Raw genomic sequence first — 144,179 nt, forward strand, 5'->3', positions numbered from 1 at the left:
ATGTAAAAGTACAAATGCAACAGTGCAAAACTACTTCAGTTTATGTAATTTAAAATCCAGGTCAAAAGTATTATCAGCAGTATTTAAAATATCAGAAATGACTTGTTCTGCAGTAAAAGGCCCTCTGGCTAAACTAAGGCTTCATCCGCTGCAGAAGTACAAAAGTACTACCAGCCTTATGTAGTTTAAGTATCAGTAGTAAAAATCAGTAATAAAAATACACAGTGTTTTGAGCTCCATGTATTAGTAAAAATATAATCAGCTTCATGGATTTTAAGTATCTATAGTGAAAGTATATGAGTAGTATTGGCAGTAATATTATTTAATACAATTTTAGAGTATTTTTTATGCAGTGGCTATGAAATTCACAACATGATAGTTATACGTGTGTTTAGCTACTGTAGTTTTGAGATTTATACAGATTAGAAATGTAGAGCGTTGTGCAGCCATGATGAGTTGGTTAAAGTTTGTATCCATGAATAATAAGTTTTAATGTCGTGTTCTCATGCAGGAACATGTCAGGAGACATTCTAGTTTTTATTGTTCTCTTTTTTAAACCTTTTAAAGAATAAAACTGGTTTGTTTGGTGGAGTATAAAAGGTTTTCACATCCATGACTGCAGCTCTCAGCCACAGAAGTATCTTCATGATTTCCACAGAAGAAGATGAAAAACAAGAGCTGAAGGTACAAAAGAAGTGAGAGGCAGAGATGGAAGTTTCAAGTGAGACAAAAAGCAGTTTATGTGAAAGAGATTCAAAGAGAACGGCGGGAGGAAGATGGAGCAGTGAGAGTTGTTTTTGTTCATTGAACTGAAGGCTAAATAAGACAGTCCAAACAAAAAAGTGAAGAAGAACAGAAAGGAGGTAGACAGATGGGTGGATGAAACACAAACAACAACAACAAAGAGCGAGCTGAAGCAAAGAGCGAAGAGAGCAAGAGAAGACGGCAGCAGAAGGTGTTGATAAACAGTTTGAAGCAGGTTAATGAGCCGATATAAAACAGAATGACAGAGTGAGGACGATAATTAACACCGTTACAGGCTGACCTGAGAACTGCTGGTAGAGTTGCGACACGTCCATTACAGCACAGCAACAGACATGGAATCAGATTAGTGGAAAATTCAGTAAGAGTCATCCTGATGAGTGTAATGTCTCGTTGAACTATGGAGGAACTTTTGGGTTTGTTTCTCAAAACTACAACCAGACATGTTGATTTCTTCAGATCGACTCACTTCTGTAGCCAGCCTCAAGGGGCTGTTTGAGAAAATGCAGCTCAGCCACAGCGGTTACCACTTGGTGTTGGCGTATATGCTGTTCAATATGTGCCAATACAAAAAGTTTCAGGACATAAATGATAGTCAATAGTCAAAATGCTAACTGTGAATGTTTTTTTTTTTCTTTCTGATAGCCATCAGACAATTTTCAACACTTCATTTTTTCTGTTTGCATGAAGTTTAACTGAATATTAGGCCTCAAGCCAAACCCAGACTTTAGAAAAAGATATCCAGAGTTAAGAATAACGCTGTCTATTCACCCTCTAAGAGTAAAACTAAAGGAGTAATTATCCTAATTCGCAATAACTTGAAATTACATATTGTTAATAAAGGCAATGACCTAGATGGCACAATTGCCTACCAACGGGGAGTTCCCTGTGATTAAAAAAATTGCTTGGTTGGCATGCGATGTACTCAACTCATATAAACCTGTATTACCTGAATCACCTTCAAGAATAATTGTATGATTATAATGTTATTACCATAAACCATTTTGACGGATAATTATGGGTGAGATCTGTGATGCGAGGAGTCAGCATGTGTAGGTTGCCCAGTTGCCACAAGTGAAGGTGTTTAATCATCTCGGGATCCTGTTGATGAGTGACGGTAAACTCACTGATACAGTGTCAGCAATAATGCAGACTTTGTACTGGACAGTTGTGGCTGATGGGGAGCTGAGCCTGAAGGCAAAGCTTAGCCCTAGAGATATGGTGAGGAGCTCAGACATCTGGAGGGAGCTCGGAGTAAAGCTGCTGCTCCTCCAAAAGGATCAGGCTACTGTTGTTCGGGCATCTGATCAGGATGCCTCCTGACTGCCTTCATTTGGAGATTTTCCAAGCATTTCCCACTGGGAGGAGACCTAGAATTTACTGGACAGATTACATAACCCATCTGGCCTGGGAACACCTCAGGATCCCCCAAGCGGAGCTAGAAAATGTTGCTGGGGAGAAGGATGACTGGAATACCCTGCTTAATGTAAGGATGGATGGATGGGATGGATGGATGGTGATACAAAATATCTGAATGGAAATAGATCAAGCTCATTTCTAGCATCATAAAAAAAATCCAATTATGAACAATGATGGGATCCAGTGTTCATTCATGAACAATTTGAACAGTTCTGGTTTGGGTTCTGAGATTGCTTTAACATTGGCTTCACTTCACAGACGAGAAACAGATCTGTCCACTTATTATAAACTGTCAATGGTAATGGCTTGCCTGACTTATTTCTTCTTTGTGTTTGTCTGTCATCCCTCTGCTTTGGTCCATATTGAAATGTTTCAACAGTTATTGGACGGATCACCATAACATTTTGTACAGACATTACATGTTTCCTGGAAGATGAATCCTAATGACTCTTGTGGTCCTTTGACTTTTCCTGTAGTGCTGCCAGCAGGTTGACATTTGTGACTGAGAGTTAAATGTTTCCTACATATGTTGGATGGATTAAAATGGAATTTGGTGCATATATTTAAGTTTGTTGATCCTTTTTCATCTACTATCATCAAAAGTTCAATATTTTAAATAAACACTGATTTCCTTTACAAAGAGCATTTAAACCTCACAGCTTAGTTGGAGATTTGGCTGATATTTACTAAGCCTATCCCAACAACATAGTACAATTACAGTATGGACAATCAGGATGACAGAAGTATGCATAGATTGCGAACCTATACATGTATGAAGGTATTGCAGTGATGTAGAAGTGTCCTTCAGGTGGGTGGAGGTGGTTAAAAGTGCAACAGAGTGCCTGAACTTCTAGATTTCTAGGTAGCCTTTTATATCCTGATTGTCTATGAATTATCACATTTCTTTAGAGTTTTTACTTGGAGGAGCTGCTGGGGGTAGAATTAAAATTAAAATTAAATTCTAATTCTTTTTAATTAAAATTAAACAAAAAAAGAATTAAAATATATCATTGTAATATGACAGAATCTATTTGTTTTCTAGTGATGTTTGTCTCTGCTGCCAAAGACAAACAAAACTCAGCACTGATCAAACACTGTTTCTCTTTGATTCAGTTCATTCTGCTCCACGTACAGTACAGATGATGAAGCTCTCTGGTTAAAAGGAATAACAGTGTATAAAATAAAGATGTGGAAAGTTCGGTTGAGAGAACTTAGCAGCGCAGTATTAGTCGACTTAGTCGCAAATTATTCATCACATTATTGGATAATTTATTGATGTGCTGGCCAGGAAGTCCAGAGGTAGAGGAGAGAGGGAGGGAGACAAGTCGGGTGTGTTTAAAAATGAGGAGGGATATTCCTGTTTTTAATTATTCATAAAAAAGGCCAAAATGGACATGGACTATATGGAATTTTTCCTTATGGTCATATTTACCTTGATTATGAGAAGCTGTTCACACGACAACTGTTTTGTAATGACTAAGAAATCATGTTTTTAAGCAGATGAGATTATTAGATGATAGGTTGTGTAGTAAATAACGAATCTCTAAATTATCTAAAAGGGGTCATATCCTGAATTTGGTACCTGTGTTGATGACTAGCTTGAACAGTTGAAATGTGTTTAAATGTGGACCAAGCTGGCAGACTTATTGCCTTCACTTGATAAAAACAGTGTGAATAGAAGCCAATAGCCAATGTGTCTCAAACTGCAATGTAGATGATTCACACTTTTCATTAGTAAAATCATATTTAATGACCTGTCACACAGCCATGGGCAGAATATGTAAAAATAGGCCCCTGGGCACGAACATGTAAAGGTTTCTCACCCATCCTACATAGGAGAAAGATACAGCCCATTTATTTGTAGCCACTTTGAGTCATGTTGTGGTTGTTTTGTGCCTTTGTGGTTGTTTTCGTGGTGGTTTGGGTCATGCTTTCTGGTCATTTATGTCTCTTTGCTGTTGGTTTGTATAGCCTTGCAGTCATTTTGTGTCTCTGTCTTTGATTTGCATTGTGGTCTAGTTGTCTCTTTGTGGGTGTTTTCTTGGCTATTTGTGTCATTTTGCAATGCTTTCTGGTCGTTTTGTATCTCTCTGTGGTTGTTTTGTGTCTCCTTGTGTGTCATTTATGTCTTTTTGCAGATGTTTGTGACTCTTTGTAGTCACTCTGTGGTCCTTTTGCAATGCTTGGTAGTCCCTTATGTTACTTGTGGTCCTTTTGTGTCTCTGTAGTTGTTCGCGTCTCTTTGCAGTGGTCTGATTTATTCGACTTGCAACAAGAAACTTTTAAAGGCACTTCAAACTAAGGCTCCAGGTTGGATGGATCAGTAAACCACCCTAACAGGGGGCCAAGGGATTAAAGGAACCCCTGGACCTGTGTTTGTAAGGTCCTTTCAGTAATCCAATCATGCTTACGGGAATGTTTTCTGGGTAAAACCACACAGATCTGTGTTTGTCTTTGACCTGGAAACCTTCCCTGTCGTTCTATGGTGATACATTGGGGACAAGGTGAGCTGTGTGTTGCTGCAGAAATGTTCCTTTAACATGTGGAGGACCTTGCGTGGGCTGCAGCACGCAGGGACACACGGCTGATTAAGCTTTCTGAACTGCACTCTGAGGGCTCCTCCATCCATTAGGCCTTAAGGAGTTAAATCAGGCGTACACCCCCACTGCTCTGCTCACCTCGTATTAAAACAACACTGGACGCTAACAGACCTCATGAATATGCAAAGCTGCAGAAAACTTCATTTCGGTGTACTTTTAGTCTACAGAGAAGAGAACAACACTGAAGTAATGAGTCATAAGTTAGTCAGCGCATACCTGTCCAGTCCAGTCCAAGCAACTGAAGCGCTATTAAATTTTTTAATGGTTGGGTACTCACAGCATTTGGTTAAAGTTTGTGGTTTTGATTAAATATTTAAAAAGACACAGTGTGATTATTAACATTTAATTTAAAGGTGCAGCTCATTTGAAAATCACTGCCTCGCCATTTAAACTTGCAACTCCTCCACCATTTCAATAGCAGATGTTTATTTATTGTTAATTATTAGTCAATTAGATGTTTGACTGCTGTAAGGGTTTTCTAGGACATGAAGGATATCATCTGCAGCATTGTAAGTGGTGACTGTCCAGTAACTTCTCTTGAACCAGTAGGCTCAACTTGCTGCTGGTGTGTTCACCTTTATTGCCCGTAAACTTTGGAAGCTATTGACGCTTGTGTTAGTCTTTTAGCATCCTGTATGAAGTTAGCCTTTATGGACACCAGCCTGGAGATGTAGAGATCCAGGGTCCTCATAAAAATCTTCCTGATCCTTTAGTGGGATCGATTTTTTCCACCAACTGTACACCTCCTTTACCAGAGCATGAAGTCATACGTGCCTCTTTGGTGCCACTGGGTTGCACAGCAGCGATGTGTTTACACTCTGCTGCTTGTAGTGCTGTGGACAGTTCACAACTCCCAAAGCTGGCCCAAAGAGCCTCCTGAATTAGATGTTATGTTTTTATTGGTGCAATAAAGCGATTACAGTACACAGTAGGACATGTCAGAAACAAAGGCGAATACAGAGACAAATGACAGACACAAAGTGGACATGATGAATAACTGAGTGGATACAACATGAGGTCAAACTGGTGGGTATGTATTAAATAGACGACCAGAGACTGAAGGTTCTAGATATATATTCCTCCCAAAAATTTCAAATGTGAACAATACATTCAATGTCTGTTTTCATCTGTGTTAAACTAACCAGTATTGAGTCAGCAAAACGTAAAAGTCGGTGTATTGTACTTGTTCGGTTAGAGGTCTGTGTCTCTCTCTTCAGACTGTTAACACCTTAACATCTGAAACATGATAAGGAGAAAGTTGTTTGTGTAAACCTGAAAGGGTTGAGACTGAGCAGTTTAATCTTATATATATTATCTATATATTCTATATATTTATATATATATATATATATATATCTATATATATATCTAATATATATTATTATATATATATATATATATATATATCATATCTATTTTTTCACCTCTGACATACTATATATGAAGCTAATGTGTGAGGGTTAATAAAAACAAATTATATTTGTGAGTATACTTCTCATGTAGCTCACTGAATGAAAGAACAGCTGGTCCTGCGCACAGAAATCCATGCAACACCTGAACATAATGCAAATGAGAAGCACACATCCATGCAACACCTGAACATAATGCAAATGAGAAGCACACCAAAGAAGAAGAAACAGCTTGTGCCGACAAGAAGATAAAAATGCAGAATTTGTTTAGTGCTGACGTTTTTCTTGGAGTGTGAACACGTTTTCCTCAGCGCTCAAACTGTTTGCATGGAGGCGAATTCGGCTAAACTTTTTGGCCCGTATTAAACTGAACTGACTGAACTTTCCGTGTAAGAGATGAGCAGCAGGTGATCCAAACGTGCACGCAAACCTGGAGATGTGAGGAAAAGTTTAAATCATGGAGGTTTATTAAAAAGATCACCTGCTGTTCTCAAAGTCTTTCTCTCTTCCTCATCTCCTCGCTGTCTTCCCATCATCCTTCAGCCTCCTCAGCCTTCTCGCTTTTGAGTCTGAACTTCCTGCGTTTGTATGGATTTACTTCATGTGCATGAACCGCTTTAAACAACACATACAGTTATGCACAGCCCGTTCTCACTCCAAGTTGGCACATATTGCAGCTCGGTCAGCAGACTATCAAACTATGATGCCTCCAGCTGATCTTGTCTCATGTGACCAAATCTCAATGTTGATCCTTTGACGAATAGTGTCTTTGTCATTCATACGTCTGTTGTATGTTGTCTGTTACTATGTAACTTTGTGCTCAGGGTACGATCACAAAGTAAGTAACACGTTATGGTGGTAAAACTGGTGAAACAGGATTATATTTCTTAGAGAAAAAATGTTTTCTGGTTTTTCCTTTGAGGTCCTGATGGACAGTAAAGTAAACTGCTGCGAACTGTAGCTGCTGATAGCCCAGTTTGTTAGCAGGGATGCCCGCACCGTGAGCTCAGAACACTGGGGGAGTGTTAGTGTTTGCACCAAGGGAAGAGGTTTTCAGGGCCAGGACAGGAGGATGCTGACAGGGAGTGGATCTGGTGTTATGCCAGAAGCTCATCTGCCTCTATGGACATAATGGCACAGGTGAAGAGACCAAAGAGGACACAGATGGAGGTACCTACTGTAAGAAGTAAAAATAGGTGAGTGAATGAGCAAGAAGTCGCCTGGCTTTAAGTTAGCTAACATAACTTATTTACATTACTTATGTCATGTATGTAACTACTGTACTATTTGTCTCTCTGGGCTACTGTAGAAACTGTAAAAATCAAAACATAGTTATGGATATTATATCCCATCACGGCCACATAAACAGTCCACTAAATCGGACACCTGTAACTTGTCCATAAGCATTCAGAAGAGAATTTATCCAAGCTACATGATCCAGCAGCGAATAAGTGAATAGAATAAAAATTTACAACCTACCTTTCTTTGATGGTCGATAACTTCACCAACTGTCAAATGTTCAAACAAAACGTTTCATATTTTACTTCTGAAATATATTACGGTGCCAAGGTCACATTTTTCAGTCACATTGTGTTGTGTGTGATGCAATCCGTACTTAATATAAACTATTTATTCTGTCTTTTTACTGATTTATTGTTAAATAAACAGCTCTGTATTTGGTCATGTGTGTTCACATCATGTCACTCTGCATTTTCCAAACATAACCACGATTTATGCAAGAAGCTTTACTGAGATTGGCTCAGCTGTTTCAGAGCGATTGACCGCACTACAAAGACTGACCAGTTTTACTGAAGTTTATTTCAGATAATAAAAAGAAACAAAACAAAAGCTTTGTGTCAGCTCATTTCTGTACCTGACTTCAGATGAACATTAATTCAGACTCGTGCAGAGACCGAGCGGTAACAGTATGGGGGATATTGGGAAATAAAAGACACCTGAAAGCTACTTCATCATCGCAATAAAAGCATAAAAGTCTTTCTGCTCTTTTTTTGTGTTACATAAACTCTTTCAGGTCTCTCCATGATCCAGGAGCTGTCGTGCTGTGATGATTCGTTCAGTCTGCAGGTTGAAGCAGCTCTGCAGTGCAGAACACAATGGATTATTACAGTCTCTAGATCGTGCCTTTTAGCAGAAGGATAGGGTGAGGTGAGGGGGTTGCAATCAGCAACTACATCATTGGATGCCATTAAATCCTACACGCAGGATCTTTAAGAGATGTTCTAACTGGAAATCGACTTACTATAGTCTGTAAAGCTGTTGGTCTCATCCTTGTTTGACAGCATTTTCATATATGTTGTGAACATCCAACACAGGATGGTGTAGGGAGGTGTAGTAAAATAATTTTAGTAACTGTAGTAAATTCAGCCCATGATTATTCCCAAACTGAAATAAGACAAGATTTATAACTGGAGTTGAACTTGACAGCTCAGATAGTCCCATCAAAATTGGAGAGGTGGGTAGATGAAGGTGTTGGGGAGGCACACGGTGTCGGACTTTAAATCAGATCACTGGATTAAATTGGACTCATTCATAAAACTCCTGATGGCTCATGTGGTGATTCCCTGCAGAGACTCTATACTCCAATATCTAGTTCAACAATGGCAAAATAAGATATTTTAGAGTTAAAACTCAGATAAAAACTTGGGGGGCATATCCAAATTTTACATCCAATGATGTCTATCTATTGTATAACACCACCTGAGCAGAGTGATTCCTCTTTGATACAATCTATAAGTGATTCTGAGTTTATTCAGTGATTTTGTTGAAACTGGATCAGATTTTATACAGAATATATTTACTGGTTTTCCCTCTGATGTCCTCCGACTGCTCAATTAGTCTAAAGACCTGCTAAAGTAGGTAACTACTAATTAACTGCTGCTAACTGAATCTACTGTTAGCAGGAAACAGAACCGAGTCCAGCAGCTGGACAAGACTGGGTTTGACTACAGCCTCTGTAGTAATGTTACGCTACCGGGCTGATTTACAGACTTCCACGATGGAAACATTGCTAACTGAACTGACTCGGCCCCAGGATGGAGGAGGAGGTTGTGTTTGAGCCTGACACTAGATCTTAGTGCTTCAGCAATCAACAGCAGTATTTGCAAGTTGCTCCATATCTAACTATTTTTTAGAGGAAACACGTAAATATTAGGATACAAACAGCACTCTGCTTCCTGAGGACTTTAAGACAGACATAAATGTGTGTCCAGGGGAGCAGCATTATCTTCAGATCTCAGCAATGACTATAAAGTTAAGAGAAACTGCGAATGAAGGACTGAAACTACCGTATAAAGATATGATCCAGTCTTCAAGAAAATGATAATTTAAGTCAGATTACAAATGAGGCCTCTGCAGTCATCATGTTCTGTCTTTACCTGAATTTGTTTTCTGTTTGTAAGTTCTGTACATCTTAAGATTTCAGCATTGTTAGTTTTGCCTTTTTGCCAGCAGAGAATCTTTTGTCTGACAGTTTCCCCTCATTATAGCATTGCTTCTTCATTTGCATGACTTTAATCCTCCCCCATTTTGGGCTATAATTCAATCTGTCAAGCAGCAGCTTTTTATACAAAGTGCAGTCAGAGTCACAGTTGTGAATCCCTTCGAGCTTTTCTTCTTCAGCAATCCAATTTGATGTCCTAATGATCACCCCCATTTCCATACTGAATACAGGAGGGGAGCGCCGCACCCCTGCCATGAGCTCAATTTTCAGGTGCTGCCATGCTGTGATGAATTTACATGTTGTGAGTCAAATGTGTCTCCGAAACAGGCTCTCATCGGGTTTCTAAACTAATTTTCTACTTCAAAGATGTGTGTTGTTGAACCACAAGTGCAGAATTACTTGCTTTTGTTGCTCTCTTTGATTGCATTTGGTACCAAATCACGCTCTTATGTTCTGAAAACTGCAGGAAGGATGGAAATGGTGGAAAAGCTTTTGGCACTCACTTGTAAATTAGTTTGTTTCCAACTGTTTGGGTTTTTTTTTTTGTTGTTGTTAGATTTTTGTTGGTTAAAGATCTCACATATTAGCCAAATCTATTCGAGAATAATAGGTCAACATTTTGGAAAATATGTATATTGACTTTCTTGCTGTGATTTAGATGAAAGGATCAACAGAGTGCCGCAACCTCCTTTTCACGTAACAGCTTCAGAATTCACAGGTGAGGTTTTTATTACTGATGTGTTTTATTTTGTAGGACAACATGTGAAAATCTTTCACAAACCCATTCACTTGGGCAAGAAGCTAGCTCATTTCTGGGTTTTAGGATGCTTTCTTTAAGCTAAATATAAGCTACAACCAGACGACCTTCTCTACCCTGACTACTTCCTTTGACTGTGTGGTGCCCTGGTGTTTGCTTTTACTCTTTAATAAATCAACTGTCTTTTTTTGTTACAAGCACCTTTTGAACTGAGAAGATTTGCTGTGAATGTCTGTAAAGGAGCATGAAAACTGGACATTCTAAGGGTCATTTCTTTATCATTTATCATTTAGCCTAATTGCCTTTATTGGATAGTTTATCATACAGAGACAGACAGAAGATCAGGGGAGAGAAAGAGGCATTAATCAAAGCAGGGACACGGCGATCACATGGCATATGTCCTAACCACCGGGACACCTAGAGTCAAGTTTAACTTGTCTTCTAGCTGCGTCACACAGTCATACATTTAATGTAGTGCACACTCACTGTGATTTCTGTTACAGATTAAAACCAGCTGCCTGTTGTTTATCAGATCCTGTAGCTCCACGACTGATCTATTTTGGTTTAAAGTCTGCACATTCTTTTGTTTAGTAGTTGAATGAGTTGGTGTGTTTCCTGATCTCCTTTCAGCAGCAGCTGAGCCGAGCTGAAAGGACAGACTGTCTTCAGCAGGAGTACCACCAAAACTATCGGCCTGTGCAGTGGACAAAAAGAGTTTTCACAGCAGGAGGAGTAATAGGTCCATGCTGAAGGTATAAAGGAGGGAAACTGGGCTTTAAGATCTTGTTCCTATTAGGTTATTGTATGATCTATAGTAAGGTTACAGCAGCTGCTAATGTGATTAAAAGATGCACAGCAAACAAAGAGTGAAGTCCAGGGGGAATCATGTGGGCCGGGTCTTTGGGGCTTATGTGGTCTGTTTGGTATGATGAAGGTGTCAGAGTGGATCATCCTTTGCGTTAATGATGCTCATCAACAACAACAACAAGATCTGTTCTGATCTCTCGCTATATGAGCTGAAGAGCCACCGCTGTCAACACGGATACATAGTGTGTGTGATGAACACACACACACACTCCTGGTACAGTACAGTATAACAGAGCGGAAGTGTGTCAGTGTGTGTGTAAATCGCTTACAGTGCACTGTTGTTCATGTTCGTTAGTCCTGAGATCTCTGATGAACAGCTACACATGGTCCCGCCTCTTTGTGCTCCAGCAACAGTTAAACTAAATTTATTATGTAACTTTTGTGCCATAAAATAACAGATTTTAAGCCATGCTGACTTGGAATAAGATGAGTGGTGTCTCTGTCATTTATACGTCTGTTCTCACACTATGTAACTTGAGTGGGCAATGTAACTGGTTTCAACGGCCTCTATGGACATAATAACAGAGGCGAAATAACTGGAGAGGACGTTAATGGGGGAAGATAAGAAGAGAAAGGAAGACAGTAACCAAGATTTGAGATTTGGTGAGACATGATGCTGCTCCACCAGCACTCCTCAATCATGAATCACTACTAGCGTATCACTGTGCTTTGTTTTGGGAGCAGGAGCTGTCAGATAAGAGAAAATCTGGCACTGACTTTCAGTTGTTGCGAGAGCTTTGTGAAATAAAACACTGAAGGACAGATGCTGTCTGGGCTTCTTGCTGTTGGACTAATGAGTAATATTAGCTGGCTGATATGTCTAGTTTTTTATTATAATGTAATGTAATCACAACAAATACACGTGTACAGCTGTCCATATTTACGATAGTGGTATTACACTCTGAAAGTCGTAAAAGTACCAATTTCTATTCCAATTGTTGCTTTAAGGAACGACATTGTTGAAATGAAAAGAGCTGTACTGTTTTGTGCAGGAATGTGCACAGTATTCACCAGGTCAGCATCTAATACAGATTCTTTTTGTATATCATAATCATTATGTAGTGAATAATTACATTATTTGAAGTATTATCATTGATCATGCGCAATTATGTGGGTGACAGGTGATAGTCTAAATATCTCAATAATCTGTGAAGATATGAAGTAATGAATGGGGGAGCAAAAGACAATTTACTTACCTATTATTGCAAATATAGTAAATAAAATATTCTATTAATGATGACAAGTTAATAAATTAATATTTAAAAATAAAACTGATAGTTCTTTAGGTCCCCTATCAGTCCCAACTTCCTCCCTATATGGCGCCCCTGTTGCGTAGTCTAAACTCTGCATTAACAAATACAAACAAAGCTACAAGGTGCAGGTGCTTCCCGATGAGCACTTCGCGAAGGTTGGGATTGAACCTGAGACCTTCGCTGCTGGTTTCCCCTGGCTCTCCTCCGCCTCCAGCTCAGCGAGTTTTCCTGCAAACCTGAGGATTAAAACACTCCTCCCTGCAGCTGCCTTCCTCCCTGCCAGCTCTGTACAACCAGCATGAACACAAGTGTGTGTGTGTGTGTGTGTGTGTCGCTGGCTAAGTTGCTGCACTTCCCTCTGTATTTATTTGTGGCCCAGTAAATCTGCAAATCATCACAGCTGTACTATACTTCACACACACACACACACACACACACACACACACACACACACACACTCATGGAGCCCTGGAGGATCCTAAAAAAACATCAAATGGCTTCAAAGAGTAGCCAAGTTGCCATGACAACTGTCATAAAAAAGCAATTAGAAAGTGATTGAAAAGCTGATTGGCCACTAATGGTTTGACAAGAGTGTGTGTGCAAGTGTTTGTGTGTGTATGTGTGTTCCTCATCAAACACTTTGTCAGAAATTACTATTTAAGTGCTGAAAGTATTCAGATCCTTTACTGAAGTAAATGTACCACACTGTGACAGTACTCCAGTACAAGTAGAAGTCCTGCATTCAGAACCCTACTCAAGTAAAAGTATGTAAGTATTATTTATGAAAAGTAAAAGTTCTCAGTGTCCCTGTCAATGTTTTGAGATTATATCTGATTTTTTTTGTTTGTTTGTTTGTTTTATTTCTGCTGCATTAATGTGCACATTGCATTTCACTTCTGTAGAGCTAATTTTAACTACATTACATAATGCTTAGTGTTAACTAGAGTAATCTACAGTAGACAACCTATGGGGGCTCAACTTCCACTATAGGTTGCCAAATCTTCACATGGAGCACTGGCAGTATAAAGAATGGATAGTGTATACATGACTTCACCCATAGGTTTCCAAAAAGATATTTTAAAGGTCAAAATCTGGCGCTGGGAATTGTTCAGTTTACAACCCCACCTACATTGATCATGGCTGCCCATGTGGAAACACAAAACACATCTAAGGTCTAGGTACATGTAAGTACGGGTTTGGTGGAAATGTGGCTTAAGTCAACTTCTCAACAACACAGCTGGAGATGATTTTCACTGGACAGAAAGGGGATGAACAAGTGTAATCTGACTAGTAACTAAAGGTACAATATTTGCCTCTAAGATGTGATGATTTGCTGTTTATTAAACTTATTTTATTTTCTTTGTGCACGAGAGATAAGGATGTAAAAGTTGTTCAGACATGTGACTGATTTATAAAGAACAGCATGTCTGAAAGGGGCTAACGATCTTTAAGTGAGAAAGATAAATGTGCATGTGACATGTATGCTGACCTAGATAACTCTCTAATAAAACTAAATACCATCAAAGAAACATATTTTTCTCCCAGAATACCCTGAAGAAGTCATTTTTACCCTCCCCTCTACTGGAAGCTGCTTTAGATCCTCTCGGAACAACAGAAGCAGTTTCCCGAGGTTCACAAGAAGATCATGAGGAACTATGATGTGATTGATGAAGACTGTTCGAACTGAAGCTGAGGGCTCTCTCTTACCAATGTGCCTTCGAGCCAGGCAGCTTTGCTTGGTGGAAATTATTGCAGGAATCATCAACCCTCCATCATCTTTTTGGGCCAATTAACAGGCTGCTGTCTAAGCTCCGGAGGAAACTCGAGGCATTTTGTAGCTGCGAGCCTCTGATGCCGACTGACAGCTACTGCTGCACTTCAGCTCACTTTCATCTGAACAGCACATATTACTGCTGCTGTTAACAGTCACACTCTGATTTATATCCCGGACACATTTTGTTTTTTCAAACGTGACATTCAACAACAAATAAATGGCAATTTTTCTGCTCTTGAGGGATGATCGATAATGTTTCTGCTGTTATATTTTAGTCTAAACTCTCTGAATCTTGTAGCTTTAGGCAGTAAAAGCTCACAGTGAACTCCATAGGAAAAAAGTTATGTGTGTCGGGTGTTGGTTGTCGATTCTGTTCAGGAATGGGCATTAAGCGAGATAATGAGACATTTAATTTGTTGTAGTGTGCCACAGTGGACGGCAATCAACGCCACATCTGGGAAACTATTCGATTTTTTTTTGCCCTCCAATAGGAGCAAAGAACGCTAAACAAAAGAGCAATCATTTCATTGGTTCTGCGAGGGGGAACTTTGAAACAGGGGAAAGGTCACAAGTGTTGTAGTGAACATGGTCAATATTATATCTGCCAAACATAAGCATTAAAATCTTCCCTTACATCCTGTTGTCTCAGAAACACGTCAAACAAAAAGAAAATAAGTCAAAGCCTCTTAACGTTTAAAAAATAAGAGATGAGCGGGGTAAAAGGATTAAAAATATAGTGCAGAGTGCTTTAAACATCCCTGATTGTTGTGGCTGTTCTGAAAACGTCATGCTTTTATTTTATATTAATGTTTTATGTAACTTCTGCTGAGAGTCAAAGTCACTGGGAAGGCAGAGGATTTCTCTAAAGTCCAAACTTCACTCTTTCTCTCATTTTATCTACTTCCGTCCCTCCATCTCTCTCTTATTCTGACAGGTCTCACAGTTGGAGTTTCATCCCACCAAAACAAATTATCCAAAAAGATGAATGGAAACACTCAACAGCTCTACTCCTCTTAACAGTTTCAGCTCCTCTCCCTCTCTTACTCCCCTCTTCCATCTCTCCTCCACTCGTCTGGGGCTTTAACCACTGTTGACAGCCGAGACGGTGAAAGGAAGACTTTTTCTACAAGTGAAGAAGACGAAGGAAGAACTGGGAGGGAAGTGGGAGGAAGAGAGTTCATCTTTGTGTCCGATTGTTGAGTCAGAAATGTGTGCCTTGACTCGACTGAGAGATATAACAGACTACATATTGACAAGGAGGTGCTACAGACTAACTTCTGGGAACACGAATATAAACAAACATGGCGTCTGAAGCAGTGTGTACGATGCTGGCTGTCTTGTTCTTCCTCTTAGCAACAACATCTTCATTTCCCTTTCACTTCACCATGTTTACAGCTGGAGAACACTCTCTGCTGATTTCCAGAAGGATTGTAGCACAAATTTCACATTTTTCCTTTTTTTATCAGCAAATCAACATCTTAAGAGTTATTTTGTGTAGCAGAGGACGAAAACCAGCTGCATTAAAGCTGCAATAAGTTAATTTTATTTGACATTATCATTTATTATTCATTCATTGGGCAAACATGTATGGAAGCGTACTGTTGCCATGGCAGAAAAAGAAAAAGAAATCAGTATCATGTTAAAAATCTGAAGAGATTATAAGAAAGGTGATACATTTCATCATAATGTTTGCTTTTGAAAGCTGTGTTTTGTTTCAGTTTGTCTCATTTATGTTGTTGTCAACTTGACAACAAAGAATATTCCTTGACAACCTGAGACCAGAATGAGGTGGGAAAGAGTGAGGTAAATGTTAGTGCTAGAGAAACAAAATGATGGGGAGCATTTTGAAAAGAATGCTGAAGTTGGAGGATAAAAAATGATAAACGTAAGGTTGAAGACAAAAGAGGAAGGAGGAGGAATGAAAGGACACAGAGATATCCTTGTTTAACCTCCTTCTTTCCTCTTTTAACTCAAGTTCTCTCTCAGTGAAATCATATGAACTCATTTTTCCGTAATGTGTCCTGACGTGTTATTTCAGACCTTTCGGCGCTCCACGAAGTGCCTTTTGTCTTAAGTGCTTTTGTTAAAACTGCTTTGGTAAACAATTCAGGCTCATGGTGAGCAGAAAGGAGCTGGCACTGCTGAGCTGGATTTGAACCGGCGACCCCAACAAGCACCTCAGTGGCCCACCGACAGCTTTAATGCACAGAGAGCATAAATAAAATAGGCTAGGCTGCTCTGTTTGCTCCCTGCTTTACTGAGGTGTGTCAAAGAATCACGGCTGTTGTGTTAAACCGTAAGAAGAACGCTCGAGGAGGAAGTTAATTTGACCTTTGCATTGACGGCTGTGTTAATTAGACCACGCTGAGATGCTGCCATGATTTGTGGCAATTAGAGTGTTTGATTTTATTCAAAAGGAGGTCTGATTACACCGAGAGGAAAGAAAAACAATCCGCCTCCTACATATTGATGGAGTGTTTGATAATCAGTCTCACTTCCTGTTTTACTGCAATATTCCACCTGCCCGACTTTCTACCCGTTTGTTCCTGTGTGTTTCTTTGTTTGGATGAAGCAGAGAGCTGCACACTCGTTGACATCCTGATCTTCACCTGGAGTTATTTCTAACCTTAACCCAAAAAAAGAGTCTGAACACTCAAACCCTTTAACAAAAGTGTCCTCATTCTTCTAAAATCATCCACATTTAGAAAACATTTTACTTTTACTGCAGCATATTCACACCAGAAAGAGAAAATTGATCACTTTAAGGCATAAGATGAAACACTGTTATAAGAAGATGGTTTTTAGGTCATCATGAAATATAAACTTCATGTTATAACAAGAAACTATCCTTATAACATCCATCCATTGTGTCCAAAGTATCCAGGATCAGGTTGAGGTGGCTAAGCAGGGAATTCCAGGGCATTTTCCAGGGCACATGGGATATTTAATCCCTTCAGCAAGTTCAGCAACCTTCAAAGGAGGCATCCAGATCAACTGGTGAAGGAGCAGCAGTCAAAGCTCCCTCCGGATGTCTGAGCTCTTCACCCTATCTCTAAGGCCATCGAGGAAACTGATTTTGACCTTATTGTTTCTGTCACTACCCAAAGCTCATGACCATAGGTGAGTGTTGGAACATAGATCTACTGGACAATTGAGAGCTTTCCTTCAGGCTCCCTCTGAACCACAGTGGTCCATCCAGTACAACATCAACAATATTGCTGAACAGTCCACACCATTTTCCTGTCAATCGCGGACAGATGTGGAGATACCTAAACTCCTCTGCTTGAAGCAGTGACTCACCCCCAAGCTGAAGGGAACAATTCACCATTTTCTGGCAGGAAACCATGTCCATAGACTCGAAGGTGTTCACTTGTCATAATATACTATTTATCTTGTTATGAAGTGAAATATGTGTAGCCAATTGTAGCTAATGAACAGAAGAAAACTTCTGACACCTATATCATGAGACGAGTGGATCCAAAGTTCTGAAATAAACTCACGCACACTGTCTAACTTGCAATAATATAGATAGATAGAATACTTTATTTATCGCCAAAGGGAATTTCTTTCATTGCAACAGCATTCAAAAATATTCATGAGAAAAATATATGGACTCATGCAATAACTTGTGCAAATTACGTCCATCAGCTCCAGAATGAGTCTCCTCTCTCTGCACAGAGGAGTTGATTATGTTGATTATGATGGATTAGGATGAACCATGGAGCACATATTGATAAATCATACGTGTGATCACTTGAGAGTTGAGACAAACTTGTACAGCTTTTATCTGTGAGGATGTGTTAGCAGCTGTTGTTGTAAGTCAGTCTTCTGCGGCACCTTGTTCACTCTTAAGTGAATCTCTGCAGTCTTGTCATTAAGACTAATTCATTCACATTTATTGCACTTTGGTGTCTGATCTGTTTCTGGGTCAGATTAAATCAGTTTGCTGCCGCTGCAGAGAGAAACACTGCATGCACAGCAAGACACGCCGTCTCTGCTGTTTCAATGTCTTGTTAAAACGTCTCCGTCACAAAGTTTTAAGGCGTGTTTATAGATTTCAGTGCTAGCCATAAGTTAATTTTTATCACTAAATAAATATTCAACTCTTTAAAGCAAAGAATAAAAGACCTCGAACTCGAGGTGTGCAGTTCAGTTCACAGCTCAGCCTGCAGGAAGGAACAATCAATAACAACAATGGCTTTACAGTAGCAGTTATATACAGTTATAAAGGGTACATGGTGGCAGATATAATGGATGTGAACCTTTGTGCTAAACTGCAAAATACAACAAGCTATATTTTATGTTGAAGGTAAATTAATGTTTAATGGTTCTGGCACAAAAGTTTGTTGCAAAAAGTGTTGCGCAGCTGTACACAGAGATGGAGAGTAACTAAGTAAGTACAGCTCTGAGGTACTTTACTTGAGTATTTCTATTTTACACAATACTTCTTCTCCACTACATTTATTTGACAGATATAGTTACTAGTTAGTTTTCAGGTTAAGAAAGTTTTAAGAAAGTTTATAAAAAACACACACACTATATATTAAATCAATGTGTAGCTGTGTCTTCTTGTCACAGATTTCTATGAGTTGTTATCAAGTGGCAATCTCTATGGCTGTGAAGTGAAGCCAGTGAAGTGGAAGTAAAGTGCCAAAACCTGCTTGTTTACAGCCTGGTAGAAAAAATAGAATAGCTAATTTCCCTGTTCAAGACAACTGTGGGGTGATTTGTTATATAACTGTTCAGAAAAGGACTTAAAGTTATGCAGAATTAACACTGTGGCCGCTTTGATTGAGATGTAGGCTGTACAGATGGCTTGTTTGACCACCCAGGCGTCATCAGCCCACCTTAGGTCAACAGATGAGCTTTGACGTGGACAAGGCAGGACTGCCAGCATGGCAGCAGCCAGTGCCACAGATTTTAAGCTTCAGAATGGCTCTTCAATAACATTTGGGTGACTTCATGCATAAGCTGTCCCCCAATAAAACTCAAAGCTTCACACGGCGTCACATAATCTGTGGTGTCAGGACACAGAATGCAGGAAGCCTTTTAAGTATGTATGATTGTTAAAATTGTAAAGAAAATACATATTGCAGACAGAGAAATCTTCCTACAGTTATTGTGTTCACTGTTTGGGTTAATTATCAGTGGTTCTGTTCTGTTTTAGTTATGCCACTTAGTCAGTTCACTCAGTCAAACAAAAGGGTCCCTGAAGGAAAACATTACAGCAACCAAAGTAATCAAAATCAGTGTCACATGAGACCATTTGGAAGTAAAGTAAAGCTCTGCAGCGAGAACAGAAACATGCACTGAGCTTGAGCAGCTCTCCAGCTGTATTCCCACATGATGATGTGAACGTCCATGTGCGGGTCACATCGGCTGAAAGGCTGTTATGTAAATATAAGTGACAGGTGAGACTTGGGGAGGACGGAGGGGTGACAGAGAACAACAGAGCTACGACATCAGCTGTGAACGTGCACTTCCCTTCCACATCTATGATTTACACTCACAGGAGGAGAATACGAGCGCTGGGCGTTGTAAACCAGCTTTTACCCACATTACATACACTCTGCATGGGTACAATAGTGCTGTGTGGACATAATGCAGTCATTATTTATTCATCCCCCCATAATTCTTCACGGAAAACTATAGATTTAAAGCATCATTCTTTCATGAGCCTAGTGGCTGTTTTAGATGATTTCATGTATAGAAGTATTGTATGTCAGACCTGAAGGGAACAACAGTGGCTTTAAACAGCAGCTGGTGGTTTGAGATTCATGTCGAACAGCTGAGACTGAACGGCAGCACAAAATGTGATGAAACAAACATGACATTTTAATTGGAGGATGAAAAAAATTGAGGAGTTCATATCGTGCTGTGGGAATAAGCTCTAAAACATGGAAATAAATTAACACTTTAGCATGTCCTGGTCTCAAAGTCAGGGAGGTTATCTTAATGGAGTTTTGGTTAGATGGTTTACAATCTTGAGAGTTTTACATGTGATTCTATGACACAAAATATGTCAGTAAATACCCAAAAGCTTTTACGTGACTTAAAAAAGGTCCTTGCTAACAAGTAGCTAAATGAGTCAACAGATGTTATCAGAGACATTAGACCAGGTCATGCCGAAAACTTGTGCCTAACCGTTGCGGGAAAGAGGGAGCTGAACTAGAAGGCTAAGCTCTCAATTTCATCTGTTCCAATCCTCACCTATGGTCATGAGTTTTGGGTAGTGACAGAAAGAATGAGATTGCGAATACAAACAACCAAAAGCCTTAGAGATAGTGTTAGGAGCTTGTGACCGTGGTGTAGTTTGTTTATAGCATAATGTTGCATTCATTCTTCAAAAATCATAAAAGTGGTGTTTATTAACGGTGGAACAAAACGTGTGAGTACAACACGTTCTCACTCCTAACTTATAAAATACAGCAATGTATGTCTCTACACTTCAAAATATGGTACTGTAGGTACTCCTCTAGTGATTTCTGGTTCCAGATTCTGGAGCATCAAATTTTGAAGTGTAGAAAATTCTAAGTTGAATACATAATGTTTCGTTAAGCTGTAAATTCCCCCAAAAAAACACCCCACAAATGCTGCTGTAGAATAAGAGTCTTTACGATAACATCATGATGAATATATATATATATATAATATAGATAGAGAGAGATATATAGATATATATCTATATATAGATAATATATATATAAATCCAGTTTTTCTGACCGCCAAATATTCAGAAGTCACTCTTCAATCCCTAACAAAGCTCACCTTGTTCTTCCAGGGAGGACAGGTTTTATCACAGTCAAATCTCTTACAGATCTTATCGGTGAACAAACATCAACTAATCACCGCCGCCCATCAGCAGGCAGCCGTGGACTCAGATTAGACTGTTTGATGTAGCTCATGTTCCGCCACAGATAAACCAGACGTCTCAATGTATATGCTGCTTGTGCTGCTTCAGCTAATTTCACGAAATGCTAATTAGGGACTAAATAAGCCCAGGAGGCAAAGAGAGTGGATGCCTCAGCTCATTGATGACTTCTTACTGTATCACCTACTACTGCTACTTTTGCTAGAATTACTATATTCCCTAACTTATTATTGATATCGCTATTAGCGCAGCTACTGTTAATATCCATGTTGCTTCTGCTCCTGCTAACATTATTTAATTTACCACTACTGCTAATACCACTGTTCCTACTTCTACTGCTGCTTCTCAAACGAACAAAGCTGTTTGAATAACAGACTTACCCGAGTGTTCATAACATACGCCACAGATTTGCTGACACGCTTTCACACTTGATTTTTTTTCAAGAAGGTTACATTTTGGGCCAACTGGACTTGGTTGTAGATCGGTTAAAGACGTTTCAACTCTCATCCAAGAAGCTTCTTCAATTCTGACTTACTAATCTTGACCCATGTAAGGCTTCACCCATATCACGGTCTTCATAGGTCCCAATGCAAAACAGACCCATGGGAAACCTACCAGAACCCAACATACATACATTGATTTAAGATTTAATCCAAAGGGGACCTGGGCCCCGTCAGACCCGATCTGAACAGATCTGTGGATAAGTAGACCAAAATGTGGTTGACGCTAACAGAGAGAACACCTGCAGCAGAATGATTTCCTGTGAATATGATGTACCATGTAATAAGGGCTTACAAAGAGCATGCTTAAAACAATTCGTATCCACTCGGACTAGCTTTCTGTCTTGCCACCATCAATTCTGGTCAACACAAAACGGACAAGAAGTTTTCAGGAAGACTGAAGAAATATGTGAAGAGAGTTTATTTTCTCTGTGTCAGTTTACAACGACCTGTACGACTGTGTCAATCACCTTTTTTCTATTGGCATTTACCTGCATGACTGTATTGTGTGTTTTCCTCGCTACTGATGCTGCCAACATTACTGTAATGGCTGTTGCTACTACCGGTTTTACTTTGCTTTTATCTGCTGATGCTATTGAGTGCAATCAACTTTCTTCTACCAAAGGAAAAAGAAAATGCGTGGCTGGACCATGATTGTGATTTAGGTTTACTAACGCTTTAATAGCTCAGTGAAAGCTTGCTTGGTTTAGGTAACATTTACAACAAAACACATCAAATACCCAGCTGCTGGATGGAAACAGATAAATGAGAGCTGTTAGTAATGAGAACAAGGCGTCTTCAGCAGGAGAAGTTGATCGTTTGTCTTGTTTCCAGTGGATCCACCTACGCTGCCGTTAGCCTGTTTGTTGAGTGCAGATAAATTAATTAGGCAGGGATGTGGATGAAAGAGGGTAATCGTTTTCCTCTCTCTCTCTCTCTCTCTCTCTCCCTCTCTCTCTCTCTATCTCTTTGTTTTGTCTCAGTAAATTGGCTGGCTGGAAAGTGAATAGAAGGGGATTATCAGCGTCACCATTATTCCTTGTGTGGGCAAACTGTGTAGGAGGGCAGCCATTTTGTGATTAGAAACTGTGAAGGCTGACAAGTTATTTCCTTTAGTCCTGATAAAGGAATTATTCTGAACACTTATAGTGTACTGTAGCTAATTTAATCAGAATAGGAAAATCAAAACAAAACCTAAAATACACTAGCAGCATTGGGACAACTGTGCAACCATTTGATGGATTGCCATGACATTTTATATAGATTTTCATGATCCCCAGAGGATATATGCTACTGACTTGGTGAACCTCTTTTTTGGTGATCCTCGCTTTTCTCTAGCACCACCATGAGTCTGGTATTTTGTCATTTTGACAGTTTCCATGGATCTATGATTTTGTGGCCCCAGTTGTACCACCATTGTGGATAGTTGTACACGTGTATTTGTTCTGTTTACATTACAAGACATAGTAGCAAGCTAATATTACATACTAGTCCAACAGTAAGAAGCCTAGCTGTCTGTCTTTCATCCTTTTATTTCATGAAGCTCTTGACAACGACTAAAAGTCAGTCCCATATTTACTCTAGTCTGACGGATTCTTGCTCAGTCACTTTCTCTGTCAACGTTGCTTTCCGTCTTTCACCTCTGTCATTGCCTGTTTGTCCAGCTCTGGTTCTGAAACGACACCAGCTCTGCACCATCTCTTCATACCCTCAAGAGAGGGCCTGTAAACCTCCTCTTCCCTGTGGTCCAAAACACCTGTGATACAAAACAAACAACACTCACCTGATGCTCTGAATTCACAGTCCAGGAAGCCTGGTTAACAAAGTGAGCTAACATTAACTAACAGCAGCTACAGTTCACAGCAGTTTACTTTACTGTCCATCAAGAAACTCTGTAAATCACAGAGTTGAGGCCAAGAAGCTGGAGGACATCAGAGTGAACCAGAAAACATTTTCTCCATTAAATATGACCCAGTTGCACCAAAATCAGTTTCGTCCAGTGGGTCCCACCCTAGGGTTTGGGTTTGAATCATCTCACCAGATAAATCTGAGTGAGATGATTCATGGCCGATGAACGAAGAAAGTTCTGATAAACAAATCTGTTTTTTCTCTAATCTGACACTTTAGGCGTCACACAGCTATTTAAATGACACAAATGACAACGAGCCACAAACATCTGAAACATGACGAGGAGGTCATGCTACTTGTCTATCATCACAAGTATCATATATTTCTAATCTAAACTTTCCAAACTAACTGACCAGTCTGCCTACTGAGTATCAATGTCTGTCTGATCCTTTTAAACAGATTTTAAGATCTAGACTGAAAACCAGTGGAGGAATGGACCTTTACTATCAGTGTCCTGGCGCTCGGGAATGACCTGGAGATCAGACAAACCACATAACTTTTTGAAAATATACATTTTTATTGCTTTTATTTTATTGTCCTTCCATTTGGTTCTGTTTTCATTGTTGTGAAGCTCCTTGTAACTGTTTTGAAAGCTGCTATACAGATGAAAGATATAATTTTATATCTGCTTAATAAATATGATGGAGTAGAGGTATGAATAAGCATAACATGGAAATACTCAACTAAAGAAACACTGCAAAATGTATAATCGAATAAAGTGCATTCTACCACTTCTCATTGTGAACATACTGTATAATTGTAGGTTGTATATTTTTTATAGCATAAAGCTCATTTCAATTGCCCAGAGAGAGAGAGAGAGAGAGAGGCAAACACAGAAGGGAGAGAGAGGGGAGAGAGAGATAGGGGTAGTGGGTACAGAAACAGTGAACAAACACTCTGACACTCAGAGTCGACGCGGCAGCAGACCTCTGCGCTCCAAACATGGATGTTTGATAAGAGGGAAACATTTATATAAAGAGAACAGAGAGAAAGCAGTGGACTGAAGCCGGTGGATGTGTGAGTCTGTAGCCGGGCTGCGGTGGATCTGTGCCGGCCCCGGTGTGAATGGGATTACGCCGGTTGTTGCGCGTCTCCTGTCGGTGCTGCTGCTGGAGGAAACATGCGGCTGCAGAGCTTCCCGGTCCCCTCGGTCATCCTCTTCCTCCTGCCGCTGCTGCTGCTCGGGTTCTGCAGCGGCACAAGTTTCCCAAGTAACATCAACATAGGTGAGTGAGAGGCGGGTGTTGCGTACGCCCAGGGGCGCACCGGGACCAGCTGGAAGACTCGGCTGGATCTCATTTTTTAGATTTTTTTAACGTCTTACATCCAAGATTATAACTCACAGTCTCTGTAAGACACACATTTCCCTATATTTCTAATATACTTATACAGTATCTTGTATATACATATAATGACGCACTGTGTACGGATCTGAACTATAACAACTGTTAACATATTACTCATATATTTATATTATTTTTCATATAATATTTGGACCTAAAATTAGCTTTGGAAGCCTAATTCTCAACAACACAGTGCTGACAACAGTGATTTCCTGTGTTGTCCTGTAATATTCCCATGACTGGTCCCTGTAATAATCATCTGATATTGCTAGAATATTACTCTTGTCCTGACTTATATCTGTTTAGGTAGTCCCACTCTCACAACGCTGCTGTAATAATGCCTGTGGCCGGGATTCCCTCTGTGACTTACAGTGTGTGTTAGTATTCATATATTCATGTTGTGACTTACAGTATTTTCTGTAAGTATCTTCTTGCACTTTGATATTCCTGCAACATACAGTAAGTGAATTAATGTACAATACCCCCTTAATTATGTAGTGTGATTGAAACTGAAGGAATTTTGTCTTTTACCTCGTCTATAGAAATATAGGAATAAGCATGATGGACAGAGTCTGTCTATAGAAATAAAAGAATAAGCACCATAGATAGAGTCTATGGAAATATAGGAATAACAACCATGGACAGAGTCTGTCTATATAAATGAAGGAATAAGCACCATGGACAGAGTCTATAGAAATATAGGAATAAGCATGATGGACAGAGTTGATAGAAAATAGAAATAAGCACCATGAACAGAGTCTATAAAATATAGGAATAAGCACCATGGACAGAGTCTGTCTATAGAAATAAAAGAATAAGCACCATAGATAGAGTCTTTGGAAATATAGGAATAACAACCATGGACAGAGTCTGTCTATAGAAATAAAGGAATAAGCACCATGGACAGTGTATTTAAAAATAAAGGAATAAGCACCATGGACAGAGTCTATAGAAAATAGGAATAAACACCATGGATGGGAATCAGCATATGAGAACACATATGGTTAAAATCTTAACCTGTGAAGTACGTAGTAACTAAAGCAGGCACATAAATGTAGTGGAGTAAAAAGTATAAAGTAGCATAAAATGGAAATACTCAAGTATTGTACTGTACTTGTGTAAATGTACTGATCTTTTCCGTCACTGGTGAAGACTGTATTGTTTATAAGAGGACACTTCTGTTATGTAAATTAAATTGTCTGACATGTTTTTAATTAATGTAATTAACATACAGTATATGATGATTCTCCATGTCATCATCTTGGTCGTTGCTCTCTAAATGTGTCTTGTAAGATCTTGTCTGGGCACCATCTGGTACACAACACTTCTACTTCCTAATCTCTGCATCTTTTTTTCAAAAACGTCTTTCACTGTCACATTCATATGATGGATAAATCCTCTGTCAGCTCTTTTCTTCCCATTTGAACCTTGACTGGTTTGGTCACATTCAGTGTGGTTCAGGCAAAGGTGGGTTATAATGTGATTCATGGGACCACTGGTCCAGACTCCAACTGTAGTTTCCTCTCAGGTTTGGTGCCAATGTGGCATCAAGTCTAACTAACCTGCATTGGAATAAAATCAGTATGAAAAATGAGTTGCATTGTTTTTTTTTTCTGTATGCATTTATTGAGTCAGAGCCCTTCTGCCAGAGCAGATGGACTGCTTCCAGCCTTTATAACCCCAGTGAATAAATCATAATAATATTCCTATAAGTATCTCAATATTCTAGTGTTAGCAGTCTTCAAAATGTTGTGTAAAATAAAGGAGATACATTGCTACGTTTGAAAAATATCAATATAATCCAATCAAAATCAATATGAAATAAAAAAAAATAATCATCAAATGACTATTATGAAAGCTAATGGACATTTTATTGATTAATGTGGGCTTTTCCTGTAATATTCTTAGTCACTTGAATGCAACAGCATTACATTTACCTTTACTCAAGTATAATATTAAGGTACTTGTACTTGGCTTTTACTCTTTCACTGGTAAATATTGTACTTTTCAGTTCCACTGCATTTATCTGACACTTTACTTTAAGGATTAAATTCTTCTTGTTCTCCTACCCAACAGCATAAGCAATGCAATATTTAAATTAACTCTCTAGACCGGTGTACTGAGGCATCCATTTGATCTTGCAATCTATGTATGCTAACCTTGAACATCTATTTAAATCCCGCTGTTGACCTTTACTGCAGAAGAGCCCCCCAAAATAAACAAACGCTACAATTACAGTGCCAACTCGACATTAAAGGTCCTGTGTGTAAGATTTAGGAAGCTCTGTTTACCATTCACTTGGCAGACATGGAATATAATATACACAAGTATTTTTTTATTCATGTATAATCTTAAAGAAATAAGACTACTACTGCTACTGGCTTCTGCAGGTCCTCTTCCATGGAGTCTGCCATATTGAACAGTAGTCCAGAGCCACCGCCACCATAGTTTATGTTGGAAGAAGAGGATGAGGCAACAGGGTTGCAATCCTTAACTACAGTGCTAGATGTCATTAAATCTCACACACTGATCCTTTAATGCATCAGCATTAGTAATCCAGTAATGTAATATAAAATAGTTTAACACTCATGTGCCGTTTTCTGCATTATGACTACTTTTACTACACTGTTACAGTATGCACTTCCTGGCGTACTGTGCTAATTTGGCAGTGTAGTGTTGTTCTTTGCTGAATTGTAAATGTGTGGAGCTTTAGCACCAATATTTGACCACCAAAATATAAATATTAAAAATATGTACAGCTTACATTTGTATATTGAGGCCACTGCAAATGCTTTGGCTCCAGTAGCTTCATTGGCCTCATTAAGGGTATTCACGGTACTCATTTTGCATCATTGGCAGCCATTAATAATAACTATAGATCACAGCCAGTTTTCTTGCTGATGTTCTTGTTTGTTTATATAACTTGTTTAGATAACTCCAGGGTCCTCTATATGAGTTATTGTTTTTTTTAATAGGGCTATTAAACTGCAATTGTTTTATAACCAGTTAGAAAAACTCCTTGAAGTATGTTTAAGTGCAGGATTTTAATCATCCACCACTCAGTATCACTTGTTTTCTTTCACTGTCAAACATACAGAGAGCAGCAGTCCATCAGAGCCTGTCATTGTATTAAGTTGAAATGTGGTAAATTGTAAATAGCAAAGCAACCTGAAGTTATAATACAATACTTTCATTTATGGTCCTATTTTACCAACAATTCCTGAAGTGTTATTTGTATGAAATGATGCACAAAACGTGTAACCTTATAACATATACGGTATACATACAAAATATATATATATATATATATTTCACATTTCTTCAGATAGTGAAGATAAATGATTGACTTCAAGTCTACTCGATTAATTGTCAGTTCATAGATTTTCTGAATTTATTCATGTTTTTATTTATTTGTTGGATCAGTGTCATCAATTTTCTTGTTTTGTTTGATCAACAATAAAACATTTGGAGAACTTGATTTTCCTGTGACTGTAGCGACAAGGAAACATAACAGATTCTCAATATTGGGAAGCCTGAACCAGAAAATGTGCTTGAAAAAATTATTTTTAATATTATTAAACTATTATTCAACATGATGATTAGTTTTCCGGTGATTGACTTACTGATTGATTGACTAATGTGAGAACAAAGAGTCATGACAATGAAAATAAAAGTAAAAATTCACCAGAACAATACATACAGTCAGTCCATTAATACAGAAAAGGAATTTGTTCCTACTTCACCACAGAGAAGACACGATGGGTAAATCAGTCTGGGTTTATGTGTTCAGATAATTTCCCTCTGACCCTAAAGACCATTATGTTAAGGGCGTGTAAATGAGCGCTGAGAAAAGAGGCGTTTAACAATGATTACTTAACAGCTGGTGGCAACTCCAACAAACATAGCAACATGCCAACAAAAGCAAGGAGGGAAGAGAGCGACTGCGAGCAAGCAGACATGGATGTAAACGATGAGCGGTTCAAGTTGTTTAAAGGAACAGTTTGACATTTTGGGTCAATGTGCTGATTTGCTTTCTTACTGAACTTACTTACTAAGATGAGAAGATTGATGTACAGTCAATTTAAAGCCACCCTTAGCAGTTGGTTAGTTTAGCTTAACACAGTCGTGTGTCTGCAGTACAGACTCAATGTGCACACTGTAGTTCAACATACTTTTATGTTAATAAACAGTAGTTTGTGCCTTTTTGGATGCACTTCTGGAGAGCCTCTTTCCCAATTGGATTACATAATGGGATATTTATGCTCGGCTCACATCATAGGCTGTATAAAAGTGGATGTAGTTTCTGTAAAGTCACCCTCAACATCTTGGCAGTCCTGCCTCTGCCAGCTCTTGGCTAATCTAAAAATTGGCAAATATATTCAAATATTTTTGGTCTTCATGCTAAGGTAAGCTAACCTATACAAATTAGGCATTTTCTAATGCTAACTTTTGGTGCAATCTACAGACACAAATTGACAGTGAAGTAAAATAAACACTTGATTGACTATTTTTGGCTGTTGTGTCTCACCATAAAAAAAGATTTGGTTGGTGTGAACAGTTGTTTTGTTCTCTCTGGTTCTTTCCCTTCGTCCTATTCGCTTTGAAACAGAAAATGATTCCCACTGTGTGTTTTTGTATTTGTCAAACAGGAGGCCTTTTCCCCACCGGTTCCCATGAGTATGAGGTTTTTCGCTTTGCTCTGGCTCAACACCAGGACGTCCCCAAACTGGTGCCACAGGTGGACATGGTGGACACGGGGAGCAGCTTCGCCATGACCTATGCCTGTAAGTCTAGAAACAAAGAAGTCTGTGTTTCTGACTTGAACTTTTTAAACTTTTCTTTTAAATGTCAATGACATAAAAAATTGATTTTTTTATCACGGATCCACACGCCCACATGTGCCAAGGTTGTGTTCCAAGCAACGGCTCTGGGATGTCAGAATTTGGTGGAGTAATTGAGCCAAAATATTCTGTGACCTTTCTGGATTTAGCTCACATTTTTATATCAGTTCTGAATCAAATTACTAATGAGAAAGTGTTGGTCATAGTGCTGATGTCAAACTGTCTAGCTCTACTTGGCCTGTGATTTGACAAATGTCTCAGAGTTTCCTGTTTTATGGCAAATTCATAGTCTGGTTTCAGTCTGTGTTTGAAGCAGCAGCTGTTTACTGTTTGGTTTGTTCTTTTGCCGATATTAGTGCTAAAATGGTTCTTTTAAAACATTATCAGTGCTTAAACACTGCATTTTAATATTACATTAAAGAATGGCATTTTGAATTGCTAAGGAAAATTTTAAACACTTTTTATTTCGCTAATTTACTGGCTTTATGGATGCTGGCGCTCTCTCACTCTAATTCACTGTCTATGTCCCTCTCTCTCAAACCATCGGGCACAAACCCAGGATAAATTGCGAGTCAGACTTAGATTTAGAAGCTGGGTTCATGAAATAAACAAAACCAGAACACAACAGGTAGAGTATCAGAGTTTAGTCCATGAATCCGCCTGGATAGTTGCAGTTTTAGAGACATTTCAGGCTGACTGTGGAGGTTTGACTGGCCTAATCGTCTGATTGGCAGCTGCAGTGTGACAACGGGCTGCATTTTTCCAAAAGTTGGAACTGGTTCAACTTCTCCACTGCAGTCTAAATACACTATACCCACTCAAATGAATGGAAAAACCTAGGTTTTCACCATAGGGCTGGATCCTGTCTGAATGTACCCTTAGGGTAGTAATAACAGCTAAATAAATTTTAATGGTTGCTATTCTACAAACTGCCTCAAACTTCAACAATTCTTTTACCTATTTATATCATATTTGTTAACCTGAGGAGGCTGCTGTCGTCATTGTCATGGACTCGATATCATAGATATAAATGACACGTCATTATAAAAGTTAGGATCTGGTGTTTTATATCGATGAACCCTGTCGCTGGGGTCAGAGATGTCCACATTGCCAGTTGATGTGCTCAACACAAACAGTCAAAAATGGGCATATAAAAGTATACAAGTGCCACAAGCTTCTCCCTTTACATGCAATTGTATTTAAACATTTGTTTCTGTTGTGAATGTAGAATTTAGATTTGGTGATTTTTATTAGGCGTGTTGTTGGTGTAACAACCCATCTGACCATCCTGCAGGCCACTGAAGGCTTTACTCATCCTCATGGGTCAGTGCATCATTCTTCCATCATCCAGACTTCATTCAGCAGACTTGGGATTTATGAAACAGAGCACAGAGCTAAAAAGGAGGCCGCCTTTGAAAGAGCAGACAGCAGCAGTAAGTGCACGTAGACCAGAGGGAGCTCAGCACTAAATGGACTCTGGCTCCAGGGGGCATTCAGTAGACTACAGCAGGTTTGGAGAACAATATGTTGACCTTGTTTTGTTTGGCCCAAAACGTTGAATTTACTAGCCGGTCTTCTTACACCTGAATTTAAATCTGCACATATGATAACTCTCAGTTCCACTGAAGACATGAGTTTTAATGTGAGTGTGCTTTAGTGTTGATACTGATGAAAACTTCATCGACATTTTATAAATGCTGAGATCCTCCCTACCCCTGGACATCAAAAACAAAGTCTCTAAAATTCATTAATTATTCAGATTTTAGTAGTTAGTTCATTTGAATTATGGATGCCCCAATCCTGGTTGCTGCTAATATTGATTGCAGATTGTCTTTGAGTCAAGTGCTTGAAAAGTCCTTGAAATTTAAATGAGCAACAAAACACTGTCTTATATTTTGTTCATTCAGTCATTATAATTAAATCGCTTTTTCTTTCTTTAAATTTGAACTCGTCATCATCATCTCTCCCTCTCCTTTCCTCCTCACCTCGATGAGCCCGCTACCGAAAAAACAAAGTATTCCAGGAAAGTGTAAATTTAATCCATCATGGCTGGAAATGGATCTTTATAGTTATTGGCTTTTGACTTCTCTGTTTGATACTGCTGACTCGTCATGCTTTGCATCTGCACGCTCACCATATTTGAGAGGTCAAAATCTGCCAGCAGATAAATACAATGTGCGTCATTGATCTGTTTTCACAATGACCCGAAAAGCATCAATCTTGATCCCCTGATCACACATTTTTATTGAATATCGTCGATACTGATCGATCTAGACATCCCTAAGTAAATTCTCTGTGAGATTTATATAGATTGAGCACTTCTGTTGAGTAAATTCTTCCAGTAATGAGCCACTCAACAAAACTAAACCAATCTCGTAACCCTTTACTGTAACTGTGGCTCCTCCTGTGAAGCATTTGTAAATGCTGAATTAACACTTAAACAACTGTAGCTATATCATGTTTATTGATGCGCACAACTGTTACTAAATGTGTTGAAAGTTCATTTCTCACCTCAAAAATTGGAAGTTTGACCAAATCCAACCTCCACTTACTTATATTTGTTCCGGAGCTTTCAGCAACATCAGTTTTGTCACTCATCATTGAGAGTAAAGTATTTATTAATAAACAAGGACATCATTAATACATAAAGGATCCTGTCAAAATGTATCTAAATTCATTAATTCATTCATTTTGCAACTGAATCAAAGGCTGTATTTTGCAATACAATGATGTACACTCGTGTCGCAAGTTGATGACATCAGTAGGTTAGGTTATGTCAGGTTCAAATAATGGCGACGTGCGGTGGTGCAGATGGAGATTAAGAGAAATTGTCAGTACTGCAGACGCTGCATAGGGGTTCTTTTTCAGTGAATCAGCATTAAAAGGCTTAAGAGGTTGCAAGGTGACTTCACACTGTCGAACTCACATTGACACAGGAGTAGGGATGGGAAATGATATGATTTTATTGATACCAATACCAATTCTACTTATTGACCTTCATAAATCCCCTCATTGATATCTGAGCAATTATCGGTCTGGAAAAAAGACCAAGAACCGCTTTTCAGGGAAAGGTTCAGCTCATTTCTACTGTTTCCATCCTCGGAACGATCATTTTACAGACATTACAACCAACAATATAGTCATGAACTCTTTGTGAAGTAAGGCACACTTTAGGCTGTTTCTTCCTCTCCGCTTCGACTCGTTCTTGTTTCCAGCAGTGTAGATACATGAGCTCGATAGTCATTGGTTTTTAATGAGCAACTGTCGGAAAAACATGCCGGCATCAGTAAAATTCAGCTTGAATCTGTTCACACATCCTGATAGTCTTGGAGACATATAGTTCTGAGGGTTTGGACAATTTTAAACCACTTCTCAACTGGACCCTGCTCTCGATGGGGATGTTACTTTTTCAAGGGGGCAAAGGTGCCCACTGAAACTACGTGTGCTGAATCGTAGACAGTCAGGCGAGGGTGAGGTTCAGGCGAGCACTTGACATGGCAAGCTTGGAGTTAGGTCAGCAGATTGTCGCCATTGTGGGTAAGACAGCTTCTTTGTACGAAGACAAACAGCCTTATCCTTGTTATTTTGTCATCTACGATGTAAAACCCAACCCAAACACTGCTTCTTAGAGCTTTGGTGTTGTGACTGTCTGCTCAGGATTGTTGCATTTTCGTAGTGAATAATAAAACTTTTCTAGCTTAGTTGACTGATGGGTCCATAGGGCTGCATTCAAGCTTCAACCTCCTGGCAGGGGAGTGAAGCCAATGTGGAACTGCTAAAAACTGTAATTCCTTGAGCGGGCACTTGATACTGGCTGCAGAAGTGAATCAATCTCCAAAAGGGAAAGGTAGCTGGGGGGCGTTGCTCATGCCAAATGCAGTGACTGTGTAATGCAGGAAGTGATCTTGACTTACAGATTTCGTCATACATTGTAGCTATAGATCAATGAAGTTTTATTTTTAAGGCCGATATTTGCATTTTTTACTGATATCAGCATCAGCCGATGCATGGGTGCATTCGCCGATTTATTTATTTATTCCGGCCTGATTTACAGACAGGCATCCCTCCCTCACTGGCAGCGCTCAGCTGTAAGTTTTGGAAACCTGTCTCTCTCTCTGTGAATCTGCAAATGGTAACAAAATGATCAAATGTAGTGAAGTAAAAAGTACAATATTTCCCTGAGATGTAGAAAATGCAGAAAATTATGTACTGACCAGTACTACAAAAGAGCCCAGTTTTAGTGAACCAGAATAAACTTTAAACAAAAGGTTTGTCCTGATTCTGCTCCATGCTGCAGGTTATTTTTCTAAACCAGACGTGAACAGCGTCTGAATGATGGAGCTGCTGCACCTGAACTGATCCCACCTGCCCTCTGGATACTACTGACAAACCTCTGTCTGTCTGTCTGTCTTTTCCAATCTGTCTGTCTCTTGTTTGCCCTTTTCATTCTGTCTTCTCCTGCGAAGCGACTTGTCTTCCTTTCTTTCTCTCTGTCTAACACTACATTTCTTTTTCTTCCTGTCTTACTCATTTATACTCCTGTCTCTTGTGCTGTGCTCCCGTTCATCCACTCCGCTTCTCTTCCTCTTAAACTGGAAAATACTTTATGATTGAGATTATACGCTGCTGTTTCAGGCAGTTGTTGAATAATTGGTGCCAGACATCAGTCATGTTCACAATTCAGCACATTTTTTACAGAATTTATAGAAATTTGTATGAGTTCTTGTTTCCATTGACTCCTGTAACCCGAATATGAGTTAATAGGTCAAAGTAGAGAAAATAGTCAGATCTGTTTTGACAATATAAAGGGTTGATGCCATATTCGTGACAAAGATGTGGATCAATGTCTGACCTAAGGTGGGCCAAATTACGCCTGGCTGCTCTAACAGGCCACCTACCTGTCAATCAAATCAGCCACACTGTTAATTATTCATAACTTTAAGCTTTAATATAATTTGAACAGGTGAGTTGTATAAAAATTCACCCTCAGCACAGTTGTCACGAACGGGGAAATTAGCTACAGAGACCAAAACTGTTTGAGTCTGACTCACTTCTGGAGGCAGCCTCAAGTGGACGTTTGAGGAACTGCAGTTTTTAGCACTAGCACACAGCCACAGATGCTTTGTTTTTATAACTGTGTGAAAAGTAAAAATCTGATATTTTGACCACTATCATACGTGCTGAATCAGATTCAGATCAGATTTTTTTGCACTGTGACCTTACATGGTGAGACTTTTCTGGGAAAACTTGCAGGGGTGAATCATAACGGGTCTGGGTTTGCTGAGACTCCACAACTACTTGAACTCCTTTGTTTGGGGCACCTTACTCCCAACCCTGAGGGAACATTCCAGCGTTATACGGCAGAGAACCACAGATGGTTATAGTGTAGTTCAGGATGGTATCTGAGGAATCTGATATTGGCCACATTTAAAAAATACAAATATGATATTTTTATTTTTTAGATGTATCTGCTTAATTGAGGCTAGAGTGTGTACGGCTTCATTGTGAGAGTTTCCATCGTGTTTTCAACTTCAGCTGAGCCTAAAAAGTCACAGTGCCAGTTCTTTATTATTTACAGATTGAAAACGGGCATAAAAACAGACGATTGTAACGCAATCGCATACAGACAATTTCAATATAAAACCTGCCTCCTTCACTTTCTGTGTATCAAACTCTCTTCTTTCCCTCTCTGCCCCCCGCCTCTTCTTTTTTATTTCTTACAATGATACTCTCCCATCTCCCTGTCTGTTGTCTTCTCTCTGGTCTGTTGTTGTGTGAAGTGTAAAACAGACTGATCTCTGCCTCCTGTGAGACACAGTCGCTCTACAGTCGCAGTGGAGCAGCATGGCTGCATCTGAGCTGGAAAAACAAATATTTCTCTGAGAGCTGCTGCATCTGACGCTTCAGCTTTATACAGGCAGCTCAGACTGAGCGCACAGCCACTTTTATCAGGAATTAGTCTCAATGACGACGAGGTGTTAGGACTGACAGCTGCTCTAACAAAACAGCCACAATCACAGCATGTAGTGAAAAACACTGCGAACTCCTTTATATGAAAGGAATAGTGCCTTTTGAGGAAATACGCTTATTTGAGAAGATTGATATGACTCTCATGTCGGGTGGTAAATACTGTAAAAACGAAGCCACAGCTAGTAGCAAGTTAGCTTAGTTTCACACAAAAACTGGGAATAGAGCAAAACATCTAGAGTGCCTCTGTCCAAAGGAACCAAAACCACCTATTGAGATTTGGTATGTTTGTGATTTAGCACCCCTAATTTCAGAGTACACTGTGGTAAATATGGACAACTATACGTGTGTTTGTTACTTATAGTCAAAAACTAGTGAGTCAACAACACAAGACATGGCACCCAGCTAATATTACTTCCAACAGCAAGAAGTCCAGCTGGGCGTCTGTCTTTCAGCCTTTATTTTCACCAAGTTTCGCCAGTTTCTCCAGTTCTGGCACAACACCATCTCTACCCCCTGTCAGTACTCCCCACTGGTTCGCCCCCATCCAGGTCCTAAAAACCTCTTCCCAGCATCTCAGTGTTCTCTTTTCGAGCCATGTGAACACAAACACTTCCCTGGTGCTCTGAGCTCACAGTCCACACAACCTGGCTAACAAAGTGAGCTAACATTAGCTAACGGCAGCTACAGTTGGCAGCAGAATAACTCTGTAAATCACAAAGAGTTCAAATATGATCCAGTTTCACCAAAATCAGAGAAATAGTTGGTGGTGTGTGCTGTAAAGCTTTTCGTAGGTGATCGTATGCAGAGTGCAACGTTAGATAGTGTAAGAACATATGATCAAATGATAGAGACATCATTCATCTGATTACTACATTGTAGCTTCAAAATGATAATGAAACACATTTCACAATATGTCAAACTGTTACTTTAAAGTCTTTAAAGATCTTTGCTGTTTTATACTTAAGTTACAGTAGAAGCTAGCATGTGGTGGCATGTTTACATGTTTTGCTTAATTAGCTTTATATATTTATGTAAGTCAGATTCTCCTGAAGCGCCAACATCTGGAGCAGTGATCTCATCAGACATTTTGTAGCCCACAGGAAACTTCTGCTGCTCGCAGCTGTCTTTTCTTAATCTCCTGTGAAATAAATCATATTCTTTCCCATTTCTCCTAAATCCTCCTCGGGGGGAAATGAGGAGCAAATAGAAACAGAGATTAGTTTAAGAGAAATGATCTAAAGGTAAAAAAAAAAAAGGAGAAGGGGGATCTTTTTTTGTCACTTCTTGGGAGGTGCTGGATTTATATCAGCGCCTCAGCTCAGTGTCAGTCAACTTAGACATTAGAAGAACCAATTTGAGCATGACTGATAAAAACTACTGTATACAGTAATAATTACAAAATGTAAATATATTGATGCTGACTGCTGTGTAATAAATAGGATCCAAACTGGAACATGAAATCTGAAATTTTAAATAACTTTAAATGAAAACTTAAAATGCTGCTTCTGGGTAGCAGATTGTAGACTCTGATGTAAATACAGAGTAGTAGTACACAGTTTACTGTAAAGACAGTAGGGTGAATCTGTGCAGGGGGATGGTGGGAAAGCAGCTGAGCCCCACGAGGGATTTCTGAACACACGGATCATTTAAAGTAAATGAACTGTGAGCTTCATGGAAAAAACCTGCAGCTGCATCTCTACACCGTCTTCAATACTGTGACAACAACAACAACAGCCACAGCTGTGACTGAAGAGACTGAGAAAACATGTTCAGGGGACATTTAAACCTCAGTCAATACAATGGTTTTGAATGTATATTTATAGTTTGATGATGTTTCCATATGTATTTAGTTTGTTTTCTGGTGAGGTGTTACCATTGATAGTAAGAATGGACAGCACATGCCTGACCGCTTTGAAGCTGAAAATCTGCTGCTCTGGCTGCTGTTGGTAGCCTTTTCATTTTCACCTCCTGGCTAATCTAAAAATCGGCGTGGCCTTAATATAATTTGTTTGGTTTTTTTGTACCAGGCTGCAAACATGTTTATTTCTGCTGTAAAGTTTGACATTTTAACATGGGTGCTAATGGAGATTGACTTGTTTTGTAGCCAGCTTTAAGTGGACGTTTGAGGAACTGCAATTTTTGGCACTTCTGCATTGGCTTCAATTCACAGACACAGAGGTTGCTGCATGGTTAATGCATGAGACCAACCCCAGTGGAGTTTGAAGTTACGTGGAGGACGGATCAAAACAGCCTTGCAGCCGTGATGTGAGAGACGTGCCCGGTGGGGTTTTGTGGTAGCAGAAACGTCTGATTTCCATCATGTTTTCCATCGTTTGATCTCTGACTGTAGCTCTTTCAATCATCTCGTTGTGTCTTCTTCTTTTGCAATGGTTTCAGGAGAATATGCTCTACCATATTCACAGGCATAGATGGAAACAAGCACTAATCTAGACTTCCTGTTGCTGAGTTACTGGAATTAATTCAAAATCTGGATGGAAACTTTTTTTTTTCATGACAGTCCGTCCAGTAGTTAGATATTCCCATCTGGACCAACAGACTGACTTTGCTGATTGTTTGCTTTGCTCTTTTGTTTCTGGTAAATTTCTGTATTTACTGTTGTTCACAACTGTCAGAGTGACGCCTCACATCATTTCCTGTTAGTACAAAATGTGAAAGTACATTTAATTCAAGACAAAAGACAGACTTTCTGCTGTTTTTCTGGCTATTCGTGTCACACAGTCATCTTCATTATATACTGTCGAATGACACACATACAATGCAGAGCCGGCTGCCTGTCTCAGCTGTCATCATCAGACAGACAGACAGACAGATAGGCAGCCAGACAGTGACTAACCTGTGATGTGTCTGATGATCTGTCAGACTGAACCCTCGGAAAATTTCTGCGTCCCTGTCTGGACAGTTTGTTTCTTCATTTTTTAATTTTCTTACAGCTCCACTTTGTTTACTTCTTCACATTTATTCACAAGATTATTTTCATTTGCATATTTCACGCTTTTAATATTGCCTTTCTGTGTTGTTCATTTAGCAGATCCTGCACACATTGTGTTTATTTCTTCTCTCCTTTATTTATGCTTAATAAGCGCTAGCGTTGTTTTATCATCTAACACTTTCAGTTTATATTTGTCTGTCTGTCTGTGAGACCACAGTGTTTTAGAGCTGAGACTTTGAGACGTTTCAAGTTCAGTTTAGGCAGACACTTCTTGAGGCCTGTCCACTCCAGATAAACACACAGACTGTGGTTGTTTTCCTGATGAGCACCTTCTTGTGGTTAAATGTTAACCAGGAGGTCAGGATTGCAACTTTGACACCTGTAACAGTTGACAACTTAACTATAAAGACAATATTTCTTTAGCCTTATTTTATGACGATGGGTTGCTTAATTAAACCAAATAGTTTTGGTGCCTAAACCGAACAAAACTGTGACTAAAAACTGAAAATTAAAAAAACAACAACCTGAAAATAGAAAAATAAGTGGACCATAGTGTCCTTGACTTGTCCTTCATTTTATTTGTGCTTTGTTGCTCGTTTTATCTGACTTGGAGTATAAAAGGCTTTGTCAGATTTACCAGTTTTTTGCAAGCGTCAGCCTCCATGGCTGTGAAGTGAAGCCAGTGAGAAGTGCCAAGAACTGCTCTTCCTCAAATGTCCACTTGAGGCTGGCTGAACATGTCAATCTCCATAAGCCCCCATGTTCAAATGTCCAACTTCACAGCAGAAATAAACATGTTTACAGCCTCATACAAAAAACTGTTTTTGTCTCTATAGATAATTTCACTGTTCAAATTTTATTAAGGCTTAAAGTTATGCATAATTAACAACGTGCCTGCTCTAATTGACAAGTGGGTACTGTTACAGGCATCATTTAGCCCGCCTCAGCTCCACCAATGACCCACATCTTTGCCGATTTTTAGATTAGCCGGGAGGCGCCAGAGACAGGACGGCCAAGATGGTGGTTGCCGGTGCCACCACAGCAGCTCTTCAGAAGCTTCTGGGTTTATACTGTCTCTGTTTTTTGCAAGCATTTCTTCACCCTTTAAAACAAGTAATCCCGGTTCTCTCCTCGTATGACTGCTTGAAATTCAGCAAGACAAGAATATTTTGAAGCATCTCCCAGTATATCTGCCATTGCAGAGAGTTCACAAATCATGGGTTACTGTCTAGACACAAACCTAGAGGAGAGGGGAGAAAGAAAGAAAGAGAAGTCTGGATGCTAATGAATGCTCTGCTGTAATAATAAACACATCCTGTTATGAAGAAACCCAAATGGAGTCGGGCTCTTTGGCAACACGACATGATGTAGCATTCATGCCAACAAATCAGACAGAATTGAATGGAGTTAGACTGAATAGAAGTGAAATGAGTTGAGAAAGAGACAGAGAGATAGAGCGAGCATCCCAGTCTAATAGAGCATGTAACAGGGTTTTGAATGGATCTCTAACCTGAGTGTGACCTCTGTGTTAGCGCAGACTCAGGCTCTGCTGATGGCTTCATGAACTCACACCTTGCTGCACATTAAAAACCAGGGTGGGACCATTTCATGAGAAAATATAGCTTTTTTTTTTCAGCCAGACAGAACTAATAGGTTTGGGTTGAAAATCCATCCGTCAGCAGAGATAAAATGGAGGAAAAGTCCTCAGAGCAAAGAAAATGAAAGTTTGGGTTCAGGTAATTTTTCGGGCTGTTAAATCACTCTGTTACAGTGTTCACCTGCAGGATTGTTGAATTAAACAGGGTTGTCTAGACATGGAGTCGAGTCAAGGGAGAGGTCCTTACAGCTTCGCAGAACAGAACACACTTTGGCTTCAATGAAAAATGTGACAGGTGTGTACTACTGAGGTGTAGTAGTTGTATTTTGCCTCATTTATCCTGGTGCTTAATGGATAACACATACTATTACACTGAATACTTATTTGTTTGCCTCTGGACTGCTCCTTTTTGGTGGTGATCAATAATTCAGTTTTCCAAAAATCACTAAAGCTCTCGCCTTTTCCCAAACAGTGCCATTTTTTGCTAATTAGTGCCAATTAACAGCTCTTTAAGATCAAGTATTTAAGATTTAGGGGAATTTATTAGCTACGTATGGAATATACTAGTCATATGTATGTTTTCATTTGTGTATAATCACCTGAAGATAAGAATCATTATGTTTTTGTTACCTTAGAATGACACTTTTATATCTACAGAGGGAGCGGGTCCACTTCTACAGAGTCTGCCATGTTTCTACAGCAGCCCAGAATGGACAAAACAAACACAAGCTCTAGATAGGGCCTAGAGCATGTTAGCATGCTGCACTTAGCTCAAAGCCTCGTAGTGCTTCAAAATTAACTATGAGGTCACTGGAACGTTATTTAAAATGTTTTGTTTTCGTATTAGTTTGCTATGTGACAACAAAGATGGTAAGAGGAGGTAAAGTGGATGACTGCAATCATGGTTCCAAACAGGAAATATTAGGAGGGGAAGTGTGGATCAGGAGTACTCCTTTAACACCAAATTAGCTCTGGTTCTTGAACCGGTTCCATTCAGGATTCTGCCAGCGATAAATATTCTTATTAGCAATAAACCTGCCACGGCCTACGCTGCTGTATTTTATCGTCTGTCATAATGGTTGTACCTAGAGAGTGATATTTTATGAGGTGGTACACGGTGTAAGATATTTGAGAAACGTTGCTCTAAACTACTGACTTCTGATGTAAAATACAGATAGCATCCTTTTTTACTCCACAAATGGACAAAAAAACAAATAAAAAAAACAGACAGAATTTGTGTAAAACTGTCTTTGAACATGTATCAATAAATAGCCAAAGTTATTTTGAAAATAGCATGAAATTTCATGTGTATTTGATTTATATAGCACTTAAAAACATGCAGGTTTTTGGAAAATGAGAATAAAAGTGCATCTTAAAAGCATCAACAGACTGTCTAAAGTCCTGCGGCAAGCTGAACAGAAAACTCTCCAGCCTTGGTTTGTCCTTGAACGAGGCCAACGTGCCATGGTGGGAGGATCTGAGAGGTCCAGTGCTGCTGTGAGGGGTGAGGAGTTCTTATATATATGTCGGGGGAGACCATGGAGAGATTTATAGACAATTAAAAGGATTTTGAAATTGATCCTGAAGTGAAAAGGGAGTGTAAGAACAACTGAGCAGCAGCAGTTTGAGTTAGTTGTAAACAGGATGCCTGGAGAGAGAAGTAAGGTTCAGAGGGTGTTAGGACATGCCTGATCTTGGAGCTGGTTCTCAGTTGGATAAAGCTAAATTTACCTGCCTGTTAAATTTAGATCGAAACCACCCAGGTTTTTAGCATGTAGTCTCATGTAGGTTGAAAAGTGATTGAGTTCTGGGCAGTAAACAGTGGCAAGATGTGGAGGATCCTTCTGAACCATCCAGTGTTCGATATCTTGGAGGATCTTCCTCGTCTGTTCATTTAAGCCTTCAAGTTTGCAGTTTAAATATGAACTCCATCCATTGCACGAGACCCAGCTAACTAGCATTTTAACTCACCGCCCTCCCAGGGTTCAGATGAAGATGGAAGGAGGCGGAGGAAGAGGAAGAGAAGGAGGAGGAGGAGGAGGACGGGGTATTAAATGGTGTTTCTCTTCTGTTTTGCTGCCAGGACTTCCCTTATCAGGAGCCTACAGATTGAGACGACAGAAGGATTGGACAAGACTTCCCCACTTGTTCCCACCGCAGTTTGTGTTATTTATTGTTTACTGGTGTAGGAAATAAAAAAATAAAGAATGCATTGTGATAGAGACGTTTAAGCCCCAGTGAAAAGAGAAAAGAGAGAGCCAGCGAGAGAGAGAGAGAGAGAGAGAGAGAGAGAGGGAGGAACTGATTTGGTTTGCTGGTGACATTTTGCCCTTCAGGACTCACTTGTAGTTACACGCTCAGCTGAACGCTTCAAATGTGAAGTGCTGTGTTGCATTTATCGCTCTGAAAGACATTTATCTCCGACAACACAATTTGGCAAATAATGACGAGCCAATGATGAGATACGAGGATTATCTTTCATTAATAATCTTAAACCTCAGTTTCATGTCGTGAAATGATGGGGGGATTTTATTCACAGAGAAAACTGAAGGAAATAAACTGCAGGCAAGTCCACTGAGAAACTGTTTTTTATGTTGGAAACACATGAAACACATGCTTACTGTGGGACTCCAGCTGTGAAGCATGCTTTGAATGTTGAAACCTCTGAGACTGTTTAGCTGCTTTCTGTTGGGAAACTCCTCAGTGAGGTCAGAGGTCAGCCCGGGAGCTGGTAAGTAGGGTTGGGTCGGTTTCTGGTTTTGCCGTTTTGGTTGGTCTACGAGCTTAAACCTGCTGGATTTTGTGCAAACTGATTTAACTGGCATTTTTTATTATGAGTTCAAATTAAAAAGAGACAGGAAGCAGCTCTCGGCGATGTCACCTGTCTGCAGCTCATGTAGCACTAGCAGAGTAGCATCACAGCCAGTTCAGAGTAAGAGGTGTCTTCACGCTGAGTTGCTCAATAGTTGTTGAAATACGTTGCTGGAAAGTTTTTCAATATGACTCTGTGAAGAATACATGGCGTATCTGTGACGTCACTCACAGGTTTCTGAAAAACAGTTTTGAAGCTCAAAATCTGTGGTCCTGGCTGCCGCCATGTTGGCTGTCCTGTCTCTTCCGCCACCCAGCTAATTAAAAAAATTGCTATAGAGACCAAACCTGTTTGTACCAGGCTGTAAACATGTTTATTTCTGCTGTCAAGTTGGACATTTTAACATGGGGGTTTATGGAGATTGACTTGTTGATGTTTGAGGAACTGCAGTTTTTGGCACTTCTCATTGGCTTCACTTCACATATAGGATATAGGAATGCTGGCAACGTGTTTCTAACGCTGCATCTCAGTGTGATCGCCCGCTTGTCTCTCACTTTATTGAACTCCATAATTTAATGATTTCTCTGGTTTCACAGTTTTGGGCATCGAAAGCTTCAAAGAGGGAGAAATCAAATCCATCATACTTCAGTTTCAGCACCTGACAACTCTGAAAAGACTGTCGGTGACGAGTTTGTCCTTTCAGCTTTTCTCAGCTGCCACTTCAGTTCAGAAAGTCAGTAAACCACCCGTTGATTTTCTTCTTCTACTGCCTGAATAGCAGCAGTTACTTTGGCTCCGTGTGGTTTGGATGGAGAGAGGTGTGTGCAGCTCTGATTTGTTGCCTCTGGGATGAATCGTGGGTAAATCTCTGTGGACGACTGAAATGTAAATGTAGACACGGAGACGAGGCTCTGAGCAGACAGATGGGATTTGAACCTGCGACTGTGTGTGTGTGTGTGTGTGTCAGAGCTGCATTCTCAGCAGGTTATTATTGCATTGATGCCTTCGAGGCAGCAGCAGCTTAAATGACTTCAGACTTAATGTGTGTGAATCAGTGGGTGTGTGTATGCTCTGTGTTAGGTTTTGTGTGTGTGTGTATGAATGGTTTATCACCCTGAGGAGGGCAGCCATTTAATCTATTATTTAGCATTGCTGCTAAACACATTAATTAGAGCCTGAGGTTGAGACGGTGGCATGCTGGTTTCAGTAAGAACCACAGATTTGGTCTTTGTATCCGAACTGATCTACCCTGATTGATTTTCTGTTTGTAGATGATTTGGTAGACGCACATTGAGCTACTGTTACACTAGCTAAGTTACAATATCTGGTCAAAAGTAAATGGACAGCCTCCAGTTTGTGTATTGTTTTTTTTTTGTATTTTTCTGTTTTATTAACTGGTTAGGTGTGCCAGCCAGGTCTTTCTTCTGACATGAAACCCTGTGATTTTAAAAGATACATCTGTAAAACCAAGGTCAATTATGGCTCTTTCTCTTTCTTTTTGTTTTTATCTATGGAGGTTTTATATTTCTCGAGCTAAGAAAAGGCATTTAAAGATCTGTGACGTGATCTCAAGTCTATGGAGAAACATTGGGCTGCATAACCAGGAAGCTAGAAAACTTTTTGACATTTGCTCCGGATGTTAGATAATACATCAGACGAAGGGGGCAAGCAGAATTTGGAGGTGCGGTTACACTTTAAAATAAAGGATATTCCCCTGAGATGTAGCATCTCATTCAGCATTACGTAACAAATATACACAGTTCGTTCACACCCTCCCAGCTGATGAACAGGAAATATTGGATAAAATGATCCAATAATAATAAATCAAGAGCATTAGCATAACGAGCAACTGAAGCAGTTTGTGCTATAAAAATGAATCAAGTACACACAAATTAAAAGCATAAACACGTTGTTTTCAAATGAGAAAATAAATATTTCCTCAAGCAGCAGGGAGAAGTGCAGCCTTTAATAATAATCAAGAAATACCCAATCAGGAGAAGATCACTGCTCGGTCGGTCTTTAGTGGTTCATCGTGAGTCTATCGTCAAACCGCGAGGATTTAATGGAGAAAAAATGGGCTTTTGGGTTTTATTTTTTTGTTAGTTTTCGGTTTGTAAGAGCAGCCAACTGTTAGATTTTGTTAAAAGATGTTTAAGTTTGTAGAGTTACATGCGTTTGAAAACGCCAGCAGGGTAACAATGACCTGTTGGCGGTTCTTGTGTTAAGGAGGCAGAGACTCTGTCTGCAGTTTGTGACCTTTGACTTTGTCATTTTTGGCTGCTTGTAATGTCACAGACTTCAAGATGAATCCAACGCTGCACTCACATGTAAGTCTCTTCAGACAAAAACAAACAGCAAAGATAAATGTCACTACGGAGTGTTTGTTGGTGGGATTACAGCTCATCCTGTTTCTGACCTGACTGCATGTCATTCTGGGGGAAGCGACAGCTAAAAGTGTCGGTGACGGGAACGCAGAACGACAGAGTGAAACAGTGACCTGATCTCTGAATGTGTGTCTCCGGGCCGCCCTGTCTCGTCTTTTCAGCCGAGGAACAGTTGAGACGTGGGTTGTCGTGAATAGAGCCAGCACAGGATGATGATGGTGAAAGCCTCTGGTTCATAGACATCCTTGCAATTACCCGCGAATGCCCATTTCTAGTCTTGATTATTGCTTATTACAGATCTGCAGTATGGATAGATGGACGGATGTGTCAGGCGGACAAACAGCTCAGTGGGTAAACTCGGTCTCAGCTGGGGTCCCTGTGGCGTTCGGTGTCGTCTCTGGGCTGTGTTTAAATAAAGCTCCGTCTAAAAGCCTCAGGTGGCGAGGAGTGAGATGTCTGACTCGAGGACCCTCAGTGAGTATGAGGAGAGGTCAGCTCAGACTCTGCCATGTTTGGATGAGTGTCCTTGTTTGTTGTATCTGATTAAACTATCAGCAATATTTATCCATCTTTAATCTAATTTTTTTTACGAAACTGTGGCTGTTCAAATTTTCTTTTTCTTAAAGTAGCAGTCTGAAGGATTTAGTGGCATATAGTGGTTTAGTTGCTGATTGCAATCATATACTGTATAAAACATGGATATAGTCTCCATGACATCACTCCCAGGCTTCTGAAGAGCTATTGTAAAGCTCGTCGGTGGAACTTTGGTGGGTCATTGGTTCAATTTCATTGGCCAGCAGTTGTAGTGAGTCCATTGCTGATGAAGAGAACTGCGTACATCATCGGATGAGGGGCTCAATTCTTTCTTATGGAAGCTGCTCAGTGGTGCATGAAGCCAAAAGAAGTTTGGTTTCTTGGTATGAAGACTTCCACCTGCCTCCAACTTGAATGTGACTTGAAAACTTGAAAATTATCTACTTGTGCGCTTTTCTAGATTTTCCAAATGTTATTGGATAAATAGATAGTAGAACAAGTCACATGTATGTAAGCTAGTGGGAAAAAGTATTTTTGGGCCATCACGTGACAGATGCCAATCCTGTCACACTGTTTGGCTTCTATGTCTTCATGCCTGAGGCTTTTCCTGGGAGCTTCATTGAGGCATCTGAATGAATATTTTAGTTTGCTTCCAGGCTCCTAAAGAGCATTATTTTGTTGAGAATAATGACTCTCACTTTGGTTTTGCAGAGCTCTCACTGTATATACTGCATCTTGTATGTTTGGTCATTACCAGAGGAAGTAGACAACGGTTCAAATTCACATATTTCTTCTATTGACGTTACAGTCCCTGTGAAGGCAATTCTGAGATTTCTTTCAAAATTCATTAAATATGTTGACAAATAGTTGCTGAAAACGTGAAAAGACTTTGAACGATATATTACTGAAACAGTTTTTCCCCAGTTTTCAGTCCAGTATTTTGTGCTCGGTCCTAAAGGGGCAGCTCGATGACACACTGAGGCCACCCCAAGCATAACCCTGCACGCCGAGCAGAGAGATAGAGATTCATTCAGAGTGTTTCAAAGAGTGGGTGTCAGAGAGATAGAGATTCATTCAGAGTGTTTCAAAGAGTGGGTGTGCCTCAGCACATTCAGCCCATGACAGGCCCCCACAGTCCTGGAGCTGAAAATACTGCTCATTGTTACCCGATTTCGCCACCTAATTTTTATAAACTTGTCAACTTGTCAATATGTCAACAGACTTCAAAAACATGTTAGTTAAAGTTACATGAGAAGATATGCTAAATAGGAAGATAACTAAATAAGATCAAGTAACAAGAATAAGATATATGAGTACGCACACAGCTCATTGATTACAGAACAGCAGTTTTAGCATCGCTTCATTGCTTCGTATCAACATCTGGACCCCCGTCACGAGGATACTGTTGACCTAAACACAAATAACTATAAAGATTCCCCAGGCTCACAACATCTGTCGATTCTCTGCCGCCTGACCCTCTTTGATGAAGGAGCGCTGTGTCGTCCCAGTGGGACAGCCACGCTAATGCTAAGAGACAGATACCTCGTTAGCATGATAGCATTTGCCCCAAAGGCAGGCGTCTATTGTTAGTATGATAGCTTGGCCCCACGGGGAGGAGTTATTTCCAGTGTGAGCCTGCTCAGAGGGACCAGCCTTGTTAGCATGTTAGTGCTCTGAGGCTATACCAAGGACAGACACACACACATACAGATAATAGATACAGACATGTGTCAACACTTACTGTATGTGGCTGATCTAATACTAATTTATTGAAATTTTATTTGTTGTTCGTTTAATTTAATTAGGTTTAGATGGATAAAAAGTTTGATTTTAATGAAACTTTGAGGGATGAAGCAAGATGAGCTTTACCTTTGACTTTAAAGCAATAAATAATTATCTAGAAGCATGTCCTGTTGATATGTGTGCAAAATTACAGTAAGATAATTTGCACTTTGTTGTGTTTAGATATTAAGAATAATGATATTCAGGCTAAATCCAACACGTCAACCTAATTTAGAGGCGCTTTACTGCCAACAGGTTACCTGGTGTAAAATGTGGGATACCTTTAGCTCTGAATACTACTTCAGAGTAGTGTTTGGATCATCGACAGTATAAATATAGACATCGTATTGTGACATCACGCACAGGTTTCTGAAGAGAAGTGAAGATCAGTGTGGTGGCCACGCCATCTTGGCAAACCTGTCTGTGCCACCTCCCGTCTAATCTGATAATTGGCAAAGACATTGATCGTTGGTGGACCAGGCTGAAAGAAGCCTAAACAAGCAGTAATGGTACCCACCTGTTAAAGAGGCCGTTCTGTAGCCAGCCTCATGTGGCCGTTTGAGGAACTGCAGTTTTGGCACTTCACACATTGGCTTCACTTCACAGCCACAGAGGTTTCCCCTTAGTTTGGATAAGTGCCCATTAAATGAGAAACTGATACCTGAACTAATACCGGTCCACCTTGTCGATAATATTGACTCGATGTGATGAGAGTTTCTTCCAGTGCTTTCATTTCCTCTGGATCAGGGCATCAGTTAACTGCCAGTAGGTTTGTTTCAATCCACCTGTTTTAACTTGCATGGTAAAATTTAAACAATAAAAAAAAAGATAATGAGTGGAAAAAACAAATGAAAATATAGAAAAAATGTCTTCATGCTTGGTTGAGGTGGAAAAGTTGGTAACAAAGTGCAGTGTAAGCAGACTAAATAAATACATGACGTCTTAAACGTCAATTTTTACTTCCAGTGAAGAGCTGAAAACTTCAGATCTGTGCAGAGAGATGAGGAGGCTGTAACCTTCATCACATTAATACGAATCATGAAATTGTTTGATTTCCATCATCCATCATTTGAGCTTCAATTGGAGCTCTTTTAATGACTTTGTTATTATTTAAGCAAAAGGTAAAATTATGTAAATTAAATTATTAAAACGTATTTTGTTGTTTTGTTGTATTTTACTGCTGTAGATGTTCAGGTTGAGCTCAGCTACAGAGCAGAAACAGTAATACTGTTGGGTGGTTCTGGCCTCAGTGCCCTACATTTGGACACTGATGCCCCAATAAATTTGTATTTATCAAAGGCCAAAGTGGCCTTGCCCTAAAAATGAATTCAATCTTTATTTTTACTTATTCTAATGAATGTCCTAGTGGATATTTTTACCTCTCCACTGTTTGATCCATCTCAGTCTTTGATCCACATCAGCATCTACTATCCAGGTTGTCATGAGCTCATTGCAAAGCTGAGTGATCCTCCTCCAGGGGATGGATGCTTTTTATTCTGGGTACTTCCTCATGGACCAGCGCTTCAGATGCACATCCCAACACCACTGGTTCGATTCTGGTTGGGGTCTTGTTGCATGTCATGCCTCTCTCTGCTGTGGCCTGTCTAATAAAGGCAAAAGGCCTGTGCAAAAAATAGAACATCTTTTTTAAAAAAAGGGCACTTTACTGTAACATCACACTTTGGATAAAATGTAAATTCTGCACACCAGAGACCTGATGATATAACAGGCAGCTTGAACTTCACTCAGACTGAAAGTTCACTTCTTTTTATTTATTTACATAATATCTGTACTGATGTTCAGGACATTAAGCCCTATAAAGAGGACTATGTTTCGAGGTGTTTGTTTGATTGACAGGTGTCTCAGCCTATCAGACTTATCCGTGCTGGATGCATCTCCTCAACTCACCTCGTTTTCGTCCAAATGAGGATTTTCAGGGCAATGACACAGATAACAGGGACATGTTTTTACTAAATTGGATTGTGCCCAGAAGACCATAAAACAAGACAGTGATTCAGTGAATGACTTTTGGTGCCTCAGCAGTGAGTATTATTTTGTCTTAAGACTTAATCCCTGTCTGTGAAGGAGCTTTGCGTGAAGAGTAATTTGATTATAGCCATTGTGTGTAAGGGGGATTTATCATGTGGAGGCTTTTTTTGTGTGAAACAGCAAACTTTATCAACTACACAGTAACAGATAAGTGAGCTGCTGAAATTATGTCTACCATGACGATAAGAACGCTTTATCATGCGCTAGAGGAGATTTGACTGTTCAGAGTTACAGCATACAGATTGAAAAATAGACAAAAGCAGATAAAACAATAAACATGCATGACAAATGACAGTATTGTTTTAAGAGACTTGGAGAGGAGATGATTTAAAAAAAGAAAATCAACATAAAAATGTGACAGAATGAAGCAAGCGTCACTGTTTGGACTAAATACAACATCTGAAATGTCACCATCTGGCCATAACGAATATATTAAAAACATTATTCATACCAAATGCTGTTAACGCGATAAACAAGCTATGAGGGAATTAGTACTATTAACACTTGCACATATACTTGCACTTTACAGCTGAAACAGCTTTTAGCTTCTTTGTACATACATGGTTATATTTTTATTTTAATGTGTACAGTATATTTTTGATATGCATGTGTTTTTATTTACTTGTTTCCATCTCTTTAGTTTAACATATGAGATTTGTTTGACTTTTGGTTAGTTTTCTAGATTTTAGAGCGACGAAAGGAAAGTTGGATCTTGAAAACGAGACAGACAACAAGACAAAAGGCATTATTGGAAAGAGAAATATGTAAAGGATGATGACAGGAGGTGAAAGAGAGGAGGAGGATGGAGGGAAGAGAGTATTATTCCCTGTGGACGCTAGACTGGAAGCAGTAGAAGGACTTAAGGCATTAAAACACAGGTCACAGGAGAAGACTGATCTTCCAGTCTTTGCTAGTTTTCCAGTTCGGTTTGTGGAGAACAAATAAGACATGTTTCTGTTTTTTTTGTACGACTTGTAGCTTTTCTTTCTTCATAACAAAGACCACCTGCAGTCTGCCTGCTCGTCCCATCCTTGTATCTGCCGATATGGCTCATAGATCATTTTTTGTTTAGTTATATCAGCTGGTATAGCAGTATTTAAACATGAAGTCCTGGAATACCTTGAAAATGGTATGAGTTGAAATTTAAATGAAGCACATAATCTTATGTTTTGACCAACTTTTGTTCATCAATCATTTTTTTAAAATCTCTAAATCATCACTGTCTCTTCTTTTTCTTTCTTTCTCGTCTTGATGAGTTTGTTATTGAATACTAAATATTCATATTTAAGGGCAGTTCTCTCTTTAAATGTAATATTTGTGGTGGCTTCTAGTTTTATCACACTCATAATAAACTACTTTGCTCATGCGTTGATCAACACACAATCAACATTCATTAATTTCTGTAATTCTTTCAAAGCAAAAAGGCCAAATATTATAATATAAAATGTGATTCCAGCTCCTCAGATTGTACGATTTTGTTCTGTTTTACCTTTCTATGATCTATTTCTTTGAGGTTTTGACTGTTTGTTGGACAAAACAAGACATTAGAAGACTTAAATGTGGCCTTTTCATAGGTTAAATGATTAATCGAATTTGAAAATTAGATTTTTTTCCCATTACTTCTTCCAGTTATGAAAAATTATTTTCAATCCTACCTTTGTAGCTGAAAATAATTCACCATTATTCACCAGTCAATAATTCAGTATAGTGTCACCTTCTCCAAACTTAAATCAATTCTTTTCTCCTTCTCATTTGTCCCAGTCTGCTCCCAGTTCTCCAAGGGCGTGTACGCCATCATGGGTCTGTACAACCGGCGGACGGTCAACATGCTGATGTCTTTCTGCGGTTCTCTGCACGTCTGCTTCGTCACGCCGTCTTTCCCCGTCCAGACCAACAACCAGTTTGTCCTACAGCTGCGTCCCCAGCTGCAGGAGCCCCTCATGGCCCTGCTAGAGCACTTCTACTGGACCAAGTTTGTCTACATGTACAGCTCCGACTCAGGTGAGGACTCAAGATACAGTACACATGACTTTTATGTGCATCTTAGAGATTCATGTACCATGGCAGCATTCAACTGCAATGCAGGAAGTGTGATGTGAGGATGTGTTGAGGTCAAAGTGGTCACTGGGTGTTGTCTTTATTGACACATGGGGATAAATAGCTGGTGGAGCTAATTCTTTGGTCTGTGCAATTAAACGAGATGACAAGGTCATTAAAAAAAGTCCCAGTCAAAGCTCAAACGATGGAAAACTTTTCCTAACTTGTCTCCACACAGATCTGATGTTTTCAGCTCTTCACAGAAAGTCTCAGTCATGATTCATAAACTAAATCATTTATTCATTCAGTATGTTTCTGGTTTTAACCACACAACAACTTTCACGCCTCAAAGACCAGAGTAAAAACTTTTGACCGAAGGAATGAGATCGCGGATACAAGAGTCAAGGAACTCGACTTGACATTTGGAGGGAGCTCGGTGTAGAGACGGTGCTCCTTCGCGTTGAAACTAGCTAGCTGAGGTTGTTCGGGAATCTTATTAGGATGCGTCCTGGGCGCCTTCCTTTGGAGGTGTTTTCTGGGCATGTACAACTGGTAGATCGTGAGGCAAACCCAGAAACCGCTGGAGGGGCTACATAGACCCATCTAGCATGGAAACACCTGTGGATAAGTGGAAGGAAGTGGATGGATGGTTTCCCCTCATCGCTTCATACAGATCTAACGTTTTCAGCTCTTCACTGGAAGTGAAATCTTCCACTCAACGTTTTTCACACCTCGAGACAAGAGTAAAAACTTTTTTTGCACAAATTGAAAATGTGCATAAAAACAGGCGAATGAAAACACTTAAAAAGAAAAAAATCAGCAACAGGAATAAAAACAGATTCAGGCACATCAACTTTTGCAGAACACCTACAGCAGTTTTTTCTTTTCTTTTTTTCTTTTTTTCCTTTTTTTTTTACCTCTGACACCTCTTCACCCTCGGCTGTACAGAAAGTGCAGAAAAGTCAGCGAACATAATGATGGTGTTTGACAGGAAAGTCTCAGAGCTGGTCTTCATCTGCTGCTGCTTGTCAGCCAGAAGCTCCACCAGAAAAAAAATCACACTTAGAGACAAAAAAACTTTGAATTATTCACTGAAAGCTTCCTGTGAGTCACCTCCAGCTCTACGAGTCAAACAAACAAATAAAGTTGGGGAATTAACAAAAAGGGCAGTTAGTTGTGTCATTTCTACCCTCTCAGCACGGTCCAGTGTCCCCCCACGGCCTGTGATCTGATGTTATGATCCATTTGACGGTTGGTGGCAGACCCTGTTTAAGCTTATTGCCTGTTACATCTGCCCAGGAACCATTGGTGGAAATCTACTCAGCGTAATAGGGCATAACCGTCTGCCCCGGCGGTGCAGTCTGTCTGATGTTATAGCTCCTCAACATCTGCAGAGGAGACATTAGATATGTGTTTGGAGGCGGAGAAGCTTTCCTGAGGCTGAGAGCTTTAGTGTCTGTCCGCCATCATGTGTACGTCACAGCACAGTGCCCCCTGGTGGCGATTAAAGAGAACAATCAACGAACATGTTTGTGTACGAACAACGATTTATACGAAACAGGAGTTACTATACTGTTAATATACTATCTACACTGTCTACTCTCTCCCCTCGTTTCCTCTCCTCTCTCCTCCCTTGTTTCCTCTCTCCTCTCTTCTCCTTGTTTCATCACAACTCCTCTCCTCCCTTCTCCCTTTTCTCTTTGGTTCCCTCCCTCCTCTCCTTTCCTCTGCTCTCTTGTCTTCTCCCCCTGTTTCCTCTCTTCTTGTTTCCTCTCCTTGTTTCATCCCATCTCCTCCCTTTTCTCCTCTCCCTGTTTACTCCATCCTCTCCCCTCTTGTCTCCTCTACTTGTTTGCTATCTTTTTGTCTCTTTTTTCCTTTTCTCTCGTTTCCTGTCCTCTATTGTCTCGTCTTGTCTCGTCTCGTCTCGTCTCGTCTCGTCTCCTCTCCTCCCCTCTCAGTAAACATTGCTGAGTGTGAGTGTCTATTTTCTGCTGGGTTGCTGGTATACGACTCGCTGCAACAGACTCTCTAATGTATTTTAACGTGTCTGTGTGTGTGTGTGTGTGGACACTCTGAACAGATGTATCCAAGATCAACAACCATTTATTACATAATGAACTTGCAAATCTGCTTTGACCTTTATTTAACACACACACAAATGATTACGCGCACATACAGATGTGAAATGATCGTCCCTGACTCATCCCATAATTATTACTCTATGTCTTATTGCCATGGATACAGCCTTGCAGTAAAGCCTGCTGTACGATGACTGACTTCTGGAAACATACGGTAGTTACAGTGAAGTGAAGTACAGTGCTTTTCAGTCTATCCTCGCTTCTTCTGCTTCTTCTCTTGGGCCTCCTTGTCTTTCCTTCTTCTTAACTTTGGTCCTTACCTTCCTCAGATTGTCTTCCACTTCTTCCTCTCTGTTCATCTTCTCTCAGACATTTATTGACTGGATTTCCAAGTTTTGTACCGACATTTATGCAAATTTTTTGTCCTGTAAGCCAATCAGCGTAATCTAATCACCGTGGTTGATTGTTTTGGGTCACTGTCAACCCCCAAAATGGAGATTAGCCAAGATGAGTCACATTCATTTGTCGTTTCATTTGTCGTATCAGGATCCTCTGGTTCTGGTCAAAATCTGGATAATTTTTTCATAAACATTAGGCGTTTCTGTCCAAACAGTTCTGGGAAGAACCTTCAGGTTTTTTTGTTTTTGTTTGTTTGCATTTGAATCACAGATACATATGCTGAAGGCACATAAGGTGGTTGCTGTCTAAAGCCTTGACTTTACTGTCCGTCCATCTGTCTGTGTTCCATTTTTTAAGCCTACCGTACGAGTCGTTGTTTATATGAATAATGTTTTATGTAGGGTTTTAAAAGTGGCGGTTTCTGTTGCTGCATTGGCTCATGTGTTCGACCAGTCAACTTACACTTATGTCATGCAAGGTTGTTCTTGTGATACCTAATTTGAAGTAGGAGATAAAAACTCCCTCAAAACGGGACGACAGACGACTCATTCCCAGTTTGCAGCAGCGAGGAAATAATAATGATCTTAGATATTTGCAAAAACTTCCTCTGGTCCTAAAACACCGGACTATCTCTGTGAGTCTTGGATGCACATGAAACTCTGAAGGTTTATGGTCAGTGTGTTATAAAATATTTGGTTCTTTGATAAAGAGTCAAAGATACTAGAAGTCTGTGGACATAGAAACTGACAACTACGACTCCCAAAGTGCATTTTAGGCTAGTAACATCCAATCACAGAGCTTGTTAGATGTACTGCGAACTAAAGACTGAAGCTAAATGGCAATCTTTCAAATGTTCAAATCTTTTCAAATGATAATTTATCTACATTTACTGACTTTACCTTAAATCGTTAGTAATTACCCTTCAGAACAAGACGCTGTTGGATGTACATTGCATCCATGTTTTCTTTCTTAATTCTACTGTAACAATAAAATCTCTTATTTAAGAGACATCTGGTCACTTCCTTCCTCCCTCTCACCTTTTCCTCTCATGTTCCTTGTACTATCCAGAGGACCGAGAAAGCTTTTACATGTTCCTCTCTTCCCTCTGCTGCAGTTTTTCTTCTTATTTTGCTCTTTTTCATGTCTTCTTGCCTGGCTTCAAGGTTCTCTTAAGCAAGGCGTTTAACCTCCACTGGTCACCGTGGCTGAACTGGATGGCACAGTGCTTAGTTGACCTTTCTTCCATTGGTTAAAAACAAAACACTGGAGAGACGGACGGACAGCAGCTGTTAAAGAAAAACAAACCAGGGAAAGGAAAGCATCAACTCGCATGAACAGAGACCATGTGTAATTGAACATGAAACTGTGTGTATGTGTGTGTGTGTGTGTGTGTGCGTGTGTGTGGTTGACTGCTGATCCTGCAGTCACTAGTCGAATGTTTCAGTAACACAGTGATAAACATGGATGCTATAAGCTCATCTAAGATGGTCGACATGGTAAATATTATACCTGCTAAACATAGACATGTTATCATCCCTGATTCAAAGGTGCTCTCTCTCTTTCTTGTTTCCTGACATCTCTCCACCGCCGCTCTCTGATAAATTGGAAGAAAAACAATAGTAGGAAACAAAACATACACAAACGGATTACAACGGAAGTTTTGTTGGTCCATTTAATGGTTTCAGGCAAAAATTTGGCCACATCATTGTGACTTTTAGCATTTCCTCTGATCTATAGGCAAAGCAACAGCAAAACAGAATAAGTGTAGGCCAACATAACCCGTTTTATCATGAGGCCAGTGTTGGCTCAGAGTTCCCTACATGTTGCTCCTGAGTTGGCCTCATGTTGGCTTTGAATTGGCTCAGTGTTGCCCCTGAATTTTCCCTGAGTTGGCCCCATGTTGGCTCTCAGTTGGCCCTGTGTTGTATCAGACAGACTGAATTGTCTTAATGAGCGTGTGAGGACAAATAGAGGCTGATGCTGTAATTCTCTGTAAGAAAAACAAAAAAAAAACATTGGGAGTGATGGAAAAGAGATGGAAATGTACTGGTACGCTGATGAAGAGTCTCTCTCCTTCTCCACCTCCTCATTCACTCAACTCCACCTCCTCTCCTCTCCTCTCCTCTCCTCTCCTCTCCTCTCCCCTCTCCATTAATAGTAAATTCATGCAGGATGTTTATGTAAATCGGACGCAGAGAGCAGAGTAACATCTATATTCCCTCCTCTGTCTCTCTCAGACACTTTTTTCTTTAATTGTCTCTCTCTCTCAGTATTAGTGACTGTCTCTCTCTCTGCCAGTGTGGGTGTGTTGCTCTGCTGTATCTCTAATTGAAGGTTATACATTATCATTAACACACACACTTGACTTGTTTTGCTAAGTGTGCGCGCGCGTGTGTTGCTCTGTATAGCTGAGCTCTTCACAGCAGCTGTAACACTGTCACTGTGTGGATGCTAATGAGCAGTTACCTATCAGAGGTCATCACATAATCTCTTGTCACATCGTAGCAATTATGAGCAAAGTATCCTCGGCGTCCATTCCTCTCCTCTCTATACCTCAGCTCTGCACCAGCACAGAGTAGAAAAACAGACAGAAGTATGTGGACAGCTCAACAATGCAGTCCTATGAGATGTTATGAAACTTTAAGTTGTTTTCTGAATTAGTTTCTACGACTTGCTGCTGCAGGTGTTTGTGTGAGAGTCTGTATATGTCGACCACAGTTCAGATTGGGTCTTCATGTTTTCAGTGCATCCGGATCAGGTCCAATATTTTGGAGCCGGTTGCACCAGCTGTTCTCAAGTTCATAGCCTGAAACGTTAATTGTTCACATAATGAAGATTTACACATCAGTTAATGAAAATGGGTTGCACCTCAGTGCCTAAGAAGTGAAGCTAAAAACTGCAGTTCCTTTTTATATAACTCACCTGTTCAAATTATATTAAGACTTAAAGTTCTGCATAATTAACAGCGTGACCACCTTGATTGACAAGTAGGTGCAATTACAGACGGCTTGTTTGAGCACCCAGGTGTCATTTAGCCCGCCTCAGGTCCACTGATGATTCACATTGTTGCTAATATTTCGATTAACCGGGAGGTGGCAGAAGCAGTACAGCCAACATGGCGGCGCCCCTCTGTACGTTGTGTACATTGACTTTTTACAGCTTTGAGAGAAGTCAGGACAGAGAAACAATGAGCTGAAACTCACAATGAAGCTCCATAAAGTCGAGGGGAGCTGTGTACTTTTTACTATCTAGCTTTTTTGTCTCTCCCTAGTTAAATTTTCTGATGACAGTGTTCATGAACAGTCAGGATCATGGGATATTAATGTGATCTTCATCTGCTTATTTTGTCTTTTTTTTTTGTTCCAGAGTAAAGATGTAACTCAAAGTACAGTTAGTGAACGCACACGTGCACAGTTTTTGTGCTGTGACTTTGAGACACACTGCGGTAATAACCCTGGAGGAGGTGTCACTGCCTGTGTTTGTGTGTCAGACAGTATGTTTGAACTTCTCTTCTCACTGTGTCTCTCTGCTCGTCTCGACTCTTTGAAGTCTGTCTGGATTTTGCTGACTTGTCTATTGAAAATGGTCTGTGTGTGTGTGTGTGTGTGTGTGCTGTAAAATGCTGATGTGATTACTCTGCATGTTGACTCGTAGCATTTTAAAACAGAGCTAAAACTGTTGTAAAAACGCACTAGAGGAAAATGGAGCAGTGTGTAGGATTTAGAGGCCCCTCCTTTTTAGCGTGAAGGTGGAACTACAGTAGCCACTAAACGGCACAAAATTAGCCCCAGCCACCAGCCAAATGGTGGTAAGATCTAAAAGTGGCCACTGAACTAAAAGATTATTTCCATCCTGCCACAAAAACTATTCTGGGCCAATGTATAAACAGGACAAAAGTCATGGTAGCTTTACTTTTTAAAATGTCTTAGATATGCTTAGATATGCTATATGCTTGTGTCTTTTGAAGATGGTTTATATACATGTCCACCACTTCTATACTGAAATATCTCAGCAACTATTTGAAAGATTGCCATGAAATGTTATGTAGACATTCCTTGTGCCCTGGGGATGAATCCTACTGACTTTGTTGATCCTCTGACTTCTCCTCTAGTACAAACATGGGGTTTATATGTGCACAGATTTATTAAAACACTCACAGAAAGTTGCCTTACAGCCTCACAGAATCGCTAGCAGTGCTGTGGAAAATTGTTTTTCCTTACTTCAGGTCTTCCAGGTTTTTATCATGAGGCCAAGTTGCCGTATCATGTTTCTGCTGACAGTCTGTGTGAGGTCAGGTTTTCTACTTAAATAATGGATTACAGCTCAGGAGAGGAGACAGTGTGAAAGATAAAAGACTGAAGCTCACCCTGAAAAGCTTCTCACATAAATCTCATTTGAGACGATTCATCATCACCACCAATATTCATTTTTTCTTATTCAAATCAGGCCACTTAAATACAAAAATAAAACCATCATGAGTCTGTCTCAGTGCAGAGCAGCTTTTTGAAGTTGAACCCGGACCAAGTCCAGCCTGAAGCAGACAGCAGACATGATTTGATTCCACAAAAAAAAAAAACAAAAAAAAAAAAAAAAAAAAAAAAAAAAAAAAAAAAAAAAAACAGCTTGACATTCAGTTTGAGAAGACACTGCCTCTTCAAATCCACCCCTCAGTGTCTCAGATGAAACATATCTGTGTTGGTTATATGTTAGCCATCTGTTAGCAACACAGCAGACATGTTGAGTAGAGTTATCAGTCCGCAGCAAAAATGTTGATTTACATTTAGAGCACAACAACTGAGACTGAAATTGATTTCAGAGGAGAGTAAATCACAGATATTGCAGCTGATATAGTGAATATTTAAGCTGGAATGCACTGACATGACTATGCAAAGGTGAAGGCTGTTTTCTGTTGGTGGTATAACAGCTGCAGAATGGTTGGTAATATGTCGAAGAACATCATTCAGACCACGAATCATGATCTGCACATGTATTTCCTACAAAAACAGTTAGGGACACACACACAGGTCGAGAGACTCTCTCTCAGTCTGCTGCAGCAGGTCAGAAAATATCAAAATGAGGGCAATCTCTGTCAGATCTAACCGTCAAGAGGACTGTGTAATATCCTATTGCATTTGTCTGGCTGCTGTAAACTGCTGAATATTAATATTTTTTTCCACTTCAAATGATCAGTCTTTAAAACTACTTCAGCCTGAAATAAACACATCAAATATTAATTATATTATGTATTATTTTTATTATATATTTCGGGGTTTTTTTTTAACCCTTTAAAGGCCAGTATGTTTACATAACTCCACAGTAATAACAATAATACAACAATAATAATATGAGTCCTTAAATCCTACACACTGTTCCTTTAAAAGAAAGTTTTTCCTCTCTCTTGAAGACTGTTTTTCCTTTTTTCTACAGTTAATGCTCTGAATGGGAGATGAAAAATGCTTTTTTTAATAAGTTGTGATTTAATGAACGTTCAAGTCACATGACGGATCAACTGTTGCCACTCCGATAGTCTCCTCATGGCTCTTTAATCCATCCCTGATCGCTCCACACACATCTGACGTAACCTTCCTCACATTAATACATGAAACAAACTGTTTATTTTTCAAATAGTGTATATTTTTGTCTGTCTTTTAGGATTTACAAGCACTTAACCACGATACATCCTTGGGTTGAGTCTCTATCTCCATAGCAACAGATTAAAACACCGCAGGGTTCAGTTTAATTAGACGATACAGGAACGAGACAAGAAGCTCATTATAACAACTACAGAAACACAAAATTAGAGAAGAAACTTTCCTTAGTCTAACACTTAGCACATAATATACCAACATCATTTTATCTTGTTAGATCACAAAGCTTTCTCATTAAATAATCATAGCTTTTTAAAACAAACATATTTCTTATAACAGCATATCTGATTAAAGAAGAGACAAATTAATTACTTTAAGCATCTTAATTACTGATGAAATGTCCCGATGTTATCAGAGCTAGTGATATCATCTCTTGTCCTCGTGAATCATTAGCATGCAGGTAACTGATGTAAACACTGATTCCCGTGTTCTTTCTGTCTCAGGTCTGACGGTGCTGCAGAGGATCTTGGACACGGCGGCGGAGCGGAGCTGGCAGGTGACCTCTGTGAACTTGGACACTCTGACAGAAGCAGGCTTCATCAAGCTGCTGGCAGATCTGGATTACAAGAAAGACTTTCAGATCATCATCGACTGTGAGCTGGAACGACTCAACTCCATCCTCAACCTGGTAAAACACTCACCAACCCTGGTGTTAATAAATCAGCCTGAACAAAAGACAAAAAACAAACATGATGATCACAGTGGACTTAATTTCTTCACAGTCTATCACTACAAAACATCCTGAATCCTAAATCTTGCCTAAAGATTAGCTCAGTCAGTTATTTCTTTAAAGGTGAAATATTTAAAAAAATGGCCACCTTTTAAACTTATACTCCAAGCACATAGGAGACGGGAGTTTGGGCTGCCAGGGCAAGGTATTTTTTTGTCTCTACCCGGCAGGGAAGTGTGCCGTAATGAACCAAAACTCTGCAGCCTTTTAAATAAACATTGCCAATCTTTGACATGATGTCAACACTGATGTTGTTTCTTCACATTCTATTGATGATTCTCCGATTATTTTTTTAAAGTTTTGAACTAAAATTCATAGTCATTCATGATAGCAGTCGTCAGTGCAGCTATCTGTATTTTATGAAACATTGCAATGAAAAAGGTTCTTGAAGTTTTCTTGGACTGGTTTGTTTTGTTGAGTCAGGCAGTGCTGCCGTGTTAAAAGTCTTGCCGGGTCTTGGCACTCACTGCAACACTCTCATTTCCATCAAACTTTGAGTGATTTTGTGATTTTTTTTTTGTGTTGCTTACACTCGCTGCTCTCTCGCCTTCACAGCAGCAGGGTATCCTGCTGAATCTTTTTGCTCTGCAGCTGCTTTCACAGTGTTTTGAATTTAATACCAAACACTTTGATTTCAGCTTCACTCATAATCGACCGGCAGGAGAAAGAACAGTGAGAGAGAGAGTGGGGGAAAGGATGTTTTTGGAATATTAGGGAGTTTTAGTTGGTACGTTTGTAACTAGGAGAAGAAGGAGAGAGAGCGAGGGCAGCAGCAGAGAGCCAAGAAAGAAAAGATGTGTGAGCTTTGGCCAGAAACCAGCCATCATTTGGGAAAGTTGTCTTCCTGCTGAACTTCAGCTGGCTGACAGAGGCTGAAGTATCAGGTGGTGTTTTGGATCTGTGTAATGAAGCTGTTGTTTATTATATGTTTAGTTTCATGGGGTGAAGATATCAGGTGCTCGGCTTTACTTTGATTTGATTTGGTTCATTTAGTTCAAAGTGAAGCATCAGCTGCAGCTTCGGATCTGCTGAGCTGAGCTGACAGGTGAACAGGGTCAAAATTTCAACTCACAGCTATGACCATAAAACTTCCCCAGCTGAGTTAGTTTTTGTGTTTTCTAAAATGTTTAAATATGCAAGTGAAGCATTATCTAATGCTAACTTTTAGTGAAATCTACAGACACAAACAGACAAAGTGAAGTAAAATAAACACCAAATTTAGATTAGATTAGATTCATCTTTACTGTCATTGCACTCAGTCAATGACAACAAAATGAGTCAACGAAATGCATTTTAGCATCTATTAGCCTGTTGGCATGATAATATTTACTGATTACTAAGTACAGCTGAGGCTGCCATAGGTAGTGTTTTCTCATGGTAGACAAGGAGGACAGGTGAAGGAGGAAGGAGGAGTTCTTCTCTTCTCTCCGTCCTCCTGCAGTTAGTAGCATTCATGGCTGCAGACCAGCTGTTAGTGAGCGTTCATCGACTGATCCTCATTAGGAGCTGGACCTGAGAGGGACCCCACACCTGCTTCCTCCTCATCCTCTTTCTCCTCCTTTCCTCTCTACAGCTGTTTATTTCTCCACCTCCTCATCCTCTGTTTAACCTCCCTTCTGTTTCCCTCCTCTCTTTCTCTCTGTCTCCCTTCCTATTTTTTCTCCTTCTCTCTTTCTTTCCATCTCTTCCTGATAGTGAAGACGGGCAATTAATTCCTCAAAGACAAATTTGAGTTTTCCAATTAGCAGCTGTTTGAGAGGACACACACACTCACACACACACACACATGCAGATGAGCGTGATGAATGTGTAATGGGTGCTTTTTATCATCATTAGAAACATTAGAAAAATGTAATTAGCATATCATTTACTCTGACTTTTCTCCTGCTCAGATTGCAGCCCAGAGGAGAAACTTGAAGAACTACCATTACATCCTGGCCAATCTGGTAAGTCTGTCTATTGACTCAAAGAAACATGAATACAGTGTGTGCAGGAAGAGTTCAGACCGTGAAATGATATGTGTGTGTGTGTGTGTGTGACAGGGGTTCATGGACCTGAACATGACAGAGTTTGAAAAGCTCGGGCCAAATGTGACGGGCTTCCAGCTGGTGAACCTGTCCGATCCAGCTGTGGAGAAGATCAATCAGGACTGGCTGGACTTCGACAGCAAAGACCTCAAACTGGCCCGCAAGAGGCTCAAGGTACACACCCGCTACAAATATCACACTGTCAGTGTTTTTCTATTGTATACAGAACCATAGTCCATAGTTCTTATTGTGTGTTTCTTCTTTATTTTTATTATTTTCTACATTGTAGATCAACACTGAAGACATCAAAACTATGAAATACCACGTATGTAATTTTGTGGTAAACAAAAACAGTGCAAACAAAGAAAAATATGTTTTAGATTTTAGATTTTTTTAGCTGTTATGACAATTTTGCACACCCCTGGCTTTAAATCAGCTTCATGAAGTCGTCTTGAATGGTTTTCCAACTGTCTTGCTGGTGTTCCCCAGGGTGCTAAACAGTTGTTGGCTGCTTTTCCTTCACTGCACAGTCCATTTTATCCTGAAAGTTTTTTTGGGGGTTTAGATTTGGTATCTGTGGTGGTCAGGTCAGTCTTCGTCAAATAGGACTTTTTATAACTTTTTGGGTCATTGTCATGTTGAAAAACAAATGATGGTCCCACTAAGCGCAAACCAGATGGGATGGCATGTCTCTGCACAATGCTGTTGTTAAGTGTGCCTTGAATTTTGAATAAAACTCCAACAGTGTCACCAGCAAAACACTCCCACAACATCACATCTCCTCCTATGTGCTTCAAGGTGGGAACCACACATGTAGATATCATCTGTTTACCTTCTCTGCATCTTACAGCTACATTAAGGGCGGACCAAAACTCTCAAATTTGGACTCATCAGACAAAGTACAGATTTCCATGATATCAGTCAGATCAACTTATTAACAGGAACATTTTACATCAGGAGCTAATTTGAGTCGTTTCCAACGTGGAAATGGTGGACCCCACCACTAATAAGGACATAATAATAACTAACATACAGAAAAATATTTATATTTATATATTTAGATATATTATATTTATTTATTTATAATACAGTGAACCTTGTTGTTGTCCTCAGTACACAGGAGCTCTGACCTACGATGGCGTCAGCGTTATGGCAACAGCTTTTCAAAATCTGCGTAGGCAACGGATTGACATCTCTCGCCGTGGCAATGCTGGCGAGTGTCTGGCAAATCCTCCCGCCCCCTGGGGACAGGGCATCGACATACAGAGAGCCCTGCAACAGGTAACCAAATACACACAAATATAGAGCATCCACACTTTAATACACACTGATGCGTGACATGTGGAGTGTGTGTGTGTGTTTGTAGGTCCGTCTGCGGGGGCTGACGGGTTGGGTTCAGTTCGATGAGCGAGGACATCGCACCAACTACAGTCTGAATGTGATGGAGCTGAGCCACATCGGGCCCAGGAAGGTGCTGCTGCCTGATCTTTTGTTGTTGTTAAACGAGTTTGACTCTTACAGAAGTTTGGTGCAGAGTCACGCTCTGCAGAGAGTCAGGAGTCTGCCGGTTTTCACTACATCAGCTCATTTCAATAATTAGCTCCCTCTTCTCTGATTAAAGGTGTGATCATCAGTGAAATCAGCTTCTGCAGCGCTTTTTTGGTATAAAAACCTGCAGACTCTTAGCTCTCTTTTAACCTTCATCAGACAACACACAATGTTATGGAGTTATCATTGTGATAGAATGCATAATTACGCAGTTTATGACAGCGCGGAGGTTTACTGTTAGCTGCTATCTTCAGTGGAACCAGTTAAGGTGTGACAAACAACCAGAGCAGCTCACTGATAGTTCCAGAAACTAACAGCTTATTAAACGTCATCGTTCAGCTGCATTTTTTATAAAGCGATGTATCAGTGTTTGTGTCCGTAGAATGTTTTAGTTCAGTCTAAAAAGATCTTGGGAGTGCTGGGGTGAAGATTTTCCACTATAACACTCACTACAAAAAAGTTGTGACGCTGTGTTAAATGTAAATTCATCCTGAAGGACATGACGTCTATTATTTCCAAAATCAATTTTACATGTCAGACCACAGCACACTTTCTGTTAGTCCATCTCAGATGAACTTGGGTTCAAATAAGTCGTCTGAAGTGTTCCCAAGTCCAGTGGTGTATAAAGTAATATCCTTTATACAATCATGTTGGTTTTTAATGCAGTGCTGCCTGAGAGGTTGAAGGCCATTGTCATTCAATGTTGGTTTTGGTTTGCTTCTAACGTGCAGAGATTTCTCTGGATTCTCTGAATCTTTTAATGATATTATGGATTGTAGATAGTGAAATCCAGAAATTCATTCAAACTGTATGTTGACAAACGTTGACTATTTGAAGTAGTGAACCTTGCCCGATCCATGTTTGCGAATGACAGCTTTTCAAGGATGCCCCTTTCATATCTAGTCATGATACTATCACCTGTTACCAATAAACCAGTTGAATGATTCAAACAGGTGTTTTTTCAGTTTTTTGTTGATCCTGTCACAACTTTATTGGAGCGTGTTGCTGCCTCAAATTCAGAACGAGTGTGTATTTACAAAAAACAAGACAAAACATGCACAAAAGCTCATTGTTTTTCTTTAATTGTGATAAAACTGAAAAACAAAAAAAGAACTGATCGACAATGAAAGCAGCTCTAAGGGAAGAAGAAGAAAAATGCTAACGCTGCTGCTCTATGTTCAGATTGGCTACTGGAACGAGAAGAGAGGCTACGTGAACACAGCTGTCTACAAGCCGGTGGTGGAGGAGTTCTATGGTCTGCAGAACAGAACATACGTAGTCACCACCATACTGGTAAGACTGGGAAGACATGATGATGTTCACAGCGTACCTTAAATTTCATGTGATTTTATTTTACAGATAAAAAAAGTGATTACATCGAACCTCAATGTGGAATAAAAATGTTGCCGTGTTTCTCTGTACAGGAAGCTCCCTACATGATGCTGAAGAAGAACCACGAGCAGTTTGAAGGAAATGAAAGGTACGAAGGTTACTGCGCTGAACTGGCCGCAGAGATCGCCAAACACGTCGGCTTCGTCTACCGCCTCGAGCTGGTGGGTGACGGCAAGTACGGCGCCAGAGATGCTGAAACAAAGATGTGGAACGGCATGGTGGGAGAACTGGTGTACGGGGTGAGTGTGACCAGACCTCAACCACAATGTTTCTTTAGCTGTTGTTCTGCAGCCATATGTTTTATCTTATAATCAACAAATCCAATGAAAAGACAAAAACCAACAACATGTTGGTCTGTCTTTCTGTCAAAAACATTACATCCTCTGTCCTTTTCTAAACTTTTTTTCTTGACCTCGATGGAAAATATCATGATGTCATGGAAAGATTTGATGGATATGTCATAAAGACCTTGGTAGTCAAGTCAGGTCCCCAAAACAGAATCAGAAGATGTTTTTAATGGATTTAAAGGGTTTATTCATTAGTCACTCACAGGTAAGTAACAAAAAAATCTATAGTGTTCAAAACAAATACAAAAACAAAACAAACAGGATGAACCGCTGCTATAAAAGTGTTACATTTAGGATCTCTGTTGTGAATAACATGTAAGCAGAAAGTGAATTTGCTTTGACTGAGATCTTTGAATTAGAACAAAAGAAAAAAAAAGATCATTAACTCTGATGGGCACAAATCTTCATTAACAAGTTGCACATGTTCAGAATTTCTTTTTGAAAGTTGTCGACCTGAACAAACAATGATTTGGCAATTTAGTAAAAAACTTAACAGGAAGCTGCAGACGGACACAGTGTGTTTTGTTGTTGAAAGCCGGATAAGACTTCTCGACAGAACAAATCAGAGCTAAAGTTACTTTTAATATGATAAAACACTAGGTGTGTTACAGAAAGCACAACAATGCAAACAGAGACAGAAAAATGCAAATGGGAACAACCATCTGGAAATCATGTGTGGTGAAGTGAAGCCTGAGCTTAAAATGTTTTAACTTCATGAACAGAAGAAAACAAAAAGGAGACGATGTGAGACAAACAGAAACAAACAGATGTTCTTACTGTCAGTCAGCCAAGTTTAGTGCTGGAAAAAAAACCTTTCGTTAACGACTTATTATCACCATCATATGATTACCTTAGAGATTTATGCAACAACAAAATATGTCAACAAAATACTGTTTACCTTAAAAGAAATCTGACAAAGCAATCTTTGTTATGACAATGATGAGATGATGATGAGCTTAAAATTCTACTCTTTGATAATTAGAAAATTAATGAAATGTTTTATTTTTGTTGACGAGACAGGACGAAAATGTCAGGTTGACATTGAAAAACATCATATTTAGTAAGAGATAACAGAGGTGCATGATGCATGGTTTAGGATTTTTTAAAACCTGAACCCGACCCGACCTGCAAACTGACAACTTTATGCGTTATAGTATAGCAGCACAACTGACTGAGCAGATCAGCTAGAAGCTGTCCAAAGCGCCTACAGGAACACAAGAGTGAAGAGAAGATCTCAGCTAGATTAACAGAGTGTTCCCAAACACGTTAGCAGCAAAACAAGAAACCCTTCATAAAAGATGCGAACTCACAAACGCCCAAGAGAAAAAAAAAGACAAAACATTTTGACTAAAATGTCAACTGAAACTATGAAGGATAAAAAATAAATTTTCCTCTGAAGCCAACGACAAACACCACAGACATCAAATCTGTAGGACACAAACATCCTGAATTGTCTCTGCAGAAGGCCGATGTTGCAGTCGCCCCGCTGACCATCACTCTGGTGCGCGAGCAGGTGATCGACTTCACCAAACCCTTCATGTCTCTGGGAATCTCCATCATGATCAAGAAACCCACCAAGTCCAAACCAGGTGTCTTCTCCTTCCTCGACCCGCTGGCCTACGAAATCTGGATGTGTATCGTCTTCGCCTACATCGGAGTCAGCGTGGTGCTCTTCCTGGTGAGGGAGTGTGTGAATAGATGTGTGGAGCGGAGACTAAAACAGCTGTGGCTGTGTTTAGTTCTTGTGCATGGCTGATAATACTGGTGTGTCCCTCTGTCTCAGGTGAGTCGATTCAGTCCGTATGAATGGCAGGGTGAAGACTCAGATGATGAAGATGAAACTCTGCCCTCCTCCGGCTCTCGACGAGCTCTGCCGACTTCTTCTTCTGAGCTCACTCACTCTCCAGGTATCATCATCCTTTTTCATCATTATTTACTTGTAATGCGTGAAACTGGATTTTCATCTGTCGGTTTTCTGTTTGATTTTATGTGTCAGGCCAGAACCAGAACCAGAACCAGCAGAAAGAAAAAGAGAGTCCAGAACACACCAATGACTTTGGGATCTTTAACTCTCTCTGGTTCTCACTCGGCGCCTTCATGCAGCAGGGCTGTGACATCTCCCCCAGGTAGGACACAAACTAAACATCTGTGCTGTCAAACACAAACGCTGTTCAGGGCTCAACTCTACAACAGTTGCCAGGCAACCACACATCAGCTTTTGGTTGCTGAATGTTTTGAATAATTAAAACACTCTGCAGTCATACGTCATCTTAATAATGAACATGTGACATCAAAGAATGTTTAAACAAAGTTTTATTAAAGTAACCAAACAAAATTATTGACATTTTTTGAGGGGTTTCGTTTTCAGAATTTTCTGGTGCCTGCTGTGACAGCGATTGTCAGCACATTGCAACGCATGAAAAAAACAAAAACCCTCCAGGATGTAACCAATCAGAGATTAAATGGAAACATTTTTTATCTGTTGGTAGGTGGATTCTGTTACTATTGGACCCAGGCTAGCTATTTCAAGTCTTTATGCTAAGCTGAGTTATCCAGCTGCTAGTTTTTTTACAGTGTTATTTTTTTAGCTTTATGATGATTAATGCTAACAGTTTCCCTTTGCTTCCAGCTTTTATGCTAAGCTAAGCTAACTGCCTCCTGCCTAACCCCAAACAGGTTTGGTTCACATAGATGTACAAAGGTCGAATGGGATACACAACCATACCACCAGGGATGTACAGCGCTTATTAAAGCAGACATATCATGACACACTCACACACACACACACACACACACTCACACACACACACACAACACACACACACACACACACACACACGCACGCACACACACACATTGTCATGAATCACATACAATCCTGTGTGACATGCTGTCGGGTTGGTTGTATGTTACAGTTGTGTGAAGGCCCGAGGCTGTTTCTATTCTAGATGTACTGAACCTTGTGTGTGTGTTTCTATATGTATGAGTGCATTCTTTCAGTCTTGAGCATTTTGTTTTCCTCTGACCGGCAATAATCAATATGTGAAATAATCTATGAGTGAAAATCCATGTTTAACGTTGCAGGATGACGAGGTTAAACTACAACCAACCATTAAACATTTGCAAACCCATTTTCAGAAAAGCTTGCACACTGTGTAAAATGTAATGTGATCACGTGACCACATTTAATTGAAAATAGCATAAAGACTTGTTGAATCTGAAATTTGATTGCCTATTTTGAATTTGAGTCCAGCCACATGTTTCAAAAATGGTGAAACAGTGGCAACAAAAGGCAGGAAAAGGAAAAGGAAACAACTAACAACTCAGGAGGTTAATAGCAGTTGTAACAGTGAGTGATGTTTACACATTTATTTATCCAGTCATGACTAAAACTCTTATCTAATTATGTTTATTTGCTCATCAAGTGTTACACGTCATGCAGCAGCTTAAGTTTTGTGGCTAATGTTACTATAATCACCATGTTATTGGTTCCAGTTGGTTTTGGACTTAGTTTGAAATCAAATGAAAAGATGACAGATGATTTTGTCTATTTCAATGGTTTGGACAGCTAAGGGACATGGTGGTGATATCACAGCTACAGTTACAGGAACTAATAAGTTGGGGTTGCGCAGCTGGGAGGGGGCTTATACCTCCTATAGAGACAGAGTGGAGATACTGTAAGTCGTCACCGCACAGCACACCAGAGGGGAAAACAATCCATCACCTTCTATTGACTTTATACTGTGTGAAGGTGCCTCCATGTCTGTTCCTTGCAGGGAAAAAAACATCCTTCTTCTTCTTCTATTGTTGTCTGTCTCAACCGTGTTCATCACGACACAAGCTCTGTTAGTGTGTTTGTGTGTGTGTTAGTGCTACACATATCACAGGGTCACCTTTAGATGAGCTCGTTAGGACCGAAGGGCACAGCAGTATCAGAGTGTGTGTGCATGTGTGTCTATGTGTGTTTGATGGGATTTGTGTGAATGTGTCAATGTATTTGATGCTGATGTGAGGTATGGACGCTTGTTTTTGTTTGGCCCTGCAGACAGAGCCATCAGCCTCAGATGTCACACCTACTGTAGAAAATAAAAATAAGAGTAACACATGTATTATTTGTCCAGTGGTTCAGCAGCAAGCAGATGTTGCAACAAAAGCCTCTCTGGTGCCATAATATGTCTTCTGGTGGCCATATAGGAAGTCAACTTTCAGGGGAAGTGGCTGTGAGCAGCTAATTATAATTACACTAATGAGTATCAAAACATGCCTGTCATTTAGTACAACATTTTAATACCTTAAGAGTAACCTTATCACATTATTGTACCAAAAAGCATGCAGCATGACTGTGCAAAGATCTAATGTTGATCTAATGCAGGAAAAACACTACGTTACACCCAGAGACATGGCCCACTGTCTTTGTGCTGTTGTTAGCTAGACAGTGCGACAGTGAGTCCGATATATTCTGTCTTTTTCGCTCTTCTCATGGACTGTTGCAACCAAAGGGCACATAAACGCGGTTGGTCAATACTACTCAGACTCCAAACAGAAACGAGAATGCTTCAGATGTCTCTTTGTGTTTGCACAAAACATTATTTCAGTATTTTCTGTTCAGCTGAAAGAAGTTTTGTGACCATCAGAGGTCACAGGACTTCCACAGTGAATGAAAGGACCTAATTTTATCAGCAGATATTGAAATACAAAGTTTTATATCTGCATAGATATAATAATTCTTTTTATATAATGATAGAGTGAAAGCATGTGCACAGATACTATTTTTTAAGCTATGGTACAGATTGAAAATATCAGTGTAAATGTGTCACCTCTGTCAAATCACCTCTAAAGGTACCCTTGGGCAAGACCCTTAACTCCCAACTTCTCCAGTGGAGCTTCTTAGTAGCCAGACTTGTGATTTATCCGCCTCTACCTCCTTGTTTTCTCCAGGTCTCTCTCAGGTCGAATCGTGGGAGGAGTTTGGTGGTTTTTCACCCTCATCATCATCTCCTCCTATACAGCCAACCTGGCAGCCTTCCTCACTGTGGAGAGGATGGTCTCCCCCATAGAGAGTGCAGAGGACCTGGCCAAGCAGACAGAGATCGCCTATGGTACCCTGGATGGAGGCTCCACCAAAGAGTTCTTTAGGGTGAGCACACATTATTTAATATACCAGTATTATTCCTATCTGTAATTCTCCACACTGTGTTCATCTACACTAAAAATGAGCTGTATTCTTTGCATCTCTGTAAAAAGCTAATGAAATTTAAACTCTTTTTAAAAATCAGGCTATATCAAACCCTTCTACTTTTGCTGAACAGCACTCTCAGGAACAATCTGTGCATGGCTGATAAAACTCATGGGATCATCCCCTTTTGAATAGAAATACAAAAACCTCATACACTATCAGAGCACCATGTGTCCCTGGCTGCATTTTAAACCACAAAATACATTTTGTTCCACAAAATCTCTGAATTATATATATCTTTAATTATGATTTTTTTTTTCTTTTGATGGAGGAAAACTGTTTCCAGTCTTTGTTCCGGATAAAAACTAATGCAAATAGTCTCAATTGATCTGCAATGATTTATTTAAATCAAGATATTAAATACATTTCTTGCTCAGTAACACATAGTTTATAATACCCTGATTGTCTTGTTTTGTCTTTACTTCTACTTTAGCGGTCAAAAATAGCGGTTTTCGAAAAGATGTGGTCGTACATGCGGAGTGCGGACCCTTCAGTGTTTGTCAAGAACACCAATGAAGGCGTGATTAGAGTCAGAAAGTCGAAAGGGAAGTACGCCTACCTGCTGGAGTCCTCCATGAATGAGTACATCGAGCAGAGGAAGCCCTGCGACACCATGAAAGTAGGTGGCAACCTGGACTCTAAAGGCTATGGAGTAGCTACACCCAAAGGATCGCCCCTCAGGTACACTCTGACTCTCCAGACAGGGGCCAGTGAATGTGGGGTTAATGTCCTTTTTTTGTCTGTTTCTGTGGGAAATTAGTCTAATAAAATGGGGCATGTGCATATGAAATTAGTTCTCCTTTTAAAGAGAAATATTCTTTCATGAATTTTGTTTTCATGGTTTTAAATCAGAGATAAAAAAAAAAAAAGGATTAAAAGAAGATTTAATAAAACAGTGGAATTGATTAGATGAACCAAACTAAATTTACATTTTTTTTAAACCTAAACAATGTTAAAAACATAAATATGACTGTGTTCTGGGATCTGAACAGTGGTCACTGAAGTGCAGAGGTATGGACTCAAGCCAGACTCATGGGTTTGATGACTGATCTCTGACCTTAAAAACAAGGACTTGTGACTAGATGTGGACTTGAGCCTCTTGACTTGAAAGACCCGAATCTTCTTCCATGAGACAGAGCTCTCAGACAAGAGCTTGTACTGACATTTTGTATGAAGAAATATTTGATTTCATGGTATGTTAAGATTTTAATGACAACTGTGCTAACATATTAAAATGGCAACTTTTTGTGCAGAATGTGCAGCTATGACTTGTTACATACTTTAAACCTGAAGTTTAGAGCGTGTGACTTGATTTGAGGTCTAAGACTTAACCTGAGACTAGAAATAAAAACAAAAATTGACATGACGTGACTTGGTCCCACCTCTGCCGAGCATGGAGCACTGGTTTAAATGCAAAACAACAGATCCAGAGGAAAAACTGTTTGGATGAAGGTTCGCTGTTGTCCAGTTTAAATACGACAACAAACTTAATTTTTTACACTCAGAAATCTGTATACGTGAAAACATGAAAACTAGCCTGACCCTCACAGATTTGGGTTTGCGGAGATTTGTTTACGTCTGTGTCTTTGTCTGTCAGTCTGTCTGTCTGTTCGACTGTCAGTCTCTTAATCTGTCTCTCTGTCTGTCTTGTCTCTCTCTCTTTTGTTTGTCTTTGTCAATGTGTTTTTTTCTGTTTGTCTTAGTGTTTCAGTCTGTCTGTCTGTCTGCCTGCTGTCTGTTGTCATGTCATTTGTCATGCCTGTCTGACTGCCAAACACCCTCCTACAACTACCAGAATACTGACAACGCTGCTAACTGCTGCTATCTATCTATCTATCTATCTATCTATCTATCTATCTATCTACCTGCATTGCTGCTGTCAGACAAAAATATACTTTTTGTGGCTATAATTGAATTAATTAAGAATTTGAATTACATCAGTAGACCCTAGCAACCATGCAGCACTCCCTGACAACCAAAAATAATCACTATGGTAACCAAGCACACAATCCCTTAGCAACCACCCAGAATACCAAAGCTCTCTGGCAATCACACTGAGCTCTTTAATAGTCCTTTAAACATTACTAGTCACTTTACAGGTTAGGTGAATGTAACAGCAGTGTCTCGTTGTGGCCCCTTGTCATGTTTCAGATGTCTGTGGTACGATTACTTAAAAGTTTCATTCAGCTCAGGCATCCCTTAAGTAAAGGCTCTTAGCACTTATTTCACCACTGCCTAGGTCACCAAAACTAGTACCCACCCTACCATGCCTGGTAACCACTGAGATCACCAATGCAATCAGCTAACCTATAGTATGTTTTGCCCAGAAAGATGTAATTGTTCTTTGTCTGGTTCAAGACAATCAGCATCATGTTTTAACTCACAACTCATCAAATATTACACCTTCATCAAAAACCCAATGGTGCAATAACCATAACGCTCTAGGTACCCATCTAGCATAATTTTTGGCTCTATGCCTAAAGTAGCAATAATAAGCGATGTCTAGTTAGACTTTCAAAATAAAGCTTGCAGAAAAACATTTCAAGAAAAGATTGTAATGAAGTATGTAATGTAACATGTTGTAAGTTATGTTATATACCTAACCTAACTAAACTTTTACTTTTAGTTTCACCCCGGAAACAGCATAACTGTGTCTAAAAGCTAATAACCGAGATAAAAACCAAAACCAAAGAATGTGATTGTATTTCTACCTGACAGCAGCATGTTTTTCTCTTTCTACGTTTCAGACGTCAGTGGACTTGGTCCATGTTTTTATCAGATGTTCTGTTCTTCACATCAGCATTTTACAGTCAAGCCAGAGTCTGAGAAAGGAAATTACTCCAAAGATGAGATTACTACACACTGAATGTAATCATTTCTTCTGTATGAAATGAATCATGGGAAAACGTGTGTGGTGTATGTTTGTGTAGGTTTCAACAATATCAGATAAGCCACTTGGGTAGGAAGGACAAGAAATGACATAAGTATAAATAATAGTATCATTTGGAAGACTACTGTATTTCTACATATATTTATTTCTATATCTTTTTATTATTTATTTATTTTTATTGTCGGAAACGGGCAAAAGCATGTACAGGACACAAGCTAGCTAGCTAACCTTGATTTTAACAGAGACGTTCAGAAATAATGTATTTGTTATAGAACGTTGTTCATATATATAATCCACAAAGGCTGTGAGTGGGAGGCCGCTAATGGATCTGGTGTGGGATGTCGCTTCCAACAAACAATGTGGTCAGAAAAGGTTATTTTTTACGTTAGCTAACGCTAAATTAATAACTTTTTTTTTAACATAACAAATTCACTTCCGCTGCTACATAACATTAGCTCTAACGTTACATCTACACACCCAATGTGTGCTGCACAAAGAGATAATAAGAAGTGAATGGTGTTAATGCAGTTGTCAATATTGTGAATTTCCCTGTTGTGGGATAAATAAAGTACAATCTAGAGAAGTAGTGAGCTACATCCCATCTACAGTCTTTTATGTATTTATGGTTATGTCATTTTTTTGTCCTTGATAATTGTCTGCTTTTGTATTAAAATCAACAAAATAATAAGTATTTCTAATAGCTCTAGATAGGTGATGAATTGTAACTTATACTAATGTTTACACAGAGCTGCAGATGCAGAAATCACTGAATCATTCACCATTTTTGAAAAGAAAAGAAGGAGTCAGTTTTTGAGATCAGTTGCTCAGCAACACAGTTGTGTTAAACCTCTGCTAACTATATTGGATGATCACCTAAAAATATCAGTTTACAGTTCCTGTTGAACAGACTCTCTCTCTGGGTTGATTGACTCTTTTTACTAACAGCTGACAGTATCAAGTCATGTACTTCATTACTCAACCACCATGATTTCTGCTTATGTTGCTGCTCTATCTGCTTAAAAACCTATGATGACTGTGCTACTGTTCAAAGTGAATAATTTTGAGAGTTTTGTTCCAAAATGACATTGGTACAATTTCTGATTGATTGATTAAAAACAAGTAGCAGCAAGGCCAAGAACAGGCATTATATATTTTACTATTTCTAGCTAATGTATATCAGAAGCTAATGTAAACCAAATTATTACCCATTGATTTACAGTAACAATAACATATTTATTTTTCTTTATTGTGTATTTTTATGTACATAATGCACTTTAGAACAAAACTCTTCTATTGCTGTTTCTATCATTGCATTTATTGTCTTTGTTCCTTCAAGCTGAAGTACTGCTGGTTGACTCATCACTAATCATTTTATTGATTCATGTTTTTTTGTCATTACCATAGTACATCACTGCTACCTTCTGCCAATGTATAGCTTTGATTATAACTGATATGTAAAGGGGAACAACAGGCAATTTGTGGGTATTTATATCTTGTATTGGAAAATACAACATGATAGGAAATTGAAACAAGTATAAATGACATTCTGCCATTCTTCACTACACCTGAATTTATGTCAACATTTTATTTTAGATTTATTATGGTATTTATGTACAAACAATTGACTGTTGTTCTTCCTTTATTTGTCAAGTAATCGATGGAAGTTAATGCAACTCAAGGTTTGCTGCGCAGTAGTCAGTACTAGAATACATTTGCTGTTTTTTCAACCCAGACCAAATTGAAATGCTGGTTTCCTTTAATAGTATACCTCACAGACATCCTTGGTTATGGGAAATTAACCCTTGTCCTACAGCTAATCACTGCACTCATCACAAGACAATAGAGCAATCATCAATCCATTTACACATCATAGCCTGAATGAGTACCCCCAACAACTCCTTCCATCTTGTCCTGGAGGATCCCCAAGTGATCCAAGGCCAGTTGGGAAATGTAGTCTCCCTAACATGTCTAAGCTTTACCCATGGCTGTCGTCCCAGTCTGTCGTGCTTGGGATGTGTCCAAAGGAAGACTTCCCAGAGAGTTCCTCTCTAGGATTCTTCTGAAATGGCTCCTCTGACTGTGAAGTAGCAGCAGTTTAATTTCCTTCCTTTTTCACAGGGTGACGTCAACCATCATGCTGACTCACTTCATCCCTGTTGCTTGTATCCACAATCTCTTTTCTTCAGTTGTTCAGAACCAAGAATAATAAATAAGACCCTAATCCTGAACTGAGAACATGGCTTCAGTTGAGGTTAGCAATTGCCTTAACTGTATATTATATAACAGCCTGGGTAGTCCAAGGACATTGGATCAGTGCGCTTTGTGCCAAAGGTCAATCAAATTTAGACTAACCCCTGTGAAGGTTCCAAAGCCAATGCAGAAGTGCCTGAAAGTGAATCAAATATTATCTTCTTAGAGCTTTGAGCTTTGATCCTTACCTTTTGCCTTTTTATTGGGGAGACCACACAGTAGTGGTTCCATAGTGCATTTTCTGATTTTTCCTGACTGTGGGAGTCACCTGACCCCCAGACGCTCATCTCATCTCTAAGGGTCACGCCAAGAATGTTCTTGGAGCTGACACTAATTCAATTCAAGTTATGTTTTCAGTTAGAGGCAACACGCAAGGAATTGGCCATTTACAGTAAATGGTTGGAGAGTTAGATCTGACAGAAAAGGCTCTCTGAGAGCGCTTCTTCTAAATGTACTGCCCATTCCCTTAAACACATACATGAACATCCCATCTCGTAATGAGGAGTTGAGGTTGAGGTTGTGGGAGGAGCTGTGATGCTCACAGACCAGGTTTTTTTTTCAAGAGTTACTGTATTTCTTCTTGCTACAATCAGACTGGTTGCAAAAATGAAAGCATGGTTTGTGACTGCTTTTGCAGAATATATAAAATTTGATTTTGAAAAGGAGATTTGTTACATTCTCTGAATGGCCGAAGGATTTCGGCATAAGGCCAGAGAAAGGCTACAGCTAAAGCTGTGTGATACGCACAACTTTAAATGATGGAAAACAACATTTTAACAAGGTCTGGGTTGAGGAGCAGTGATCCTGTATTAAGAAAAAAAAAACAATCATTTTATGATTACATTAATAATAACATGCCTGTCATAAGTAGATGTAAAGATGTTGCTATCTTCACTATGGCAGTACTCTGCTCATTAACACATAGTTCCCTTTTATCCCTTATTACTATCATCCCCGTAGAAACCCTGTTAACTTGGCAGTATTAAAACTGAACGAGCAGGGCCTGTTGGACAAATTGAAAAACAGATGGTGGTATGACAAGGGAGAATGCGGCACCGGGGGAGGGGACTCCAAGGTCAGATCACCGTAACCCCCAACGGGTAACGACAGGCAATGGTACACGGGGGTAACCGGCAATAACCCACAACTTAAATATTAAGCATAAAACACTCCGGATGACACCATTGAAACTATACTGGAACTTATAATTTGGTGTCTTTCCCATAGTAATGCCACTGGTTCTACCTTTGGAATAGGAGATGGTTTGATTCATCAAAATGATTCACTGTCAGGCTTTCTTGAAGAAAACTTTCGATTTTCAGATCCAGGGAGTATTTCACAATAAAGTTGCAATGCAGAAAAAGGACCTACAAAGCAGAGATCCAGTTTAAAAGAGGCAACAGATTGATTAAATCCCAAAGTAAATAAAATTAAAAATCTCCAGTGGAACATGATCTGGAATGCATTCTAGTTTGAGGGGGTAATCAAGGTTGATCTATGATATATTCTGAGATCTACAACCAGAAGACATGTTTTGCAAAGTGTAAATGAACAAACAAACAGCATACTTTCCACCTGTGCATGCAAAAAACAAACATTTTGTTAAACAATCTGTTTTTAGTAATTCACCAAGCAAGCTAAACCTTGATATTAATGCCATTTTGTAAAGCTAGTTTCTTAATTTTGTCAATTCCAGTGAAAAACATTCAGCACCTGTTTTACTTACTCTATAGAAAGGAAGGCTGGACTGGTTTAGGTATATTCTTATTATACAGTTTATAAATGTAGGCCTCATGTAATTAATTGTATGAACAACAAAGGAGAATGGAAAATTATACATTGAACTATAAACTATAAAGCAACTGAGAAACTTTAAAACAAGATATCTGACAGTAAATCAGGATTCTTCTTTTAGCTTGCTCAGTAAAATACCCCCTCTGATCATCTTACCTCTGGAATGAGTTCCTTGTTTATGGACAGTGTTGACTCCATCCCCACAAGACTTCCAACAATCCTTCAACCTCTCTCCACCACAAAATAGTTCATATGTTTTCTAGTTGTTGGACAGTAGACTGATCCCGGAGTGTTTTCAGCTCTTGCCGGTTACCCAAAGTGATATAGTAATACACATCTCGCACGTAGGGAGTCAGGCCAGAATAAGCTAGATGGAGTATTAATGCATATCACTTTAATGCTGACATTTTCCAAAACAATTTTATGTGTGATTCTGCCTGTTTTTGTTTTTCTTTCTATTGTTGTTGTTGAGGTGTTCTCTGTAGCGTACCAAAGCATCTATTCTGCAAAGACCACTTTTGCTAAAATTGTTGCTGCCGTGGCTGCTGTAGCCACCACAGCATTGTTGCTGTGCAGCTGAACAATAACATAAGATAACATGGAGGTGCATAATGTTATTTATGTTATTTCCAACCCCCTCCCCCATTCCTTCCTCTCATGGTTCTTTGAAGAATCCCAGTAAACCTAGCAGTACTGAAGCTCAATGAACAAGCCGTCTTAGACAAGTTGAAAAACAAGTGGTGGTATGACAAGGGGGAGTGTGGACACAAGGACTCCGGCAGAAAGGTCAGTTCTTGAGGTCGCTCGGCCTGGTCACGAGGTCATGTGTTGGTTTACCCCACCCACTTTACCCCAATCAAACGCACACCCCCAGAACCCCAAACTTCAGCAGGTACACTCTAAAAAGAAAAATGCTGATATTTTTGCAAATATCTAAGTACTATTTTTTTGTGCTAATTGGAGGTTTTTCTGTTTCAGTTCAGTTTGTCTAAAATTAAATTGAACTTGTAGTTGGATGTTACATGGATGTAACTCTGTTTCCAAAGAAAATGATTATTGCAGTTATTTTTGCCACCAGGTATTGAACTTTAATATGGTAGCTAATCAGAGTACAAGGCTCAATCAGAAAAAAATGTTTTAGGGTCTTTAACAGCAGCACTTTGCTGCAGTGATGTAGACGTGTACTGGAGGGTGCGTCAGTACACTGTGATGTCACTAGTGGATGTGGTACTGATTAAACAAACAAAGTTAGTGACCTTCAGATGTGTTCGTAGGTGGTATTTGTTGGATATGTTGGATAGAGCCAGGCTAGCTGTTTTCAGCCCATTAGATTAGCTTATGCTAAGGTAAGATAACAGGCTGCTGGTGGTGTCAATCTTTTTTTCTCTATCTTAACTCTTGGCAAGAAAGCAAATAAGAGTTTGTTTTTTTTACTTCAGACTTTAAATTCAGTACCTGTCGGCACAAAAATCTGCCTTTTTATGACAATAAGTGAACCTATTTTTGGAGAGAAGAACTTTTTGTTTTTAGAGTGTAGCACTGCTGCTCAGCTGACCGTTCTGAAGAGCGGGAGGATGAATCAAACAAACATGAACACATAAATAAAAACCTCATGACTCCAATTCATACATGCGGCTGTCCAAGTTTGCTGAGGATATTTTCTGAACTTAGTTTCCACAAAACTCTCAAAAACTCTGTGTATAGTCAAATCAATTTATGCAAATTGATAAGAAAATGAGTCGGCCTTTAGCCGGTTCTAACAAAGCAGACTTTTTTGGAGATAAGGGGTTTTTATGTCTCCAGATCATGAGATTTCTTCAGAGGCTTTCCTCTGCTCAGCCGTCCTTCTGGTCTCCAGAATACTCTGTGGTCAGCACAGTTCACGAAAAGCAGCCATAGACAGACAGACGAGGGACTCTTCCAAAAAAAATTTGACTTTTTACATCACTTTTAATTGCAAATCTCCACTGCGTTTGTGTGCCACATTTACATTTATATTTTTAGACTCTCTTTGCGGTTGTTCTGTGTGCTGGAGTTCAGAAAAAGACACGTTTTCAGGCGAATTGTTTGTCCTACTAAAGAAAGAACGAGCTACGGATAATTTTTACACACATCAGATGTAAAAAGTCTCATTTTCAAAATTGCAAATATATTTTCCTCTCTCTCTCTCTCTATCTCCACTGTCACCCTATGACTCTCTGCCTCTCTCTCTGTTTATGGCTGCTGACCAAGAGTTGATGAGATGAAGCTACTGACCATAGCTTTACCACCCCCTCCTCTTCCTCCCCTCACACACTCACACTGATGTTTTTGTCTCCAATCTGTCATGTACCTCCTGTTTCCTCTAAACTCACTGTGTAACAAACCGCGACTAGCAAATGGGAGAAAACGTTCATCAGTGTGGCAGCGCAGAGAGAAGACTTAACGTCAGACTGAAAATGCAGTAATGAGACAAACGTGATCAGTGATGAGGACTTTGGTAACAAATAACCACACAGACACTTCAGGAAATAATAATAATGCAGATTTAACTTTAGCCAGAATTTAATTGTAATTGTTTTCTTTAGTATTAAAAGCAGAATTAGTCCCTGTCTGTCGTAGTATCGGGAGGCAATAGCATGCAACTTGGTTAGCAGTGAGCATCTTTACTCAATGCCGTCATCAATGAGTAGTTGTCTTTTTATAAAAAGTGGAAGAAGATTTGGACATGATGTGTGCAAAAAAATGTCTTGACTATAGTAGTTCGTGTTTATTTCAGTCTGACTTTAAAGTGTCTCTCAGTATAACTTCGCAGAAGCTGATTGGCTGAGGTTAACATGACAGTTTGGAGAGGAAAGCACTCTGATAGGCTCTCCCCAACTTCACAACACTTCCTGTTGAAGAGAGGCCCCGCCCACTCCGGGTGCTGTTTCCTGCTGTTCGTTTTTTTCTTCAATTAACAGGCTGCATGCTATTGGATGAGAAAGCTAAGTCACGCCCATCAAAATCCAAGTGATGCATGTGACAGAAGAACACACAGCCACCAACAACCAATCAAATGCTCCCTTTTTTTCTTAAAGAAATGTTTGCTCAGGATGTCAGAGTAGACTTTAGTTTTGTTTTTACAAGTTGAATAGACAGAAGTGATTTTAGTTTGTGAAGAAGAGCACAGATATGACTTTATTGTTATTTATACTGAGCATAAGTGGTGTAGAGAACCTGTGAAATCTGAAATGGTGCCTGAATTTTAGGCCAGGTAATTAAGAAAGGCAACAAAGAGTCTTAGTTTAAATTTTTTTGCATGAAGTTGCATGTGACAGATACATAAATATGCTGAAGGCTGTGGTTTGAGGCAATGGGAAGGTAATTTTACCTGAAACTTAAAGGGGCACTTCATCAATTAAGTACTCCATTTGCATAATGTTGGGGCGCTCGCAAGAAACAGATAAAAAATTCATGCAGCTTTCAGTCTCTAGTATGGGTCAAGCTCTAAAAATGCTCAAAATATACTACATGTCCTATAATGCACCTGGATAGCATTTATTCTGTATTTCCTTTTAAATAAAACTGAGAAATTATGTTTTGTCCATCATTTTGGACACACAGCTAAATACTACAATACCCATAAACCAGTCAGAGATTCAGATTGATTTAGAGGATTAATAAACACATTTCCACAGGAAGTGGCTATTTCTTGGCCACAGAGTTTTTTATGCACACAAGCATATACAGTACCTACCCAGATATTTACTAACACTGACTCTTATGGGAGAAGTAAACTTGAGCACAGATTGAGTGATTCTTTCACCCCAGAGTCAGTGAAGTAAATATTGGACTAATTTTTCACAAGTCTCATTTCTTCAGAACATTCAGACAATAAAATGACATTTTTCAGACTGAAAATTAACTTTGTCCGAGACCTGGCAGTCTGAGCAGCCACACACTAGCGACATCTGACAACACAGATTTCTCTTCTCTCTGTTTCATCAACAATGATCTATAACAACTGAACCAAAACTTAAATAACTTTCATCCATTCACACAACGTTCACAAGACTTCCAAACAAGGAGGAGGAGACCATGCCAACTTTGACACCGTTTCATAGTTTCATACACATACAGGATGATGAATAAGCTGATTTTGACATGTGAAATTAGTGGAGTGTCCCCTGATACCATTGTTTTCTCATCACAGCCTTTGAAAGTTGCAGAAGTGTGTTATTAGTTAGAAAGATGTTTTATTTTTAGCTTTAATAATGTTCTAGTTTATCTACATTAGTGATGTCATTCCTATACGTGCCATGATTGGTTGTCCCTGATCCCACCTCTCTGCGCTGACAGGACAAGACCAGCGCGCTCAGTCTGAGCAACGTGGCGGGAGTGTTTTACATCCTGATCGGTGGGCTGGGGTTAGCCATGCTCGTGGCTCTGGTGGAGTTTTGCTACAAGTCCCGAATTGAGTCGAGAAGAATGAAGGTGAGAAGTTCAATCAGCGTTTCACACAGTCCTTGTGATTAAATCACCGGGTAATAATTAATACATAACAGATAAGAGATTATTAAAACATGTTAAGCAAGTTAATGTGCCCATTGAAATGAAATTAAGCAGTGGAAAGAGGACAGCGTCAGAGTCAACAAGTCCCTTTAAGTGTACAAATCGCTTAGAGTAAAAGTACAAGTGTAGCATCAAAATATACTTACCAAATGGAAAATTACTTGCAGAATAGTCCATTTCTGAATAATGTATAATACCGATAATGTATAACTTCAAAGTTGCTATTATAAAAAATTAAATGTTCATAAATAAATAATAACTTTAGACAACAAATTTTTATAACAGCTAGTGAATACAAATCACTTGGCATTTTTTCTAATCAGTAATGTAATCCATCAGAAATATTACACATTATACTGGAATAAATTCCAAACAAAACAAACATTTTGGTTTCACAAATGTTTGTTTTTTCAAATTTAAATTAAATTCTACTTTTATATTTAACATTCACAGCCGGTCAGATCAAACCACAAACAGAACTGGCAAAAAACGATATGTGGGACCTTGATCCTTTTAAAGATTCTCATATTTTAAAGACGTCATCATAAATGTAATCAAACAATCTGAATCCATGTGAATGCAGCATAAATCCTACAAACTGGACCTTTAATAAAATCCTGATACATGAAGACATTTTCAATCATTTACAGTTGAAAATGAGCTACAAACTAATATTTCCGTTGCACCAGAGGACTGTGCACCATCTCGAATCTTTCATGGCTGCAGTTTTATTTGTTGATTATTTATCTGCAGCTTCACTGCAGTTCTCTGTAGAGCAGACCTCCAGCAGCCACAGGGCAGGATCACAAACATTACTGCCATCTGAAAGTGCTTCAGTTGAACACTTCTTATCTGACACTACGCTCTCGAGCTTCTCTTCATCGCCGACGTCTGTATGTGATGAAACTGCAGCCGCCTCATTACGACCCGATGGTTTATGCTGAGGCTTTGATGGGCTGCTCCAAAGAAACAAACATGTCATTAGAGCCATTTTCTCCACAGCAGAAGCACCAGCCTGTTACTCTCTTCTCTGCTGGACTTTTGTTATTCTCCTCACATGTGAGCACAAAGACTTTAAACCCTTCGCTAAAGGCAGCGGTGACACAACATGTGTGGAGGATTTCATCAGTCGGAGCAGATGGAGAGCAGGGTTACACTGCGGTTACCTGCTGCAGAGGTAGAGCACTGCAGCACACGAGACTACTAGTCAATACAGCATTATACTGTGATACTTCTCATACATTATTGATACCTGGCTGTAAATATTGCAGTATTTTGTTTTGTTGAGAAGGAGTGAATCTTTGCTTTAATGCTGACAACAGTTCATGGCTGTCTGCTTGTTATAACACGCGTTCATGCTGTTCCGTTTACACTGTAACGAGACGTAAAGTCGGACTGACAGGCTGCAGCGTTCATCACGCATCACAAAACAAAACTGTAATAACACACTGATGATTTAGCTTTTCTTAGAGGCACGACAGCGACATATAAATGAAACAATTGTCTGTGATAGAGGATGGGTCAAAACGTCAGTAATAAGACCAAGGCTTTGTTCAGACTGCAGATTGAACAAATTAGATTTATTGCTCAAATACAAATTTTTAAAGCAACATTGTGTAGAAGTCTGTATTTTTGTGATTTAGCACCCCTAGTTTCAGAGTTATAGACGGTTGTACATGTGTATTTGCTATGATTACATTATGTATGATCATAAACTAGCGACAGTCCAACAGCAAGAAGCCCAGCTCAGCTCGTTTTTTTGACGTGCATAGAAGTTTAAATGTTCCCAACACTCGTCAATGTCGCATTTAACACAAGCAGCCAATCAAATCAAACAAAACCGAAGGCTTTACAGCTTTTCCTTAATATTATGATGGAACAAATGCAGATAGTATCACACATACACCAAATATGGAAGAGACAGCATGATAACGTCATCATATCATGAGACTCCCACTTCTTGAGCTTGCTCTGAATTTTTAAACATTATGAAAATTAAAGTTTAATTTCAGGTGCTTCTGGGGAGGAAAAGCATTAACTTGGAGTGACAGACCTGCTGTTCAGATAGAAAATGTAATAGCAGAGAAGAGTTAGCATGATTACAAGGTACACATTACATCCTTCTATTTATTTCTTTTCTATTCAGGACACTAAATCACAAACCTGCTGTCAGATGTTTTAACAGGTGGATGTTCTGCCTGCAGGCAACAGCATTAATAGACTTTGTGCAGAGACAGATGCTGCACTGTTGTGTTTTGACAGCACATGTAGACTCTGACAATAAAACCCTCTATTAAAGTGAGAGTGATGGGCAATAGAGACAAGAAAGAAGGATCCGGTTCCCTCCGGTGTTTACAGTGCTTAGAGGTTGACTGAGGTGGATTGTAAGCTGTTAACTTGGAGGTGAAAGCAGGGAGGAAGATAAGTGTTTGACTTTGTTGTTAAGATGTGAGCGCGCTGGCTCAGAGGTGTTGTCAGTGTGAGAGCTGCTCCAGTAAATGAATAAACCTGGGATTTATTTGTACCAATCTTCCTGACGACTGTTGATGCCAGACAGCAAACAGCAAGGGAGAGTGGGAGCCTGAGAGGCCTGATCCAGGATATTAACTCTGGATCCACATCATTAGTTTCACCAAGAGGAGACACAGAGAGAGCTCTGCAATTCAAAAACAACTTTTACTGTTATTACTGTTGATGATGACTGAGCACACACACACACACACGCACGTACAGTAGTTATACTTACTCAAGACTGTGCTTTCCAAATAACATTAATAATTTGTTCAAAAACCTTCAAATGACCCACATTTTTACATTCGATACCAAAGCAGATGTTTCGTGACGTGAGGCAAAGATGGTGAGTTAGAGATGGATGCACACAGGTGTTCTTGAACACAACAGGAAGTTGTGCTGATTTGCAGCTGTGACACACACCTAATGGAGGCGATTAAGGCACTTCAATCCTGATTGCCAAATATTGGGTCAAATATCCAAATAACATCTTCTCAAATTTGGTCACACAGAAGGGATGCACATATTTTTTGATCCATGATATTGAGGATGTTATTTTATCGGATGATTTCTAATAAATGTTGATAAATTCGCAGAGAAATCACAGAAAAATGTATTTTTATTATTATCACGTAAGTGTGTTTATTACTTCTTTGTTTATTGCACAGTTGTGTTGTTTCCAGATTGTGTTTTTGTGAACGTTGGAAAAGAGATCTTTATTTCAATGAGACTACTATAAAATTGCAAAAAAAAAATACACACATGAACACATATGACACACAGACATGTTATTGGTTGAGATGTTGGCTGAGTGACAGAGCTGATACGTAATCAGGCATCCCGAGCAATTAGCAGTTTGGTGCTTTACACAGCAGCATCCCGGCAGTGCCCATGAGGTGAACTGACACCTCTCCAGCTATCCAGCCGTGCTCAGCACCGACTTGAACCCTCCAGTTCCCAAGCCAAGTTCCTGTTTACATCATCAAAGCAATATGAGAATGGCAGCCTTGTTGCTGACCTCAAGACAAAGTTTAGATTTTACTGTCATGGTTCAAAAAAGAGCTCCTCAATTATATCAATTATAGATTATACCATATAATATTTTTCGACTGAATCTCAAGTGCCTAAGGTTTTTACTCCCCTCTGTATTCATGAATCAATGGGTCTTTAAAGTTTTTTACTTCTCTGTCTTGCAGGAGCTCATTGATGCCGCCATGATGGGCACCAGCCTTGGTGGGATGGTAGGTGGCGGAGGAGCAGGAGGAGGAGGAGGTGCAGCGATGGCAGCGGGTGGTTATGGAGGAGGTGGAGCATCAGGACTCGGAGGCGAGAACGGCCGCGTAGTGGCGCACGATTTTCCAAAAGCTGGAGCTCAAGGTTTACCGTGCATGAGCAAAGCTGCCGGCCTGGGACTGGCCTCCACAGGGATGTGATCAAAACTGAGACTCCTGATTGGACCAAACGCTCCTGCTCGCCTGTCTGTCTGTCTGTCTGTCTGTCGGGAAGAAAAGAAAGGAGGAGACAAAAGAAGAAAGAATATAGAGGAGGGAGGGAAGGAGAATGGAGGGTTAGAAAAGAGGAAAACATAAAGGAGGAAAGAGAGGACGTGAGGAAATGAGAGAGGAGATGAAATGGAGAAAAAAGGAAGGAGAAAAGATGGAGGAGTATTTAGGTAGGCAGGCAGAAGGAGGAGCGTCCATGTTCAACACGACTGGACTCAATACAACAGAACTCTGATGAACAGAGAGCACCTGAACACAACACTGAATCAAATCAGTCAACGCGTTCCTACAAGACGAGTGGCAGGGCTTAACGAACTATTAAAAAAACTGAAACTTTTTCTACGAGCGCTGTCTTAAACTAAACTCCTCCTCTTCTTCTGCAATAATAGAACCAGGAGGAGAAACAGAAGGGATTTGTTTTTGTTTTTTTGTTTTTTTAACTTCTTAATTAATGTACCCGCTCTTCTTCTTCTTCCTCTTCTTCTTCTTTTCCTCATCCCACCCTTCACTCCTCTCCTCTTCCTCCAGTTCAGCAGTAACACTGAAAGCCCCGTCACGTTCACGCTAGACGCCACTTTCATATCTGAGACGGTTGAGAAAGTCCAAGTTCGAGCATGTTAAACATTTTTATAGACAGACACAGAGAAGCTTGCTGATAATATTCAGGTTCTGTGAGCTGCTTCCGTAATAATACAGCCTAAGTATGAAGACGGGTGTGTCACATGCACAAAATGCTTTTTGTTTGTATATTTTGTGGCAAATATATGATGTGATATTGTTAGAGGTCTTCAGCGGTCCAAAATGTTGGACCCAATCTGTAATGAACCTTTGGAAAAATAACTCAAATCTGAACAGACCCGGAGACAGTTACACCTATATAAGCCACAGGAACCTTCCCCAGAGATTAAGAACCGCAGAGACTAGAGTTTAAATTAAGTTCGGGAGACATTTTACCACTCCGAAAAGTCCCTGCACCTTACAAAAGTACAGAAACTTTCAGCATTGAACATATCTCACTGGTCGAGTATTTGCAGCATTTTAGTTCAGTTTGTTTTCCGTTCATTGTAAGTTAAGCAAACAAGAGATGGACCAAACGGCATCAGTCTTTACTTTTTTATACGTCAGCCGGATCTTCACAGGTCTTTAGACCGCTGTGGAAATGTAGAACGGGCTGAAGGAATTTTTTTTATTTGTTGAAAAATAGTTCCCAGAACTAAAAGTTCTACAGCAAGAGAGATCACCAACAACACCATGTCGATCCATCAAATAATGTCCTAATAAAAGATGTAAAGTCCTAGAAACAAATTAAAAACAACTTGTTTACGTGCTTTAAAGATGAATTTACATAATTGAAAAACTAATTTAATAGTGATTTCACCTCCCACAACAGTCAACTGGACGATAGACAGATCATGGTAATTTTATGAACGCTACCTGATAGTCATTTAATTTCTTTAATTTAATAACAGTCTGCTGATTCCTTTGTTCATCTTGAAAAACCTTGAATCAGTTACTCAACAGAAAAGGTCACATTACGTTTGTCATTCAGCTCAGCTCCATCAAAGGTGCCTTTAAACAACTACAAAGCCTCCGCACACATCCCACACCTTCTCTATTAAAACGTTAAGACATTTTGGTTTCTGTCCTCTGAACACAAAAAACAGTCCATCAAACTCCTGCTAAGAAGAACAACTCCTAATGTGTAATGTAATTACTGAATTTTAAATTGTAAACCTTTACACTACTCATTGCTGAATAAAGTAATCACATAATTGTAAATTATTATTAGGACATGCATTACTGGACAACATAACGAGCATGTTTAGGTCCATCTAGGTCCACACTGGTACTAAACATACCGTCACACAGATTGCCATTGAAGTATCATGATTTGGACACAGTCTCGGTTCAAAAGTACCAAGTGGACCTGAGAAGACCACCACATATAATCCAAGATTTTTTCTGGAAGTTACTCTTCAAAAAGAGAGGGTTTGTGTTTTTGAAGGGAGACAGTATCACCTCGATACTACATTCATACCTATACAGTAAATATTCAGCTACAGGTAACTTAGTGTAGCATAAAGGCTGGAAACAGGAAGTCAAGTCAAAAAATAATCCACAACATAATGTGCAAAATGAAAACTAACGAGCTCTAACATGTTAATCAGTAAACTTTGGACAGTGTAAACTAACTGTTTCCCCCTGTCTCTATCCTTTGTGCTAAACTAGGCTAACTAGCTGCTCACTGTAGCTTCATACTTACTGTACAGACACAACAGAGGTATTAATCTTCTCATGCAACTCTCTGCAAATTACCATATTTCACAAAATGTTGAACTATTGTTTTAAGATGTTTTTTAAAAAGCACAAGATGAGCATGTCTTTTTCCGTGTTAATGTGTGAAAATGTGAAATACTTAACTGCAGATTTCTAGCCATTGAAAATGCACTAAACCATCCTAGAAAACAACAAATTCGTTTTTCAATTTTTTAGTGTGAGGAAACAACAGTCAGGTAGCTGTGTGCGCTGTGGTGGGCATCTCGACCTTATGATATTTTATTCATATCCAATGTTTTCAGAGCTGAAACTTCAACTCTGTTCAACAACAAGTCTTTGTTTGAACTGTAAAAGTTTTCAGCTTCTTCTAATTTTTGATAAGTTGTTTGGTCTGTAAAATTTCAGAAAATGGCCCGCAGTGATTTCTTCATATTTCTTATCTGAACAAACAAAAAACAATATTCAGCTTGCATGATATAAAATAGAGAAAAAGGTAAAATCATCAAATCTTTATTTATGTTGAAAAATTAAACTAACAATTACAGTTTACCAAAAATTGCAGAAAAGATCTTCAGCACTTTGACAACATGGACGTCACATTCGGAAAAGTTTTTAGCTTCTCCTCTGAACTTTGTGTTGCCAAATTTTTCACCATAAAAATAAAGCACTAAATGTCGACATGATCACACGTGGACCAGTGAACTCAAACTGTTTTTTAATTCCCTCAAGATTAGAGGAGTAAACCACACTAAAGGGTTCAAATTATCATTGTTGAATTTATTAAATTTAAGTGATGGAAATATACATTGTTTAGTTGCCGTATACTTCATATAACAGCCCCCTAACCCACAGCCTTTCTTTGTTCATGGCGACCACAGTCCCTGACCATTATTTAGGACCCAACTTTTATTTGAAGAAATACAGCACCATGTGATGTTTATTATCTCAGAGCCTTCAAACTTCTTTTTTTGCTCTCAGAATCTAAAGCTGCTGAAAACATCTGGGTGAGACATCAATGTTAAACACTACTGGGATGAATTTTCCTTTAAATTGGAGGTTGAGTGGCGTTTGGTGAACCACAGACATTGAAGTTATTTGTAAATCTGTCTTGTGGTTAACATGACTGGAAGAAGCTCCGCTGATGGTGTTTAAAAGCTGTCGGTCAGACGTTGGGTTCTGGTTGGTTCTCCTGTGTTTTCTCCTCACATGACAAAGCAGTAAAACTTTTTATACTCTGAAATGGAACAAAAATCAGGAATATGTTCACATTTGTATGATATGAATGATACATGTGCCGATCTTCACTGGTTTGTCTATATAATGTTTTTCATTGATTTATCAGTTTATAATTATTTTAATTTTGCTGATTATGGTAAGATCAGTTACTCTATTTAATAAAAACTCTTAACATTAATGCAACTCTTGTAGTTTCTTCTGTCTGTTTATGAAACAATCCTCGCGTGGGATTCATGTACTCGACCATATCACGCAGTTTTTTATCAGCAAATGAGGTTTGCTCAGCCGTCACGTAAGTATTATTTTATTTTTCAATATTTAACTGACAGAATAATCTTCACATATTCTTATGGTGCTTTAGTTTAACAATAAATATATACACTTGGATATTATAGTACAGTTGTCATGAACGGGGAAATTAGCTATAGAGACCAAAACTGTTTTTTGTACCAGGCTGTAAACATGTTTATTTCTGCTGTGAAGTTGGACATTTTAACATGGGGACTTAGGAGACTGACTAATTTTTGTAGCCAGCCTCAAGTGGACGTTTGAGGACCTACAGGTTGTTTAATAAACCATAACAAAACTCTTTAATTAAGAATAAGTGCTGCTGTTCTGTGTGATGCCGAAGCTCATCTCACCACATGAAATAGTTTATTCTGTTATATTATCTTTTAATCTGTTTAAACAATAATAGAGTCAAAGCTGTGAGAATTAAAAAAAAGATTGTTTAGGATGAGCTGTCAATCATGCTAAACATGAATCACCATGTGAAGGTGAAACATTTATACATGAGGCCACCTGATAAAAGACATCCGTGTAGGATACACCTCTGTTTCCTCAGAAGCCTCCTCGTGTCCTTGAGGGACATTTAAAGGACTCGAAGATCCTCCATGGGAACGATTTTCAGGTCACAGAAGACATGAGGAAGCATAAGAAACCATGGAGCTTCATCATGAGACATGATTTATGTTAGTTATATTTGAGCTGTAGCAGACAAAAGGAATACAATTTTAGATCAAAGTGTGTTCACAGGATTAAACATCAAAGTAAAGAGAGTCGCTGTTTACTTATTCTTCCTCATAAGTGCGGGCTGCTTCTGTTTCTACATTTAAAAACTAGTTTTCAAAGTAAGGCATCAAAAGTTGTTGAATTTCAAACAATATCCAGCTCCTCTCACAGCGGTGTCTCGTTGTCTCATCTGTCATGAAACCTCCTGAAATAATTTGCTGTTGCTCTGAAGCCACAAGGCGACACCATATGGGAAGTTAAATCAGATTTTATCTCCATTTACAACTCGACATGAGACGCATTAGAGCTCTTTATTTCAAGTCTACTGAAAAAATCCCCTTTAAGGACGAGCACAGCTCTGTCAGATGAATGAGTTTGATATCGGGGCTCTCTCTGGTTTAATTATCTGCCATTATCTAGCGTGACCAATAGTCACAAATGACACTTTAAGAGTAGAGAAGTGCCGTCTGCAGAAAATGTAACCTCTGCAAAAAGTTTATTTCTAAGTAAAGATGTTGAGCTGTGAAAGAAAAAGTTTCTAGGTAAAAAAATAAATAAATATAAAAACACTTTGATGAAATTAGACAGCAGGAGCTTTTCTGACGAGCAACGCTGCAAACATTCACTTTAGAGACGACTGACAGGAAAATTTGAGCCTGGTGGAGAAATTGTGGCAGATCAGAGAAATCACGCTCCGGTATTGAAATGATAATGTGACGAGAAATGCTGCAGAGGCTCAATCTGACGGCACTTGAGACATCACTGAAGAAAATCACCCTGCAGAAAACACGACACATCAACATGATCAATACGCCGAGTTTGAGAAATGTGAAATGTGTTTTTTTGTTGTTTTTTTTTCTTTTTTGACGACAGGCAGACAGCTCAAGAAACTGAAGTCCTTCCAGGTCAGGAGGAGAACTGTTTTGTCTTGATAGATGTTGTAAGATTAAATGGCTGGTTCTATAATCGGTTGATTCATTAGAGAAGGTCGACTAAAATGTTTTTCTCCCCCAAGTGTATAAATCTAATAAAGCCTGCTTTTTTTTTTTGGTGTGTACAGGGAAAACAGAGCTTTTCCAATATGATGCCATGGGTTAGAGGCTGGGGTCGCTAATGGGACAATGGGACACAGCTAATACGCTGTAATACTTCATTTTGGGCTCCCTCAAAGTTCAGCACTGTAAAGAGGAGATAAAGGAGATAGTTTGGGTTATTCTAAATGTCTGAGGTACTGATCCATAGTCAGTGTGTTAGCCCACGTGTCGATTTTTAGATTAGCGGAAGAAGAAGTACATCTGATGGCACCCGGCGGTCAGTGCAGCATATTTTCTGCTTCAGAACAGTGCTTTGGAAACCTATGGATGACGTCACTCATGCTCTGTCAATTCTTTATACTGTCATTGGTCTGATTTAACATTTGCTGCAGATCAAGCCAGCAGTGGACCACAAACTCCTTTCAATGACGTCTGGTAGCTTTAGAGAGATTTAACCACTTCTGATTGCTGTTAAAACGGTTGTCTGACATCAAGGGAAATATGTGAACATCCTCTAAATATAGCGTACACTTAGACTGACATGGAAATCTGTTTTGTTGCTGTCCCCGTCCACAGCAGTACATTGCTGAGCTTCATGCTGGTGCTTCTGTCTGCTTCTCCAAACTGGAGTACCAGTACTTCATACAACCACACTTCAAATCAAGAAATGTTCCTATAATCACCATTTGTTGTCTGTGATGAGACAAACGACTAAGTTCTCAGAGAAAGACTGGTGGGATGAGAGATGCAGCTATATTTTACATTACATTGCATTTAGCAGACGCTTTTATCCAAAGCTGTTATGGAATTTTCTGTCCTTAGGTTACACAAGGTCACGTGTGAGCCTTGTGGTCCTGGACAGTATTAATTGTTTGTCTTTGACTGGGTGCCACCATATCTCAACACTGTGGTGTCCAGGGTCGAAGAGACCTGTTGCTGCATTCCTAGACATAATAGATAGCTTGTTGTTGACGTTCCATTAGCATGAACAGACAACAGTGTCTCCAGACTAGAATGTGTTGAAGGTGAACACGAACATGGGTAAATGCATTCCCATTTGACTATTTTGGGCGTAAAGTATTTGTGGTGTCATCTATGAGGGTTTAAAGTGTGACCACCAGCATGAGTTCAGGAGAATGCGGGACCGACTCAAGCAGTTCTGATGAACTTTGAGAGTGTCTCTAGTTCTCCTTGGCCAAGCGTCAATAAATAATACAGCATAAGACATCAGAGGCTCCTGAACACTTTCTTCCCTCCTGACCTCACCATTGACCTTTGACTTCAGCAATTTCTCCACAACAAAAGCGACTTACAGAGGAGGACATAAGCTGACAAAGGTGTAAAGGAGCACAGAGTAGTTTAGTTTTGTTAGGCAGGGAAGCATTCTCGAAACAGAAAGGTTTTTACAAGTTTTTTAAAGGTAGAAAGGGATGTTGCTGTTCTTGTAGCCGTTGGTAGGTCATTCCACCATTTGGGGACAACCACAGAGAAGAGGTTAGAGTGACCTCGCTTTGCGAGAGGCGAGGGTACAATTAGACGGTCTGTATGAGTGGAGCGTAATGCCCTGGTCGGGACGTGAGCCTTTAGTAAGACGCTGAGATAGGCGCCTTATGTTAGTCTCTGACATTTAAAAACTCTCAATTACTCATTTTCAAACATTCCATTAGTGAGTGAATACTAAAAAAAGCAACGACTGACATTTTACTTGTTAATGTTTCTTCAGTTTGTGGGAAAAGCTTATTTTGTGTAAAGTTTTTCGAGGTCACGGACAAACTTGAAGCTTCGCGGAGAACACGAGGCTTCTCCAAATGATTTGTTTCAAACCAGAAAGTTCAATAAAATGAACATCTTTGCTTGCGGGTCTCTGATTCCCCTCCAGAGTTCTTCTGCAGCTCAGTCCCCTGTGGCTCTTTCACCTTTTCTTCTCTCTTTTTTTTCCATTTATTTGCTTTATCGATCCATCGCTTGGTGCAATGTCTTCATTTCCACTTCCACACTTTTCCTTCTGTTCTTTCTCTTTCCTGCACAAACCCTCATCGCTTTGGTCTTTATCGCACTTAAATCCCTGTTCTTTCTCTTATGACTTTGTCTTTTCATCCTTGTTTCTCTCCATTAGTTTCTGCTCTTTTTCAAGCTCCCAGGACCTTTCATCGAATGGTTTTGGTGTCCTGAGGGGGACATCATATCACGTACTGCCTCATTACTCCCCCGGCTGTGCGGGAGGAGGGAGACAGACGGGGTCGAAACAAAGCCGACAATTAGCCCCAGAAAAGCCCTGATTAGGAGTTTGTGGCCCATTACCTTCTACTTGCTCGCCCCTCGTAGAAACTTCTAGAAGCCCAGCAATGATGATGATAATGATGATGATGAGGACTGGATCCCTGAGGGGTTGGCGACAAAACACCAGAGCATTCTTCACTGCAAAGAATACAAGTTTGAAATGAAACAAAACAACTGAAAATGAGCTGAGAAACTTTAGTGTATTAAAATAAAGAGTGAGTAGAGAGATCCTTCAGGCCTCTAAGTATGTTCAACCCCTTTATGCTCAGGATGAAAAGGTTGTAGGACTGTATAGTATGCTATACTGTATAGTATGCTTACTGTACCAGGCTGTAAACATGTTTATTTCTGCTGTGAAGTTGGACATTTTACTATAGGGGCTTATGGAGATTGACTTGCTCTGTAGCCAGCCTCAAGTGGATGTTTGAGAGAACATGGAGGTTGTCGATTGGTACTGATTCATAGTGTTTTACCTACAGTAGACAGCGGTCGCTACGCTTCCAGTTTAAAAGAGCAGACAAGAGACCAACATGAAACAAAGCAAAGTACTGCCGTGGACGGGGGCAGATTTTAGACTAAGTGTATGCTATCTTTAGAGTATTTTCACAGCTTATCCTTGATTTCAGACAGCTCTATTTAACAAGAATCAGAAGCAGTTGAATCACTCTCTTCTAAGCCACCAGACGTCTTCAACAAAACCTTATTTTTACCTCACAGAACATGGAACAACAGAAACATTTTTTCTGGTCCATCGCTGCCTCAATCCACAGCAGCAAACATTAGTACAGCTCCAGACTAATGTGTCAAAGTACCAAAGTCACACAAACAAACCGCTGTGTTCTGTCAGGCAAAAACATTACAATTACAATCAATAACTCCTTAACAAACGTTATTACAAGTTGTGCATATTTTGGTTGTGAGTACCAGCTTTAACTTCTGAATCGTCTGTCACTGTGAGTTTTAGTTTTGTTGACTGTATGTGTATATTGCTCTCCCATCATGTTCTGTTTATGAGATTATAACTTTACAACTTCCTGCTTTGACACTGGACATACATGTCAAGCAGAGTTGGCTGATATAAATAAAATTTTTGGGAAGATTAATTGCCTGTTGGCTTGTTGTATAAAATTACTTTGGTTGACAAAAGTAGCCCGAAATACTCAAATACACAATATGTATTAACCAGCCACTTAAAATAGATAGAAATAAATAAAAAATAAATAAAAAAAATCTCATATGCATTTCCCCTGTTTATGTAACATTTGCTAAGTGATGGTTTTTGGGCTCTTTTTATGTGATTTATTGACAGTAAGAAAATATAGAATAACCTTTATTAGAAAAGTATTTTTGTTTAGCTTTCACAGGTAAAAATCCTGAGTTACTTTGATCTATGGTACATATTGACAGAGAGAAGAATCAGTTTAACAACAATGATAATATAAATCTATTTAATCGTTTGGTCTCCCTCACTCTCTGTCTCCATCTTCCTCGGCCTACTTCTTCCTCCAGAGTTAACAGCCCAGGGTTATAGGAGCGTGATCCAAGGGAATCTGATTAATGTAAGGTGGATTTTCAATTAAAAATAACACAGCACACCCTGGAGAAACTCCTCATTCCTCCCCCTCTCAACAAGCAGCTCCATCTGCGTCGTATCCGGGCATTTAAAGGAGGCTTATAGACACATTACACCCTCTCAATCCAGGATCTCTGTCAGTTTCCATCACAGTCTGCCTGCTGGGGAAATAACAGCTACACTCAAATCAAAAAAGCCCCTGCCTGCCCATTGGTTTTTAAATGGGCGGATATGCAGCTATAAACGGAGTCAAACAGGCCTCCTCCTACCTTTCGTTCTCCCATTGGTGTAAAATCGTAAAATATGTCGCCGGGGGGAGGTTTATTTTAACTTGTTTGTGTACTGAATCAGACGGCGAGGTGAGAGGAGACACAGTCTGACATGATGGAAGAAAAAAGGATAAAAGACGAGTTTAATAATCTTAAAATGCCCCATATTTATCTTTATATTTAATACTTGTGTACATGTTATGATATCTTTAGTGTTCACTGCTCATCCTGTTGTCTGTACTGTGCTGTTTGTGAATCTTCAACAAAATCAGAAGAAAACAGTAAAACAGTTTAAGACTAATCTCTGGTGGTTTCTCTCCATGTTTTTTTTTTTTTTTCCCAAATGTGGATCGCCGAAAGTCAAAATATTGGGTGTTGTGTGGATAAACACACAGATTCAGTGAATAAATGATGACATCCATCACACATGTGACATCATCTGGCACTTCCTGTGAAGAGCTGAAAAAAACAGATCTGTGTGGAGAGAAACCTGTGGGTAATGCCACACATACAATGTCCAGATTTCATACTGTCTATGTTTAATACACAAAACTAACTGAAATGGAGAATTAGCTGTTTATCAGCAAGGCTGTTGGGATTTAGTGGTGTCACAGCATGCTAACATAATCTCATTAGCCTGTTTCCTTCCAGATGTGCCACAAATCATAACCTGAGTTTTAAGTAATTCAGCGAAAGAAAATGCCAACGATTGCTTGATAATGTTACGTGAATCTTAGGAGTTGGTTCACGAGATAAGCAGCAGGTGGTGCCAATCCATATTTTCGGTCAGAAAACCAGAACAACAGGGTGCAACAAGATTATTAAATAAAAAAGAGATACTTCAAAATGCATCAAAATACTCTGATTGAAACATTAACATGCTGATGTTCAGCAGGTATAATGTTCACCGTGGTCAACATCTTAGCTCCGTGTGTTAGCATACTAACACTGATGGGAACACGATTTGGTCATGAATCAAATTCAAATGTTGAATCAGTTCAACATGGCAAAAGATGAAGAGTCAAAGAGGATCAAAAAAGTTATTACAATTCATCCTGAGGGGAACACGAAAGCCTGAGCAACGTTTCAAGACAATCCATCCAATAGCTGTTGAGCTATTTCATTGAGGATCTTCTGTAGTTATATTTATAGTGACTCACTCAGACTGCTTATATACACACATATATAAAATGCCAGCGCTGGTCTGTATTGAAGGATTTTAAAAATCACATGGCAACATAATGAGAAGTCGTGGAGGCAGATTTATGAAGTAATTATGGAGGAACATCTGTGGAAAACTGTCAGATAAGAAGAAAAGTGCATAAACGACAGTGAAATCATCAAATTGCAGCGGGAGGGAGAGAAAAAAAGAAGCTTTTTGTGTCGTGCCAATTCAACCTCTCAGAGAGGATTATGGGGGTTTAAAATGACCATCAAACATGGACGCAAGTTGTGCAACCCAGACAGAGAAGGCGAGCTGATTGGTTGTCAGGGAATTAACCAAAGCTAACCAAAGAGTGCAAAATGTAATTATGGCTTTTGGTTTACAGTGACTTGTTTTCATCAGCAGCAGATAGAGTGTAGAGTTGTGATTGTTGTTATCACTATCATGGGGCTAAGAAACTGCTGCAGAGCTGCAGAGATGATGAATGATGCTGATCATCATGATGAAGAAAAAAACCTGCATCAGACTCTTCACTGAAGATTGCCAAAAATTGCGAGAGATTTACAAAATGAAGGTGTTTTGGTGATATAATGTATTTTTGTTATCACTAACAGATTTAATGTGTGACGCCTTTTGTCGGTCTTCAGACTGAAAACACTGCAGAGATCTGCTGCGATGTCGAAGGTGCCATGTGAGACTAGAAATAAGATGCAGGAAAGTCTAGGCAAGAAGGTGCCCAAAAAAATCTGCGACTGACTTTTTGTTGTTGTTGAGAGCTTCATGAAATAAAAGGCCTAAAGAGTGAAGCTCTGCGATCGAGGAAAACCAACCATATAGATTTCACAATTGTCATCCAGCTCATCTCAGACGGTTCAAAATTGTGCTTAAAGTTTTTTATACTGTCTACTAACATCTTCCTTTCTATGGCTCTCAGCTCCAAGTCCATTGGTCACAAGGCGTCCATGCTACTTTATCGTCTATTTTACTTTAAATGGGACCAAAATTTACAAAGTGAACATCATGCAGTATGGAAGAAGACTTGCAGCTAGAGATTAAGACCATAAACTTAAATCAACTGAGAAGAAGGCTCATTTCTTCACAAGACTCAATACAATCAGACCTTGTTGATATAGCCAGTGGAGTTGCCCCCTGCTGGACAATAGATAGTCTTCAGGTTTAAAACACATCGCAGACCCTGAAGCTCTCTAATTATATACTGTCAGTGGTTCCTACTGAAGACATAAAGCAAAAGGTTCAAGAATTTCCTAAAACAGCTGCTCACTGTAGTTTTTGTGACACAAACCGGAGGAAGAAGTTCATTTATTGGGGACTATTTCCATCAGCGGATTAATCCAGACTCAGTGCTCTAATGTGTTGTGGCACCAGGTCAGTGAACGTGGGATTGAGTCAAAATAAACTACAGCGTGTGCTCATGGAGATGAAGGAATGACAGTAGAGAAATGGATCCAGACAGCCAGTCATGAACTGACATCATGTTCACTGACACCTCCACAGTCCTGAAAACATCTCCAACATTTTACCTTCGACTGCTGCAAAAACCTTTCTGGGGATTCTGGGATTCCTCCTGAACACCCTGCTGAATATTCAGGTCACTGTTTCCGCTGCTCTTGTTCGGTGATGAGGTGAATTCAGGTTAAAAACACAATTTCCTTTCATTGTATTTCTGAATACTAAACACCACACAGCAGGAGATAAAGACATGCAGACTAGACAAGTGGATGAATTCAAGCTTTAAAGGTATCTAAAGTGTGTTTTTAAGGTCTAATGTTTTATACATCACACTGTGATTAATGCAAATGTCCACTGGAAGAAGTCCAACTCTTTAAAGAGTCCTGTCAGAGGCTTGTTTCACAGTGACACCAAGTGGACGTCTGGAGAACTGACACAAAAAGAAGAAACTGAACTCCACAGCAATATACAAGTATTCAGAAATGTATGTTGTCTCTGTGTTAATTTGAACTCTTCTGTAAATGCTTTTCGGTCACACCTAAAGCACTCTGAACTGCCTGAAATCTGAAATCTGTTGTACAAATGCAGCCCTGTTTGCTGACACTGATACAATGTCAGGGATTACTCTGTCAGGATATATTAAACATATTACTATTATGAATCACAAACAAGGTTTTGTCTCGTTCTCACTGGCCAAGTTTCCGTCCAAATGTAGCTCAAACTTTGACAGAATTTACAGAAAATCTGCAAAATAAACAGCAGATGAAGCTAATTCTTCAGTTGGTGGCATTAAACCACTGGTTTTCAACATAGGGGTACTGATCTCCACTATGGGTCGCCAAAGCTTCATGTGGGGGCCTTCATGATTTTAAGGGGTGTATGAAAACTTCAGTTCATTTTTTGGGGTAATTATTCAGCCTATCAGTTGTTTTGTTCTGTTATTGTTCTGCATTGAATATAATGTGAAAGATCCATAAAATATGTGACTTGGTGCGTTTACTCGATTATAGAAAGAATAAAAGGGAAAAGGTTGGGGAGTCCTGCACAGAAGAAGAAGACACAACAAGCTCTTTAAGAGACCTCCAGTCAAAGCTGAAACAATGGAAAATGTAAAAGAAATCAGACATTTGTGTTAGTTTGTATTAATGTGAGAAAGGTCACAGAGTCCTCTCCGCTTTGCACACATCTGATGATTTCAGCTCTTCACAGGAAGTAACGAGTGATTTTTTAAACACTCAGGAATTTGCATGCACAAACTAAGGGGATGGAAAAACACCTCATATATTCAAAACTCATCTCTCTCTTTGTCAGTTTACAACTTTACGACTCAGTCCTCAGTGACTCAGAATCTGAGTTTAAAAAAACAAAACAACGAGGACGAGCTTTTAACGAGGACGTTCAGTGACCGGCGGTTTGATGGCTGCAGTGCCACTGGATGTGTCTCTAGTTTGCAATTCAAATTCCTCTGCAGCGCCAAAGTGAAAGTTTGAGAGGATCTCACTAACTAGCTGCAGGTTGCTGAGTTTCCTGTCTGACATTCGGTCTGTCTATCTGTCTGCCTGTCTGTCTCCTGATGATTCTGCTGCTGGATAATTAGTCCACTGAGGTTACTGACAAAACACTTCACTGACAACACCTTCACTCCGGTTTCCCCACTGGAGATGCAGCAGAGCAGCAACACAATGGTAATGATCAACGCTGGTCAACAGGCAGAGAAGAACAAGATCGAATGGAAGAATAAATCATGTGCAGAATGACAGAGTTGATGCTGAAAAGATGAACTGTAAGGTTTTCTCCTCTCTTCTCTGTATATCAGAGGCACAGTTGCACAAATATAACCAGCATGGAGGACCAAATGTTACCAAAACATTATTTATAAAGCACCTTTCAAACAAATCAAATGAAATTCAAAGACATAAACAATCAAAATTTAACTGATACGAGATAAAAATGATAAAATTAGACAATAAATTTAAAGAAAGATAAATGTTAAAGAAATAACTGAAAGTCAGTCCAAGATTTACTCTTGTCTGGCGGCTTCTTGCTCCTCGGCACCATTTCCTCCTCTTCCTGATGGCCCAAAACTACTTATGGTACAAACACTAACACGCTAGTGCTCTGCGCTCACAGTACCGGCAGCCCAGCTAACAAACTGAGCTAACAGCAGCTGCAGTTTACAGGTTACAGTTATCAGGAAACTCTGTAAAATGATTTCAAATAACAACAATAGCTCGGTTCTTACTGTTGTCTGGCTCTTATTTCCTCTTCATCCCTCTTCCTCTTTTCTTTTTCCCCATGAAACATTTTGTTACTTGTTTTAATGTAAGTTTTACCTTTTATATTGTCTATTAAAAAAATTAATCGAATATCTTTGGAATATTTACCTTTTTGTACTGTTCAATCAATTAAATGATAATTAAAAGAATGTGGATAGTGCTAGCAATGAAATAAACAGCAATGAAAAAACTGAACATGGTTTGAGATCTTGGTCGCTTTGTGTCTTTTGGTCTTTATTGAAATGATCTGTGTATGTTAAAAATAAAAAGATACGTTTAAAAACAGAAAAACAGGAAGTAGTTTAAGGTTCATAAATAAAACAAAACCAAAGTTTCTTTCATTCTGTTTGAGCGGCTCGGCGTTAAATCACACATACGTTGCATAACTGCTGCTCATAATATGGACTTTTTTTTTCATCCTTTAAGGAATCATTTAAAATTAGAAATAATAAACATCAGGTCAGAGTTAGTTTGTTGTTTGTCTCTCATGTCTGTACAGTACAATATACAGCCTGCAACTGCTTAGTTTTGCTTAGCTCAACATAAAGACTGGAAACAAAGGGTAAGAGTTAGCTAATTAGGTTTTGTCTGTCCTGTAAAGTGACTTTTTTTAAGCCTCTGTACATGTATCACAAAATTTCCATTTAATAGTTTGGTAGTCAGAGGCCAACACCACTTTTATAGTTGTATATTTATATATTAAAGTCTTGTGTGATAATCAGTGATCTAGGTAGGTGGATGACCTGTTTCCTTCGGTTTCCAATCTTTATGCTAAAGACACAGTGGAATCAGTCTGAACATCTAACTCTCAGCAAGAAGCAAGCAAATACCTAAACTGCTGTGCTTCTCTGTACATCACACACATACTTAATTATCAATGATTACACAAACGTCAACATACACGAACAATTGAAAAATCAAAAACGCTGACGGACATTCGTCCTTTTAAGAGGTCAGAACACTTCAATTAGTTTTAGTTTGTTCGTCTGAGCTTCATAAACATAAAAGTCTTCAGCTGCAGACACACACACACATTATACGTTTCATCATTGAGCATCATTCAGTGTATACACAGCCTGTCAAATTATCCAGGTAGAAAAGGACAAAATCTCTTGAAATAAAACCAAAGTATAACTGTACCACCCCATTACATTAGTACTTATATCTATATATTATATATATATTATATAATATATATATAATATATATATATATATAATTATATATATATATCTATATATTATTTATATATATATATAATATATTATATCTACACCACACACACACACACACTTAGAGACCAAAACAATGTGGACATTATTCTTAACTCTAAGTTATTTTTGAATTACAGATTTGTGTCAGTATCTTGGACTTTTGGTTTAAACTGTCGACTATCTTGATAGTTGTTTTGTGTCTTGGTGATTTTGTCTTTCTGCAGTCATTTAAGTATTAACAGTTGTTTTGCATCTTCATACGGTAATTTTGTGCATCTTTGTAGTCGTTTGTGTCTCATTGTGGTTGTTTTGTATCCATTTGTGGTCATATTGTCTCTTTGTAGTCACGTGTGTTTGCATCTCTTTGTGGTCGTTTCTGTATAGATGTTTTGTGTATCTTTACAGTCGTTAGTGTTTCTTTACAGTCGTTAGTGTTTCTTTACAGTTGTTAGTGTCTTTTTACAGTCGTTAGTGTTTCATTACAGTTGTTAGTGTCTCTTTACAGTCGTTAGTGTTTCTTTACAGTTGTTAGTGTCTTTTTACAGCCGTTTATAACTCTTTTTGGTCATTTTAATCATTTTAATTCTCTCTGTAGTCGACAATATAGGGTCATCTAGTAAAAAAGTTAAGTATAGCTCAACTTTTGCCAGACAACAACATGATGTCATCAAGCAAAGCACTGCAGGGACCCAATCATCAAATACATGCAAACACTCCTGGTAGCTTACTTAGTTATGTGAACAGCGTATTTATACTGTTTGACTCACAACCATTGAGACTAGGGAAATTAGTTATCGTAAACACTGAATGATGGTCAGTATGTATCACAGAAACAGTTTGTGTCCATCTGCGTCATAAACTATAGTCATCTGCAGAGACGAGAACAGTAACTGTGGAAATATGAGGATTTAAAAAAATAATAAAATAAAAATGCAGTTAACAGCAGGAGGCTGTGTCCTTCTGCGTTAATTTCCTGCCACCACAGAGAGCAGCAAACCAGAGTCACATCGTCTTAAAAACAAGGTTGTATCCCTGATATGTCTTTTTATCTTTCAAATAAAAACTTATTTGCCTCCTTGACTTTAGAACCTCTAGTTTGACGATAGTAATCCCCAAGAGTAACAAATAAAAATACCTTTCTTATTCACTGTTGAGAAAACATAAAACTAAAATAAATACATCAAAAAACATAGAACGTAAAGAAATGCAATAGGTTAATACAACACTCAGTTGTAAAGAAAACATTCAACATACTATGGAAATAATTAAAATTTTTACAGTGATGTCAGAAATAAGATTATCGATAATTCAAATTATATAAAATCATATGTGAAACGTATATATAGGCCTTGAAATGATGATTAACAAAGTGAACAAAGTGCAATGGAAAGATGTTTTTTTGATAGTAGTTTTGTATTTCTCTGTGTTTTCTATACCGTCAACAAATCCATAAAAATATCAAAATCAAGTTATCCACAGTACGTGTGTGTCGTGTTTCTTGCCACAGAAGAGAAAATAATCTCATAATCATGTCCAGCTTTCATGAAAGCTACTTTAGCTAGCCAGGCTAAATTAGCTAAGAACCAGAAGTCTCCAAACCACAGATACGAGTCTACTAAAACTAATAATTAATCGAAAACTACAGACCATAACTGTTGGTTTCAGCCCAGCACAACAGACATTTACATCTCCATTACATCAGGCTTTCCCCGTCTTTAACTGATGACACATCTGCCTTGAGACGATGATGTTTAAAAGCAGCACCTTCTTTAGAGCTGTGTACTATTGCACTATGAAAAGGCTGTTGGTAGCTAGCCACTCGTCAACGTGGATTTTTAGGCATCTACCGCTGATTTATTGAAAAACAGAGACGGGATGATGAAATTAGTCTGACAGATTGAACAAGTGTTGTCATCGACTTGAGTAAAACTTAACCACAGAGCTGAAGTCTCTATTCTCAAGTTACACAACTGTCCGGTCTGTATGTGTGTGACCTAAAAAACATACTACCGCTTATTATTTATTCAGAACTGATTCCAGTCAGAACAGGGTTTCAGGTGGCATACTGTCAACTTTTCACACGTTATCAGATGTGATTAACAGCTTTATTTTTAGACAGAGTGGTGTACTCTGTAAAGTATTGGGAGACATTGCTGGTTTTGGTTTTTCATGAGATTTGTTGACAATAAGAAGACTTGAACAACATCAGAGTTACAATTTAAAGCACTCTTTCAAAAAAGAAAGCTGGTTATTAAAGTTTATATAACATAACATAAAACATTTTCTTACCTCTCACCACATCCAAGAGGGGACGTAAAAAGAATCTGAAGGTGTAGCAGAAATGATAATGGACAGTGGCCTCATTTACACTTGAGACTTCTAATGTCTCAGATCTGGATAACATCCAGACGTAATTTAATATACTTTCATTCATGCCAAAAGTCTTACATCATTGTAGTCATTTAGTGTTTCTTTGTAATATTTTTTTGTCTCTGTACTCATTTTCATTCTCTTCATAATCATTTGGTATCTCTGTATATCATTTGGTGTAGTTGTCTGTAACCATTTTAAATCTCTGTGTAGTAATTTTGCGTCTCTTTGTAGTCATTTATTGTTTCTTTGTAGATGTTAAGTTTTTCTTTTTGTTATATGGGGTCAGAGATTCTCTCAGATTTCTGTCCAGGACCTGCACAGTACATTTAGGTTTGTTTTGTGTGAAATATTAAAGGAGGAGGATGAACTGGCTAACCGTCAAACTAAAGGACCTTTAAGAAAGTGCACAAAACTTAAAATATCACAGTGAATCTGAACTCCAAAGTCCAGACAGGAAACACAAACCTATGTCTTCATCTGGCTCTTTCAGCTGATGATGAAGACTCTCGGGCCCTCCTCTCTCATAGGAGGAAGACTCTCTATCACCATGTTGTCCATCAGTCCGTATTTATCCTCTTTTTTATTCCTCCTTCCTACATCATTTTCTATTTGTTCACTGGCTGAAATCTCCTCTGCGAGCCCCTCCCTCTCCACCGGCTGAGACAGCTGATTGGTCAGCTCCCTCATCGTTACCTGTGAGACATCATTGCAGGTTTTACTTTAAAATCACAGTAATCAAAACAGATTTAACAGATTACTACACTTCATCCAACCAATCGACCTGTTTCACCTTTGAACCAAAGGTCTCATGTTGCGTCTTGTTTATAAATGTGTTGGTGAGTGACCACCAACCTGGATCTCTTTGAACATGTGGAGCATGGCCACGCCCACCACAATGACCAGGAAGGCTCCCAGTGTTGTGACCACGTCCACGGCCACCATGCTCCTCCACTCCTGGAAGAGGATGATGGAGGTGGACAGAACCACAGAGGTGAAGAGGACGTAGTAGATGGGATAGACCATCAGCGTGTTGAAGGTGTCCAGAGACTTATTCAGGTAGTTCACCTGTGAGCATTAGAGAAACATTTTTATACTCAGTGTCCGAGTGCAGCTTTGACTTGAACATGAGGAAATGAGACTATGAGACAAGAAAAAAAATGACTTTACAGCTCACCTGTATTACTATTGAGATGATGAGAGTGAACAGCAGGATCCAGGTGAGAGGACTAGCAAGGACTGATATATCATAAAACGCTAAAGAAAAAGAAAGAGACAAGATTTCCATCAGTTTATCATTGCACTTCAATAAAACTATTTGACTCACGATGGACAGTTTAAAAAAAAAAAAAAAAAAAACAAAGGATCAAAATCAACGTAGCAGAACCGGAGACGATATCTCAAAACCTGGTGCCTACATTACCCACAATGCAACTCGACAGTTGATGAGGGAGTGCCAAAACATGGTAATATATTTTGTCTCTCACCGGTGTTAATGGCGATGGCGAGACCCTTCACGGAAGAGACTGTGAAGGCTCCGAGCAACGAGCAGATGCTGATGTAGACGAGGATGTTAGAGCGACCGACCCGAGGAGAGAAATAAAGACAGAGCACTGCACACAGCAGCAACACCGCCGACATGTAGACCAGGAAACCTAACACACACACACACACACACGACACAAGAGTTATTATTACTATTAAAACACATTAAAACTTTTAACTGAAATAAAAATATGAATCTACATTCTCCATTAATTAAAACTCTTAAGTATTACTACAACAGACAGTGTTCTAAGAGCAGATCAAGTGTCTCTGTGTTTCTTCCACTATCAGGTGGCAAAGAGACAGAGTCACATTTCAGCTGTTGTACATGTTGGATGTCCAACATAAGGTCAGCTTTGTTGACCAGGTTACTCTTACAACTGCTATGTTGCTCTGGTCATTTGGAGCCAGAATCTGTGTACTAGTGATCTGGGTTGGAGTCCTGGTCATACATGATGTGAAATCTCCCCTAAAGAGGTGAATAAGTTAAAATGTAAATTGTTCCTTTAATATCTCACCCCTATTAAAAGTTGGAAGATTGCACACACAACACATAAACTATGATACACATCACAAGCATGAATACCTGTGCGTGTGATGATACCAAAACATCAAGATAACAGAACAACAACAATGACATACATCAGAAACATACATGTGGATTATTAAAATCATTTCACTTGTTACTGTTTGCTGGTTGAAGCCTCTGCTAGCAGCTGCATGAGGCTGTAAAACCAAAATGTTAGGTTACAGTTCAGCTCCAAAATTAGCATGCATATTGCATGATGTTCATTTTGGTAAATTATCGTTTCATTTAGTGTAAAACAGATGAGAAAGCAGGGTATGCTTTGGGGCGTGGCTATGTTGTAATTGAGAAGCCATTCTCAGTGATTACTGCATTTAATATTTCTCTCCTCAAATGTTTTCACAAATATATTTTAGTTACTGTTTAGCTGGAATATGATTTTTTTGTGAGCAGGCGGGACGACATTTCTTCCTGCTTGAAAACGGAGTCAACAACAACTCGCAGTACGTCACCAATGAAGTATTAAAGAATTATTTAGGTAGGAACTGCATGTAAAAACTGACAGACTTTATTATCGCCATCTCACCAGGCTCCAGCAACTTTTTGCTCATTTCCTGTAGTGACGTCACTTCCTGCTCCTGTGGGGCGTGGATAACCAATAATATGCTTCCCAGCACACACAGCAGACAGCCGAACTTCCCGACCACGTTCAACACCTCCCCCAACAGGTAGGAAGACAAGACTGCACTGAAACGCACAAACACAGAGAGTCAAATTTAAACTGAAGTGTGTTTTGGCTCCAGATTAAATGATCTGTGTGACACTGAACTGTTTTTGTATTTACTTTAAAGCTTTTTCAATAATTTGGTTAAACTTAAACTTGAGTTTAACTCTGAGAACTACGGCTACCTGATGAGGACACTCAGAGCGCCCAGCGGAGTCACCAACGTGGCCGGAGCGAACATGTAGGCAGCAAAGTTACAGGCTTCTCCAGCTCCCACTGCAGAGACAGTCCAAAAAAAGGCTCTATCAGTAGTTACCCTACAGCTGATAGTAACACCATAAGCAGATCATTTAAATTTAATTGTAGAACAAACATTTTGTATTAATTATGCATTTCCCCAGTCAGATATCAGTTTCATAGGTCCAGGATGTGTTTGCCTAGATTAGTACAAAGGCTGGAAGCAGGGGGAACAGCTAGCCCAATCACAACAACATATTAAAGCAAATATTTTGTAGCAAAATTCATCTGTTTAAATTGCACTGGAATAAGAGTTCTAACATGACATCATCTCACCTGACTCTGTGTAACAAACAAACATTTTTCTTTTTTTCAAGATTTATTTCTGATAGAGACAGCTGAAGAGGGACAGGAATGCGGGGAGAGAGAGACGGGGAATGACATGCAGGAAAGGGCCACAGGTCGGATTCGAACCCTGGGTTTCTGCAACAAGGACTGAGCCTTCGCACATGGGGCGGCTGCTCTACCAACTGAGCAACTGAGCTAAACGCCGCCCTAAAGCAAACATTTTTATTAGAGTTAGATTAACACAAAGAACTTGGATTATAAACTCAAATAAAAACATAATTCTTACTGGTTAACAAGCCTCCCCACCATAGCAAGTCCTTTAGGTAGCCGTGGCCTCCGTCACCTACACACACACACACACACACACACACACACACACACACACAGTCATGTTTTACATACAAACACAACATGACACTACTTTATTTACAAATTCATTTATTTTGAGAAAAAAATGATGATTATTCCTGATCATGAGAAAACACTCCTAAATCACTATCTGAGGATAATGATAATTTAAGTCTGATCTTGGGACAGTTATCAATGCACACGGCTGTTTGGAGCCCAATATTTAGGTTGAGTTTCCTGTAACGGCTCAGTCCCATCACACACAATGTTTGTGATTCCTGCAGAAGCGCTGTGACGTGTTTCAGTTCTTCCCTCTTCTGTTTTTAACCAATGCCACATCAATCAGCACAAAGCAGATCGAGCTAGCCGGAGGTCAGAAAGGGCATGGATCATTTTCAAAATAAAACACCTTTGCAGATTCCCGATTGTAAAAACAGACAAAAGGGAAATTATTTAACTATGTAACATATTTATTCATGGTATAGGCACAAAAAACTGTGAAATATGACCAATTCTAAGCAAGTTAATAAAGTCTGGTGGGCAAAACACTTCTCAAATGCTCCTGATGGAATATAAAGCTTCATGTAAAATGGGCCAAAACATGATAATAGAGCTGTGTACGGTGAAATCCAGAGGTAAGGCATCTGCTGTCTGTGACCAGCGAAGTCAAACTGGTTGAGCAACTCTCTATTTATCCACTTATTTCGTAACACAGAGGCTGAAATCAAGAGTTCAAACTGTCTTTATCACCAACATTTCTTCTCTCCGGGTCTTTGCTACAACTTTTTAGCTTTTCTATCCTTGAACTGTAGAAAACTTTGTGCCATAACAATGTTTGTACATGTTTTAGCAAACTGATAACTAACCATATGTCAACTTTAGAAAAAGTTACTTCCAGGAATTTGTCATTTGATGCTTTCAAGATACAGCTGTGGACAAAATCATTCAAATCTTGTAGAACAATTATTATTATTATTTTTAATCATGTTAATGTGTGATTTCTTTCTAACTACAACAACACTACTACAATAAAAACACACAGTAAAGATTCAGGCAGGATGAGACCTTGTTCTCTATAAAAACATCAGGAAAAAAAAAAGAGACGAGAAGCTCTGCTGACCTGCTCTGGTGCGACCCGTGCTGGCCAATCGGAGGAGAGCTTTCTTCTTTAGAATGACGCTTCCACCAATCAGGAAGGCGGACATCAGAGCCAGAGTCAGGCCCAGCCACAGGTTGTAGGTGCTGTTTGTCTTCAGGGCTGGAGACAAACATGTAGTCAGTGTGTGTTTTTGAGGGTGTGTGTGTTTAATAACTTTAGCCAACCTGGATCTAATACATTAGTAATCAACCAATCAGATTGTGTTAATGAGTCACTCTAGTATGCACACACTCACAAAGAAAGTATTCCCTATATTGTGTTTTGATTCACATCTGCAATTTATTATTTAAAGCGATAGCTCAGATATTTTGTTGCAGGGTTGTATGAGATACTTATGCACACTTATGCAATCCGACTGCCGACAGTTCGGTTACCTACAGTACGCAGCAGTCAGCGAGCTCCCAAACCCAAAATATCCCTTTAATTGTGGCTATGAAGTGTGAAGAGTACACCGAGTAATGAGAGACTTTTTCAGGGGAATATCAGTTTTTAGAACAGAAATTTAATTAATCGTCATTTTGACAAGGTCATATAAATTAGACTGGTCTCACACCTTCAGGTAAGGTTGTGGTACGTTGGGGGACAAACTTGACCAAGAAAAAAAATGACTTGAGTGAGTTGGTAACTAACAGGAAGTTTTCTCTTTCCTTGAGTACACATATTTTACACATAGTCTTATTAATCTCCTTTTGGTTTCAGAGTCAAAACAAAACTCTGGTGAACTTCATGTAAAACATGATCTGCCCTCCAGAGTTCCTCTGATCACATTTACATTCCTCTTTACATAATAAACTCACCCCATTGTTGTTCCCACAGTGATTGTTATCACAGTGTTCCCTCTTTATTGTAACATAACACAGCACAGAATACAGAAGTAACATCAGTCCACAGGGAAGAGACAAAGTCTATTTGAAGCCTTTTGTCTTACAAAAAGTGAAACATTAAATATTAGAACAGAGTCTCTGAAAGGTCTGAAAGGTCACACACAGATATGTTCATAAAGGGCCTACTGTATAGGAGTAATCCCAGATTCTCCCATGTGGGGCCTTCAGAGGTTCATGATGAGACTCAGCTAGGTCTCAATTTATGGGTCAAATGTGACTTAATGTGAGCTTATTTTAAAGAAAGCCCCCAAATAAAACATTCAACTTACTGAACCAATAAAATGTGTTTAAAAGTTCACTAAAATGTAAAATCTATTGCTTCATTGAAGACAGAGCAGTAGCGTAATCGATGCTTTATTGCAAATGCAGTGTTTTATATCTAAAAAGTCGAAAATTAGCAAACTAACTGCCACACAGTTCTCCATGTTTCTTTCTTTCTCTTCTTCTGTGCTGGCCATGTGGGCCCCAACACCAACCCACCGAATACAGGTAAAGTCCATTTGCGTCCCACTTGGACGGCTGGTTGTCTTTGCAGATTGCTCTCCACAAGGGAGGCACCAAAAATCATATTCATTAAAGAAAGTTGGTTTAATTATTCTATAAATGTGACAGTTGTAAGAAAAAGACTAACAGAGCTGCGGTTCCTGATTTATTTTCATGAATAAAAACTCCAGATTTTTCCACTTATCCCAGTCTGCGTATAATAATTGATATTTTTATATTTTCATGAGCATTTGTTGGATAATTTGCATCCTAATTTAGCTGATCATTGTTTCAAGTTATTGTAAGAGTTACCTTTGAAATAAAAATCTGTTTCAGATATTAGTTTGCTGCAGCCAATTAAATGTTGTAAATCTGATTTCTTGGTTGGAAAATCATTCTACAAAACAACGAGTGTTCTTCTTTCTGGCTGCATTGTGAGTATTGAGGAAGTATGAAGACATTTTCCTCTTGTTAACAAAAGATTTTATTTTCCACCACCAGCAAAGAACAAAAACACATTATGAGGTTAGTATTGTCTCGTTGTTAAAGAGCCAGTCAAAGTTTTATTGACATACTCTCTGTGTCTTTTGTCATTTTGTTTTTGTTTTTTTGTTCTCATGAGACAGTAACAACCTGTAACCTGAACTTTATCAAACATGTAAGGTTTCGGTGCTACGTTCTGCTTCTACGGCTGGTATTGTTTTGGCTTTGTGAGTGTTTGTCTGTGTCGTCATGGATAAATGTGCTCCTGGAGACACGTACTGCAGCAGGAACTACAGCTGAGATCATTTTAAGTACTTTGGCAGGTATCCATGTGTCTTTCTGTGAGCTATGTTTGCACGATACTGTGCACAAAACGTTAAAGGTGTGTAGTTCAGGTCAGTTTCTGATTTTTTCCTTCATGTCTGTCTTTTTCCAGTTTCACCTTTCTGTCACTGTTTTGCCGTGGAGAGGAACTTCATTCACATTTTCAAATAATTTTAGCGTCAGAAAGTTCAGAAGAATTGAGTCCAATGCTTACATTAGACCCAGATATAGGAAATGATTCTGAATATACACTCATTTTAAATGTAATACCTTCAACAAGTCGACTGTGTTACATCACCTAAAATTTAGAATGAGCGCGTACTTGCAAAAAACAATAAAGTTTATCAACTTGAACAGTAAATATCTGGTCTTTGTGCCAGTAATTGAATACAGGTTTTTTATTTATGTTTTACACATAGTTTGAAATAAAGATCCTAAAACAACCCAAACAGGGATGTTTGCACACAAACAAAGACCCCGCCCATCCATTAGCACAGGTATGTAAGAGGTGTGTGTACCTGTTGGCTGAGTGATGTTATCCAGGTGTGTGTAGAACGGCGCTTGATTGCCGATGACCAAACACACAGCAGACTGAGAGCCACACGACAACATGATCACAGACCCTGTAGAGACAGAAAGCATCAGCTAGCATCAGTTAGCTATTATAGGATTATCTTGTTTCTTGTTCTTATTTTTGATTATGACTAAATAGGACACAATAATATAAGTTCATATAACAGGAGTAATTTATACAGTTCATTGATTTATTATTATATACTTACAGTATGTACAGGTTAATGTATTCACAGCTTGTGTTTACAGTAATGCAATACATTAATTAAGTGATGCCTTACACTTAATATAATTTGAAATGTGTACATTTAGATTACATTTGTAATATTAAGTATAAGTGAATATGAATTACGCAAAATTGTTGATTTGAACCTAATAATGTGAAAGTTTATAAAACATGATCAAATATTTGAAATCTGGACTGACACTAAATCCTAAAACATTTTAGATGCTTGCAATTTTTCACGTAAAAACCCTGAGTTACATTAGTAGGCTGTTGTGAAATTGGGTTTCCAGTGGCTTTAACATTTACTGTTGATTGGACATTGATCAGATGTCGTGACCTCAAACTAAACAACAACCGAAAGGGAAGAAATTCAGCTGGATTCTGATTTTAAATCTTTTTTTTAATTATTATTCTTCTTTATCAAGAAGAATTCTTTATCCGATCCTTTCAATAATCTCACAAACCATCAGATTTGGAAAAAATGCTAGAGAAGTCTGAGTTTGTTTCTGCTCACTTTTAACCCAGTTGTGCAATACTGGTTTTACCACTGTGTTAATCAGAGTAACATGAGAAGAGGAGACAGGTAACATAGGCAGGCAGAACAGTTTAATATTTGCACTGCCAACACTGAGGCCTCAGTATACACAGAGTATAATAACACTGACTGCAGCAGTTTGGATTGCTCTTAACGAAAAGTGAAGGCAAAAAAATAAATGATTTAAGTTTGATCAACACTTTCACAATGGAAGAGGTTTAAATATCTTGAAACCTGAATTATTGGGAGGGGAAATCATGAAGGTGAAAGACAGAAGTCACGTCAGCCTCAGAACATATAAAAGGAAGTGTTTCTTTAACTAGACTTTTAAAAACCTTATTTTACATGTCCTACATTTCTAATTTCTAATTTGTCTGCAGGCAAGTGCTCAAAATAAAATTTGGCACCTTTGTGAAGCAGGAAACAGAAAAAAGAAGGACGTTCTGCCTGTGACAGACAGATAATATCGATAGGACTGCTGTCTGTAAAATGTGCACTATTAACCATAACTACTGTACTTTACTGATACTTTGTACAATACCCCTTTGTACAATTCACTTTAATCTCACTCTCAACCCTCAGTTTTCATATATTTATATAGTGTAGTTTTTTTTTTTTACATACTATGTTTATGTTTATTCATACAATAATACTTTGTATATTTGTCACTTCTACACACACTCCTTTCATATTTACATTCTTAGATAGTGTGTTTATATGTACTTAGATAATACACATATGCATCCTTAGATAGTACACCTATACGTCCTCAGATAGTACACCTATACATCCTCAGATAGTACATCTATACATCCTTAGATAGTACACATATGCATCGTCGGATAGTACATCTATATACCCTTAGATAGTACACCTATACATTTTTAGATAGTACACCTATACATCCTCAGATAGTACATCTATACAGCCTCAGATAGTACATCTATACAGCCTCAGATAGTATATCTATACATCCTTAGATAGTACATCTATACATCCTCAGATAGTACACCTATACATTCTTAGATAGTACACCTATACATTCTTAGATAGTACACCTATACGTAAAATTAAACTTATTTCTCTAGCTTATCTTTATCATTTGTGTTATTAAAACCAGTGTTCTTAAAACTGACGTGCTTTTACTGACTGTGAGTGATGCTGAAAAACTTGTTCTTACCATTTCTGCACGTCTCATTATTCACCTGGACGTCTCTCATCGTGCCGCTTTGTTGAGGAAACAAAATCCGCAGAAACACCGAGCTGAGAGCTTTTGTCCAAGACAAACTCAGAAGTCTAGACACGGAACAACACTTTATCCCGGTACATTGAGCCGGTGGTCACCAAAAACAAAGAATTCGGTGAGAATAATTCACCTGTGCGCATTGAAACGATGTTTTCAACCCGGGGATTTAACAGGTGTGTCTGACTTCACGTAACAACTCCGTCTGAACCCACAGCGGAGCGGTGGAGGAGGTAAACAAAGCGACACCTGACTCCTGCACCGCCCAGCCCAGCCCCACCCAACCACGCAGTGCCGGTGTCACACAGCAGGTGTATCACCTTTCCAACAAGTAGAAAAAAAATATCCAGTAAACCAACGTTAAAAAGACTGAGAGTTAAATCAACTCCAAAAGAGATACATAACAAAAATATAAACAACTTTTTTTGCAGACAGAAATTCTGCCTAAAAAATGGACTTGGTTACAGTGAAGGCAACACGTGCTAGCCAATCAGAGGCAGAGCAGGGCTGGTCATGAAATGGTATATGCAGTCTTATGTGAAATATGTACAATAGACATCATTATTTTATTTGAGCTATTTTACTTGAGTATTATCAGTTAGTTTTAGTTTCATCCAATGTCATGAAGTTAGAAGGAAATATTACACTTTTGCTTCACTTTTAGTACAATTAATCGATTCATAGAGTTATATAAAATATATCAAAATATTCTATTGTAGGAGTATTCACCAGCACCTTTTTTCTGCTCTGAGAACTTACTTTTAATGTTTGAAGTAGCCTATATTTCTGTGCTACATACTATAAAGTATTCAGTATTTTAAGTATTCAAATATACACGGTGGTATAAGTTTTACTGTAAATCTAAATACTTCCTCCATCACTCTAAAGTTTAGATAAGCTGCTCTTTATTATAAGTGTTTTCCTACATTTACTCATTTCATCGATGATCATCATCGTCTTTTCTCTTGTTAAAGCAAAACAAACTAACTGTCCTAGAGACAAGTTGTCGATATTATTTTATATTATACAATCCATACTTAATTTAGTCCATAAAGACATTGAATAGGTTTAAAATGTAATAAATACATTTGTTAAAAAGGTGATATTATAAACAAACATTCAGAGTCTCTGTTGTATGCTTATATTGTTTAATACAGACGGTAATTGTAGGTAGAAGAGAGAGCAGAGATGCAGAGAGAAGACCTGCAGACCTATTGTAACGTTTATTCTGCATGTGGTCCAAGAGGTGCACACGGTAGTTACATTTCAGTTGGTTATATTGCGTATGATGTAAAGGTTTATGTGTTTTAATATTAATATCTGTTATGCGCGCTTCGAGTCCAGCCACTAACATTAGAGATGTATGTAAGAGAAGAATACAGAATCTCTCTCTCACACACACACACACACACACACAAAACACTATGAATGAAGTACAAATCTCATGTCTGTTTTGTTCTTCCACTTTTTGCTTCATTCTTCAGAGGAGGGTTGTTGCCCCCTCGTGGCAAATGAGTGAAAAACACAGCTGTGTGTGTGAATCACCATCATGTTAAAAATTCTTGTACTCTAAGTGATCTCACAGTAACATAAAGATTTACAAATCAGTGAGTTAAATGAGTTATCCAGAGAGCACTGAATACCAATATTTACTTTGCTGTTAGTTTCCAATGAGTGTCTGGTCTAAGCTAGGCAAGGTTAACAGAAGCCAGGCCTGAGCACCGCTCAATTGCAGTAGCTCTCCACGTCGAAGAGGTTGCAGGCCCTGTGGCAGCACTGCTCTACGATGTTCTGCTTCGCCGATCTTCCGCTTGCCACTTCAGCGCCGCCTGCCTTTGGAGGAAGGGAACCTGAAAGAGCAAATGGCAAAATGGTCAGAGGGGAAGTCAACATCCTCCGACATTTGAATAAAAATACCGCATCTGTATGCTGTAAAGGTTTTTAGTTGGGGGTCTCACCCAGCACAGGGTCGACGTTTTTCTTAGTGGTGAAGGAGAAGCCTCTGGGTCCACAGACCAGCATGAGGGCGTCAACCAGGTCAGAGCCACATATTTGTTGTGGGGCAATGGCGGCCTGGGAACCCGGCCACGATATGATCAGTAAGACCAGCAGAGAGAAAGACTGGAGCCACAGAGCTGCCATGCTGGAGGAGAGCTGAACACAAACAGAGTTTTTAGGTTAATGCTGAAGTAGGAGAAGATGGATGTTAGGAATATGGATGTTAGAAGATGGCGCTCTGTAAACGAAATTGAATTGAAGTGGATAAGTGGAAAGAGGAGGAAGAGTGAACTCACTGAACTTGAGGATGAAGGACAGGAGGTGAACAGGAAAGAGAAAGAGAGGAGGAAGACAGACAATCACGGACTATAGACCTGCGAGGTTTATAGTCCGTGATGGTCTGTAACGCCTGCCACAGGCTCCTTGTGTCTCTGCTGTCGGTGAAGTGGTGGGTTATCCTGCTGCTGTACTGCCTCTTTGCAAGTCTGATGCCACGGGACAGGTTGGCTCTTGCTGATCTCAAACCAGCCTCATCACCTGCTCTGAAAGCAGCGTTCCGGGCTGTCAGTAACCCCCCCGTCAGCCATGGTTTCTGGTTGGCCCGTACCGTGATGGTCTTGGTGTCTATGACATAATCAATGTATTTGCTGATGTAGGCAGTGAGAGTGTCTGAATATTCCTGTATGTTGATCTGGCGGTTGTAGGTGGCTGCTTGCTTAAACATGTCCCAGTCTGTGGAGTGCTGAGGTGGCACCCTCTGGCCACACCCGTACCTGCTTCTGGACCGGTCTGGTGACTTTGACCTTTGGTCTGTGTGCTGGCATTAGCATCACAGTGATGTGGTCTGAAGCGCTGAGATGGGGGAGAGGGTGAGGCCTTGTATGCTCCTCTCAGAGTTGTGTATACCTGGTCCAGTCTATTGGTACACATGAGGAAACCCTGTTTTGAGATATGCATGGGTGAAATCTCCAGCCACAATGAGAAGTCCCTCTGGATGGGCAGTCTGCTGGTCACTGATGGAGCTGTGCAGTTCACTCAGTGCCTTGTCTCTATCATTGTTGTTACAGCTGGGAGGGATGTAGACTGCAACCAGCAGGATGGCAGAAGACTCCCTTGGTAGATAGAAAGGCTGACACTTGATGATGATGATAAACTCCACAAGGGGTGAACAGTGTCTGCAAACCACCACAGCGTCCTGACACCAAGCATCCCTGATGTAAACACTTACCTCCTGCTCGGTAGCATGTTATCTGGTGGAGCTGGATGGCGCAGTCCGGTCTTCTGCCTCCTCTCGCACCGACTGCGGCGCTTCCTCTGCGGGTGTGCTGCAGTAGTGGGGGTCGGTGTCGAGGCGGGCCTCCGGAGTAGGCCGAGGTTGTGTTGCTCCTCAGCGTGTGTCGGGTTTAACTTCCAGAAAAAATAAGGAGCAGACGGAGGAGAAGAGGAGGAGATGGAGGTGCAGCAAAGGAAGAACTTACCTGTAGAGTTAATGGAGGAGATGGACGGGGTGATTTTGTGATGGAGAGGAGGAGGTTGATGCTTGTTGGGGTGAGGCAGAATAGTACGGAAGCCCTAAAGGGCCATACATACATATATATTTATATATATTTATTTTCCCGTGATAACAAGATAATTAATTCGAGATCTCGAGAAAAACAAAACGACAGTCTAGTCTAGAGGATTAAACCATTGCAGGAAACATCATCTAGTGTAGCAATGTCAGAGGAGCAGGAGACACCTTTAGTGTATTCTGTATTTGTTCTTGTTTTGTCTCAAAACATTTCAAATAATTACTGAGTTTGAAATACAGATAGTAAGTTTTGATTTTCAGGGTGTTTACGACGACATCAGGCTCAGTTAGATTGCGTCTCCGATAAAGCTGAAGCCTTGCTAGCCGTCTTCTCAGATGACGCACACTAATGTGTACATTATCTATAGCAAGGGATAAAGCTGCTCATCCTGTGTCAGGCCTTGATTGCAGAGATGTGTGATGCGGTGATCGATATTCCCCTGCTCTTCTGACATTGCTACACTAAATGATGTTTCCTGCAATGATTTAATACACTAGACTATCGTTTTGTTTTCTCGAGATCTCAAATTAATTATCTTGTTATCATGGGAAAACAGGTGGAATAAAATGTATGTATGTATGTATGACCCTTTAGGGCTTCCGTAAGGCAGAATAGATCCATTTATACGCCATTACCTCCAAGTGGACATGCCCATTGTTGTGTGTGTGTTAAGTGACTCTGTTTACTTCTGACTGACCGATTTCAGCACTTAGTAAAACAAACAGAGCTAATGAGCCGACATGATCTGATCACCTCTATCAGACAAATATTGATCACCAATCAGCCTCCTGCTGAGCTCAGCAGCCCAACAGGTGTTGAACTCAGGTGACTTTAAAGAGGTTTAAATTAATATTTTATGTTAAAAAAATGAATGAAATGACAACATGAAAACAATATTTTGGTGATTTATCAGCTGAATCTGCAGGTCCTCTTGGCGTTTCAGTGACTTTCAGCTTGCTGTTTATCTGTTTTGGTTCACTCTCAGTGCTCTTCTTGTGTCATTTTCAGAGAAAACGCTGGAAAAAGTCACTTTACACCACCTACAGACACAGTTAGACAGTATCTGGTGAACATAGAAGCTAATGAGAGATCTTTCCTTCAGGAGGTGGTGGAGACCAAAAACAGAGCTAAAAGAGTCAATACTGGACTTTCACCTGATTCATCAGGTGACACACATGTCTGTGTTGTTCTGTAACTGCTGGATATGGATAAAGGTACAGTGAATACTTGATGATGTAGATGAATTGTGTCACTCGTCACATCCAGTGCAGAACTGAAATCATAATTTTCATGTCTTTTTGAAAAGCAAGTTTTAAATGCAGGAGCTGTACTTTCAAGTATTTCTACTTTATAGTATGACTACACCTGACGACACAGACACTCAGAGCCTTAATTGACCACTTCAATGCTCACAAAGTGCTTCATGGGTGTCATGATGACAGAGCTTTTGTTGCACTTTGTCTGTCAGAAACTCAACTAACCGTGATGTGCGTCACCATAATGATAAATGAGGATGCAAGTATTGTGTCCACTCAACAAACCTCCCAGAAACCAGATCTGCTGTTTCTCAGTGATTAAGAAAACTCCACCTTAATTACCTAATAATCTCTCACTGGAATTTGTGACTTAACCTGCTCCTGAAACATCATTTTAAAGGAACAATATGTAACTTTGGTTGTAACATTGACATCTAGTGATTAGAAATTGTTACTGCAATCCAAAATAAAAATAATGGAGAGTCGTCTCCCCCAACCCTCTCCTCCCTACAACTGAAGGTCACACAGGTTGCCAGATTGAAGACAATGAACCTTCACAAGGGAAACGAGCACAACATGGTTCATTTCATGTACCAAGTTCTACTTCTGAGTCTGACTTCAGTCTGTGCTGAAAATAAGGACAGCAAGAGGTTTAATACAATACAATCAATACAATAAATGTACTGAAGCCAGCTTCCTTTAGCTTCATCTGACTTTAAGGCAGAGTGAGAGCAGAGAGGTCTGGTTCTGTGGGATTATTTCGCAAAATAAATGGTCAAAATAAAAATAAATGTCTGCCCAGTATCAGGAAAGTTCATAAAAACTTAAATAACATTTTTTCTAATTGGGATTAAAATAATTCCTGACATAATTCCTGTATAACTATATATACTTAAAAACTACACCAATGCATATTTATTGGGATTGGTGCTCTCAACCAATGGTTCTCAAACTATGGTAAGTGTACTACGAGTGGTAAGTAACCTCCCTCTACATGTACACACAGAGGAATCTCTGAAATATTTCTTAGCACAAAACAAATGAATTTTAAACACATTATAGTAGAGAAATACTAAAAAAATTTGAATGGAAATAAACGACGAGGTCGCTGGAACGTAATTTAAAACATGTTTTACATTTCTTGTAATATTTAGTTTTAATATCAGCCTGATACATACACACGTTCATCCGTGTAATGTGCATATATTCATGATTAGCTACTAGTAAGAGGCTCCAAACTGGACCCCTTTTCCATGTAATTAGCTCTAGTTCATGAACCAGACAACAGTCAACAATAAATAATCCTTTTGGCAATAAACCTGCCTCCTGTGTGAAGTGGTGTCTGTTAAAATGCTGCGTTTTAAGGCCTGTTATGATGGTTGTACTGTGAGTTTCTTAATGTTTTCTGATGCACACATTTGAGAAACACTGATATAGTTAATAAATTAAACTTGAAAATGAAAGAGTAATAAAAATAATAATAATCACACGTCTTAATATTCTCTCAATTCACAAAACTTTATTTTCTAGGAAAAATAATTTTATCCATTTCTCAGCACTTCATTTGACAGCAGATGGTTTTTCAAAGAGAGGACAGCTCTCCTGATGCAAAGGTGAGGGTGGGTGGGTGTTGGGTCAGGCTGAGTTAGCCAAGAAGCTAAGCTATACTAAGCTGAGCACCGCTCAATTGCAGTAGTTCTCCAGCTCGAAGATGTTGCAGGGCCTGTGGCAGCACTGCTCCACGATGCCTCGCTTCACCATCATCTCCATCTGGTCCTTGAAGGCGAACTCGGCCACCTCGTTTTCACCACCCGCCGCTACTGCACCGCCTGCCTTTGGAGGAAGGAAACCTGAAGGAGCAAACAGGAAGATGGTCAGAGGGAAAGTCATCATCCTCTGACATTTGAATAAAAATACCGCGTCTGTATGCTGTAAAGGTTTTTAGTTGGGGGTCTCACCCAGCAGAGGGTCGACATCTCTCTTTGGGTTGTAGAAGAAGCCTCTGGGTCCACAGACCATGTAGAGAGCGTCAACCAGGTGAGAGCCGCACAGATGTTGTGGGGCAATGGCGGCCTGGGAGCCTGGCCACGATACGATCAGTAAGACCAGCAGAGAGAAAGACTGGAGCCACAGAGCTGCCATGCTGGAGGAGAGCTGAACACAAACAGAGTTTTTAGGTTGATGCTGAAAAGAAATTGAAAAAGTGCAAGGGTGAAAAGAGTGTGATGGTCATATGAAAAGAACGAAATAAAAAGAGAAAGGATGAAAAGGAGAGGAGAGGTAGACAAAGTGAAGATACTGGAAGAGGAGGTGGAGGTGGCTCACCTGTAGAAGAGGAGGAAGAGAGCAGCTTACCCGTGGAGCTGAAGGAGGAGAAGACAGGTGGAGAAAGAGCAGGTGATGGAGGAGAAGGTATAGAAAGAAGGGAAGTAGAGGAGAAGAGCAGGTCACCTGAGTTGGAGGAGGAAGTGGAGTTGTGGAAAGAGGAAGAGGAGCAGAGTAACGCACCTGCAGAAGAGGATGAAAGGCAGGAAGCGGATGAGTACAATAGATGGGTAGGAGAGGGAGGAGGTCGAGGAGGAAGAGTAATGGAGGAAGTGTGTTGAGTAGGTAGAGGAAGAGGAGGAGTAGAGGAGGAAGAAGACCTATACAAGAGGAGGTTATCTCTAGATTCAGAGGATAATAAGGTCTAGATAGACGAGGAAGGGTGAGAAGAAGAGGAGAAGATGGAGGTGCAGTAGATAAGGAGGAGGAGATGGATAAAGTGATTGTGAGATGAAGAAGAGATGGAGGAAGAGGAGGAAACTGAGGTGTAGATACAGGTGGAGTGGAGAAAGACATGCAGGAGGTAGAAGAGGAAGAGTAAAGGAGGGAGTCTCTGGAGTGGGAAGAGGTGCAGAAGAACTCACCTGTAGAATAAATGGAGGTTTACAAAGAAAAGGGCAGCTCACCTCTAGATTCAGAAGATAATACGGAGTAGACAGAGGAGGAAGAGTGAGAAGAGGACGAGGAGATGGAGAACAACTCACCTGTATAGTCAGTGGATGAAGAGGAGGAGAAGATGGACAAGGTAATTCTGTGATAAAGAGAAGGAAAAGCAGCTGAGAGCTGGTTGGTGTGAGGCAGAACAGAAGGCCGCCTCTCCATTTATACTCCATCACCTCCACCTCGACACGCCCACTAATGTATGTGTATGTGTGTGCGTGTTAAGTGACTCTGTTTACTTCTGACTGACCAATTTCAGCACTTAGTAAAACAAACAGAGCTAATGAGCCGACATGATCTGATCACCTCTATCAGACAAATATTGATCACCAATCAGCCTCCTGCTGCTTCTGCTGAGCTCAGCAGCCCAACAGGTGTTGAACTCAGGTGGCTTTAAAGAGGTTTAAATCAATATTTTATGGTAAAAATGAATGAAATGACAACATGAAAACAACATTTTGGTGATTTATCAGCGGAATCTGCAGGTCCTCTTGGCGTTTCAGTGACTTTCAGCTTGCTGTTTATCTGTTTTGGTTCACTCTCAGTGCTCTCCTTGTGTCATTTTCAGAGAAAAAAGCTGGAAAAAGTCACTTTACACCACTTAGAGACACAGTTAGACAATATCTGGTGAACATAGAAGCTAATGAGACAGATCTTTCCTTCAGGAGGTGGTGGGGACCAAAAACAGAGCTAAAAGACTCAATACTGGACTTAGATTCATCAAGTGACACAAATGTGACTTCACGTCAATGATTGTATTGTTCTGTAACTGCTGGATATGGATAAAGGTACAGTGAATACTTGATTGATGATGTAGATGAACTGTGTCACTCGTCGAGTACTTTTTTCCACCACTGTCAGTTAGGAGAGGCCTGACGACACAGACACTCAGAGCCTTAATTAACCACTTCAACGCTCACAAAGTGCTTCATGGGTGTCATGATGACAGAGCTTTTGTTGCACCTTGTTTGTCACAAAATCAACTAACCGTGATGAGCGTCACCATAATGACGGAGGAGGATGCAAGTATTGTGTCCACTCGACAAACTTCCCAGAAACCAGATCTGCAGTTTCTCAGTGATTAACAAAATTCCACCTTAAGTACCTAATGGTCCCTAACTGGAATTTGTGACTTAACCTGCATCTAAAACATCATTTTAAATATTTGTTTATTTATTTAATTTTTACTTCATTTGTTTTATTGTAAATAATTGTGTACCTTCATTTTCTTAAATATTGTTAATTTTCAATAGTAAGTTGCATTCAATTGTAACATATTACAAATGTCTGTAATATATGATTATTTTTGTAAATATTTTATATAATTGTAGTAATAATAAATACATTTTTGCCACATAACACATATAATAAAAAGCATTGTTATTACACCAAATGAGGAAAACTCTGTATGTGAACAAATATGTAATTATTTTGTCTCTTTTCAACACAGTGAGAAATATTTGTATGAAAATGTGAGTCCAATGTCCAGTCCAGTCCTGTCTGATGTTTTTACTGATCTGATAGATGCCTTACACCAACATATAGGCCTATCTGGAGAAGGTGTTAGCATGGAAGAAACAACACAGTGAGGAGGAAGAGGAGCGAGCCAGCACCAGTAATCATGGGAACTGGAAGCCGACACCATCAAGTTAAAGACAAGAGTCATCCAGGACAGCTGATATAGAGCACATCATCACTGGGACGTTTAACGACATGTATCACTCCACTTTACAGGTGCTTTAAATGATTATTGCATTGGTAGTCGTCATTTATTTTAGATTGTAACAAACTTTGCACCACAAAAATGAACATATTTCTACGAGTTTAAAAACACACAAGGATCAACCATGAATACAATCATCAAACCAAACATTGTTACTCATATTATTTAATATTCTTAACACAAACATTTTAAAATAAACATATTACCAAACTTGAATTGAACTTGTGAGCACCATACACTAGAAGACTTTTAGGAAACGAAAGTCTGGCACCTTTTCTAAAGTCAGTGTGTCAAAAGTCACAGACAAAAGTCACACGTCGAAGAGGCACTCACACTCACTCCACAACACCAATTTCTCCTCCTTTTCTACAGTCAAAGAGAACCAAGACCATGTCCTTGCACCTCCCTGGAGTCCCCACTATGTTTACAACTTCATCTTGTGTACACGTAAAGGATTTTTAAAATGTCATATTTCTTTGGTGTGGTGTAATATTTTCCCTGGACAGTGTCAGGGAGCTTAATGCCAGCCTTACACCAAACACATCACAGATACATTGCTTGTTGCATGAGCCGACACTAAAAACCTTTGATAATAATAAACATGTTTGATTTAATCAGACCATCAAGACGTAAAACACTGACTTAAAACACTTTGAGTTATGTGACCACCTTACACCAAAAGATCGAGGTGAAGGGAGTGCACTGCAACTTGAGCAACACTTTCAGGATTTTTATATGTCTGTGATGCTGTTTGCTGTTAGGCCAGCCTTAAGTATTAAAATTTTATGCCAAACTACCTTTAAGAAATGAATGAATGAAGATGAAGTTCGTCATATGTCAAAATACTTCTTATATCTTCTCATAATATAACCTGTAAAGATAAACTGTATTTCTGTACAAACTTTATATTTTCGTTCTTTATTTTGGCTACTTCGAATATAAAGGCAATGATGAAGAAATCACAATGTAAAGACATTTTTCCAGTAGTGATAGTGATATACCCAACGTGACTGTACATGACAAAACTTTCATTGATCTGGCCCTCCATGAGTTCCCATAGAGATATATTTACCACGTCTACTTCCTTTAAGGAGACACTTTCAGGAATAATCAACAATTGTCCTTTGTCCTCTGGAAATATATCTACTAGAATGAATACTAAAATATTTCCCAGCTAAGATTCAAGTTTCCTGTGAATGTCCTTCCTTGTAGAATTCTTACACAGAACCATCTCAGAGGTTGTCATTGGAAATTGGAGGTTGGCCAAAAATACTTGGCAGGTGATTGGACAAACCATCTGTCTATCATGGGTGAACTTAATCACAACCCATATGATGTTGTTGTTGAGAAAGGACTTCAGTGTTGCTTATTATTCTTCTATCAATAAACAAACACCTTCCCACTCTTATATAACTGATTCTAGCAGCATCTATGCTAACTCCTTCGGCAGATCTCTTTTTGAGTAAACTAACCATAAACCATGCTGGCGGCTTATGCTGTAGCTGCTATTAGTTCCTCATAGGAACGCTGATTGGACCGAACCACTGTGTTCAGACACATTTAGCCAGCACTACCAAAATCAAGTTCAGATATTCTCTACAAGATTACCTTTGAGTTGGAAATGGTTACAACTTTCTTGTCATAATAAAAATAGTGCAACATCAGTTTTAGGTGCTATATAAACATCTGAAATAAGACCTAAACCTGGCGACATTTTGAATTTTGTACCTGTTTTGTGGAGTCTCACCATGTAGCCAAGATCACCAAAAACATGTCAAGCATTCTCTAATAGGCCGTCTCTTAATTAGAAAAGGTTACATCTTTCTAGTCATAATTGAAATGGTGTGACCCCAGTTTAAGTATTGTAAAATTAGCCCAAAGTAGGGCCTAAACTTGCAAGCCTTTGAACCTTTACCTGTTTAGTTTAGTCTCACCATGCAGCCAACACGGCCCAAATGATATCAGATACTCTCTATAAGACCACCTTCAAGCTGGAAAAGGTTACATTTGTCTCAGCTTTTAAGCAAAAACAAGCAAAGCATCTTTTCTGTTGTGAACGGGAGAAGAGCCTACCACTTACACGGATACATATGGTGCCCATCCTATGTGTGCTGTGTTGGTGAAGAACTTGTGGTTAGTAAAAGATTTTAACTACGAGATGTCATTGATATTAACTGGGGGTTAATGCAAGGGTGTATGACAATCACAATCCCCATACAACCTTCAGTGGCCATCTGCTTTTCACCATGGAAAACAGACAATTTTTCTTCACCTGTGGTGAACAATTTTTGATCTTAAAGGAACAATAACTTCACATGAAACAGTGACATTTAGTGGTTGAAAAAATGGTACTGCAGTCCAAATTCAAAGTACTGGAGAGTGGTCTTCCCCACCCCTCGTCAGACTTCAAGCTCATTTGGGTTGCCAGATTGAGGACACAGAACCTTCACAAGTGCCTTCATTCGTGATTTATTTTCTGTGTTTTTAAAATGAAGTATGATGAAATATTGAAAAGGTGTTATCAGTTTTTCTGTGCTTTAAGTTGTCTTTATCTTTCAAAAAAAAAACACTGTTTACCTGTGTTTTACCACGTGTCTGCTCATGGAGCTTTTTAGGTTTAGTTAAATCTAGCGTTAACTTTATGGGCTCTCTGATCCAATTTGTTTGCTTAGTTCCATGGCTTTAGTATGTTTTATATCTGGCAATCTAGAATATCGACAAGAGTAGTGTGCAGGATAAGACGTTAAACACTGAGAAGTTCGTATTTCAGTTGAGTCTCTTTCCTTAATCTCTGATGACATAGCATTTTATGACTTAATATAGTACATTTTACATATTGTTCCTTTAACTGATTTTAAGATTAATCTGATTATCCTGAATCACTGTAGTAAGTCCATCAACAACTTCTCTGTCTGTATCTGAATCTAGCATTTCTGACTCTCGTTATCATTACCATCAACAAATCAAATTCGTTCTTTAAATCACGTTAAATTAAAATATCATCTATCAAATAATACTTTGTCAAACATTATTAATTGCAATATTTAACAACATCGATCAAATCAACAGTTAAACATAACATTATCAAGTAGTGGAAATACATTTTCACCTCAATTATAAAATATTTGAACTCTTAATGCATGATAATGAATTTAGATTACCAAAGCTTAAATCTAGTTGATGTAGACGTCACTGACAGTTTCTATTGTTTACTAATATATCCTACCAGTTGAATTGAATTCCTCTGTCGGCTTGTTTATGAACTGACACTGTATCACTTACCTGTTCTATGGCTCTGCTCTGCTACCTGTTGTTTCATGTGGGATGTGGATCCTGCCTTTGTCCTGTTGATCTCCCTCTGTCGTGGAAAATAGTAAGAATTGGAAACAACCAACAGGATGTGGTGTGAGACATACAGTATGTCGACAAAATGTTTTGGTGATTATGGAATACTGACGTAGTATTAGCCTACAACATCGGGTAATATTTCTAATCTATTTACCTGGGTGCATAAAATATGTTGTTTGGATTTTATTATTTACCTGCTCTCCTGGTTTCTACTTGTACGTTCACTGTTTTATGTTTTATCTACTCCATGGGTCACCTTTATCTGCCCGATATTCTGAGTGGGATGGAGATCCTTCTGGGGCCTTCTTGAACTTCCTCAGTCGTTATTTATTGACCTGTAAGAGAGAGAAAAAAAGATATCTCGGGTATATGACTATATGTTACTATTTCAAAATGATTTCCTCATTTTAAAATGCTGTTGAGCCACCTAATTGGGGAATGTTTGAAATGAATTTTACTAACCGGGGTGGAAAAAACATTTCTTCCATTGATCGCTAGATGGAGCCAAATGAATTACTAATGGTTTATATTCTCATTTCCTCAAACCTTTTAATCTGCCTTACATTATGTTTCCTTGGTTTGTTTATGATTCTTTTGAAGAAAAAAAAATATTGGAAGACATTATTGTTTAGTCTGACTGATTTTATTATCTAATTTACTTGGTTCCTTCCTTTTTGAGTCTCATTAAATCTTCTCCATATGGTAGTCTGCAAACAATGAGACCTGAGCCAGAGCCTTCCAGAAACTAGTTGGTAGTTGTAGTCCTCTAACCTAACCCCTAATGCAACCACACCCGTATAAAATTCCAGATCTCAAACCCTATCCCTACGGTCACTGAAGGTGGGTTTTAAACATTGTGTAGGAATTGGTATTTTTGTGATTTAGACGCGCCAGTTTCAGAGTGTAATATCACCATGGTAAATATGGACAGCTCTGCATGTGTAACTATGATTATATGACTTCAAAAAGTAAAGTTCATGAAGTATCAAGTCCACAACTTTGCTAACAACCACACATTAAACAAATGCAACAACACACAACAAAACAGCCAGCTCATATTGCATACTAGTCAAACAGCATGAAGCCCAGCTCTGCATTTGTCTTTCAGCATTTTCGTACATGAAGCCCTCGCTAACCTCTTCAGCAGTCACCATTGTTATTTTTTTCAATTTTCTAACTAGTGGTCTTCATCAAGAGTCCGTATTACAATACAATTGCATGTTCCTATATGGACAGTGACTTTAACCTCCAAACATTGCGAACCCTGTTACCAGATCCAATCCAATCCCCCACCCAGCAAGTTAATATATTTATAATGACTAACTGAATGCAGTATTTAAGTTTTGAAGAAATAAAAACAAGTTAAACTCCTTTCATTCAATCATGTTAATCAGAGTTCTGTCCACTAATTATTCTGTCAATGCTTTTAATATGTTCATAATTAGAGTCGAAATTAAAAATGTTAAAGAAATGTCCACAGACAGTATTGTAATAATATCTTTATTGTTTATTCATATCACAAGAGAATCAGAAAACTTAATCACTTTGAAATGTGAAAAAAGGAAAGAAGGATGCAAGAAAAAATATTAAAAATATGTAGTATATTTGACATGATTACTGGGATTCAAGAAAATCAGATTGAGTTTAAGATGAAGTTCTGTTCAAGACAACAAAAGCTTGCATGACTATCACAGCTGAAAAAAGAAGAACTGCTTCAGTCTCACATGGTGAAAAGCAGATGGCCACTGAAGGTGGTATGGTGATTCTCATTGTCAAACAGCTTTGTATTAGGCCACAGACGTAAAAACACATCATCTCCAACCTCCAGAAGCAGTGTAACACCATTAGAAGAACTCCCATAATGGCTTGGCTGATGCTCATATGCAATAAAAGTGTGCTCTGAGTTCTTCACCAACACAGCACCTGAGGCTTGGGAACCACCATATGTACCTATGTACCACTCGAAGTGGTAGGCTCCTCTCACTGGGGCAGTGAAAACACCTGTTGGACATTTGTTTGTGTTATTTTAAATAGAAAATCACCTGATGCAACATCTGTTAGTCAAACTGACATCAACATATATGAGTTCAGGTACCTGTGTGTTTGTTGTAGGCCTTCCCAATGTCTGTGATGACATTTGCAAAGACTAGAGTAGTGTATATGGGAAAGTGTCCGGTGTATCCAGAGCCTGCACCCAACAGAGAAGCTGAGAAAGCCACCTGTTTCACTAAGACACAGAGAGAGAGAGAGGAATAATTAAAAGCATACTTAAGGATGAAAACATAAATAGCTAATCTCAAAAAGAGTGCACAAAAAACAACAATATTTAATACACATTCCCCCAAATACCTTGCAACTGTTTGTTCAGCTTGTCAATCTCAGTCTTCTGCCTCTTCACCTCAGTCTTCTGTTGTCTCAGCTTTGTTGCATGTTCTGGAGAAAAAAAGTGAATAAATAACTTTGTGAGTTTGATTTCACTGCACCATCAGGATCTATGGAAATATATTAGTGGAAGAAAATACTTAGATACTGAATTTCAATTTTATCCTTTTGGATAATTATGAAGTGCTACGACATGACTTTGAGACCCTTGTATAACAACAGAAAGCAAGTCCTAATGCTATTACTTCTATAATTATCTGACAAAATGCTGTACCTTGATTCACTCTTTGCAAGAATTTCATCTCCACCTTCTGCTGAGCCAACGAGGCGGTCATCTCTCCCAGTAGAGCACGGATGTCTTGCAAATAAGGCACTTGTACCTCTGTGTTTTCCACTGAAGTGGAGACAGAGCAGACCAGCAGCAACAACGGGAAAATCGCAGAGATCTTCATTCTCACAATATTCACAGGTGAACTGTGTCATCCGTAAACCTCTGTGACATTTATGTAGCACAGCAAAAAGAGGCGTGAAGGTGAGGGAGGAGGATATAACAGACCTTTCTTGTTTTTCTTGGATGATGGTGATGTTATCTACAGACACACCTCTGTCTCCACTGTTTTGTAAAGCACAGATTCATCACTCCACCCTAATGATTGGGACACACTGCCACACTGCACTCCACCTGTGCATGTGGTGTGCAGACACCATTTCTGCTGCCATGCTGCTACTGACAACTGTATTGAGTCTTCCTTAGATATATACAATAAAAGCATTGCTAACATGTCTTGTTTCTGTCCACAGAAAGACAAGAAAACACTACTTTAATATGATATGTATATAGATCAAGTCTGTACATTACACTGGACAAAGATTTATTATCAGTGACAGTTGTACATCTTCTACATCATTGCATCTTGTATGAAAAGTTTGGATGGGCATTTCTTACATTAAGTGCATGGCATCCATTGGTTTCTATTTATTCATCAAGCCTCCGATAGCTACTTGCCATCATATCCTTAATAAACTGTTGTCAGACATTAATTGACATGTTCAAGTTCTCCATGCAAACCATTCAAACACATTCACACAGCAAAAAAAAAAAGCAGCCATCCTATGCGGTTTCAAAAACCATCAAACACTATGAAGAACCCTAACCCTACCCTTACAACTGCTGCAGATGATTAGGTCATCAACATTACAAGCTTTAGAAATATCCAATCAAACAGCACTTCAGATTATAGCCCACAGAAATGCTTCACAGAGTTCAAGTAGTAGACACATTTCAACTTTAAGAGTTTTGATGCTGTAAAATGCAGAGAATGTGAATGAATGGTATCATAGAGATACATTTACCAAGTCTACTTCCTTTAAAGAGACACAAACAATAATTGTTAGTAATCGTTTGTCCTCTGGAAATATATATACTGGAATGAATACGAAAATATTTCCCAGCTGAGATTCAAGTTTACTGTGAATGTCCTTCCTTGTAGAATCGTTTTAACCTGACTGTGTCAGATGGTTTCTTACAGATAACCATCTGGGAGGTTGTCATTGGAAACTGGAGGTTGGCCAAAAATACTTGGCAGGTGATTCGATAAACAATCGATCTATCATGGGTGAACTTAATCACATCAAAAATCCATATAATGTAGTCGTTGAAAAAAAGGACAGTGTTGCTTATTATTCTTCTATCAATAAACAAACACCTTCCCGCTCTTATATAACTGATTCTAGCAGCATCTATGCTAACTCCTTTAGCAGATCTCTTTTTGAGTAAACAAACCATAAACCATGCTGGTGGCTTAAGCTGTAGCTGCTAGCAGTTCCTCATAGGACGCTGATTGGACCGAACCACAGCCAGGACTACCAAAATCAAGTTCAGATATTCTCTACAAGATCACCTTTGAGTTGGAAATGGTTACAACTTTCTTGTCATAATAAAAATGGTGCAACATCAGTTTTAGGTGCTGCATAAACATCCAAAATAAGACCTAAACCTAGCAACATTTTAAATTTTGGACCTGTTTTGTTGAGTCTTACCATGCAGCCAAGATCACCAAAAACATGTCAGGCATTCTCTAATAGGCCGTCTCTTAATTAGAAACGGTTACATCTTTCTAGTCATAATTGAAATGGTGTGATCCCAGTTTAAGTATTGTAAAATTTGCCCAAATTAGGGCCTAAACATGCAAGCCTTTGAACCTTTACCTGTTTAGTTTAACCATGCAGCCAACATGGCCCAAATTATATCAGATGTTCTCTACAAGACCACCTTCAAGTTGGAAAAGGTTACATTTGTCAAAGCTTTTAAGACAAAAACAAGCAAAGCAAAAAGTCTCTTTCGTGTTGTAAACATCCCCTGTCTGTGGTGTGAAAAACCACAACACCAAAAGTCTACAAGGACATCTGCAGCTCTTTGTTAATACACAGCTGTGTCGATAAACTTTGTGAATAGCTGAAAATATTTGTCCATTATATAAGATTTCTTTATTGTCAAAATTAAATCTCTGTACAGCAAACCATGAAGTCAGGTGAGCTGAAGTGACTGAATGGGCTTTAACTTTAACTGTCTGTGTGTATCGTATTGTGTGAAACACAGGTGTAACTAAAAAATTGCATGTCCTATTAAAAAGGCATAGTGGAAGCCATCTGCTAAGATTTCTTCCATTGATCACTAGATGGAGCCAAATGAATTACTAATGGTTTATATTCTCATTTCCTCAAAGCTTTTAATCTGCCTTACATTATGTTTCCTTGGTTTGTTTATGATGATTTAAAAAAATAAACATAATGAAAGACATTATTGTTTTGTTTGACAATCTTTATTATCTAATTTACTTGGTTCCTTCCTTTTTTAGTTTCTTTCGATCTTCTCATATGGTAGTCTGCAAACAATGAGACCTGAGCCAGAGCCTTCCAGAAACTAGTTGGTAGTTGTAGTCCCCTAACCTAACCCCTAATGCAACCACACCCGTATAAAATTCCAGATCTCAAACCCTATCCCTACGGTCACTGAAGGTGGGTTTTAAACATTGTGTAGGAATTGGTATTTTTGTGATTTAGACGCGCCAGTTTCAGAGTGTAATATCACCATGGTAAATATGGACAGCTCTGCATGTGTAACTATGATTATATGACTTCAAAAAGTAAAGTTCATGAAGTATCAAGTCTACAACTTTGCTAAAAACCACACATTAAACAAATGCAACAACACACAACAAAACAGCCAGCTCATATTGCAGACTAGTCAAACAGCATGAAGCCCAGCTCTGCATTTGTCTTTCAGCATTTTCATACATGAAGCCCTCGCTAACCTCTTCAGCAGTCACCATTGTTATTTTTTTCAATTTTCTAACTAGTGGTCTTCATCAAGAGTCCGTATTACAATACAATTGCATGTTCCTATATGGACAGTGACTTTAACCTCCAAACATTGCGAACCCTGTTACCAGATCCAATCCAATCCCCCACCCAGCAAGTTAATATATTTATAATGACTAACTGAACGCAGTATTTAAGTTTTGAAGAAATAAAAACAAGTTAAACTCCTTTCATTCAATCATGTTTATCAGAGCTCTGTCCACTAATTATTCTGTCAATGCTTTTAATATGTTCATAATTAGAGTCGAAATTAAAATGTTAAAGAAATGTCCACAGACAGTATTGTAATAATATCTTTATTGTTTATTCATATCACAAGAGAATCAGAAAACTTAATCACTTTGAAATGTGAAAAAAGGAAAGAAGGATGCAAGAAAAAATATTAAAAATATGTAGTATATTTGACATGATTACTGGGATTCAAGAAAATCAGATTGAGTTTAAGATGAAGTTCTGTTCAAGACAACAAAAGCTTGCATGACTATCACAGCTGAAAAAAGAAGAACTGCTTCAGTCTCACATGGTGAAAAGCAGATGGCCACTGAAGGTGGTATGGTGATTCTCATTGTCAAACAGCTTTGTATTAGGCCACAGACGTAAAAACACATCATCTCCAACCTCCAGAAGCAGTGTAACACCATTAGAAGAACTCCCATAATGGCTTGGCTGATGCTCATATGCAATAAAAATGTGCTCTGAGTTCTTCACCAACACAGCACCTGAGGCTTGGGAACCACCATATGTACCTATGTACCACTCGAAGTGGTAGGCTCCTCTCACTGGGGCAGTGAAAACACCTGTTGGACATTTGTTTGTGTTATTTTAAATAGAAAATCACCTGATGCAACATCTGTTAGTCAAACTGACATCAACATATATGAGTTCAGGTACCTGTGTGTTTGTTGTAGGCCTTCCCAATGTCTGTGATGACATTTGCAAAGACTAGAGTAGTGTATATGGGAAAGTGTCCGGTGTATCCAGAGCCTGCACCCAACAGAGAAGCTGAGAAAGCCACCTGTTTCACTAAGACACAGAGAGAGAGAGAGGAATAATTAAAAGCATACTTAAGGATGAAAACATAAATAGCTAATCTCAAAAAGAGTGCACAAAAAACAACAATATTTAATACACATTCCCCCAAATACCTTGCAACTGTTTGTTCAGCTTGTCAATCTCAGTCTTCTGCCTCTTCACCTCAGTCTTCTGTTGTCTCAGCTTTGTTGCATGTTCTGGAGAAAAAAAGTGAATAAATAACTTTGTGAGTTTGATTTCACTGCACCATCAGGATCTATGGAAATATATTAGTGGAAGAAAATACTTAGATACTGAATTTCAATTTTATCCTTTTGGATAATTATGAAGTGCTACGACATGACTTTGAGACCCTTGTATAACAACAGAAAGCAAGTCCTAATGCTATTACTTCTATAATTATCTGACAAAATGCTGTACCTTGATTCACTCTTTGCAAGAATTTCATCTCCACCTTCTGCTGAGCCAACGAGGCGGTCATCTCTCCCAGTAGAGCACGGATGTCTTGCAAATAAGGCACTTGTACCTCTGTGTTTTCCACTGAAGTGGAGACAGAGCAGACCAGCAGCAACAACGGGAAAATCGCAGAGATCTTCATTCTCACACTGGCAATATTCACAGGTGAACTGTGTCATCCGTAAACCTCTGTGACATTTATGTAGCACAGCAAAAAGAGGCGTGAAGGTGAGGGAGGAGGATATAACAGACCTTTCTTGTTTTTCTTGGATGATGGTGATGTTATCTACAGACACACCTCTGTCTCCACTGTTTTGTAAAGCACAGATTCATCACTCCACCCTAATGATTGGGACACACTGCCACACTGCACTCCACCTGTGCATGTGGTGTGCAGACACCATTTCTGCTGCCATGCTGCTACTGACAACTGTATTGAGTCTTCCTTAGATATATACAATAAAAGCATTGCTAACATGTCTTGTTTCTGTCCACAGAAAGACAAGAAAACACTACTTTAATATGATATGTATATAGATCAAGTCTGTACATTACACTGGACAAAGATTTATTATCAGTGACAGTTGTACATCTTCTACATCATTGCATCTTGTATGAAAAGTTTTGATGGGCATTTCTTACATTAAGTGCATGGCATCCATTGGTTTCTATTTATTCATCAAGCCTCCGATAGCTACTTGCCATCATATCCTTAATAAACTGTTGTCAGACATTATTTGACATGTTCAAGTTCTCCATGCAAACCATTCAAACACATTCACACAGCAAAAAAAAAACAGCCATCCTATGCCGTTTCAAAAACCATCAAACACTATGAAGAACCCTAACCCTACCCTTACAACTGCTGCAGATGATTAGGTCATCAACATTACAAGCTTTAGAAATATCCAATCAAACAGCACTTCAGATTATAGCCCACAGAAATGCTTCACAGAGTTCAAGTAGTAGACACATTTCAACTTTAAGAGTTTTGATGCTGTAAAATGCAGAGAATGTGAATGAATGGTATCATAGAGATACATTTACCAAGTCTACTTCCTTTAAAGAGACACAAACAATAATTGTTAGTAATCGTTTGTCCTCTGGAAATATATATACTGGAATGAATACGAAAATATTTCCCAGCTGAGATTCAAGTTTACTGTGAATGTCCTTCCTTGTAGAATCGTTTTAACCTGACTGTGTCAGATGGTTTCTTACAGATAACCATCTGGGAGGTTGTCATTGGAAACTGGAGGTTGGCCAAACATACTTGGCAGGTGATTCGATAAACAATCGATCTATCATGGGTGAACTTAATCACATCAAAAATCCATATAATGTAGTCGTTGAAAAAAAGGACAGTGTTGCTTATTATTCTTCTATCAATAAACAAACACATACAGGAAACCATGAAGTCAGGTGAGCTGAAGTGACTGAATGGGCTTTAACTTTAACTGTCTGTGTGTATCGTATTGTGTGAAACACAGGTGTAACTAGAAAATTGCATGTCCTATTAAAAAGGCAGTGTGGAAGCCATCTGCTAAAATGGAGATACAGAAAAGTAATGTTGCTTCAAAAAAAGCAAAGAAAACATAGAACATACATACATACATGTACTAAAGGAGCTCAACATTTTCATGTTTGAATAAAAACTATGCAGAAATCAGCTACTGGACATCAGCTGTGTGTAACTATGGCCTGAAAGTGCCTGAAAGTCACTGTTGAGCAGAAACACTGGTAACATGAATGACAGTATAAAGAATGGACAATGTATCCGTGATGTCCAGATGTTTCCACGGAGCTGTTTTCAAGGTCAGAGTGTGGTGGCTCTGGCAGCCACCATGTTGGTAGTGCTGTCTCTTCCACATATTGGATAATCTAAAAAATGTGCAAAGACGTGGATCATCTGTGGACCTAAGGCAGGCTGAATGAAGACTGGGTACTCAAACATGCCATGTGTAATGGCATCCACCTGTTAATCATCACTGGTGTCTGTTTGATTAACAGATGGTGCAGCAGCTGATTTTCCATTTAAAATAACAAAAACAAATGTCCAACAGGTAGAGACAGGAGAAGAGCCTACATGTACATTGGTGCACATGGTGGTGCCCATCCTATGGGTGCTGTGCTGGTGAAGAACTTGTGGTTAGTAAAAGATTTTAACTACAAGATGTCTGTGGTATTGACTGTCTCAGTCTGAAAACCCTGCAATGCAATGTATCTGCCTCTGCCTCAGCTCTAGTGTGGGAAACCATTTGTTTTTTTTGTTTTTAGGAATGAGGAAATATTCCAAGAACAATTCAACAAGTTTGAGATGAACCAGGAAAACACATGCCTGACATCCACCTCCCTCAACTTCATGCCTCTATTTGCTGTGCGTGGCTGGCTACCTTGTGATTATCAAGTCATTCTCAGAGAGCCCATCCAGCTCAACACACCGGGCTCACATACTCAGATCAAACTAGTCAGTAATGAATCAAGATTCTGTTACTGCATTGACCATTTCTCTCCTCAATTCTTTCCAGACACACATTTAAGTTACTGTTTAGGACAACATTTCTTTTCTGCTTCAAAATGAAGTCAAAACCAAACCAAGCCCAACTTCTGGTATGTCACCCACCAGCTCCATGCTCTCATCCAAATCTTGTCACTCCTGGTTAAAAACAAACATTAAAAATAACAAGAAAACTCAAGATGGCAAACTCAAGGCTTCAAAATAAAGAAATAATTTGTAGATTGTGAAATATTACAAATGAGAATCAGGTTTATTGACAAGTAGGTTTTATAATACAAGGAATTTGTCTTTGTCTTTTTGTGTATAACAAATATTAAGTAAAAAAACATAAGATAGATAACAATCAAGTACAAAAAATATTAACATGTACAATATGTCTTAAAATTAAAAGAGATGTACTGTTTGTGTGTGTTAATGTAATGTGAGTCAGTAGACATTAATATAACGAGTAGGGTCTGGATGTGTGGTCATGTTTCTTCTAAGCAGGGTGAGCTTTAAATTGGCTTTCAATAGTAGCACCTTTAGTTTATTTACAATCCATACAATTCTTGTTATAGATATAAAGAGCCACAAACCACCAGGACGCACTTGCTGCTCTTTACGTTCATTTATTTCAAAAAGAGGTGTGAGTGTTCTTGTGGATGCTTGCCATGGTTCTGACAAAGACAAACAAATTACAATAAATCAAATATATTCTTCAAATCATGTTTAATTAAAACATCATATCAAATCATCCAGTCAAAAAAAAAAATTCTTACTTACATTGAGTAATGAACAAAACACACACACAGTGGAGCAACTGAGAAACTCTTCAGGATTTAAATGTTTGGAGACAAAGATAGGAAGTTGAGTCCAGCCCTCTTTTTAGACTGTGTAACACCTTTGAAGCTGCACTGAATTCAAGTTGATCTCCTTGTGGCAAGGAGGAGAATTGCACTGTAATCTTGCAGTTTGTTATAATTATATATTTTTACCCTAACCACCTGAATATTTGCTTGGACCTAAATTATATGAAGATTATATCCAGTCTCTGATATTATGCTCACACCTCAATTATGAAATATTTGAACTCTTAATGCATGATAATGAATTTAGATTACCAAAGCTTAAATCTAGTTGATGTAGACGTCACTGACAGTTTCTATTGTTTACTAATATATCCTACCAGTTGAATTTAATTCCTCTGTCGGCTTGTTTATGAACTGACACTGTATCACTTACCTGTTCTATGGCTCTGCTCTGCTACCTGTTGTTCCATGTGGGAACATGTGAGAAAAACTAAAGATATCTAGGGTATATGACTATATGTAACTATTTCAAAATGATTTGCTCATTTTAAAATGCTGTTGAGCGACCTAATTGGGGAATGTTTGAAATGAAAACATTTCTTCCATTGATCGCTAGATGGAGCCAAATGAATTACTAATGGTTTATATTCTCATTTCCTCAAACCTTTGAATCTGCCTTGCATTATGTTTCCTTGGTTTGTTTATGATTCTTTTGAAGAAAAAAAAACATATTGGAAGACATTATTGTTTAGTCTGACTGAGTTTATTATCTAATTCACTTGGTTCCTTCCTTTTTTAGTCTCATTTAATCTTCTCCATATGGTAGTCTGCAAACAATGAGACCTGAACCAGAGCCTTACAGAAACTAGTTGGTAGTTGTAGTCCTCTAACCTAACCCCTAATGCAACCACACCCGTATAAAATTCCAGTTCTCAAACCCTATCCCTACGGTCACTGAAGGTGGGTTTTAAACATTGTGTAGGAATTGGTATTTTTGTGATTTAGACGCACCAGTTTCAGAGTGTAATATCACCATGGTAAATATGGACAGCTCTGCATGTGTAACTATGATTATATGACTTCAAAAAGTAAAGTTCATGAAGTATCAAGTCCACAACAGCCACACATCAAACAAATGCAACAACACACAACAAAACAGCCAGCTCATATTGCATACTAGTCAAACAGCATGAAGCCCAGCACTGCTTTTGTCTTTCAGCATTTCCGTACACGAAGCCCTCGCTAACCTCTTCAGCAGTCACCATTGTTATTTTTTTCAATTTTCTAACTAGTGGTCTTCATCAAGAGTCCGTATTACAATAGAATTACTATCACAAGCATGTTCCTATATGGACAGTGACCTTAACCTCCCTGTTTGTGAACCGTTACCAGATCCAATCCAATCCCCCACCCAGCAAGTTAATATATTATAATGACTAATTAAACGCAGTATTTACGTTTTGAAGAAATAAAAACAAAGTAGAGACAAAAATAAAATTTAAGCTAAACTCCTTTCATTCAATCATGTTAATCAGAGCTCTGTCCACTAATTATTCTGTCAATGCTTTTAATATGTTTATAATTAGAGTCGAAATTAAAATGTTAAAGAAATGTCCACAGACAGTATTGTAATAATATCTTTATTGTTTATTCATATCAGAAGAGAATCAGAAAACTTAATCACTTTGAAATGTGAAAAAAGGTAAGAAGCATGCAAGATTCAGATCAAGATCCATCTAAAGTGTCTAAACATTTTACATTTGATTAAAATTAAAAATATGTAGTATATTTGACATGATTACTGTGATTTTAAGAAAATCAGATTGAGTTTAAGATGAAGTTCTGTTCAAGACAACAAAAGCTTGCATGACTATCACAGCTGAAAAAAAGAAGAACTTCAGCTTCAGTCTCACATGGTGAAAAGCAGATGGCCACTGAAGGTGGTATGGCGATTTTGATTGTCAAACAGCTTTGTATGGGGCCACAGACGTAAAAACACATCATCTCCAACCTCCAGAAGCAGTGTAACACCATTAGAAGAACTCCCATAATGGCTTCCCTGATGCTCATATGCAATAAAAGTGTGCTCTGAGTTCTTCACCAACACAGCACCTGAGGCATGGGGACCACCATGTGTACCTATGTACCACTCGAAGTGGTAGGCTCCTCTCACTGGTGCAGTGAAAACACCTGTTGGACATTTGTTTGTGTTATTTTAAATAGAAAATCACCTGATGCAACATCTGTTAGTCAAACTGACATCAACATATATGAGTTTAGGTACCTGTGTGCTTGTTGTAGGCCTTCCCAATGTCTGTGATGACATTTGCAAAGACTAGGGTAGTGTATGTGGGAAAGGGTCCGGTGTCTCCAGAGCCTGCACCCAACAGAGAAGCTGAGAAAGCCACCTGTTTCACTAAGACACAGAGAGAGTGAGGAATAATTAAAAGCATACTTAAGGATGAAAACATAAATAGCTAATCTCAAAAAGAGTACACAAAAACAACAATATTTATTACACATTCCACCAAATACCTTGCAACTGTTTGTTCAGCTTGTCAATCTCAGTCTTCTGCCTCGTCACCTCAGTCTTCTGTTGTTTCAGCTTTGTTGCATGTTCTGGAGAAAAAAAGTGAATAATTAACTTTGTGAGTTTGATTTCACTGCACCATCAGGATCTATGGAAATATATTAGTGGAAGAAAATACTCAGATACTGAATTTCAATTTTATCCTTTTTGTTAATTATGAAGTGCTACGACATGACTTTGAGACCCTTGTATAACAACAGAAAGCAAGTCCTAATGCTATTACTTCTATAATTATCTGACAAAATGCTGTACCTTGATTCACTCTTTGCAAGAATCTCATCTCCACCTTCTGCTGAGCCAACGAGGCGGTCATCTCTCTCAGTAGAGCACGGATGTCTTGCAAATAAGGCACTTGTACCTCTGTGTTTTCCACTGAAGTGGAGACAGAGCAGACCAGCAGCAACAACGGGAAAATCGCAGAGATCTTCATTCTCACAATTTTCACAGGTGAACTGTGTCTTCTGTGAACCTCTGTGACATTTATATAGCACAGCAAAAAGAGGCGTAAAGGTGAGGAAGGAGGATATAACAGACCTTTCTTGTTTTTGTTTTCTTTCTTGTTTATCTACAGACACACCCTGTTCTGGAAACCACAGTCATCTCTCCAACCCTAATGATTGGGACACACTGCACTCCACCTGTGCATGTGGTGTCAACACAGACGCTGTTTCTGCTGCGGTGTAGCTGTAACTTTATTGATATATATAATAAGAGCATTGTTAACATGTCTTGTTTCTGTCCACAGAAACATGAGAAAACACTACTTTAATATGATATGTATATAGATGAAGTCTGTAAATCACATCATGTTCCTCCTTCTTAAACTGTTCCCATAGTCATTATTTGAAATGTTCAAGTTCTCCATGCAAACCATTCACACAGCAAAAAAGCAGCCGCCCTGTGCAGTTTCAAAAAACTTGTTATATTATACTTGTTATACTAGTTATACTCAGGAATGCCTGAGTTGTCACCTGAAGCAGAAGAAGCAGAAGGATGAGGAAGTGTGCAATGCATGATAACGGGAATGATAAGTAAATCGCAGGCTGGATTCCGAGTAGTGTTTACTGTTCTTCTCTACATAACAACATAGCTACATATTTGCTCTTTACTCTCCCCAAAACTCTTTTACTTATCATACCGAGTTTATTTTAGGAGAGAAATGGTCAATGTAGTAACAGAATTTTAATTGATATTTGATCAGCACGGGCCGGTGTGACAGTTTCAACTGAGTTGAGAATGGCTTTAGCCGCGCCCTGAAGCATACCCTGCTTATTGTCTATTTTACCATAATGGAGAGGGCACAAGGCAAAGCAACTTCATTTGTATTGCACATTTAGGTTTGCACTTCAAATACCACTTATCAATCAACACTTCTAGAATCAACAGGGTCAGCCCTAGGCTCTCTCAAAAACTGATGAGCAGTTGGCACCTTGCATGGCAGCCAATGCCAATGCCATCAGTGTATGAATGTGTGTTAATGTAGCGTAAAAATGCCTTGAGTGGCCAGAAGACTAGAAAGGCAATAAATAATTAAAGTCCATGTACCATTTTATACTTGCTATACTAGTTATACTCAAGAATACCTGAGTTGTCACCTGAAGCAGAAGAAGCAAAGCGATAAGGGAGTGTGCAATGCATGACAACAGGAACAATGATTGATCTGTATTTTTGCAGTGTGCCAACATCCTCATACTGATGCTGGCAGAAAACATCATGTTGTCAGTTTATATGACCATGAAGGGCTTTGTAGTTTGTGTTTCTGTTCTTGTTCTTACAGGTAGCCAATGCAAAGAAGCCAAAATGGGAGAAATATGATCTCTGATCTTGGTTCCTGACAGTACACCACCAGCAGCTATCTGAAATAGAGAATTTCTAAAGAAATTTTGAGTGTGGCCTGACTCAATTGTTGCCAGTCATAAAAATGCTATTTTCTTCAAAACAAAGTACAAAGTGGAAAAAATAAATACATAACATGACTCAGAGGGACTCAACTGAAAAAATGATATGCCTTACAACTCTGAAAAAAATTTGGGCACAAATGGGTTAATGAGAGTTTTACAATGTCTTCAATGGTAAGTCAGGAAGTTAGACTACGCATTAAGTGCTGAAAATATGTGTCTGTTGCTTTATCAATCTGAACTCCATTACAAAAAACAAAAAAAAAACATTTAAGAGCTGTGAAACTGACCAGACCACCAGGGTCCACAAGTGACATAGTTCATGATGGAAGATGGTGTATATAAATGTAAAGTATGAATGTTCTGTTCGGAAAACATGTTGTCTTCAGCTTACATAATCAGTAAACCAATTGTATATTGACCGAACTATGTCTTTCTTACAATTACGTACCAAACACTTAAATGTGTTTCCTGTAGTGACCTGAAACAAATGGCTGCTTCAGTTGCTATTTACAAGCCAATAAAATACCACCTACTTTTTTTGTTTTACTTAGGAATTTCTGAGTTGTAACCAAAAGAATGAACGAAGAATGGGGAAGTGTGCAATGCATAACAAAGGGAATAATGAGTTGATTGCAATCTGGTTTTGTGCCAACAGTCTAGATTAAGTGATAGTTGAGCAGAGTAAGTCTCCTCTTCTGTAGAGTCCTATCAGTGTTTCCTGGTCCTTTCTACCTAATAATGTAGCTACATGACAGTTTTCTCTGTACTCATCCCAAATCTCCTTTACTTATCATGCTGAGTTTGTTTGACAACATGAACAAGAGCAAGATACTAACTGCCAAAATGCTCCTGAAGGCTGCCCCATTGCTGTGTGCATGTGTATGAATGATTAGCTCTCAAAAACTGATTAGAAGTGCATTCAGTGGGCAGAAGACTAGAAAGGCGGGGTGGTATCCGTGTCATCATCAAGCTCGGGTCCTCTACCAGAGGCCTGGGAGTTTGAGGGTTCTGCGCAGTATCTTCGATGTTCCTAGGACTGCACTCTTCTGGACTGAGGCTTCAGATGTTGTTCCCGGGATTTGCTGGAGCCACTCTCCCAGTTTGGGGGTTACTGCCCCAAGTGCCCCCACTACCACAGGGACCATGCAACCCTTGACCTTCCACATCTGTTCCAGCTGCTCTTTCAACCCTTGATACTTCTCAAGTTTCTTCTTCCTGATGTTGGCGTCAGCTGGGATCGCCACATCTATCACCACTACCCTCTTCTGCTCTTTGTCCACCACCACTATGTCTGGTTGGTTAGCCAGGACCTGTTTGTCAGTCTGGAAGTTGAAGTCCCACAGCACCTTGGCCCTGTTGTTCTCAGCCACCTTCTGTGGTATGCCCCATCGGGATTTAGGTACTTCTATTCCATACTGGTTGCAGATGTTCCTGTATACTATCCCAGCCACTTGGTTGTGCCTCTCCATGTACGCTGATCCAGCTAGCATCTTACACCCTGCTACTATGTGCTGGACTGTCTCAGGGGCTACTTTACACAGTCTGCATCTTGGGTCTGGTCTACTCTGGTAGATCCTGGCCTCCATGGCTCTTGTGCTTTTGGCCTGTTCTTGTGCATTATCCAGCCACTGGTAGGATTTCTTGATATCAGCCACTTCCTCTATCTGACG

At 39.2% G+C, this 144,179-nt stretch overlaps 5 protein-coding genes across 9 annotated transcripts; 1 reads left to right on the forward strand and 4 right to left on the reverse strand.

Moving 5' to 3' along the window:
• Positions 1–24,489: 24,489 nt before the first annotated feature.
• On the forward strand, positions 24,490–86,801 carry gria1b (glutamate receptor, ionotropic, AMPA 1b). 3 transcript variants are annotated; one of them, XM_019276216.2, is made up of 18 exons: positions 24,490–24,806; positions 29,573–29,707; positions 51,604–51,843; positions 60,451–60,635; positions 62,630–62,683; positions 62,780–62,938; positions 63,878–64,045; positions 64,131–64,235; positions 65,495–65,605; positions 65,737–65,943; positions 67,514–67,729; positions 67,835–67,958; positions 68,048–68,177; positions 70,990–71,188; positions 71,721–71,968; positions 77,388–77,502; positions 82,542–82,676; positions 86,462–86,801. In XM_019276216.2, the coding sequence occupies exons 1-18, from the start codon at positions 24,701–24,703 to the stop codon at positions 86,696–86,698; spliced, it is 2,874 nt and encodes a 957-aa protein (XP_019131761.2). In that variant the 5' UTR covers positions 24,490–24,700; the 3' UTR covers positions 86,699–86,801. The 3 variants fall into 3 exon arrangements, with proteins under 3 accessions (XP_019131761.2, XP_019131762.2, XP_019131763.2); XM_019276217.2 differs by lacking the exon at positions 77,388–77,502 and adding an exon at positions 78,893–79,007; XM_019276218.2 differs by lacking the exons at positions 77,388–77,502; positions 82,542–82,676; positions 86,462–86,801 and adding an exon at positions 78,893–79,183.
• A 16,021-nt stretch (positions 86,802–102,822) lies between these two features.
• nipal4 (NIPA like domain containing 4) lies at positions 102,823–114,843 on the reverse strand. The gene is made up of 10 exons (XM_010746989.3): positions 114,518–114,843; positions 112,522–112,626; positions 109,791–109,928; positions 108,609–108,665; positions 107,923–108,013; positions 107,600–107,760; positions 106,430–106,597; positions 106,120–106,199; positions 105,798–106,010; positions 102,823–105,638 (listed from the first exon to the last, which is right to left on the reverse strand). Exons 1-10 carry the CDS (start codon positions 114,555–114,557, stop codon positions 105,432–105,434), a joined length of 1,260 nt encoding a protein of 419 aa, XP_010745291.3. The 5' UTR covers positions 114,558–114,843; the 3' UTR covers positions 102,823–105,431.
• Positions 114,844–115,716: 873 nt separating this feature from the next.
• Positions 115,717–118,174, reverse strand: LOC104931882 (insulin). 3 transcript variants are annotated; one of them, XM_027273222.1, is made up of 4 exons: positions 117,807–118,138; positions 116,875–117,690; positions 116,539–116,734; positions 115,717–116,430 (listed from the first exon to the last, which is right to left on the reverse strand). In XM_027273222.1, the coding sequence occupies exons 3-4, from the start codon at positions 116,720–116,722 to the stop codon at positions 116,306–116,308; spliced, it is 309 nt and encodes a 102-aa protein (XP_027129023.1). In that variant the 5' UTR covers positions 116,723–116,734; positions 116,875–117,690; positions 117,807–118,138; the 3' UTR covers positions 115,717–116,305. The 3 variants fall into 3 exon arrangements, with proteins under 3 accessions (XP_027129023.1, XP_027129022.1, XP_027129024.1); XM_027273221.1 differs by lacking the exon at positions 116,875–117,690 and having other exon boundaries at positions 118,057–118,174; XM_027273223.1 differs by lacking the exon at positions 116,875–117,690.
• A 2,730-nt stretch (positions 118,175–120,904) lies between these two features.
• On the reverse strand, positions 120,905–122,503 carry ins (preproinsulin). Its single transcript, XM_027273224.1, has 3 exons — positions 122,435–122,503; positions 121,364–121,559; positions 120,905–121,255 (listed from the first exon to the last, which is right to left on the reverse strand). Exons 2-3 carry the CDS (start codon positions 121,545–121,547, stop codon positions 121,089–121,091), a joined length of 351 nt encoding a protein of 116 aa, XP_027129025.1. The 5' UTR covers positions 121,548–121,559; positions 122,435–122,503; the 3' UTR covers positions 120,905–121,088.
• Positions 122,504–139,688: 17,185 nt separating this feature from the next.
• Positions 139,689–141,079, reverse strand: LOC109142435 (complement C1q-like protein 4). The gene is made up of 4 exons (XM_019276222.2): positions 140,861–141,079; positions 140,554–140,637; positions 140,303–140,434; positions 139,689–140,208 (listed from the first exon to the last, which is right to left on the reverse strand). The coding sequence occupies exons 1-4, from the start codon at positions 141,036–141,038 to the stop codon at positions 139,928–139,930; spliced, it is 675 nt and encodes a 224-aa protein (XP_019131767.2). The 5' UTR covers positions 141,039–141,079; the 3' UTR covers positions 139,689–139,927.
• Between the last annotated feature and the right edge of the window lie 3,100 nt (positions 141,080–144,179).

Source organism: Larimichthys crocea, chromosome XXII (genome assembly GCF_000972845.2).
Source record: "Larimichthys crocea isolate SSNF chromosome XXII, L_crocea_2.0, whole genome shotgun sequence".
NCBI lineage: Eukaryota > Metazoa > Chordata > Actinopteri > Sciaenidae > Larimichthys > Larimichthys crocea.

What these genes read in the sequence shown, in the direction of transcription:
- gria1b (XM_019276216.2), top strand. Translation starts at nt 24,701, where the DNA reads ATGCGGCTGCAGAGCTTCCCGGTCCCCTCGGTCATCCTCTTCCTCCTG. An exon ending in GGCTGTGACATCTCCCCCAG is followed by an intron (nt 68,178 to 70,989) that starts GTAGGACACAAA and finishes TGTTTTCTCCAG; the next exon opens with GTCTCTCTCAGGTCGAATCG. An exon ending in CCGGGGGAGGGGACTCCAAG is followed by an intron (nt 77,503 to 82,541) that starts GTCAGATCACCG and finishes CTGCGCTGACAG; the next exon opens with GACAAGACCAGCGCGCTCAG.
- nipal4 (XM_010746989.3), bottom strand. Translation starts at nt 114,557, where the DNA reads ATGAGAGACGTCCAGGTGAATAATGAGACGTGCAGAAATG. An exon ending in CACGGGTCGCACCAGAGCAG is followed by an intron (nt 108,666 to 109,790) that starts GTCAGCAGAGCT and finishes GTGTGTGTGTAG; the next exon opens with GTGACGGAGGCCACGGCTAC. An exon ending in CGCCATCGCCATTAACACCG is followed by an intron (nt 106,200 to 106,429) that starts GTGAGAGACAAA and finishes CTTTTTCTTTAG; the next exon opens with CGTTTTATGATATATCAGTC.
- LOC104931882 (XM_027273221.1), bottom strand. Translation starts at nt 118,170, where the DNA reads ATGTATGTATGGCCCTTTAGGGCTTCCGTACTATTCTGCCTCACCCCA. An exon ending in CTCCTCCATTAACTCTACAG is followed by an intron (nt 116,735 to 118,056) that starts GTAAGTTCTTCC and finishes GTTTGTGTTCAG; the next exon opens with CTCTCCTCCAGCATGGCAGC. An exon ending in AAACGTCGACCCTGTGCTGG is followed by an intron (nt 116,431 to 116,538) that starts GTGAGACCCCCA and finishes TTGCTCTTTCAG; the next exon opens with GTTCCCTTCCTCCAAAGGCA.
- ins (XM_027273224.1), bottom strand. Translation starts at nt 121,547, where the DNA reads ATGGCAGCTCTGTGGCTCCAGTCTTTCTCTCTGCTGGTCTTACTGATC. An exon ending in AGATGTCGACCCTCTGCTGG is followed by an intron (nt 121,256 to 121,363) that starts GTGAGACCCCCA and finishes TTGCTCCTTCAG; the next exon opens with GTTTCCTTCCTCCAAAGGCA.
- LOC109142435 (XM_019276222.2), bottom strand. Translation starts at nt 141,038, where the DNA reads ATGAAGATCTCTGCGATTTTCCCGTTGTTGCTGCTGGTCTGCTCTGTC. An exon ending in CTTGCAAAGAGTGAATCAAG is followed by an intron (nt 140,638 to 140,860) that starts GTACAGCATTTT and finishes TTTTTTCTCCAG; the next exon opens with AACATGCAACAAAGCTGAAA. An exon ending in GCTGAACAAACAGTTGCAAG is followed by an intron (nt 140,435 to 140,553) that starts GTATTTGGTGGA and finishes TCTGTGTCTTAG; the next exon opens with TGAAACAGGTGGCTTTCTCA.